Source organism: Microtus pennsylvanicus, chromosome 4 (genome assembly GCF_037038515.1).
Source record: "Microtus pennsylvanicus isolate mMicPen1 chromosome 4, mMicPen1.hap1, whole genome shotgun sequence".
Classification (NCBI taxonomy): Eukaryota; Metazoa; Chordata; class Mammalia; order Rodentia; family Cricetidae; genus Microtus; species Microtus pennsylvanicus.
In genome coordinates, this window is record NC_134582.1 from 30,776,202 (window position 1) to 30,920,380 (window position 144,179).

General features: G+C 42.7%; 1 protein-coding gene across 2 annotated transcripts; it reads left to right on the forward strand.

Annotated features, from left to right (window-relative positions):
• The first annotated feature begins 40,325 nt into the window (after positions 1 to 40,325).
• Positions 40,326 to 97,365, forward strand: Cep120 (centrosomal protein 120). Of its 2 annotated transcripts, none has more exons than XM_075968658.1 (21): positions 40,326 to 40,516; positions 40,670 to 40,735; positions 44,813 to 44,969; positions 46,482 to 46,596; positions 47,735 to 47,876; positions 52,711 to 52,859; positions 56,325 to 56,522; positions 58,457 to 58,684; positions 59,677 to 59,893; positions 61,097 to 61,274; positions 63,614 to 63,763; positions 64,360 to 64,542; positions 64,978 to 65,074; positions 65,164 to 65,316; positions 66,044 to 66,133; positions 70,627 to 70,719; positions 72,127 to 72,288; positions 75,219 to 75,341; positions 81,351 to 81,449; positions 94,251 to 94,396; positions 95,624 to 97,365. In XM_075968658.1, the coding sequence occupies exons 2-21, from the start codon at positions 40,687 to 40,689 to the stop codon at positions 95,859 to 95,861; spliced, it is 2,967 nt and encodes a 988-aa protein (XP_075824773.1). In that variant the 5' UTR covers positions 40,326 to 40,516; positions 40,670 to 40,686; the 3' UTR covers positions 95,862 to 97,365. The 2 variants fall into 2 exon arrangements, with proteins under 2 accessions (XP_075824773.1, XP_075824774.1); XM_075968659.1 differs by having other exon boundaries at positions 40,341 to 40,559.
• The last annotated feature ends 46,814 nt before the right edge of the window (positions 97,366 to 144,179 follow it).

Genomic DNA, 144,179 nt, shown 5'->3' on the forward strand with positions numbered 1-144,179 from the left:
TAAGCTATGTTGGCATTTGCTATGGAGTCAATGTGTCTTGATTCCCTTCTCCCCAATTCCCACTGAAGCTCTAGTTCCCAGAACAATGGTATTCTCAGATGAGGCCTTTGGGAAGATAGAGATGAAGTCATAAAAACAGAGCCCCTGAGATGAGATTGATGTCTTCATAAAACGAAGAAATATAGGATCTCTCTGAAGACATGCATGGAGAAAACTCTTTGAGGACATAGTCAAAAAGATAGATACCTCTCCAGGAACCCAATCCTCTTGGTATCATGGCTTTTAGACTCAGAAACTTGGAAACAGGTCTCTGTCATTTCAGGCACTCAGTCTTCAGCATGCGTTAGAGCAACCCATACATTGACAGTAATTTTAATTTTTTCTTTTGCTAAGATGGGTCTCAGATAACCCAGGCAAGCTCTGGGTTTCCTGTCTCCACCTCTGAAAACCCAGTTTTGTTTTGTTTTCTTTTTTCTGACATTATTCCTTATTTCACTTTTAGTAGCTCACGAAGAGCTATAGATTTGATTTACTCCGGGACAGCTGTTATTTTCCATTCCCAACTGTTTTTGTTATTGTTGCTAGTTCATCATATCCAGCTTCTGGACGTGTCTTTGAGTAGCTGAGAAAAAACAACAAAATGCCTGAGGAAAATAACTTACAGAGGAAGAATTTGATTTGGATCCTTATTTCAGTTCAGGGCCATTTGGCTCTGCTGGGGCTGTGGTGAGGGAGGTCATCATGGTGGGAGACCTTGGTTGAGCAAGCCTTTCACTTCCTGCTGGCTTGGGAGCTGAGTGTTGGAAGGAGGAGGGAAGGAGAGAGGGAGGAAAGGAAAGAGGAAGAGAGGAAGGGAGGGAAAGAGAGACGCCTTTAACGGGTGTCTGCAGTTACCTACTTCTTCCAAGTACATCTTAAATCCTAAAGTTTCTAGCACTTCAAATAATGCCATCAAATTATGGCTTCATGGACCTTAGAACCTTGGTGAACGTCAGTGGTATCCTTACCTTGATCGGTCATTTGTTCTCTAGAGTGAACAGATGCTTGCTCACATTTCCCCAAAAATAATGTCTTAAGACACCTGGCTGCTTTGGAATTCGCTACGTAGATCAGGCTAGCCTCAACTTCTTGGGGCATTGTTATGTTTGTATCCTAAATGCCAGGATTACAGGGAATTGCCATGACACTTGCTTTAAAATCTTCTCATGAAGTGACTCTCGCATCTAGACTTCTATCAACAAAGCTCAGGACATAGTCATGAACTCAGTTGCCTAGTTTATAGATACTTCACCCTCCCAATCCCCCACTCAGCCTCTCCCTCAGGGTAAGCTCTATAACTTAGATGTCACTCTTGGGACAGGTCTCCGTACTAGTATAGGGAGGGCTCTTTCGCCAGCTTGCTAACGTGACAAATACATTCTTCACACTCTCTCTTTTGTAGTTGACTCGTTTTTTTCTTTCTCATTTTTATAAACTTTAGTATCTCCATGCTAAAACACCTGAGCCTATTATAATTGTGAAATGATTTTAAGCTTTCTTAGGATACGACTTCTTCTCTGGATTACACTAATAATGTGCTTTGCCCTAGTGCCTAAACTCCTTTGAAGACCGGGAGGATGAGGATGAGTGGGGGGAGGAGGAAGGGAAGGGAGGAAGAGTATTCTCTATTCTCATGGAAGCATTGGCAGTTCTAGCGTGTTCCTAGTGAGAAACTGTCACACGTTAAAAAGATATGTTGATCCATAGGGAAATACATTTCCATCGATTCATTTGATGTGTTTTTTTTTCCCCACCAGATTCTGAAATGACTATTTCCAAACACAAAAATTCCATCTAAACGAGTAAGAAGTAAATGCCCAGGGTAGAACGACAGCTCGGCACACAGGCTAATCCACGAAGAAAAAGACTGATGGCAGCTGCCATAGAACTCTGAGCAGCAGGTGAAAGGCTTAGCAATCATGGATCTAAGTCTACAAGGGCTAGAGCAGTGGTTCTCAACCTGTGGATCGCGGCCTCTCTGGACCGGCATTGAACTTTTCACGTGGGCCGCGTATCAGATAACCTGCATATCAGATATTTACATTATGATTCATTATAGTAGCAAAATTACTGCTATGAAGAAGAAATGAAAAGAACTATGGTTGTGGTCGCCACGACACAAGGAATTGTATTAAAGGGTCGCAGCATTAAGAAGGTTATGGACCACTGGCCAAGAGTAATACGAATAGAATTTAGCAAGATAGATTATTATTATCGCAATCTTCAGGGTTTGGTAGAGTTCTCAAGTTTATCATCAAGAATATCATTTGCTATAGATATTTGGAGTTGTCAGAGGATCAAATTCTAGGCACCACAGTTAGTCACACATGTACCCTGAACATAAGGTACAAATTACTGAGCCACCCTTCATTATCCAAGGGACAGTCAGTTATGGCTAAAGCCTAGAAAATTCTATACTTTGCCAACCAGTTTGCTTTTAAAGCTTTGAAAGGAATGTTTAAAGCTACACGCACAAAAATACATGAGATATTTGAAATTCCTTGAAGCCAATCTTCAGGCTCTAAATTTGCTGAGTCAAAGCGCCACAGAGCATAGAGCATGCGGGAGAGTGCGGCATTCACTTGCTCTGTAGAGGACCAGAGATGAATGAAGGGAGGGCCAACGGCCAGTGTCTAAGTGGAAAGCTGCCTGACAGAGAGTATGGCAAGGGGACAGCATTGGCAATTAGCTAATGTCAATGATACACTTAAGAAACACTGGGCATGGCAGATAATAAATCACAGCCAGCCATCATTAATAATCCATGACAGAAAGGAAAAGCAGGAGAGAGCAGTCAGTAACACGATCCACAGCGGAGCAGAAGCGTCCTATAATTAGAATTGTTTCTAATACCAGAGGACCTGGGGAAGGCTTTGTAGTGAAGTGCCCAATAAATGGCCGTGGGGTAGAGGGGCGCATTGTCGGGTTCTATGTTTCTCACTGACTCTCCTTCATGCTAATCATATACAGGGATGCTCTTAAAGGTGCTATATTAGGCAAGTATAATAGGGTTATACATACCTACAAACATTGTAGTTCCAAATGAAAAATCTATTGCCAGTCTTGCCTCTCTTGGAAGTTTTTAACTAGACAGCTTCCCCCAGGACAGCAGGGAATGCTGGCCACCATTTCCAGATTCTCCACATAAAGAAACAGAACACCTTCCAGTATCCAGTTGATGATTCTGTTCAAAATTGTTAACCTTATCTTATCGACAGTGCCAAAGTGCATCATGGTAAGTGCACTGTGCTAATTTTTAAGCATGGATCGGGTCATTAAATTGGCAGGATGATATGGGATAACATATGTAAAACATTAGGAAAGGAAGAGGCAGTGTTGCCAAGGTGAAGACTTTGAAGGTCAAAGGAAGCTTCCTGCAGCGAATGTCACACGTAGGAGACCTACAGGGTTTGTAGGAGACATCCAGGCAAGGAGACAGGTGGGGTGAAGATGACTTTAAATGAGACACACATAAACCAAAAAGCAGAAAGTAGCACGGCAATGTGGAAAACAAGAAGTGATTGAATCTTTGCTGCGTAGGCTCTGAGGTCTGAGCTGTGATAGTCAAATACGGGTCTGAGCTGGGTGCTGAGGTGAGATCTGTTAGACTCAGGGCAGTAGTCACAGTGGTAATTAAATGATGACTATCAAGGGGTTTTGAAGGAATTTGGAAAGAGGTTGGGATAGAATAGCAATGTTTAGTTTGGGGGTAGTTTGAATGTATTGACGCATAAATTTACAGGGAGTGGCCCTGCTAGGAGGTGTGGCCTTGTTGGAGGAAGTGTAATCTTACTGGAGGAGGCTGGATGGTACACACGTCTACTCCAGACCTTGAGGCTGCAGGGCACACCTTTACTCTGGACCACACTTTCTTTGGAAGTGTGTCACATGGTGGGGACAGGATTTGAGGGTGTTTATTACTGAATTATAATTTCCTAGTTATTCTTTTATTGCTTCTTCATAGAACACAGCCTGCTCAATAAATATTTGATGAATATTTGTATCTTTATGCAAGCTAAATTCAGGCATATTTGCTTTTCTTTGTAACCTAACCTGGGAGGACAGTTCTCTCCTCCATTTTACTATATTGGATTTTTAACAATGATGTTTCTAGGATTACTTTACATTGAGATCTATAGCATTGGGAAAGTGGGACTATTTTCCTAAATTTTTATTTTAGGAATTCCCTGAATATAATAAAAAAGAGAATAACCAATCTTTTCAATAATTTGCTCTTCTCTCTCTCTCACCGCCGTTTGTATGTGTGTGTGCGTGTGTGATGTATGTATGCCTGCCTGTCTGTCAGTGTCTGAACTGAACATGGTGACTCACCTATGCTCCCAGCACTGAAGAGTTAGAAAGATCATAATTTTGTGGCCAGCCTGGGACTAAAAATTGTGTTCAAGGCCTGAGCTACGTGGCCAGATCCTGTCCCCAAAAAAACTAACAAAAACCTCTGCGTTCATCATACTTTACTCCGAGCTTCTAAGAATATTGCATTTAGGCTGTGTATTGTGGTGCATTCCTCAGGAAGTTGAAGCAGGAGGATTGTCAAGAGATCAAGGCCAGCCTTGGATATATAGTGACACTCCTCAAAATGACAAATAAAAGTGTATCTATAACCATAATAACATTGTTGCTGCTAAAAAAAATGTAACCATCTAATATGGCTTTGAGCTCTTCTAATTAACGCCAAAATATCTTCCCAAGGTTCAGTGAGGCTTGGTTGCTTACTCCGGAGATTGTGTATCCATTCTGAGTAATGGATAAAAGGAAGAGAATGATTTAATCTGAGACAAAGGTGCTGAGGATAATTTAATATTCAGCAGGCCATGTTGAGAAAACCTGCTTGTTTTCTGATTAAAAATGCCTTCTTTCTTTTTGGCTAATCAGTTTAGTGGGCAGGGATACTGTAATTTATGAGTCTTAGGTCAAGGGCTCACGCTCCATATGGGTCCCCTCTCAGTCCTAGGAGGATAATCTCTGTTGGTGTGATTAGACAGTGTACTCCATGCTCTGGGTATTGGCATGAAGTATGCCTTTGTTACTGGAAGGAACTGAATGAGCACACACACACATATATAATATATGTTATATATAATTTACATATATATACCTTTCTATGAAGTAATAGCTATTTATCTGGAATGATGTCTTCATCACCAAAGTGTCCCTACATAAATAATCCCATGCTTACATCATAGTGTGCTCTTTCCTTCTTGAGATAGGATAGCCAGTCTTGGCTGGCCTGGAACTTGCTATGTTGGTCAGGCTGGCCTCAAATTCACAGACATCTGCCTCCCTCTGCCTCCTGACCACTAGGATTAATTAAAAGGCATGCATCTTTATGCCTGGCATGATGCGATTTCTGTGTGGTGTTTCCACGGGAATCTGACTGGCAATGAAGAATAAACTGAAAGAAATACCAAAGGTGGGTGGACACCAATTGCATCCATTGTACCTGTACCAAGCCATCAAAGCACAGAAAATATTAAGTTCAAATATCTAAGCTTTCATTCAGGGCCAATATTATTCATGTAGCTTTATCTGTCCTCAAACTTGTTATGTAAGTGAGGCTGGCTTTGAACTCCTGACTCTCCTGCCTCAGGCTCTCAAGCGTTGGGTCCCCAGGACTGCAGCATACTGGCCCATTCTCTGCTCTTTTCACTGTCCTTCCCCTCTACACAAAGGATGTATTTGTTTGGGTTTTGCTACTGTGACAAATTATGAAAAGCTAGGTACTTCTAAAGAAAGGGGTACTGGCCAGAGTGTGTAGGGGATAGCGGGGCTACCTAGTTGGGTGTCCTCAGTTTGATCTTTGGGTCCTTCATGGTGGAAGGAAAGAATTGACTGTTAATAGTTCTTGTCTACCTTTATGTGAACACTCTAGCACAGTTAACCCTCACCCCCACCCCCCGCACACACACACATACACACTGGCACATTTATACCCTCACCCCCCCACACACAAACTGGTACATACTCCCCCCCCACACATACATACAAAACAAATAAATAAATTGTAAAACCAAACCAAAAGAGGTTTGTGTAGATTTTCGTCTCAGAGGCTTCTAATCCCAACACCAAAATACTATCTCTGGTGAGTACCCTTTTAGCCACATCACCCATGATGGGAACTTGCTGGGGAAGGTGTGATCACACGGTGAGGCCAGAAGCCGAGCCAGGGGGAGGTCGTCTTGCAACCTTCCTCAAGGCCCTAGCTACCCTTTAAAGATCCCAACACCTCCTTTGTTGTCACAATAGGAACCAACAAGTATTTGGGAAACAAAAATGCATCCAAACCATAATGACAAACAGTTCCTGCTTTTTTTTCTCTTCCTTTTAAAATGTATATATAATACCAGGTGGTGGTTGTGCATGCCTTTAATCCCAGCACTCAGGAGGCCGAGGCAGGTGGATCGCTGTGAGTTTGAGGCCAACCTGATCTACAAGAACTAGTTCCAGGACAGGCTCCAAAACTACAGCGAAACCTGGCCTCAAAAACAAACAAACCAACAAAAAAAGCAAAATAAAATGTATATATAGTATCTACCCTCCTCTACCACACCGTCAGCTTTCACATGAACACACGTGTCCTACTTTCTCCATGCTATATACTTACATAAATGCTTGTATGGACCAGGATGTTTGTGTCCTCACAGTGGTTGTGAGGTTCATGTATGAACCTTGCCCTCTCAGTCTGTATGTGTCCTTTTTGGGGTTCAGGGGCTCTTTCTATTACGCATGGAGCCTGCTCTTGCTGATGAGGCATTTTCTCTCCTTAGGTTCTCCTCAACTTTTGTTTTGACTGCTACCTTGTTTTTGAGTGTCTTTTGCCAGGCTGTGCCATCTCTTTTCTGACAATACATGCTCTGGAGGCTGAGGCTGCTGTCATGCAAATCTAGGGACTCCCTATTTAAAGCCTCCATCCATGCTCCCTGCTCATGCAGCCAAATAACTGTATGCATTGTTAAAATGCAGAGACCGATCATTCCAGAACCGAGCTGTTACCGGTGCTGTCAGGCGCTGTCTTTGTCTATTAACACCAACTCAGAGGTAAGAGTCACAAGGGTACGTAAGTGGAAACAGATTATGCCTTAGGATATATTAGCAATGCCAAAATACAAATAGTATAACTGTCCACTCATCGTAGAAAATAGCACATGAGAGATTCCCAGTCACCGTCGTGAGGTAAATTAATAGGAAATCCAAAGAAAGAGTCAGAGATGGCCTTTAGATTATTATGAGCAGCCACATCCAACTGGGCTTATGATGACACCGTGCTGACATGTAGTGATGGAGGCACACTGGCCTGTGTGTACACTCATCAAGAAAGCCCTGCAGAAAACACTTTACGTGGCCCCTCACCCCGGAGAAGAGCTCTCCAGATAGCCTCCTCCATATATATTCCTCTCGCTGCCTGTCATCCTGCATCGCAAAGAAAATATTGCCTCCTAGGTAATATTAAATCAGTCCACTGCCTCAGCTGGGATAACTTTGAATTAAGCATTTGATTCTTGAAAGTTAATTTAAAATCTTGCTAATGGGTGCTATCATGGAAAAAAAAATGTGACGGAAACCGGCTTCAAGGATGTGTACACACTCAGGGCTATTTAACAGCACGGTAGACACTTCAGGCTTTTCCTGTGCTCCCTTAGTGGCTTGCCAAAAATATCACCAACGCATATGGAAGGCTCACTTTGTTTAGAAAATATATACATGGAAAATAGTACGGGAATGTTCCACAGCCCAAAATGGAACACTGCGCAGACATTCACCCCACTGCTTGCTTAAATGAGGTTTCAGCATTTCCTGACATCTCTGTGCTGTCAAGAAGGAGGGCGTCAGAGCCTGGGCCATCCAAGGTCTCTGAGGAACTTCTGCACAGCTCTTTCCTGAGCATATTTTCCAGGCATTTTCTCATGGAGAACGGGGAGAAGACAGAGAAGACGAGGGAACCTCTGCCTCACTCACCATTGTTGGTGAGCCCGTGCCCCAAGCACGGAGCTCAAAGAGGAGGGAGGCAGTAGTCACGGGGTTTAAAAGTGAAGACTTTTAACACATGATATCCAGAAGGGAGAGGAATTTCTCTCCTGTCTGCATGCGAAGGTCTGTGGCTTTGGTGCAGTGTAACTCCTGGAGATCCGATTTTGGAAGCATCTGGCTATTGTAGGGGCAGTAGCAGGGAAGATAAACATTCCTTGAGGTAGCACAGGACCAAAGTGAGAGAATTAGGGGGGCATGGATGGGGGGGTGGATTGTGTAACTTAAGAAAACCATAGTTGGAATCCCCGAAACAAACTGCTGCTGAAATTTTAGAAGGACCTAGAATCCCGGCAACAGCTATCAGCCAATGTCATCCCTTGACTATTAGCCCACATGTAGTAATGGTAAACCATAAATATCCTGGTCATCTTATTGTACTATGTCATCAGCCCATGAGATGGGCACAGTCATTTATCTTTTATGAGGAAACTGAGGCGGGGAGGGGGGAAGTGAAATGATTTGCCTAGAGCGGTGGAGTAAATAAGTGTAGAACTCCCCATGCTACCCACCAGGGCAATTTGTATCCCTGCTCCTTTCTTGCACTGTCTTGCAGTGTGATACCAAGAAACCTGGCTCACATTTTCTATTTGACTTTAGTAATATCATCTAGCTCTTGTAAATCTCAGCAAAAGACTATAAATCAGTAAAAGTACTACAGATTAATTATCATAGAAAAATTTCTAGATATAGTTTGATTAATAAGATATATAACTTTTTATATGGATATATATATATATATATATATATATATATATATATATATATATGTAGAGAGAGAGAGAGAGAGAGAGAGAGAGAGAGAGAGAGAGAGGGGGTTTCTCTGTGGTTTTGGAGCCTGTCCTGGAACTAATGCTTGTAGACCAGGCTGGCCTCGAACTCACATAGATCCGCCTGCCTCTGCCTCCCGAGTGCTGGGATTAAAGGCGTGCACCACCACCGCCTGGCATATATTATATTTTATATGGTTGTATATACATACATACAAAAAGTGTGTTTTCTGTATCGTGTATGTATATATTTATGTATTTGGTGTGTGTGCATACACCGCAGCATGGATGTAGAGTCAGAGGACAGCTTGTAGGATTCAGTTCTTTCCTTCCAGCATGCGAGATCCAGGCATTACCCTTAAGCCTCTTTACTCACTGAGCCATCTCAGTAGCTCGGCAAATTGTGTTTGCTTACTGTGGTTTTACATTAATAGCCACGATTATCTTGTATAAGCAGTCTATACAAGTCTCAATAGAAGTAGTTTCAATTTCATAACATACGCTCTTAGGTCGCTTCAGTCTTTTGTTCTCTTTGTGTCCATCCCAGGCAATGACTTCTGTTTCTATATTTCATTCTTGCCCAACTTTTGGGTAACTTGGCTTTAGGGAGTATCAGGTTTCTTTTATTCGTTTATTTACTTATTTATTTAGGCACTGAGGACTGAGCCCAGGACCCCATGCCTGCTAGCCGAGCACTCCACCATGGATGCATATCACTAATTTTTTTTAAAAAAATACTTTAATACTTAAATAGTCTTGTTAGTTTGTCCAGACTGACCTTGAACTCGCTCTGTAGACCAGGTAGGCCTTGAACTTATTCTCTTCCCTCAGCTTCCCTGGTAGCTGGGATTCCAGGCCTACGACAGCTGGACTTGTCTTGTTCTTAAGCTCCTGCCAATGGATAAAAGTAAGGGGTACAGAAGAATCAATATACAGCCTATCCATGATTCAGTAATAGAAATCAAGGTGACTATATGAAGAAAATATGAATTTTCAACAAGTTAAAAAAACGTAGATTCTTAAATAATTCTTGAATGGAAAACTATGTTGTGGATTTTTAATTATTAAACCTTAAGTTCTCAGTTCTGCTTTAAATTTACTTATTTATATTTTTATATATTTATTCATTCATTTACTTAATTTGGGTGTGTGTGAACGTGTGTGTGTGTATGTGTGTGTGTGTGTTTATCAAACTCAAGTTGTCAGGTTTGGTGGCATCCTTACCCAATGAATCGTTTCACTGGCTCCTCAGTCCTAGTCAACATGCTTAAAGATATATAAAGTCCTCTGGGCTAGTAGAGTCCTTTTTAAGTTAAAACAAAAACTCTTACTAAATTGTACCCTCATGACCTTTAAACATTAATAAAAAATGGTTTGACATATTCCTGAGGCTAGCTCATTTTTCCACTAAAGTTCCACCCAGAGCACAGCTATAAATAGAAGCCGGGTTTAGGTCATTCCAGGGGAAACAAGGCCTCTGCTCATCCTGCCAGCAGAAGATGCTGAAGAATGTGGCTTAGTGAAGAGGTGTGCCCCAGAATCCTGTCTACTGCCACCCAGAGCTGTCACTTCAGCCAGTCCAGGTTAAAGCCAGCAGCAGCCCTCAAGCACGGTTCACCGGAAGCACTGGTCTAGCACAGAAGGCGTGCAGGAGTCTTCTGAACAAATGCTAAGACATCACTATAGAAAAAAGTATAAAACTCAGAGAAAATGTTGATTTTGAGGTTTTACTGCTATTATTGTCTATTGGTTTTCCTGTTATGGGGAACCTGTAAACACAGACTGCTCGTTTATTTTCCAGACACCCAGATCCAAATAATCACACAGAAACTCTATTAATTACAACACTATTTAGCCTATGAGCTCGGGCTTTTTTATTAGCTAACACTTACATATTAAATTAACCCATTTCTATTATTTTATATTTTACCACGAGGCTCATGGTTTGTTACCTCTTATTTCTTGGGCAGCTACATGACATCTCCTTGACTCTGCCTACTCTCTATTGCTCTGATTTCTCACCTGACTTTACTCTGCTAAGCCCCTGGCTGAAACAGCTTTATTCATCAACCAATGGTAATAAAACATATTCATAGCATACAGAGGGGAATCCCACATCAGGACCCCAGGAGCCTGGGGATTAATACCACTTCAGAGATTTAAAATCCATGGATCAGCTCGGAATGTGGTTCAGTCGGTACGTTAGTTTTTGTTGCTGTAATAAAATACCAGGAGCAGGTGTTTCTTTTCTTTCTATAGTAGAAAGGGTTTACTTGGTTTACAGTTCCAGGAGTGTCCATTATGGCCGATGGTGGCAGTAGCAGGAAACTGAGAAAAAGCACACCTTCCAAGGCAAGCATGAAACAGAGAACTGGGAGTGGGGCAAGGCTAACAGATCCCAAAGTTCACCCCAGTGATGTAATTCCTCCAGCAAGGATCTGTCTCCTAAAGCTCCCATAGCCTCTACACACAACACCACCAACAGGGGACCAAGTGTCCAAATATATCCACCTATGGGGGACACTGCTAATTCATAACATCATAGCTGATAAAGTGTTTGCTTGCTATCCATGACGTTTTGAGTTTGATTCCCAGTACCATGTAAAATGGGAGCTGAGACTCACACCTAGGATACCAGTATACTGGAGGTAGAGGTGGGAGGATCAAGAGTTCAAGGGCATTATCTAATACACAGTGAGTTTAATGCCAGCTTGGGCTACAACCTTGGGGAGGGAGAGAAGAAGGAGGAGGAGGAGGAGAAGGAGGAGGAGGAGGAGGAGGAGGAGGAGGAGGAGGAGGAGGAGGAGGAGGAGGAGGAGGAGGAGGAGAGAGCCAACGAAACTGGACGATCCCTAACACATCTTTCGTATATTGAAGCTGCCGACTTCCTCTGTCACCGAATATTTGTGTGGAAGGAGACAAAGCTGTCCATGAGCCAGAATTTGTTTTAGCTCTCGAGCCAAAGTCAACCCCTCAAAATAATGAGCTTCTGAAGAGGCTAAGCAGTTTTTATATCTACACTGAGCAGTCAGTCTGTAATAAGATGATAGCTGACTCCAAGAAGCATGCTACCAGCATCTACAAATCTAATTTTCACATCAGATGAATCCGCCATGAACAATCATGGTTGCAAAAAATAGAAATGATGTTTCTATTTTTTTCCTTATAGTTTACCCAGATATGACGTGGATTTTTTTCCACTATTACCTGTTGTATTTTTTTAAAATACAACTATTTTCTAATTCTATATAAAATGCCAACTCCTTTCTTTAAAAAAAAATTAAACACAGTAAAATTATCTGGTCTGCATCTCGTTGACAAAGGAGAACAACACAGTATGTTCCAATTAGCATCAGCAGACAATAGAGATCCCCTCTCCCCCTGTTGTCTTAGATCTCACAGGAGACATTGTGTCTGGTCCACTTAGCAAGATAGGATCAAAAGGGTTTTGTAGCAGGACATAAGCAAAGTTACAGAAAATAGAGGGGACACAGACATTGTAGCCACTGGCGTGAGAATGAAACAATAGCATTTTAGTCCTCTTTCAAAATGCTCACGTTTCAAGAGTGAATCTAGATTGGTAACTGGCTGGTTTGTGGAAATAAGACCAGAATTTGGCTCTGTCTAACAGTCCTGAAGAAGGGGAACTAGAAAGACAGTGATTTTTATGAAGTTTGACAATGAAAAGTACAAAAGGATGTGGAGGAGAAAGTGTCAGTATTTGCAAGCAAGGGTGGGGTCCCGGTGCTGTTCCAGAAGTGAGGAGACACCAAGGGCTGCCCCTGGGGTTCCCAGGGCCTCTGGTCACAAAGGTGCGAGACACTGGAGAAGCCCCAGCCCTCAGCCACACAGTGTGGGTGGGGCGGGCATCAATATGATGAACAGGCATATGGAAGAGAGATGATAGAGAAGGAAACAGAACGGTTTGTGCACTGTTGACAGAGGTGGAACCAGAGATGCAAGGGTGGAGAGGAACAGCTCGATGTGAGTAACCTGCACAGTCACCTGAGGCCAAGGAAATGAAACAAAACAAAACCCCACAAATCCAGCCAGGGCTTCTAGAGTGCTAAGCAAGCTCTATCCTAACAGAGTGACATCTTCAGATCCTAATCCATATACATATCCCTTCTTATAACAAACATGACTTTACCTCAAAGTCCACAGGTCTGAGCAATAGGCTTTTCCGTAGCTCTAACTTATACGCATGAGACCATAAAGGAACACAATTTCCCGATGCAGGCTTCTAAACCAACGCTGATTGTATGAAAACGGTCACGATACGCAGAAAGAGGAGGCAGCATTTCTACCCCTGTTGCAGCTTCTCTTTGTTCTGCACCTTTTCAAGGACATGTGTGTGGGAAACACACGTGGGAAAAAAATAGACAAAGTGTCCTTCAGAACAAAGTACAGTTTGGTTTATTGCTTTTGAAGCTACAATATTAAACTCCGGAGCACTGAACAGGCATGTACAAGGTACAACAAGGATAGAACCATTCTCCAGGGCAAAGGGCAGGCAGGCTCACTGTCCCTTATAAAATATTCTGGTTTGCCCAGGGATGATGGTGTACCAGAGGCCTTGAACCAGACCAATGACTCATTGCAACATTTTCCAGGTGGGGCTGATTGGACATAAAAGGGTACACTGTGTGACACACCACGGCTCCTGAGGCCACTAGGGTGAAGGAGGAAGTGGTGAAGAGAAGGAGGAATGAGGGGGGGTTTTTTTGGTTGTTTTGTTTTTAATTAATTTGAGGGCATACTGCAGGACTGAGGGGCAGATATGGAAGAACTGGGAGGTGAGCAGGATTGGAGTGCGTGATGTAAAGTTTCCAAAGAATCAATAAAGAATTGTGCTTAAAATTTAAAAAGATATATTCTGGCTTGTTAAGTTCAGGTTCTTTTTCTTGTAACAGATCAACAGTGTATTACAACTCTCATCGGACTGAACTTGTGTTGTCCTGGGACAGTCAACACTGCAACTCACAAAGGCAACAATACTCCATGTTCCCACTATGGCTATTCAGTAGAAGTCCCGGGGCTGGGCTTTTCTTCCAGTGTTCACTGACATTGTGGAGCAGAGTTTGTAATCTAGAAAGATCTCAGAATCTCAGAGTTCTTGAGACTAGTGGAAACAGCATGGTGGCTTCTCTGAAGTTCTGGGAAATAATGAAAATCCTCCACTCCTCTTCTGGAGAAGAGACGTGGTCGATCTGTTTGAGCATGATGATAAACCTGAAGTATGACCCACATACCCATGGGAGCTACATCTTCTGGGTCTCCGACCGGACACAGTTCAGAGGACTAACCAAACCCACATGAAACTGGTACACAGTCCATAATATTAATTGTGCTCATTTACATAAGAATACTTCCAAGTCGATGAGAATTTGCCTACAAAGGCAGGTAGCAACATGTCACATATGCAAAGCAACTAGAACACTGAAGAGATAAGTACATGATTAATATCATCAAGTCTGATGCATGTGCTGTGGTTTGAATGTAAAATATGCCCCCTTGGGCTGGAGAGATGGCTCAGAGGTTAGGAGCACTGGCTGCCCTTACAGAGGTCCTGAGTTCAATTCCCAGCAACCACATGATAGCTCATAACCATCTATAATGAGATCTGGTGCCCTCTTCTGGTGTGCACACAGGAATGCAGGCTAAATAAATAAATAATTTAAAAAATGTACCCCCTTAAGGCTTAGGTGTTGGAACAATTGATCCCCAGCTGGTGGTACTGTTTGGGAAGGCTGTAGAACTTCTAGGAAGTGGAGCCTCATCAAAGGAAATGGGTCACTGGGTGTGGTCCTTGGGGTTTACGATCTGTTCCCCTTCCTGTTCACTTGATGCCTCCTAAAAGTAGAGCCAAGGCCTATTTAGTGCCTCCCACTTCTGCTACTATGTTTCTTTGTTTTCCCCCTGAGGGACTATGTCTCCTTGACTGAGGGACTGAGCCGTTCCTTCTTCAGTGGCATTTATATTTCCTCATAGCAACGAGAAAGGGGCGTTATCTAAGGTGAATGGCAGACCACTTTATGTTGTATTCCAGGTTGGCTGTTCACGTCAATTGGTAAAGAAGTTCTCCCCGATAATGAAGAATAACCACAAATTTTACACTGGAGGGTTTCTTTTCCCGAATCTCTACAGATGTGCACAGAACGCTTTCACTTTTAGACAGCGTGCCATTCATCCGACTAGGTTTTCCTTCGTCATGACTGCTTTTTACCGGTTTCACTTCATTCTGCACACAATCTGTTCTTACCTTGGACAGAACTGGCTCTGCCCAGGTCTTTCCTGTCACACATTTAGAGATAATAAAATGATTAGTTTTTACCAGCTGTGCGTCTGATTTCAAACGAGTTCAGAGTTACTTTTGCCTTGCATGTTAAATACATGAAACGAGCCACAGGCTATGTGACTTTCATCTTTTGGTTCTTAAGCATGTCCCCAGGACCCATCGTGACCATCACTCAGCCACTCCTAAGGCTCCAGCCAAGTCCATTAAATCTGAAATTGAAGGCGTGAGATCTAGTGTTTTGACGTGTCCTGCATTCCAAAGACATCACATTAGGCAAATCTCATTAGATGAATAAAGTAAATTCCAAAAGGACCATTAAGATATTACAAAATATAGGACTAGCTTAACTGGGAATAAATCCAACATCAGCTAATGCCTAAAGCTTAAATACTTCTCTTTATAGAAAAAAAAATCTATGTTGGTCTTTGTTGCTATTGCTAGGAAGCTGAATGGGGTATACATGCTGCCTCTGTACTGTCTTCGTCACTTGTTGTGAAGCAATAACTATTTCAAGATAAATGTTATCTTTAAAAAGAAACCACGTCTGGGCGTGTCTGTGAACCCCTGTGATGAGCACGGAAATGTGGGGCAGCAGCATGAGGATTATGGTCTAGGGCCAGCCTGAGAGCACAGAGAGTTCCAGGCCAGTCGGGGCTGCACAATGAGACACGGTCAACACACGCAGATCACACACACACACACACACACACACACACACACACACACACAAACACAGGTGCACGCACAACTCCCTCACCCAAATCCTACCTGTACAAAAGAGTCTGATTTTCCATAATTAAATATATTGACTTTTGTATGGCAGACTAAGATGTTCTCACGGTACTTAAAAGAACAACCAGAGAGCAGACTGGGCAGCGGGTGTTACACTGAGACGCCTGTAGTGTGTTTGTTCTTCATACCATGGAGAGGGAAAACGAGAACCGTCTCTCTTACAAAGTTCCAGTGTCCACTTGGGAATGGTAATGACAAGTCGCAAACAATTAAGCCATTATTTCCAAAATGAAAAATTGCACAGGGTCTCCGACTACTGCCACAGCAGAGTTTGGCAGCTGACGACTCTCAGGGTCTCATTCACAAAAGCACAGGTGTAACTCTGTAGACATTCATTGACGCATCACACCTCAAAGGGTAAAGACAATCACTCAATAGAAAGCAGGTAGTCGGAGATGAAAATTCACTACTGCATCCCAAGGTAAAAATTGGATCACAACGTTCATGCATCTAATAATTCATGAGTAGGCCACTCACATTCTGTGTACTTCACGACAGAAAAAGAAAGAAAAGTCACAGGTCTAGCAGCACTTTTTGAATTTTTTATTAGCACATATTAATTATACATAATAGTGGGTTTCCTTAAGATATTTTCATACTTGTGTATAATTTGTTTTGACTCTACTCACTGACCCTGATCACCCTCCCATGTCCCACTGGTACTCCTCTTTCTCCTAACAACTGGCTGAGCCTCTACTCTCATGTCGTCTTCTTCTTCCTCCTCCTCCTTCTAGTGGGGCCCAAGAAATTTTATTAGGGATGTTCACCAGAGCATGGGTACCTTTGCCAGTGCCTACACGGCTCAAGAAAACGACTCTCCCTCTTCCATCAGCCCTTAACTGTGTGCAAATCCTCAGGGAGGCGGGTCCCTATGGAACCCCACTCTTTCCTTCGGCAGGATGTTGGTGGCCCAGTCCTCTGCTGGTCTTGTCTTCTGCAGAAAATCACAGCTGCTAAAACAGAAGCTGCTAATGACTTTTCTTGTTTGTTTTTAATTACTAGACTTGGGACTGGAGAGGTGGCTCACAGGTTGAGGGCACTGACTCTTCTTTCAGAGAACCTGGGTAACCACAACTGTTACAGAGGATCCATCACCCACTTCTGGCATCCCAGTACACCATGCATGCATGTCCTGCACAGCCATACATGCAGGCAAAACACACATATACGTAAAATAATTTATCAGCTCAAACGTGTAGGATAGTTTGGGGGGTTACAGAAAATATGAGTAAAAATCACCAAAGGCACTCCATTTTTCCTGCTTTCTCTTCACCTTCTGGAGTTTCTCCTATTTTAGATGTCTGGCTTAGCCTGGTATGTTTAATGAGTCAGTTCCAATGCAGGGCTAGCTAAAAATCAAGAGTTCCTGTTCAGAAGTAGGATTTATGGGTTTTGACAAATTCCTAATAACATGCGCCCACTATTACAGTCTCACACAGAATGGTTTCATTGCCCTAAATATTCAGTGTGCCAGTGTGGACTTCCTCCCTTATCCACCTGTTAGTTATTTTTCTTGTTGCCATGACAAAATATGCAGCAAAAACAGCTTAAGGAAGGGAGGGTTTATTTCAGTTTAGCTTCAGAAGGGACATTTCTGAGGTCACAATGTCCAGCATGACAGGGAAGGTGTTGGGAGCAGTGAACCCCAGATCCTGAATTTCTTGTAAACAACTTGTTTTCCTCTGCTGAGACAGCCTGAAGCTGCTCTGAGCATGAGACCCTCGGGAGTTCCTGATGGCAGGGGAGTGGTTTCTGGTGGGTTTGGCTGGGGCGTGGCTATCCCTACATAAGCTGCCCCTGAACACAATAAAGGGGGCATTCTTGGGGCATTCCTGTTTCAAGGATGGCCCGTGTCTCTGTCTGAGTCTTTGTGTGTTTGAATCTCCAGCCCCTTGCCCAGCTCACAAACTGTTTGGTAGCACATAGAGTACAGATGGGCGTGGTGTGCCACAGGAAGGCGTGACGGCAGGAGTGGGAGGCAGATGGTCACACTGGGACCCCAATCAGGAAACGGAGGTGAAGTCCGGTGTTCAGCTAGTTTTCTGCTTTTTATTGGGTCTGGAGTCCCTAACCCTGGGATGGAGCTGATGACTTGCAGAGTAGGTCTTCCCATCCTTTTATTCAAACCATTCATTCTAGAAATACCCATATAGGCATACTCAGAGATGTAGCTGGATGGTGATTCTTGACCCAGTGCAGTTGATAATGAAGATCGAACCCTGGCAGCCATCGACATCGTCACTGTAGTTTTTGTGGTCTGCAGATATCATGCGGTCGGTAGCCTTCTCAAGTGTGCACTGAAGATGCAAGTGTAAGTGATAAGATTTAAGGTTCCCTCAAGTCTTTTCAAAGTTGGTGTCACCTTTTTTGGATCTTACTAGAAGTCTATAAGGCTAAAAGGTTTATGTGAACACCTGTTGAGGGACACTTTAGTGCCTCCAAGTTTTTGTAACTCTGGATAAAGCCGTTACTGCCACCATATGGAAGGTTTGTTTATATGTAAGATATGTTTTCAATACCTTTTTTGTTTTTCCGAGACAAGGTTTCTCTGTAATTTTGGCTCCTGTCCTGGAACTGGCTCTGTAGACCAGGCTGGCCCTGAACTCACAGAGATCTGCCTGTCTCTGCCTCCTGAGTGCAGGAATTAAAGGCGTGTGCCACCACTGCCCAGCACTTCTTTACACATTTTAAAACCAAGGAGTATGATAGATTCCAGCACATCATGTAGGAACTGTATTCAACTTTGTAAAATAAAAAAGTGCCAAGGGACCTTTGAAAGTGGTTACACCACACCAAGAACCTTACCTCCTTATCTCCTCCCTCCCTTCCTTTTTCCTTCCTTCCTTTCTTTCTTTTGAGTTATTCTGATTTTAAAGAGCAAAAATATAACAGTTTTGGAAAGTCTTACCAACTTAGACACTCAGATATAATTTTCCCATCATGCAGAAGAGAATAATAAATCCCGTAGAGCTGGGTGTGGTGGCACAGCAGGAATTCAAGGTCAACCTGGACTACTACAGGAAACCCGGTAGCAAACAAACAGGTAAAGGAGAGAGAAACAAGAATGGTTTCTTTGATTCCAGACTCAAAAGAGCACTAAGACTTCCTTGGAGAAGACAAAGCTAAAATCAAAGTCAGAATCTCTGAACAGAAGGCTTACGGCTGTTCCCACCTTAACCTCAGATACTAATTAACTTTCATGGCAAAAGGACACAACACTGAAATGAGGCTGAGTCATAGGGTGGAATCCCAGCACCTTAGGCACAGTGGTTGGTGTTTTCTAAGGAGCCCATTGAAAATAACAAAAGAAGGCGGTACTGGAGCATAGGGCGGGCATTAATTTTCTCCCCCTGCTTTTCAGGCAGTGAGGATAGGATTTTGAAATCCTTTTCTAGTCCCTTAAAAAAAAATCTCCAGAAAGAGAAACAGATGGTCCGCCCCACCCAGCACACCTGTTCAGCTGGTGACTCTCCAGGAAAGCGTCAAGCACAAACACTCAGGCCGATCTGCTAAAAATACTGCGTAATTACAATCCACATGTTTTCCTCAGACGGTCCCAGAGCTCAGGTGTTCCCCAGCTCTTAAACAGTCCCATCGTCAGGAAGAAAAGATTTACTTTAAAACTGAGGGTTGATCAACAACCTTTTATTCTTACTGGAAAACATGCTCATTATCACTCTAATTAAGACAAAGAATATTGCAAATATTATCTTTAAACTACACTCCTATTTTACCACAAAGAGACAGTTTTATAAATAACTTTGTAACATACTTCCAGGCACTTCTAATTCATAAGTTCAGAGAATTATAGTATTATGTATGTTTTAGGATAAGCTGTGTTTTAAAACCTATGCTATATTCTATGCACACTTCTATGTCAAATACTAACTTGGAATATAACTTTTAATGGCAGCATAGTATTCAATTGTGTAGTATTCTATTTACCATGCAATAAACTTTTCTTAAAAATCTATAATGAGAAACAATTAGATTATTCTAATTTCTTGATTTGATGTGTAAAGTTCATATACCTATAAAATACTCTGGAGAATTTATTCTGCCAAATTGTCCTCCAAAATGTCTGTGCTAATCTATACTCCCCCACTGTTACAGAAGAGTTTGCACTTTATAGATAAACACATTACCAAGCATACTTGGCTGTGTGAGGCACGTAAGCTTCGTGCCTGTAACTCCAGCCTGTGGGCGGCTGAGGAAGGAAGATCACTGTGAGTTCAAGCCCAGTGTAAGCCACAAAGTTAGACACCTCCCCCTATTTCAAACAACAACAACAACAAACATGGGAGAAAAAGAGTATATGAGTTGTGTGTCTTTGTTTTTAAGTAGTAAACATATTTTCATTTGCTCATTAACTATTTTGTCCACCTCTCTATTAGATAATTCTTTTCTTTTTTTGTTTGGTTTTTAACTTTTTAAGATAGGATCTCATTCCACGGCCCTACGTGATTGGAAACTACATAGCTTAAGCTTGCTTTTAGCTAGCTCCTATAATTTAAATCAGCCCATTTCTAGTCATCTATGTGCTGCCCTGAGGATCGTTTACCTCACGTGCGCCCTCCCCATCCTGCTGGTTTGTATCTTCTCCCCAGCCTTCTCTCTGCACTGAAATCCCGTCTAGCCACCGGCCAATCAGCTTTTGAAGTTGATTTTGAGAGCAACATGTCTTCACAGTGTACAGAAGGATTATTCCCCAGCACTTAACAATTGAGCCATCTCTTTAGCTCTGCATCATTTTTTGTGTAAGTTCTAATTGCCTCATGTGACAAGGGTTCCACCTCTGAGGACACTGTCTGTGAGAGCTATGGTTTCGTTCTTAACCTCTAAATGGTTTACAGTGTGATGCTACACAGATTATTAAAAATGGGTTAGATCAAGCTGTGAGAGTTAGCCAATAAGAAGCTAGAGCTAATGGGCCAGGCAGTGTTTTAATTAATACAGTTTCTTTATGGTTATTTTGGGGGTTAAGCTAGCCGGGTGGCGGGGTGCAACCCGCTCCTCCGTACAACAGCGTGGCGCCCAACGTGCATCGCTTCTCATACTACAGGTTGATGCACCCCGTTGCGCTTCATACTACAAATTGTGACTGCATGGGCTCTGGATTTCTATTTCTCCGTCATATTTCAAGAAACAAGCTAAAGTGATGGAGGAAAAACTAAAACAAAACCATGTCTTCTGAATTTGTTCCATTCAGGAAGTACCTTGGTTTAACAGTAAAGCACCGACCGAGCAGCTTAAACAGAAAGGTTATTTTCTCACAATTCTCGAGGCTGGAGACCAAGGTGAAACTGTGAGCTGGCCTGGTTTCTTCTCAGTCTAGACTGTATCTGTCTTCCCACATCTTCACACGGCCTTCCTTCTCTCTGTGTGTCTGCAGCCTGATTTCAGACCACCAGTCACACTGAGGTGGGGCTCACACTAACAAGTATGCCTCCTCTTCAAAGTCCCTTTCGATAGCCCCCATCTCGGCTACTGGAGGTTAGAACGAAAGGAGAAGCAATTTGTCTGGGTGTGGTGACTCATGTTGGAAATCACCCGGAAAGTCGAGACAGGAAGGTCAGGAATTCTAGTTCATCCTCGGCCGCATGAAGAAAGACTTCACAAGACTTTCTTGATGCCCTTTCACCCCTCCTGAGGAAACCAAACAAAACCAAAAACAGCTTTGAACTACGTGATCCAGTCCACAGCAGGGGAGCTCAGAAATGGAGGACCATACTCCGCCCAGCATGGCCTACAGTTACAAAATAGAAGGTGATGTCTCCACTCCTCCAAGGCTCTAAAGGCTGGCTTAGGGCGACACCAGAGGCGACTCTCCTTTTACCTAGTACAGCTACCTCTAGGAGAGTGTTTGCTGGAGAGGGATGTGGGCCCCTGGGCAGGACGTTAGGTGATATAAATAGCATTGAGCAACATAGTGAAAGTGATTTAATTTTGTAGCTCTGGGGAAGTGTTTGGACTGACAGTCTGGGTTTGTCAGTAATGGCTTTAACCCTTGTTAATTCTTCCCTAGCAGGTTCAGACAATTCTTTGTCTTTTTAAAACAAGCAGAAATCTGTCTTCAGGCTCAGAAGCAACAGCATCTAGCCCCAATTAAAACCTTTTCAAAATTATTTTTATTATTTTATATGTATGACTGTTTTATCAGCATTTAAGTCTATGTACCATGTGCATGCAGTGCCCACAGCGGCCAGAAGAGGGCGTGGGATCTTTTTAAAACTGGAGTAACAGTGGCCTGTGAACTGCTTTGTGGGTGCTGGAAATTGAACCCAGTTCCTCTGCAAGAGTAGCTGGTGCTCTTAACTGCTCAGCCCCTAAGTGTGTTTTCTGTTGGGCACTTACCCTTAACGAATTCACAAAGTCCCCTTGCATTTCTGTCTGTGGCGGGTGATACTGCTTTCCGATTGAAACAGTGTAACAAAGCAATAATGTTTAAGAACAAAATTGGTAGGGAAATAGCACAAAATCATGAAGGTGGCCTGGGAGGATCTGAAGTCTTGGAAAGCTGCCCTACTGTGTGACACAAACAGGCAAACTCATCTTATTTATATGATTCTTTAAGGGACATTCTTTAAAGTGATGATGCTTGTTGTTCCTCCCCTTCCAGTGTTACATCCATCCCTCATCTCCAGGGACCCCGATCGCCACTGAGGCTACGGGGAGCATCATTCATCTCCAGGGGCTTCCATCTCCACTGAGGCTATGGGGAACAGAACAGGGAGGGACTGCCTTCTGCTTCCGTGACTCCAAACACGGCCACATGGACTACCTAAGCAAGTAGGAGTTCACTGTATACCCCCATTTCTGGTTTCATTAACATTAGGAAGGCCCTTGTCTGATGAAGGAACATTGAATGCAGTTTCATACAGTACTCTACAGATAAGCAACAATTTTTTACTTGTACCCCAAAAACCAAAATCTCCTATCTTATTCATATCTATTCCTATGCTTGTTTGTTTTTGTTTTACAGGTGGGTGTTTCATTCCTTCCTTCTCTGGATTTCATTATTCTTTTCTTTCTTTCTTTTTTTTTTTTTTTTTTTTTTTTTGATTTTCTGAGGCAGGGTTTCTCTGTAGCTTTAGAGCCTGTCCTGGAACTCACTCTGTAGACCAGGCTGGCCTCGAACTCACAAAGATCCGCTTGCCTCTGCCCTCCGAGTGCTGGGATTAAAGGTGTGCACCAACACCTCCCGGCTCCTTCTCTGGATTTTTGATTTGATGCTATGTGTACAGCCCAGGCAGTCCCATTAGGATGCTAGGATTTGTTTGTGTTGGAGAGTTTGGCTTATCCTTAAAACTGGTCAAATGATCTATCTGTAAAACTGGGACAGTTTTTAGCAGAATTATTAGTGTATAAAAAACTTCATGGTAATTTTAAAAAAGAAAACATTATTTCTGGAAAGACTATTAAACTTTAAAAACATATATTCAGAGTGGATTCATGCATGGTTTGAAGGCTATGCTAACTGTACTAAATGTTAGTTAACAGTAGTTGTTCAGTGGAAGAATGAGGGATTTAAATTTATATTCTTTTAAAAAAAGTTTTTAAGTGCAAAGCAGTATTAGCACATTTAGTATATTGATTGCATTTTGATAGATATTTAGATGAACATCACAGTAAACAAAAAATTTTATAGCTGTGGTTGACCTTGAACTCTTGATCGGCACGCCTTCAACTCTCAAGTGCTTGAATTACAGAATCGCACCATTTCATTGTAATTTATTGGGTCTAGGGATCGAACCCACAGCCTCAGTAATGCTAAGCAAGCACTCTACCAAATAAGCCATGCCCCCTTCACAAATGTATAGTACTAGTCAAAATACATAGTGCTTCTCGGTGTGTATTCCTGCTTCTCCCTTCCTGATGATACCCTAATTCTTCATTATAAAGGTTTCCATTAAACACAGCAGGCTATGGTTAGATGAAGAATAAGGCTTTTAACCATCACGAAATGCCAATGACCTCAAAGCAAATCTCAGTGTGAGGACTTGTGCTTAGCATCTGTTTTACCTGTATGTCCTTGGCACTAATATCAGTGCTGATAAGAAGTGATTAAAATACATCTCTTGGTGAATAATTCATGTATTGCATCATCAAGCTGAAGAAGTACATTGAAGATAAATTACAGAGGGGACCAGGAAAAAAAAATCCTTGTGCCTTTGAAGGCAGTTTGGTGTCAGATCATTTGTTCTCTTAAATGGATTGAGAAAGCTAAACTGATGTTAACACTATAAAAGAAAAACACAAGCATGGGAATAAAACTGTGAAATTAAAAAGGGCATAGTGGGCTGCACCTGGCTCTCACTCTCCCCCCACCAAAGAAAGGAAGAAAGAAAACGAAGGTGAGACTCTGTCTTAGATTTTCTACTGCTGTGAAGAGACACCATGACCACAGCAGCTCTTACAGAGGAAAACATTTAACTGGGGTGGTTTGCTTACACTCTCAGAGGCTCAGTCCATTATTATCATGGCATGGAGCAATGGCAGCGTGCAGGCAGGCAGATGCTGGAGAAATAGCTAAGAGTCCTACATCTTGCAGGCAAGAGGAAGTCGACCTAAACACTGGTTGGTATCCTGTGCACAGGAAACCTCAAAGCCTGTCCCCACAATGACACACTTCCTACAGTAAGGGCAAATACCTCCAAATACTAATAGTGCCACTCCCTGAGAGCTTATGGGGACCATTTACATTCAAACTACCACAGTTCCTTTCAAGGAATGTGTGAAACGATCCCTTTCTGAAATGAAATTATTTCATTATCTGTTAAGTTACATCCAAGTAGCTTAGTGTCAAAGTAACGATGGAAAAGCTTAGTGTCAAAATAACCACGGGAACCTGAGCTATAGTCGTTAGAAAAATCTTGTAAGTTTCATACACCCTTATGTGGCGTTCATACCTTTTGTTTGTTTTTGTTTTTCAAGACAGGGTTTCTCTGTCTCACTGGCTGTCCTGGAACTCCCTCCATCTGCCTCTGCCTCCAGAGTGCTGGGATTAAAGGCATGCACCACCACCGCCACCCAGCGCACTTGCTTTCCGTAAACAGGACAGTGTTTATTTTGTGTCCTGAAAAATCCTTATCCACTTGCCCCCCCCCCATTGTCTATCACTTGTATTTAATTTTCCAGCCTTATCTGTTTTTACATGATTTGACAGTATGTAAAAGCAGAGGAGAGAGCATATTTAAGCTGACTGAGTGACTATCAACAAGATTTAAATTGATTTCTATTTTGTTGACACAGCAAATGAGAAAAAGAAATAGCTACGCCAAAACAGAAAGCTCTTGAATTAAGGATAACTTCGTTACTCTGGGCCGTGGTGGCGCACGCCTTTAATCCCAGCACTTGGGAGGCAGAGGCAGGCGGATCTTTGTGAGTTTGAGGCCAGCCTGGTCTACAAGAGCTAGTTCCAGGACAGGCTCCAAAGCTACAGAGAAACCCTGTCTCAAAAAACAAACAACAAAAGGATAACTTCATTAAAATCCATTCTTCTCATGTAGATGCTCACTGAGGAGCTTTTGGAATGGAAGGTAGTGTCTCATCAGGTCTACACGAACCCTATGAGTTAATTTGGGATTCCTGCTTTCAAAACTCAAATCCATTGAGAACAGAAAAAAAAAGTGCATTAAAATATCTCAATGAGTAAAATTTTGACTTAAATAAATAATGTCTGTGGATGTTATTTTCTTTTAAAATGGCCGTGGTTGACTTATCTAGGGCTAGGAGGAGAGAGAAATACTGAGCGGAACGCAGTTACCTCAATACCAGGTGTTAAATTAAGCCGTGCTTGTCCCCGCTGGATTTGAAGCGAACAAAGAACCGACCCCTTGGCAGTTCTACCCTTTCCTATCAAAACGATAGCATGAGGGACCCACACTCCTGAGAAAAGGTTGGACGGGGGAGGGTTAATTGATCCGCGCAGAAACGCTTCAAGGGAAAGGGCAGGGAAAGAAGAAACTCGACCACATGTGTAAAACGAGTGTCCCCTAAGCTCTATTCCCAGAAGGGCTCCATTATCGGACGGAGCGATAACAGGGTCCGCTGAGATGCATTTGTTAAAGCATTTAATACTCTTAAGTGGGAGCAGGCTCGAGCCCTGAAAAATACAAGCAGCTTTCCCAAAACTTAGAAGCTTGCTTTAATTAAAAACAGAAATTACCAGCGAACGCTGCTGGAAACAGATATATGGCAAGTTGATTCAATTCCCTCGTGTTGGTTCAGAGACTGATTTATCAAGATCGACAACTATGTGGATCTTAGAATTTGAAATTTGAAGAAACTGTTGGGAATGTTACAGTGCCCAGTGGTTCAGTGAAGGGGAAGGAGAAAATTCGGGAAGTTTTCTGCTTTCTAAATTGGAAAGATTGAAGTGAAAAAAAAAGATAATAATAATAATTAAAAAACAACCCTGTTACTCACCTGTAACAAACTGTTATCATGATCTTCTGTCTTGAAGAAATGAATAGGCTAAGACATGGTTTATGATTTTGATAAATGTACAATAGAGGAGAATGTTCAGATACATTGTGTCAGGTTAGATTGGAACCTGTAGTCTCAAGTATATTATTTTTATTTATTTAATAAATATACTAAACCTCTACTGCATTCCGAGAACTTTTCTAGGCCTTGGGGACAGAGAGGAAAGCAAGCAAGATCACTGTTTCACAGATCCTATTAACATTACATTTCATTGTCTTGTGCTAGCAACACAATGACTTGTTAGTTTTCACCAGAATTGTGAAATGCAGCGTTTGTAAACAGTGTTAAGATGTCTACAGCAAAATAACAAGCCATAAAATAGCCTTTTAACTCTGATCTGTTGACAAGGACTCATTTTGTCGTGTCCATATTTCTTTATCCCTTTAATCAAAGCCAGCTTGTAACTAAGCACTATCCGTGTGGCAGAGAAATATCTCACACCCAGATCTTAATTCAGAGCTACTATTACATAAGCACTAGATTAGTTCATAGGAATGGCTGACAGATATGTACTTCAAAAGTGAATTTATAAAATTCTTTTTGTTGTATCCACAGGTATAGGTTGAAGTTTTATAGATGCCTAGATTAGTTTTTTTATGTCTCTTACTCCTTCCTTCCTTCCTTCCTTCCTTCCTTCCTTCCTTCCTTCCTTCCTTCCTTCTTCCTTCCTTCCTTCTTCCTTCCTTCCTTCTTCCTTTTGTAAGATACAGTACTGAGGATTGAATCTAGGGCTCAATATATTCTAGGCAAATGTTCTCACATTTGAGACATTTATTCCCCACTCCTCTTTACAGATACAACTTTCAAAATACTATTGACATCTGTGTTTGCTTTTTTGAGAAGTTCATACAACATATTTTAATCATATTCTTTCCTCTCCCCAACTCCCAGATCCTCCCCTCTCCCAACCACTGGACTATGTTTCTCTTTCTTTAAAAAACAAACAAGACAAAAAGAAGAGAAATGGGGACACACACACACACACACACACACACACCAAAAAACAAAACAAAAAATCTTATGGAGTCTGTTTGTGTTGCCAACTCCTCCTGAGCATGGGGCTTGTCTATTCTGGAGTGTGGTTGACATACCCAGTGTTACTTCTTTGAAAAAACAAACTGATTCGCCTTTTGCCAGCAGGCATCATTTCCAAACAGCGATTTGGTTAGAGGTGGGAGTTCACGTCAACGTTGCCTTCTCTGTGCTGTGATTGGGTCCTGAGTGAACCTGTGCACGGCCTGTGCATGCTGTCACGCCTCAGTTCATGTGTGAAGTCGTCCTCTCATGTCTGGAAGATGCTATTTCCTTGGTGATATCCACCAGCTCTGGCTTTTACAACCTTTCCTCTTCTCTTGCACATGGATCCCCGAGGCTTGAGGCAGGAGTTTGATAAGGACACCCCATTTAGGACTGAGTGCTCCAAAGTCTCTCACTCTCTGCACATTGTCCCTTTGTAGTTCGCTAAGCTAACTACCCACCTAGTCTTTTTCTTCAACTTCTGGTTTGAGGTCTGGGTCTTATGATGCTGCCTAGTCTGATCTCGGATGTGCTCTGTAGCCCAGGCAATCCTGGAACTCTTCATCCTCCCGCCCTCACCTCTCGACTGCTAGAATCACAGTTCTGTGTTGTTTCAATTCAGGCCTGGGTTCTTTGCTTCTGCTCTTGTAGCTGCTCAATGAAGTCGCCCTCCTTGGCGATCAGGGTCATGTGACACTGGTGCTGATGATATTAGCGTAACTGAAGCTTAACAGCATCTCTCCTCGCCAGTTTTTGCGTTCTCAGCATTTATAAAACAGACACGTTAATACTGTCTGAATCAATCTGTTTGCTCTGATTTCTGACATCCCTGCAAAGTCATCCCTTTATAGTCAGTTTTTGTGGGGTTTTGTTTATTGCAATTTCATACGCAATAATGTTAATGTACGCTGATCATATTCTCATCATTATTATCACCTTCCCCTCCCTCTGAGCTTCCTCTCCCCCCCAAAGTCCCCCTCCACCTTTCATGTGTCTCTTGGGCATGTGCCCTACTGCATTTTATTGGACCTGCTGCCTGGTGGGGTTGTTACTTGAGCAAGGGTAGTTGTTGAGACTCCCTTTCTCCCCACAGTCACTAACCACTTATATTTCCTCAGGGAATGGAGGGTCCCCGTCACGTGTGGTACTAGTGCAGGTGACCATCACTGCTGTGAGTTCATGGGTGCACCAGCCGTGTCGTCCAGAAGATAACATGTCACAGTACTCCTGCGTCCACTGGCTCTTCCGTTCTTTCTCTCCCCTCTTCTGTGTTCTCAGAGTCTTGAAGGAGTTGATGTGGATGTCCCGGTTAGGTCTGACCACTCAACCGTGATTTATTCTCAGCATTGGACCAGTTATGAGTGTCTCCGTCAAGGAGGGGGACGTGCTCACTGAAAGCAGAAGCTTCGCTGTGGGTACCACCAATCAACAGGTCCTTGGGAGGATGTATCAGGCTTTCTTTTGGGCCACCAACCAGCTCCCAAATCATGACTGGAGACTTAGTATTAGTTATGAATGCTAAGCCTATCTTATTCTTGTCCCGCTAGCTCTTGTAACTTAAATTAACCAGTTTCTCTTCATCTACGTTTTGCCTCAGGTTTTTTTTTTTTAAAAACCTTTCTTTCCTTCTGTATGTCCTGCTTTGTGTCTGACTAGCTGACAGCTGCCTGGCTGGTCCTGAGTGTCTCTCTCTTTTTCTCGCTCATTCTCTCCTCTCTAGTTTTCTCTTCCCTCTCAAACCTAGATTTCTCCTCCTATTATTCTCTCTGGCCATCAGTCCTGTCTATTTCTCTACTGCTTAGCTATTGGCCATTCAGCTTTTTCTTAGACCAATCAGGTGCCTTAGGCAGGCAAAGCAACACATCTCTACATCATTAAACAAACGCAGCATAAACAAATGCCACACATTTTTACATAGTTAAAGTAATATTCCATAGCAGGAGGTAGTGTGGTACCATGTCCGTGTAGCAAAAGAGCGGTGCTCACCCCCCCCCCCCCACACCCATGTCCTCACCAGCAATGGGCTTTTCTGTGATTCAGCTTACCTTGTAAATGTTTTCCTAAAGCATCATTGCAGGCCATTCTCTTCTAGACCAGTAAATGACTTATTTTCACATTATTTTTAAAAAGTTCTGAAGTCAATAAATTATAATGTTTTTCCTCAGTGTATCAGAGGTTGGATCGTGATATTTCTCACGTGTAGACAGTTTTACCCAGTGTTTCTTAATTATGTATTCCTTTATATATGCGCTGATTATGTAGCTAGGTGCACATGGCACTGCATACTTGGGATCCCAATACTTGGGAGGCTGAGGCAGGAGCAATGCCCGGAGTCCCCAGCCTGATTTACATAGCAAAACACTGTCTCATAACCAAGAAATAAAATATCTTGCTCCATCCCTGGTATAGATATAATTCTAGCATTGTAAGTTTAGTTTTTAAAACCTTATTTAAAACAAGACTTTATTGGGTATTCTCTTCTGTTGGGAGCTGGTGGGGGCTGCAGACCCAGACCCTGAATTTCCTGCGAACAATTTGTTTTCCTCTGCTCTGAGCAGCCTATAGCTGCTCTGAGCATGAGACCCTGATGGCGGGGGAGTGGGTTCTGATGAGTCTGCAGCTGAAAGATCTCGAGAGCTGGGGCGTGGCCAGAGCCCTATATTAGTTTCCCCTGAGCTCAATAAAGTTGGCATTCTTGTATCAAGGATGACCTGTGTCTCTGTCACTCCTGTGCCTGTGTGTGTCTGTGTGTGTGTGTGTGTGTGTGTGTGTGTGTGTGTGTGTGTGTGTGCGTGCGTGTATATGATTTTAAGTCTCCAGGCCAGTTACTGGTTTGCATAGCTGGCAGTTTTCCAGGCAGCTTTTTACACTCTTCTTTCTTTTAGAGTTGGGGTGGGGCAAGGACTTGCTGTGTACCCAAGCTGGCCTCAAATAGTGACCCTCCTGGTTCAACTTCCTGCATATCCTAATTATAGGTATGCATCACCACATCCAGCTTTACCAAGCATTTAACTACACATCTCCTCAAGGTACTTTTAAGCACTAGGTCAACAGTAGTAAGGAAAATAACCTACTGCAAGTCATGCGCATCGATTTTTAGAATATTATATATATTTGGCTAATATTAGAATCAGCAAGTCAGTGTTGACATTGAAAATTCTTAGCCATAATCATTTTTAAAAAAAAACACTCTTAATTCTTATCTGGAACATTAAGCGTTTTTATGATTTCAAAAGCGATTCTTATCTACAGCAATTTAAGACATACACTAACATTTTATTACCACATGCAACAATTATAAGGGGAACTTTCAGGTTAAGATCTGTTGCTAAAATCCCTTCCCTTAGGGCTGGAGTGGCTCATTGGTTAAGAACACTGGCTGTTCTTGAAGAAGACCTGGGTTCAAGCCCCAGCATTCCCATGGCAGCTCTCAGCTGTTTATAACTCCAGTTCCAGGGCATCTCATGTCCTCTTTTGATGCCCTCATCAGGCATGAGGCACGCATGGGGTACACAGACTACATGCAGACAAAACATCATATACATGAAAAAACTTTCATCCCTTGGAAAGATGTAATAATGTCTACCCCTTCTCTAGAACATACTGCACGTACTGGCTTTGGGGGAGCCTAGGCAGTTTGGATGCTCACCTTATGAGACCTGGATAGAGGTGGGCGGTCCTTGGGCTTCCCACAGGTCAGGGAACCCTGATTGCTCTTTGAGCAGATGAGGGAGGGTGACTTGATCGGGGGAGGGGGAGGGAAATGGGAGGCGGTGGCAGGGAGGAGGCAGAAATCCTTAATAAATAAATAAATTAAAAAAAATAATGTCTACCCCTATTCCTTTAGACAAGCTAAGGTGTGATCCACCAAACTTCACTCTGAGGAACCATTGAGTTTATTAGACTAACTTGTATAGCAGTCGGGGGAGGGTTACGGGCAGGAGTGTGAAAGACCTTAAAGCAGCCAGCATAGATAATGACTCCCTCACTGCTGTGTAGATGGAACCTCCTCCCCTAATTCTTTCTTGCCTAGTTCTAGCCTTCCCGAGAGACCCCGGGGCCATGTGCCATTAGGGCAGAACTGCACACAACTGGTTGGGAGAGTAGCTGGATGCTCAGGTGAGGGTCCCTTGAGTCTCCTCCTCCCTCCTCCCAAGAGTTAGGTAAATAGACAACAAGCCCATCTGTGATGATCTTTGGTGAGCAGTCCCAGGTAACTGCTGAGGATGGTGGCAGTTTATCTTAGGTGACAGTCTTGTGCAGCGACATCCCACTTAGTACACCTCGGAAACCTACGATATCCAAGCGAATTCTCCTAAATCCAGCATTTACAGGATGCACAAAACAATGACCTCGTTAGATAATTAGGGCAATCATTTTCATCTTAACCAACCCTATGCGCATTATGCAGAAGTAGGACATCACTCACCCCCTAGGAATAACCTTTCCCCCCCTCCCTATTGCGAACAGTTTTTAGTGAGGTCTTGGCTCTATGGTGTAGGTGATGAGTGTCCCAAAGGGCCACCATTTGGTTAATGTCGATAGGATTTGAGTAGAATAAAGGCTGAAGATGAGTTCCAAACAAATTTTTTCAGGATAGTTTATGTTGCTTTTAAAACCATGCAAATGTTTGCCGGGCAATGGTAGCTCATGCCTTTAATCCTAGCACTCAGGAGGCAGAGGCCTGGTGTACAAGAGCTAGTTCCAGGACAGTTAGGACTGTTACACAGAGAAACCCTGTCTTGAAAACAAAAACAAGCAAGCAAGCAAACAAACAAAAACCAAAAAGAAACCCCCCAAAAATTCAAAAACAAAGACCAAAACCATGCAAATGTTTATTTTATTCACCTAGCTTTGCATTCCTTTTAAGACAGCATGTAACCTCCTAGCTTTCATGACCTGCTTTCCCCAACAGCATGACGCGGTATATTTCTACTCTAGTGTCTTAACCCAGCTCCGTGATCTCAGAGCAACATGTTGACTCCAGAATTAGAGCCACTAGGGTAGTTCAGAGCGAGGGTCCCGAATCCCGGCACTATGATGTGAGCAGGTGGTCCAAGCCTTCTACCTTCAGCCTTTCACAGGTGTGCAGAGGGGAAGTCCATCTTCACTGCCTATGGTGTGGCTGGAAAGACCGGAAGAGGATCAGCGCATGCACTGGGTTTGTGCATCTGAACTTGTGTCGGGTACAGGGGGAAATGGTCCTCTTCTTCTGCTCCTGCTCTTAAGAGCACATCTGTTTCTTACTCCCTCATCCTTGAAGAATAGTTGGCTGGACGCCTGAGCTTTCTGTTCATTTTCTGCTAATAGCAGCCCAAGATAAACCAGTTTCAAATTCTAACTCTTACTTTGGAATTTGCTCACAGCCTCCAGTGCAGACGAAGTTTCCCCATAAAGGCTCAGGCTGGGAAATGAATGGACTCCATTTCCTCTTCTCTTTGGTAACCTTTCCTTCCAAAGAATTGGGATCAGATATGGAGAAAAGCTAAGTATCCTTAACTTAGTAGCCTCCCTTGTTTGTTACTTTTTCTCTGTTCAAGAGCCATTAGTCGCCCATGCCTTCTGAGTGACTCCCAGACAAATGCAGTCCCCATAGGACTCCTGAGTGAATAGTTCTGGGAATGACTTTAGAGGAGGGGCTTCCCAAGACCATCTATCCTGTCCTGGGAGACCCATCTCACTCACAGCAGACTCCTCCCACTAAGCTGCTTCTGAACCCCCCTTCCCCCCCCAGCTCCCATCTCGTGTTCCGGTCCTTGGTGTCTTGCTTCTGCAGTCTCTCCACTCCTTGGCCCATCTTTTTGGACACCAAGATGGCTCAGTCAAGGTGGTCGGGTGCTCTCTTCTTTCATAGGACTCTCATGTATGAAATGCAGATGCAAGTTGTGACTCAGTCCACCTGTTCTCTCTCTCTCTCTCTCTCTCTCTCTCTCTCTCTCTCTCTCTCTCTCTCACACACACACACACACACACACACACAGACAGAAAGACAGACAGACAGACAGACATGCATTTCTTTTTCTCAAGTACACATGGTGAAGGTCACCAAGCCCATTAATCCCTGTGAGACTGTCCCTTAAACCTACTCTTCTCGTTTGGTTTCAGGTAAGGAAAAGAAACCCTTTCACCTTATGTATTTATTATCTTTAGAAGGCGGGCATGGCATTCTTGGCTTCCATTGGGTCATCTGTGGCAATAACAGCGAAGCCAACACTCCTGTTTCCGCTCAACATCCCTCAAGCTCTCAGCATCTGCTAAATCTGTTTGAAAATGTACACACTTTGGACTACATGAAGTTTTATGTTGACAGTGAGACCATCCTCAATTGAAGACAGTGTTGTGGTTTATGGCTTCACTGAAGGACACCTGTTATTAGATCTTTTCTGAAATGATGCTGGCCAGGACCCTTCTGTGCTGTCGCTTAGGGGTGTGTGTGAGAAACTGAGGGAGACTCCTTCTCCTAACTCTTCATTTTTACAGACAAAGAAAGGATTGAGCCCAGAGCCTCAAGCACTCTAGGCAAGCGAGCTACTCCTGAGCCATCTGTAGCCCTTGAAGGAGGTGCGCCTCCTCTCTACACCTGGTCAACATGCTTAGAACGTTACCTGGAACTGAAACGACTAGTTTCCCTTTGTCATTTATTTGCTGAAGTCATTCTATCCTGGATCATACACTTCAAGTCCATTTATAATATCTGCATTAAACAGGACTGTAGCAGACATGACTTTGGTCGACCAGAAGACCCCATTACCATTCTGTGGAGTCTGGCTCCTGTTCAGCCCACATCTGGAGACTTCCCTGCCACACAGCGGAGCAGGCTGGTGTGAGTTCTGTGTTATAACCAAATCAAAAGCCAACAAAGGAGACCGAGTCCCCTATGTAAAAGCAAAGAGCCTTTATTTTAATCAAGTTTGCAAACTCAGTCTCCCCGCATGTACAACACATTGGAATATCCAGAGAGCCCTGAGCTCAATTAGAATTGGATTTTTATAGTAGTAAAAATGGGGGTGAAGGGTTTCTGAGATTCAGGACCCCTGATTGGCTGACATTTGTCTAGGGGTGTTCTGGTGAAGTGCTGACAGGTGTTTCCATCTACAGTGCTTGGAATGCCAGGAATTTCCTTTGAATGGTCTGCTCGTGGGTGGGAGTTGGGTAATCTCAGCTTGCCAGGCATTGTCTCAGGGTAAATAGACTCAGTCTATTGAGACTCCAGACTCCATTTAAATTTATTGATGGCCAGAGTCCCAGGTGATAAGGGTTGGAAGTAAAGAACTTCCTTTGGATGACCTGCCCAGACTTAGCTTTCATGGCTGGTCCCACATTCCGCTACTGCTGTCATGTGGACAAAAGGAAGCTCTGCAGAAGAGGAATCATATCAAACTTGCTTTGATTGGAGAATCAAAGCCCCACAGGGTCACAGGGTGGTGGTGAGTCCTTCATTCTGACACCCATGGCCAGTTCCACACTCTGGAACCTTCTCAGCAATCTGCCTCAGTTGGCGGACAGCCTGGGCTACAGAGTAAGTCCAGGACAGCCAGGGCTACATAGTAAGTCTGGGCCCATCTGTGCTACACAGTGAGATCCTGTCTTAAAAGTAACAGGCAAATGAACAAATCTGCTGTCTCAAGAATGTGGTTATTCTACCAGTGGCGCGGTCTCTTCGCTCATTTACTTGATTATATTTATCATGTGTGCCCACACCCACTCTAACTAAGCCACACCTCCCAACAGTGCCATTCCTTTTGGGGACCCATTTTTTTTTTCTTTCAAACCCCTGCAACAAGCATTCTACCAACTGGGCTGCGTTCCTAACCCCCGAGACTGCATTTTCTCTTCCTTTGCCGCAGTTCCAGAAGTTTCTCTAGATCTGCCTCCTTCTGCAGAATGAGAGGCCATCTCTCACCTTCCACTCTACCCCTGCGCTTGAGAGAACCGTGGTGACAAACGCGGCAGGATTTTTCAGAGCCCATTCACACCTAACATAACCCATGAGGCTGATACCACAAGGACAACATACAAAAACATTGCTTTTATTATTGCGTGTAGGTTCAACCCCAGCTCCACTGAAGCCAAAAGTTGGTCCCTGTCATCACCGGCTTTTCACTGGAAACGGAGAATGCCGATCCCATACTGTGTTCTCACTGAGAGTAAGTACCAGGGGAAGTCTTGTCAGGTTTTGCTTTGCTGGCCACAAACATCTTAACCCGCTTGGTTCTTGGAAGTCTGGTGTGTTGATTCTGTCCCACAGAGGCAGAATAGTAAATTGAGGCAAAGATACTAAATCAGTGTCTTAGTCCCCTTTTCTGTTCTGCCCTCATGGGGTCCGCCCGGAAGTCGAGAGTTAATCTCCACCGCATGCACTCAGTCCTTACCTATCCGGTTTGAGGTAACCTCTTCCTGATTACAGTTTTCCTTGCACCCTCGAGGCCCTGGTTATTATAATAAGCACTTCTGTCAGTTTGGGCTAGAGGTAACCAGCCTGCATGCAGCACACCTTGCTGTTACTGCTGCTGTTTTACACTGCAACTCATCCCCAGCATTTAAAAATTGGATGATTTCACCACAGAAACTATAATTCTGGCTTCTCATGAAAACTTGAAGATCTCGGTAAACAACTGTGTGCCAACAGCCAGCTGGAGTAGAACCACCTCCTACACAGCTGTGGTGTTCTGTCTGAGCTCAGGCCTTGCCACATCCTACATAGCTGTGGTGTCCTTGCCACCTCCTACCTGGATGTGGTGTTTGCCAGTGCTGAGGCCCTGCCACCTCCTACATAGCTATGGTGTTCCGTCTGAGCTCAGGCCCTGCCTGGTCACCCCTTGTTTCCAGCTTTGACCTATGGAGATGTTCTGGCTTCATAAATGCCAGAGAGAAGGGCTGGAGAGATGGCTCAGTGGTTAAGAGCATTGCCTGCTCTTCCAAAGGTCCTGAGTTCCCAGCAACCACATGGTGGCTCACAACCATCTGTAAAGAGGTCTGACGCCCTCTTCTGGCCTTCAGGCATACAGACAAAATATTGTATACATAATAAATAAATAAATATTTAAAAAATGAAAATAAAAGCCAGAGAGAACCATGGTTTGGGGGACACTACCCCAAGAATATGGGACTAAGCCAACATGAGAAAATATAAAGAATTTGGTTATCTTTGCCCTAATAGAAAAAGGGATAAAACTGACGATAACTCTGTAACAGATGACCTTTTGATGTTAAAACAAAAGCCTAACACATTCAGAGATTTAAATTTTGCCTGGGCTCCTCCCAGAAGGGATGTGGTCATGTGAGGCTGAAGGAAATGGTTCTGTGGATAAAGCCCTTGCTTCGACTGTAAGAGAACTGATGTTCGGATCCCCAGAGCACACCTAAAGACCAGGCAGGCTAGACTAGCCAGAGCCGGTGAGCTCAGGTTCAGTGAGGGACCCGGACTCAGTAAATTAGGCAGCCAGCCAGCGAGCAAGAAGCCTATTCACGGAGCTTGTTCACAGTCTAAGGTAAACCACACACGTGTGGGGCTGGACCTGTGCACACGCCCCTTCACACACATGACTGCGCACACACTGGCACACACCACACACTCATACACAGGCGAAACAGTGAGATGAGAGAAATTACGGCTTTCATTTATACAAGATCCTGCTTTAAAGGGCCTTTTGTTTTGGCCCTAAATTAGTGCTGCTTTCGTCCTTCCCCTCCTCCCCTCCCTAGTCTTCATCTTCCTGCCTCTCTCCTTCCTTCTTTCTTGCATATCATTTAGTTATTCTTGGATAATCTCCTACACGCAAATGATGTATTTGATTGTATGCCAAACTCTCCTCTCTCACCCCTCCCAACACTCTCCGATACGTTTGCCCCCCTCCCTTCTTGTCTGTCTGTCTTTTACCTGTAACCACAGAGGCCAGCTAATGTCGCTTGCCAGAATGCTGGCTAATATTGTCTCCTGGCCCTGTGCAGGTCTGCTGCAGGTAGCTATAATGGAGCGAGCTCATGGCTACCATGGCTATGTCGTCCCAACACACCACAACATTGTCCACCTTATCTCCAGCTCTCCCATTTTCTCCCTCTTCTTTCCAGTGACATTCCCTAAGCTGCAGAGAGGTTGTCTTTCTGATTCTGAGTCAGGGTCTCACTCTGTGAAGGCTGGCCTAGAATTTATAGAAATCCTCCTGCCTCAGTCTCTTGAGTACTAGGAATAAAAAGGTATATTCCTACCAAAAAAGCTACGGAGAAACCCTGTCTCGAAAATCCAAAAAAAAAAGGGGTATATTCCTCCACACCCAGCTCACTCCATCTTCCAAATGGAGGCTGTTTTTCTAAGCGGTTTTTGAAGGTCAGGTTTTGGTACTATGTTTTTACAATAGGAGCTATTCAATAAGCATGTTGATTTTATTAGTCCTGAGAGCTTGTTTTAATTTTATTAAGTATATATCTGGGCTTGTTGATATATTGGGAGATGGAATGAAGAAGGGAAATATTAATAAAATTTACAATCTCTTTTGAGGTGGGCCATAGAAGTTGTTGAAAATGAAACATAAAAATACTACAAAGTAGGGTTTATCAAACATGTGAAATAGATATAGGAAAAGAAATGTTCGATCTGAGCCAAGATGCCCTTTTGTTTGCAGAAATTTATAGAAATAGAAAGCTACATAATATGATTAGCAAACTAATGAATTCAGTACCTGTCAATTTAAATTTGCATACTTACATGCTCCTAGTGCAATGAATCTTCCATTGTCTCATAGATACAATTTACATATGCTGTAAACATTTTTCTTATGTATTTGGAGACAGTAATTGGTACTTCATAAACTTATAATAACATTTCCCCTCATGAGTTTAAACTAACACGTGATGCTTTACGCTGGACCTAAAGCTGCTGCCGTCTAACAGAGCACAGGAATTAGATTACGGGACCATGGGTTTAGAGGATGATGGAATTACAGTCCGTTTCTAGACGGCAACTTTCAGATCACCCATTTTGTACAGTCTGTGAAAACAAAGGCATCATGCAAATGCCATTGAAGGCTTTCTGCAAGGCCAGTGGGGGGACTTCACACGTGATCGTGTTGTTCAGGGAAGAAAGCCAGATGCCGAGACCTCAGACAGGGACAATGAAGGCTCAGCGAGCAGAAGCATTAGCCTGCTCGTGACCCAGGTTTCATCCCTAGGACCCACACAGTGGAAGGAGAGACTGACTTGCAGAAGCAGTCCTCTGACCTCTAAGTGTGACCCCCCCCCATAACACACAACACACACACAAATAAAACATAATAAAATATTTTTTGGAGTTATTTCAAAAATTTTTCTACAAGAAAAAGGGTGTGGGTGTGTGCATGCATGCGTGTGTGTATGTATGTGTATATGTGTGTGTGTGTGTATTCCATATGTTCAGGCGTCTGAGGAAGTCAAAAGAGGTCACTGGATCTCCATCCTGCAGGAATTACCGATAGCTGTGAGTTGCCTTCATGGGTGCTAAAAACTGAACTCAGGTCCTCTGGAAGATCAGCAAGTACTATATTAATCGTTCAGCCATCTCTCTATTCCCTCATCTTAATCATTGATTAATTTTACAGATGTTTTAGATGAGACTTTTCCGGCATTAGTGATAATCTAATCTGGGTTTTCAGCCTTGTTGGGTATCCTAAAGGAAAATAAGTGTATTGTTTTCAAATAAAAAGTTATAAATCATAAAAACTGTTTTTATAGCTATTAAGTGATGAGATTACTCATGTAAAAAGATAATCATATAGCATTTGACATCACACCTTTGATAGAAAAAACCTACTCACCTGGCCACCGTATGATCCTGCCTACTTTTAAGGCTACTTTTTGAGATCTTTCAGAAAAGAATACAGTGCCCAGCAATGCACATGAAGTTTAGTTTTGTATAAAGAGCACATTTCAGAAAAACCTCTCAGGAGTCCTGAAGGGACATTAGAGACAATCTGGTCTAGCCTCCACATCCTCTTCTTTAAGGGACAAAGAAGAGAAAGACAGAGGCGCAGAAATAGCAGCAGGGCTCAGAGATTGTTGTAACTGTTCTCCAACCGTCTCCCAGCTTTACAGAGAAGGAAAACAGCCAGAGTCAGCACACCAAGGCCCACCGCTTCGTGAGATCTCGGCTCAGCTGTTTTACTTTGTGCCCTCTTATATATATCGTGGTTTGCCTTTGATTTTTCCAAGAGAAATTCCCACAAATTTGAACGCTAAACGTATCCACGAAGGCTCCAACCCATTCAGTTTCCAGGTTTTAAGCTAGATGCAACTTTAAAATATGTCTAATCTTTCATTTAAAAAAAAAAACAAATCTTGAAAATGGGAGGAAAAATGTGGGTTTACAGCATTTCCACACGTTAACTTTCAGCCTTGATTTTGCTAATTTCCTACGTCTGGGTAGAACCTACACCTTTAAACATTCTCGCCCACGTGACAATTTTGTTTTCCTTTTGAAGAGGTATTTCTAAGGTACAGCCTATTCTGGGAGCGATTACGTCAGCGCCTGCAGTTACAGTAACTACCGTATTGACAGGACTTGCGGTCATAGGACAAATATTTAAAGAGATGCGCAAGAACAGTTTACACTCGGGTCATTAATTTCCTGTGACTTAACATGGTCAGTTGTCTTGATGTCAGGTGCCTGAGCATTAAAAAACAAACTATCGTTTTATTTCTCAGATTAAAACTGAGCATACCGTTTACAGTACGCGGCCGTCCTTCTCCTTAAAGAGAGTTTAGCTATGCAGGACCAGGAAGCATTTAGGGCAGTGGTGCGGCTGCGCAGTCTGCGGGGGTTCAACTCTCCTGCATTTCCGCAGGTGACCAGCAGGCGACGCTGCGGGCGACCTCAGTCTTGTCTCCCTAGGGCTCCGGGAAAGAGCGTCAAAGGGCGGGAGGTGAGGCGGGCTGGTGGACGTTCTATCCCCGACTGCCCTGGTCTCTATCGCCCTTTGTCCTCCAGCCTCCCCCGGGCTCTGGGCCTGCGGGCCTGGTTGCTAGGCGGAAGCGGGGCGCGGTGGCGTCCGCTGCGGCTGCCCGGGCGTTTGAAAAGCGGCTTAGCAGGCGGCAAAAGGTGCCGGGGCTGCGGGCTTGTGGGGCGCGGTCGCCGAGCCGGGGTAGGGTTAGGGCCTGGTCGGCGGCCCGGGGGAGCGGGGCCGGGCGCTGCGGAGGCTCCCGGGCCTGCGGGGTCCGGCTGCACGCCTCACGGGGGTTCCCTTCCCTGCAGACCCCGCCGCCGCGACCATGGTCTCCAAATCCGACCAGCTGCTCATCGTTGTATCCATCCTAGAAGGTGAGCGGCCTCCGGTGTTTATTTTTTCTTTTCTTCTCTCTCTCTCTCTTTTTCTTTTGCAACTGCTTTTTCCCGGACCTCAGCCGAGTAGTGTATGACCGCGGCTTTGTTAACCTTACGAACCTTGTCATCTCTGCTTTTGTGGTCCCCGAGGACTTGTTCAGTTGCATGGAGCGAGGGCTGTTAGGCAATTGATTTAAACATCTCTCTGGGGAGCGTGAGTGCTATTAGGGATAAGTGATATTTAGCGTGACTAGCCGTAGCCCCAGAGAATGTAGAAAAAAACCGATTTCCATCAGAAGCAGCCTGTCGATGGCTTTTATATACGAGCTAAAAGTGCCTGCAAAGCACGCTCGGTGCAGCAGGTCCTCGCTAATGCCATTCGTAAGAACTTTGCCATTGACTTGAGCACAAGCCCGGTACCATTTCCATGTATTGCCGAATCTGTTCCCGTTACGCGTCTTGATCGCGTACCTAGGGGACTACCGTCGGTAAGGCATTAAATGACCCTTACTTGTTCTTCGAGTGAATGACATTTGTTTATCGGGAACCTACTGAATGTCAGGCTCTGTGCTGGCAATGCAGGTGGCACTAAGTCTAGATACGGAGAGAGTTAACTGGGGAGTGTGTCACGCTGGCACAGCCTCCTCTTCTGGGGGATGTTTCCTGAGGAGATGACATTTATTTGGGTCTTAAAGGGATGGGTCAGAGGACCAAAGGCTGGGCAGATGGTCTGGCTGCAAAGCACACTTAAGGTGTGGGAAAAGGAGGCCTGCTTTGCTCTCAAACTCACACCACAAACGTTGCTTCTGTTCAGTGTAGTTAGCTGATTGCAGCATAGTGGAGGAGCTAGGAGCTGTTTGGTTAATTGGAATAAGCTGTCAGTACACGAGAAGTCATCGTGTGAGTTTATCCCCAGGTGGTGTTGGCTAGACCCCATCCCCTCAGGAGAGGTCTGCTGCTGTTGAGAAGAGGGAAGAAAAACTGGGTAAAAATGGTTTCTGAGTTTTGGAATAAGAAACTGACCAGAAACTATTAAATAATAGGGACAATTGTAATTGTTCTTTCATTGCTTAAAATCACAAGATCAAGGAGGGAGTGGTTGGCTCAAGCATTTAATCCCAGCCCTAGTGAGTTCCTTCCTTCCACAAAAACAACCAACCAAACAAACAAACAAAAAAAACCCCAAGCCCTCACAAATAAGCAACCCCCCCCAAGACTGAAATAATTTTCTTTTTCTTTTTCTTCCAGACAGGATTTCTCTATAGCTTTGGAGCCTGTCCAGGAACTAGCTCTTGCAAACCAGGCTGACCTTGAACTCACAGAGATCCACCTGCCTTTGCCTCTGCCTCAGCCTCAGCCTCCCAGAAATAATTTTCTAATTGGTTGATAGAGGCTTTTAAATTTAGAACAGGGCTTTCTCTATGAAAAAAAAATCTAGTGGTTTTCCTGCTGTTCATGATAGAAGGGTCTGTTTATTTGGCATGGACAGATTAGTGTTGTAAAACATGGTATGTTGGGCGGCATTGTGATCAAAACTTGATACAGAGCGTCAGTGTAACTTTGGCAGCAGAAGTAGTGATTGAAGTGCCTTCCGCCCAAAGCTTCAGACGATGGAGAGGTGACTAGGTAAGCCAGGGTAACAGGAATGAACGGGGTGGGAGGAGCGAAGCCAGAAGGCGACTGTGGTAGAGAAAGGTGAGTGTTTAGGAATATTGTCCTCGGTCAGAAAGAACTAGAATGAGTTGGCTCAAGGAGGTTAGAGTTGTTCTTCTGAGAGGGTTGGTGGCTGTGGTCCTAACTAAAAGGACGAGCCTGACTCATCTTAGCTTTTGGACCTGGAGTCAGGGATGTCAGTTAGGTTGCTACCACAAACACACCTAAAACTGGCATATGGTCCTCTCCTCAGCTCTGGTAGTGCTTACAGTTAAGCCAGGAGCCTGGGATTTATCAGTGTCCTCCAAAGAATCGTCACTTGTTGATTTTATTATAGGTGCTACAATCGCTCAGGTGTGCCTGGTTACACACCTTCATCACCTTGCCTGTTGTGACAGTCTCCGTTTCCTAAATGTTTTCTTTTCTTCCAGAAGCAACTACTGCCCTGAACTTCCTGACAGTGATCTTTCTGATCGACAGATCTTGTCTTAAAACCTTTCAGAGTTCCCATATGTCTGCACTCCTAGAGTAGCAAGCGTGGGCCCTTGTGGTACGACTTCTGCCCGCCTGTTTAGGTTTCCTGTGTCCCAGAACTCCAGTTAGATCGAGCTACTTAGAATTTCTTAGCTACATTTCTAGAATGTGTGTGCTCACGGTGTGCTCTGTTCCAAGATAAGAAACAAAACAAAACAAGGCTTCTGTTGTCTTACTTTACTGTGAAAAGGCTGTGGCCAAGGGCAGCTGGAGGGAGGAAAGGACTTATCTTTTCTTACACAGTCCAGTCCTAGTACGTCATTGTGGGAATCAGAGTCCCTGGAGAAAGATGCTTGCTCCCCACGGCTTCCTCAGCGTGCTCTCTTTTATACCATCCAGGACCACCTGCCCGGGGTGGTGCACCCCACATCCCAGCTGTCATTAGTCAGGAAAATATCCCACGGGCTTACCCACAGGCCAATCTATGGAAGCGTTCTCTCAACTGAGGGTCCTCTTCCCAGATGACTCCAGCTTCTGTCAAGTTGGCAAGAAACCAACCAGTTTGGAGTTTAAATAAGAGCCTCTGGCTGACGTTTTTAAAGGACACTTTCAGACGTGTTTATTTCATTTGTATCTGTGTGAGTGTATGCGCACATGCACACACCTGTTCATGGCTTTGGGGACAGAGGCCAGCTTTGGGTCACCTCAACCACTCTACCTGTTCTCTGTAAAGCTCAGAGCCAGCGAGCCTCAGTGGTCCTGTTGTCTTGCAGCTAATGTTATAGGAGCTGCGATTACAGGAAGCCTGCAGGGCTTGTGACCCCAAACCCCGGGCCTTGCGACTGAGCAGTGAATATGCTTGCTCTTTGCTGTCCCTGTCCCTCAGCTGCAGTCAGCTGCACTCAGCTCTTTTTCTTCAAACCAGAGCATTTAATTCGTGACCGATGGTTGAACTTGTCAAGGTGAACTGGATGCTGGATCAGTCTCCCTCTCAGTTTGGGTCGTGTTCTTCATGGAATCCATCCCTGGGCAGTCTCAGGCACCTCCCTGATGGAGTCCTGTACTGTTTTTGTTTTGTCTCTTACTCCAGTTTTACTTCCTCCTCCGGGGGTTAGGCCATGTTGGTCACAGGTTGACTTCCTAAGGCCCGTGGGTCACAGCAATGGCGCAGTGTGTGTCTTGCCGCAGTGCTTCCAAACACTGCAGTTACGGTTCAGCTTGCTTCTGCTGGGGCCAGAGAGGCTTTGCTTTGGTTTGGTTTGGGCTGTCATGTCATCCAGGCTCTTTGCCTCCACTTCCCCAGTGCTGGGGCTATCTATGTGTGCCACCAGCTCATCAAATCCAGCCTTTCCTGTCCATTTTATTCCTCGCCAAGTAGCTTTAATCGGGGTGAATAGCAGGGGGATGGCTGCTTACTTAATAATGGTTAAAATTCCCTCCCTATGATCCCCCTCACCAGACTAAAAAATCAACGTAATCACCTTGGCACAAGATTGTTAGGGATTCTTATTTGCCGTTTACTTTCTTCCAATTTTGAAATTTTTCTTTCCACTAGACCCTTGGTTTTCTTTTTAGGCTAAGTGCCTGTTTTCTTTTTGAAGCCACTTACTTTACCATTTGCTTTTCTTCTTTCTAATGTACTCATTTGTGGGCCACAAGCATGCTGCAGGGTCTGATCACCTGTTAGAAATGCAGGCTTTCAGGCCCACTGGATCTGCCGTGCTGATTTCCGCCCTGGTGCAGGGTCCTCAGGTGATTCATATGCACGTTAGTGTTGGAGGAGAAGTGCTCGGTGCTAAGTGACGGCTTTCAGTTTATGGAAGCAAGTGCAGGTGCATTTGGGAGTAGTGTATGCAGTGTGCAAGCCAGCTACCTGGACACGCACCAATATTTAAAAGGTGCTTTGTGATCCTGTGTGATCTGTATGTGCGCGTCTTCTCTCTTCAGGCCGCCATTTCCCCAAACGTCCAAAGCATATGCTGGTGGTAGAAGCAAAGTTTGATGGAGAGCAGCTGGCTACCGATCCTGTCGACCACACTGACCAGCCCGAATTTGCTACCGAGTTAGCCTGGGAAATCGACAGGAAAGTTCTTCATCAGCACAGGTGAGGCTCCGCTCAGTTTGTGTCAGCATCTTTGTCCTTGTTTATAGCTTTTAAGTACATCTTATAACTTCCTGATTCTGGTGCTCATCGTGTTTGCTGAGTGTGTGTTTGAGACAGACTCTCTCTCTGTTTCATTTCATGCTGCTGTGATAAAGCACCCTGGTGAATGCCCCTTAGGGAGAAAGGGAAATCCCGGGTCACAGATGTCGCTATAGGGAAGACAGGCTTGCAGGACTCGAAGCAGTCATGTTACATCAGCAGTTAAGAGCAGACAGCAATGCATTAATGTCTGCATGCGTGTGCTCAGCTCACCCTCTCCACTCTTGAACAGTTCAGGATACACTGCCTGAGGAATGGTACTGCCCACAGTGGATGAGTCTTCCCACCTCAGATGGATCTGAAGTGTAACATCATCTTTTCTTCAATGAACTTTAAGACTAGAAATAGTCAAGAACAGAAGTACTTTTATTTGTTAAATGACAAATTGTGTTTTTTAAAGCAGTTTTTTGTTTCATTTTGTTTGTTTTTTGAGACAGGGTTTCTTTGTGTAGCCTGGCTGTCCTGGAACTAGCTCTGTAGATTAGACTGACCTCATACTCACAGATATCCACCTGCCTCTATCTCCTGAGTGCTAGGATTAAAGGTGTGTGCCACCACTACCCGGTTTAAAAATATATTTCTAAAAACTGGGCATAGTATGGTTTGTTTCTAATCCCAATAGTCTGGACGTAAGGGCAAAAAGAGTTCAGGGCTGGCCTGGGCTACATAGAATTCTGTCTCAAAGGAAAAAAGAAAAGGAAAACCACCACCATCCAAACTCCCACAAATCATTTCAGTACCGATCAAGTCAGGACAGAAAATTGACAAAATTAACAGAATTCTTACTATTTTTATTGCTGGATTATACGTTGATTCTATCTGAAGGACTATTCTTAATGAATGTTAAAATGTTGTCTTTTTCCTGGCATTCAGAATATTTGATTATGCTGCGTTCTTGTACTTGTCTTAGTACCATGTGATATACTACTTTGGTTATTTAGGCTGAGAATTCCTAGGCGGATTTAGTACTACGTGGTGTTAAACAGTGACTCCATTAGCTAAGTGATGGCAGCATCTGTTCAGCTCTGCGTGACTGGACAGGGCTTCCCTGATGCACAGAGCTCACACTGTGCTGTCACTGGCGGCTCACAGAGCGCTGCCAAGATTTTATATGTGATAGTACTGTATAAGAAAGATAATTTTTTTTGTCTTTCTTAAACATTCATGATAATTTCTGACTTGCAGAAGGCCAAATACATCACAGGTGTGTAGGAAAAATTGACCTAGTTGGTGTACAGATAAGTAGATAAAAATAATGGTTATCTTCTAGTTAAAGACTCTTTTAGAAAATACAGACTAGATAATGCTTGGCCCGACAGACATGTAATCTGGATATAATAAAGTTTTTTTTAAGGCTGCTAGAAACGTAACATTAGAAAGACTCATGTATTGCTCACACACATCTTCGTGTAGGTTACAGCGCACTCCTATCAAACTGCAGTGCTTTGCCTTGGACCCTCTGTCTTCTGCCAAGGAAACCATAGGCTACATTGTTTTGGACTTAAGAACCGCTCAAGAAACAAAGCAGGTATTGTGCTTTTGATTGTGGCTTGACCATGTCTTCTGGCTGGTCTGGTCACTGGGATTCCTGAGGGTGCTGTCTTGTGGGTGGTCAGGTAGTTTAACCTACCGTGTCCTCTGAGAAGGTCTTTGTTGTCAGCATCTGCCAAGTCAATGGCTCATGAAGCACAACTTTTGGTCCTTTTCCTTGACATTTTATGCTATTTCTTAGTGGTATTTTAGTCATTGATCTATTGCTCTGAAGAGACGCTGGCAACTCTTATAAAGGAAATATCTAATCTGAGGGCTTGCTTTCAGTTTCAGAGGCTTAGTCCATCATTGCCGTGATGGGAGCATGGCAGCAAGCATGGCAGGCATGGTTCTGAGGTGTAATTGAGAGCTACTTCCTGATCCACAGACTGAGAGAAACCGGGCCTGGTGTCGGCCTTTGAAACCTTAGAGCCCACTCCCAGCGACACACTTCCTCCAACAAGGCCACACCTACTCCAATAGTGTCAAAGCTCCTAATCCTTCTAATCCTTTAAACAGTTCAACTCCCTGGTGACTAAGTATTCAAACTTAGGAGCCTATGGATGCCACTCTTATCAAACCACCACGAGTAGTAACACTTTCTTTTTTCTTAATTGATATGAAGAACAAGAAGAGACCTAATGTCAGGAGTTAAAGAAACAGATGATTAATTAGGCTTTTGTTACTAAAGGTTGTCGTGAGATTGGAGACTGAAGATGGACGTGTGTTGTTTTTTTCCCTGTGAAATATTGGAATGAGAGCAAAGAAGACAGTCTGAGGGCTTCAGTATTTTTCTCAGAGGGAAACTTAGTTGCTGGCTTCCTAAATGGGATTCATTTGTTTTGAAGAAAATATGGAAAGACATTTTGTTGTGTTCTGAGACAGGATGTTAACTTTGCAGCCTTGGTTGGTCTGGAACTCAGTGTGTGGACCAGGTTAACTTAGAACTCAGACATTTGCCTTCTCTGCCTCCCGAGTGCCGGGATTAAAGGCTGCGCCATGATATGCCTGGCCTGGCCTTTGTTTTTTAAGAGATGAAAGGTACTGAAAGGCTGTAGGGAAAGAGTGAAAACCTTAAGTAACATGCTGAGTACTTTCCCTTTAAGTTTCACCATGCCTTCTATTTTGTTATCTAGGCACCTAAGTGGTACCAGTTGCTGAGTAACAAATACACCAAGTTCAAGTCTGAGATACAGATAAGTATCACTTTGGAAACAGATACAAAGGCACAGGTGGATAGTTTTAAAGCAAAAGGAGCCCCTCCTCGGGATGGAAAAGGTTTGTTCTCCTCTGTCTCTTGTGGGTTTTTAGTTGATTTGTTTTTGTTTTATTTTGTTTTGAGACAGAGTCTCAAGTAGACCAGGCTGGTCTGGACCTCACATGTAGCTGAGGCTGGCTTTATGCTTCCATCCTCCTCCCTCTGCCTCTCTATTGTTTGGGTTATAGGTGTGTGCTGGCACATGTAGTTATGTGCATCTTCCCTTAGAGACCTTCTTGCACAAGTTCCTCTGCACTAGCACTTTAGGAAGGGTGATGTCATGGGACCTGTGTACAGGAATATAAGCTGATTTACCCTGTTTATATGCAAATATGATCTTGTGTGTAGACAGAACTTTCTGTCCCACCTGGTCCTGCAGTCGTTCAGTTTCAAAGAAACACACATTATATTAATTATATTAACATAATATAATTATTATATTACTATATATTCATTATAAACTGTTTGGCCTATTACTCAGACTTATTACTAACTAGCCCTTACAACTTAAATTAACCCATAATTCATGTCTGTGTTTAGCCATGTGGCTTGGTATCTTTTTTCAGTAAACATTCTCATCTTGCTTCCTTTGAGTCTGGCTTGCAACAGTGTCTCTGCCTTTCCTCTTCCCAGAATTCTCCCAGTCTGGTCACCCCACCTATACTTCCTTCCTGGTCAATCAGCATTTTATTAAACCAATATGAGTGACAAATCTTTACAGTGTACAAGAGAGCATTATCCCCCAGCACTTGTGAACACGTGTAACATGCAAACTTGTTTACAGAGGTTAGCTCTTATTTAAAAATCTTAGAATCTGGGAAAGCGTTTGTTTCTAAACTTGAACAGAGAATTTTGTCCTTTAAAAATTGTTACTTAGAAACATTTTCTTTCCAGGATGAGCGTAGAAAAGCTCTCAACTATAGTATGTTTATTATTTAGCTGTAGTTTATCAAAGCCTAATACATGTTTTAAATTTAAATTTATTTATTTATTTAGAATCAGAATCTCACCTTGTAGCCCTGGCTGGACGGAACTTGCTATGTAGACCAGGCTGGCCTCAAACCTACTGAGATCTGCCTGTCTTTGCCTCTACCCTTGCCTCCTGAGGGCTGGGATTAGAGACATATACCAGCACACCCGGCACCCTTATAGAGCACTTTTAACATCATAGCAGAGTTGGGGAGTGCAGAATGTTCCTGTGTATGGACCCTCAGGATAACTCATTCACGACAACTCAGCACTCGATTGTTGGTGCAGTTGATGAAACGTCATTGGTACATTCTCACCAGAAGTCTCTGTGTGTGTGTGTGGTTTGTGTATTCCATGTGTGCCTGGTGCTAGTGGAAGTTAGAGGGTGTTGGATCCCCTGGAACTGGATTTACAGTTATGAGCTGCCACTTAGGTGCTGGGAACTGAACCCTAGTCCTCTTCAAGAGCAGCCAGTGCTCTTAAATGCGGAGCCATCTCTCCGACCTGGATTTTACTTTTGGCAGTGTCTGTTCTTTGGGTTTTAGTAACTGCATGCTAAGTCGGTGGGTTTTGGTTCATATCCCATGAAGTTGCACTCAGAAGAGATTCACTGTTATTGGTGTCCTTTGAGCTCTGCCTGTTCACCCTTCCCTTCCCTCAGGTCCCTGGTCATGTTTAGGTACATCCAGAAAACTCATGTGATGGATGCTTGATCTCCAAAGTCCTGAAGGAAATTGGAGCTGGGCCCTTTGAGAACAGACTGCTGCAGGGCTCTGCTGTATGAACAACGGATTCTGTTCGTGACCATTGGATTCCTGTGTCACCAGGGGGGTGGGTTAGTGAGCCTTAGAGTGGGGCTGTTTTTGAAGTCACTTCTGCTGTCACGAACTCCTTCCCAGTACTCTGCCTGAAGAATCCCCATTAATAAGGGTCTTAGTTTAAAAAAAAAATCTCATGTCTTCCTGCCATGAGCATTGTCAGGCATTTTTTTTCTAACTTCTCTAGTCTCAAGTACAGTGATCCAGTAACAGCAGGTGTACTAGGACAGCTCCGATGTTTCTTGCTGTCTGTGTGGCTGTCTCTCATATCATACACTGGAATCATATTTTCTGGCACAGGGAGATAATCTGGTTTTTATCTTTTTTTTTTTTTTTTCGAGACAGGGTTTCTCCGTAGCTTTTTTTTGGTTCCTGTCCTGGAACTAGCTCTTGTAGACCAGGCTGGCCTCAAACTCACAGAGATCCGCCTGCCTCTGCCTCCCGAGTGCTGGGATTAAAGGCGTGCTCTACCACCGCCCGGCTGGTTTTTATCTTGTACTGCCTGTGTTTCAGCTCTCAGTTCAGCCATTTCTCTAAGGATCTCCACTTCCTTTTACTAAGAAAATGTTTAGAGGTAAAAGCTCAGGTATTAGGCATGCTAATTTTGTTATTAGGCTGCTATTTTGTTATTGCTCTCAGACCCATTTTGTGGGCTAAGTTATGTAATGTGTATACATGCATTTAATACACATACACATGTGCATTTGTTTGAATACGTAAATAGTCTTAGTCTGTGCTGCTGGAACAGAATATGGACTGGGTAATTTCTCACATTTCTGAAGGCTTGGAAGGCTGCAAAAATACCAGCATCTGATGGGGATTATTGATGTTCTTCATATGACAGTCACAGGCAGGCAGGAAATGCACCCCCTCTGCCAAGCCCTTTTATGAACACAGCTAGTTCCATTCTTGAAGGAGCTGTCTTGACTTCTCCATCTCATTACTTTTCCAAAGATTTGTTTATTTTTCTGTGTGTGAGTGTCTGCCTGCATGTTTGTGTGTGAATGTTAGCTTGCATGCATGTGTGTCAGTGTTTGCATGCATGTATGTATGTGCAGTGTTCTTCGTTTTCAGAAGAGTGCTTCGGATCCCCCAGAAGTGGAGTTATAGACGGTTGTGATACGACCTGAATTCAGGTCCTCTGCAAGAACAGCCAATATTCTTAACCAGTGAGCTGTCTCTTGAGACTGAGACTGTGATCTTAATACCATTATCACAGTCATCATTAAGTTTCAACTCCTGAATTTTGGAAGAGATACACATGAACTATAACTTACATAATACCTTTTTGTATATATTTATTCATATGTTTTTAATATTGCATAGCTTGTATTCAAATTGAAACTTTTAATTCCTTTCTGTGTCATAAGATTCATCCTCATTTTTCTTTATTTCCAAACATACAGGTTGTCACTTTGATTGTGCTTTCTTTCTATTTGATTGTGCTTTCTTTCTATGTTTTGAGACAGTCTTGCAGTGTGGTATGCACTGTGTAGCTCAGGCTGGCCACAGATTTGTAGCAGTTCTGCTTCGGCGTCCTAGTGTTGGGGTTAGAGCGTGAGCCGCTGTGCTCAGCCAGAGAAGCCTGTTCTCAGTTCTGTGTTACCTCCTTAGCTCTGTGGGCTTCTCTCACCATGGCTACCCTAGTCAGAGTGCTTCATGTGTCCAGTAGTGCTAAGTGCTTTGCTTTCAGCGTTTAATTTGATCTTCAACAACCACATAAAAGCTTTGTGGAAGGGAAAAACAAAGACTGAAGAACATACAGTTTTCTGATACAACTAAAAGACCCTGGGATTGGAATTTCAGCGTTTGGCTAAGTGTCTGTGCTCTTAATCATGGGCCATTCTCAGCCAGTGCTGAGTAAACACACTCCTTTGGGGTGGGCCCCTAGAGGAGAGGCCTGCTTGCGAATGGTCTGAGAACATAGGTTTTCATCGGCCATGAGACATTCCCCCCTGTGAGTGCCCACTTTCCTGCGTTCCCCAGCACTATTACCTAATTTTAGTTTGTGACCATCTTGCTCTTTTCCTTCTTTAATCAGTTTACAAGTTTCTTAACACTATCTAATTTTTTCGCACTAACCCGCATTTGACTGGGATGGTCTCTTCTCAAAAGTTTTTGATGGTTTTCCCATACTCGTAAAGAACAAAACCATAAAAATTATGTGAGCAAACTCAGTGTGCCAAGCTCTGTCCTCATGTCTCCATAGCTCTTTCTGTAGTCAGTCCTCACCCGGGGATCTGTCTCTCCTGCTCAGTTCTTTGTTCTTGTATTAATAGTGGGCACTGCACATGCTCGGCAGGTGTCCTGCTGGCGAGCTGTGTCCTCAGCCCAGGTTTTGTATTTTTTTGTTTTAAGACATTTTCTTAGTTGCTCAGGCTGGCTTTAAACTAGCCCTGTGGCTCAGGCAGGCAGGCCTTGGATATGGAGTCCTTTTGCTCCCTCCATATCTGGGATTCTAAGCTACTTCACGAGGCTTCCTCAACCTTCATTTCTCTGGCTTTGTTAACTTGCCTGTGCTGGCTCTGTTACATACTGCCCTCTGCATGGAGCATGCCTTCCAGTCCTGTGGTCTCTGTTCATTTACCCAGCCCTCAGCCAAGTCTAGCATACTCTTCACTCCACAGTGCACAGTTGATAAAGAAATGAGCTGTACATTTCTTCTCTGTGTGATCCATTAAGTGACTTAAAAAACACTTTACTTCAGAATACTGTTTTTATGTACAGAAAAATAAAATTAAAGCTTCCTAGAGGAAGCCTTTTGAAATACTGTGTCCATGAAAATGGCCAATTTCTTAATTAAATAAGTAGAACAAGCTTTTAAATGTTTCTGATGGGCCAGGCACTGTGAGACGGACCTGTGATCCTAGCACACATGAGGTTGAGACAGAATGATTGTGAATTCAAGGCCATGTTAGTCTATATAATAAGTTCTGGGCCAGATTGGGTAACATAGTAAATTTTGAACAAAACTGGGCTATATCACAAGATCTTATCTAAAAATAATGAAACAAAATAGTTATGGGAAATTACAGTCTAGTATAATTTTGTTTTTTTATCTGTAAAGTTCCTGCTGGCCTGTCTGGAGTTGACCCGAAGGACATTGTTGCTGTGTTGAATGAGGAGGGAGGCTACCATCAGATTGGACCAGCAGAGTATTGTACTGACCCCTTTATTCTGTCAGTGACCATAGCGTTTGCCACCCAGCTGGAGCAGGTACGGTACCCCTCAGATTAATGATTTTATCAGGAGTTTGAAATCAGGTTTGACCTCTGTGAACAGTTGTATTCACATGTGCAAACCCACATAGACAAACACTTCTCACACATGCTCAAATAAATACAAAAGTCTTTTAAACTGTTTCATGCTAGCAAACATTTTTTGCTATAGATTTTGATATGTTTCAATATGTTGGCAGCAGCAGAGACTGACCATCAGGCAGCGTTTGTACTTGTGATGAAAGGGACTTCTACATTTGCTTTTTTTTTTTTGAGACACGGTTTCTCTGTGTAACTTTGGACCCTGTCCTGGAACTCATTTTGAAGACCAGTTTGGCCTCGAAGATCTGCCTGGGTTCAAAAGCCTGTGTCACCACCGCCTGGCTACATTTGCTTTGTTGAACAATAGACTATTTGAAGAAATTAGCAATGCCAGGAACACTTGGGCCGGGGATTGCATTTTACTTTGTTTATATCATCACAAGCGTTGGCCTATCGTCAGGGGCGCTAGTAGAGGATAAGGTGTTCTGTCAGAATCAGAGGACTTTCTTACACTCAGCAGAGTGGACAACAGAAAATTTGGTTTATTCTCTTCAGCCTTTCTTACCCATCCTTAGTTACTTTTCTATTCTGTGATAAAACCGTGAGCAAGGCACCTTACAGAAGAGGGTTTATTTGGGTTTAAAGTTCCAGAGGGATAGGAGGCCATCGTGGCAGGGGGACATGAGAGGAAGTGCCAGGTCTGCTGGTAGGAAGCAGATTGGTGACTTTTATGCACAGGAACAGGGAAAAGGTGGTTGTGCCTGCTCCCTGGCTACCTTGTTTCCAGTTGGGTGACTCTAAGGTGTTGAGTGTCTTCTCTCAGCACTTACTCAAAGGCAGGGAGATTGCATCTAGACAAACAAGCTTGCCTTTGCAGAGGCCGAGCAGCCGCTGAGGAAGGTTATGCCGAGATCTCACAGGATCGTAGAGGGCGGCTGCTTCAGGACTGGATGACTAATCGTCCTTCCTTCTTAAAGTCTTGGAAGCTTTGAATAAACCTCAGTGTCTCTGAATTCTAGAATGTTAAAAAATCTCATTCTCTGCCTGTGGTAGAAATTACTTGGAAGTTAAATATACTATGAAATATATAAAAGCTGCCATAATACATTTTTATCTTTTTTTCATCAGTGAAAGAAAGTAAATACTTCTTCACTTAACTAAACTCCCCTGAGGTAATCGTAGCACTTGGGAGGCTGAGGCAAAGTTGAGACCAGCCTGGGGCTGCATGAGAACCTTGAAGGGCCTCTAGCCAGCACAAGCATGGCAAACACGGCCCTGGTGGCAGGCCTTGCCCTTCTCCTCTGTCCCCCCCCCCCCCCCCCGCGTTGTTAAAAACCATTAGATTAATTCCTAAAGCTGCCTACCAAGGTCTGTTTCCTTATCTGGTCACTTTGTCCTCTTAAACTGACTACCAAGGTCCAGCTATCAAAGTATTGAAGCCCAGCAATCAGAAGCCCCCTCTGGCTGACCTAATTAACATGCACATTTAAAATCAAACCCCTCATCCTAATGTGGGGTTTCCCTTTTCCCTTTATAAATCACCGTTTGCCTGTGTGCTTTGTCCCATCTCTGTTCCTCTGGGAGAAATACCCTGCTCCTCTCCCTGTTCCCTTCCGTTTCTCCCTTGTCTTCCATCTCCCATCTTTGTGTCTTATTTCATGCCCTTTGTCCCTCTGTGGCAATTCTCCTTTGTGCTGAGAACTTGGTTTGGGGTCCTGAGCTAATATTGATCCCTTCAATCTCAGGAAACAAAAAATGAGAAGGATGATGTTTTCTCTCTTATAAACAAAAATACCATCTTTTAGCCACAAAAGTTAGCGCTAAAAGGTGACATTCCTATTACATTATGCAGCTACCAATGGTTTGGTCTTAAAGCTGTTTCTTGTTGTTTGTTTTTAAATAAAGGACATGAACTAAGATGTTTATATATTGACTAGTTTGGATTGGATTAAGGCTTTTAACATTTTCTCATTTATACAGTGCCACTTTTGCTAGAATAAGAATCAGATATAAAGTATATGATAATAAGAAAAGCTTAATTTAAAATACTTGACTCCTTTCAAAAATAACTTCTACATGTTCATGTTGAATGAAATGAGAACCTGAAAACAAGTCTTTTGTCTCTTTGGACTTTTCTTTTGTTAAATTAATTAATTGATTATTTAGTGTCTCTTGTTGCCCATGATGGCCTCAAACTCAGTGTGCAGTTGAGGATGTCCTTGAACTCTTGACACTCCTGCCCTCACCATCAAGTATTGGAATTACAGGCTTGCCTTACAACTTATTTGCACATTTAAAAAAAATCAAGTTGGGTAACTGGGTGTAGTGACACATGTCTTTAATCCCAATATTAGGGAGGCAGAGGCAGGCACATCTCTCGAGTTCAAGGCAGCCTGATCTACATAGGAAGTTGTAGCCCAGCCAGCACTGCATAGTGAGACTCTGCCTGCCCCATCCCCCAAAAAGATTAGGGGCTGGAGAAATGGGTCAGTTGTTAAGGAGACTCACAACTGCCTATGATTCCAATCCAGGGAATCCATTGTCATTTTCTGGCATCCATGGGCATTGACTACAAATGGTGCATTTACATACATGTAGGTAAAACACTCACACACATAAGGTGAAAGTAAATAAATCATTTAAAAATTAATCAACTTAGTAATTTGGTGTTGTGAGGAGCTGTGGACTGTGTTTCTGGCACCTGGCCGCCTGCACGGCTAGCTTTATACCCGAAATAATTACATGGAATCTGTATTCTTTTAAACACTGCTTGGCCCATTAGTTATAACCTCTTATTGGCTAGCTCTTCCATATTGATCTGTGTATTCTGTGTAGCCCACGAGGTGGCTTACCAGGGAAGATCTTAACCTGCGGCTGTGTCGGGTGGGAGAATCATGGCGACTGCCTGACTCGGCTTCTTTCTCCCAGCATTTTGTTCTGTCTACTCCGCCTACCTATTTTTTTGTCCTATCAGGCCAAGCAGTTTTCTTTACTAGTTAACCAATGAAAGCAACAGATAAGATACAAAACCCACCTCCATCAATTTGGGAGCAGTTAGAGAAGTAAGCAGTATGACTCATGCCTAAAACCCACCACTCGGGAGGCTGAGGCTGGAGGATTGTGAGTTTCAGAGCAGCTTGTGACCATATCTCACAAAGAACCAAAACTGGGGCTGTGGCTCAGGTGTAAAGCACTTACCTAGCATCTCTAAGACTTTTAGTTTGGCTCCCAGCAGCACCATTGAAAGAAACCACCAGCCAGAAAGAAAGAGGGAAAAAAGGTAATTTGGCAGAGACTTTGAAATTTTGTATGGTTAATTTTAAGACTTGAAATTAACATTCTTGGAAAGATTTTTTAGAGTACAGCGGACACCTGTGGAGTGCCCTAGATTCTAATGTTCTTCTTTTCCTTACATGTTTAGTTAATTCCATGTACCATGAAGCTTCCAGAAAGGCAACCTGAATTTTTCTTTTACTATTCTTTACTGGGAAATGATGTTACAAATGAGCCGTTCAACGATTTGATCAACCCAAACTTTGAGCCCGAGAGAGCGTCTGTTCGCATACGCAGCAATGTAGAGGTTCTGCGTGTGTACCTGGCTCTCCATTCGAAACTGCAGGTCAGTGCCTCAGCAAATTGTTTCCTATTGGAGATGTTTTTAAAGCATTAAACATAAAGTTGAGCTTAGCCCTAACCTGTATTGTGTTTTAGTAGCAGAGATGGTTTTGCTTTAATTTTTTAGGTATTAAGTCATGAAGTCATTGAAATCACAGTTGCCTCACAATTTATGGAGTTAACACATTACTACCCAGTTACTAAGAGATAAATCGGTTATCAGTGTTACATAATAAGAGGTAGTTACTTAAAGCTAATTGAGCCTGTGCCTGTAGGCAGAGTGTTTATATTATTAGTGGAGGTGGTAGCTGTCTGTACACAGATTGATTCTTTTTTTCTTTTAATATTATGTGCATTGGTGTTTTGCCTGCATGCAGGTTTGTGTGAGGGTGCAGGATCCCCCGGAATTGGAGTTGTAGACATTTGGAGCTGCCATGTGGGTGCTGGCAGTTGAACCCGAGCCCTTTGGGAGCGCAACCAGTGCTCTTAACCTCTGAGCCATTTCTTCACCCCTCACAGATTGATTCTTGGTGGCAGAATTTACATTTTTATAAAAACCTGCCCACAAGTGTTTTTCTATAAGTACATTTCATTTGGATCCTGTTTAAATACAGATCTTGAGAGTAGTAGAAGTCACTCGGCTCTGTTTTATGGCTGTTGGCTTTTGATCAAACAGGTGAGTAGGGTATGCGATCCATGCATAGTTACATAGCCATTTATAAAGCCTCAGCTGTTAGACTCTATTCTGGGTGGCTCATGAGAAGAGGCATTACATGTTAGGGTACTAAACCTTAAAGATGGTTCTGTTAAACCCAAGATATCTGGAAGACTAGAGACTGTATAAAATATTAAAATTTGAGAAAAAGCACTTTTAGTTTTATTCTGTATCATAGTCTTACCAAGACCTTTGACTTACCTGCTTCTAATGACCATTGAAGTTATAAAGATGCTTTGTTTGGGAGCTGGAGTGGTTAAGAATGTTTCTCAGCTGTGAGCTGCCTGGAACTGCAGCTCCGGGAGACCCCATGTCGTCTTCTAGACTCAGCACATGCACTCACGTGCGCACATACCCACACACAGACACACTCATGTTTGAAAATATTTTGTTTTTGGCGTATGGCCGGTGAGGTTGCTCAGAGAGAAATGTTTCTCCTCTGAAGCCTGGCATCCAGATTTAAATCCCCGGAACCTACATAAAGGTAGAACAAGAGGTGTCTCCATGAAACTTTCCTCTGCCCTCATATACCCACATATATATCACACATGTGTGTGTGGGCACACACACTAACAATGAATAAATTAAAAAAAAATCATTCAGTAACATTGACTCCATAATAGTCCAGTAGTGACTTTATTTCTACTCTTCAGAAGATGCTAACCTAGATGAGAGATGGCTTGTGGCTAGAAGCATTTGCTTTGCCACACAATCATGAAGACCCATGTTTGGGTCTCAGCTCCCAGATAGGCCATTAGTGGTTTCACACCCTGTAATTTTACCATGGGGGTGGGCACAGGATGACCGCTATGGCCTGCTGGCTGCTAGCCTCACCAAAAACATGAGCTCCAAGTTCAAGGAGAGACCTTGCCTCAAAAGAACATGGTGGAAGTTGAAGGTGGATGCAGTTGCACTCATGTACCCACACAAAGGGGTGGCCCTCCACACACTCAGAACGAGAAACGGTGTTTCACAAAAGAAGTTAAACCCGCTAACACAAGACTGAGATGCAGGCCGGTTATGGTTGCACGCATCTGTGTTACCACCCTCAGGAGACAGAAGCAGGAGGACCAGTGTTAATCGTCATCACTTGAAGTGATTTTGTGAAGGTCAGTGAGTAGCCCACTTCCTGCTCTCATTCTGTGACCTGTTTTAAAGTTTATGGCATTTAGGAAAAGGGGAAAATATAAAGCAATGTTTTGATTTTTTTCCTCTCATAATAGATTCATCTCTGCTGTGGAGATCAGTCACTTGGAAGCACAGAAATACCTTTAAATGGCTTACTGAAGAAGGGCAGTACAGAAATCAACCAGCATCCAGTCACAGTCGAGGGTGCATTTACCCTTGACCCTCCCAACCGAGCCAAGCAGAAGCTTGCGCCTGTTCCTCTGGAGCTGGCCCCGACTGTGGGTGTGTCAGTGGCTCTGCAGAGAGAAGGCATCGATTCCCAGGCAGGTGGTGACTCTGCTTTCGTTCGTCACTTTCCCCACTGTCACTCATGATTACACACTTGAACCTTTGTACAATTCCTTGGCATACAAGTCTTTGATTCTTCACTGGCGCCCTCATTTTACTGTATCTTCTTTCCGCATCAACTTTCGGAAAGCATGGTGACTCTGCTTGGCAGTTTGTGACTGTGCATAGGGACAGTCTTCTGTAGTGGAAATCATGTCTTCTGCTCCCAGCTTAGAGCTATTTACTGTGCCAGACAGCAGCCAGTGAGGGGAGGCGTGTGGTCTGGAGCCTGCAGTAATGCTCCTTTGCTGGGCTAGCCTCGGCTACAGTGTGAGCTTTGTTCTCTCCTTGACTCTTTTCTTTTCTCCTTTCTTTCTTTCTTTCTTTCTTTCTTTCTTTCTTTCTTTCTTTCTTTCTTTCTTTCTTTCCCCCTCCCTCCCTCCCTTCCTCCCTTCCTCCCTCCCCCTCTCTCTTTCTTTTTAATTTACCCAAATGAACTTTATTGTGTCTATCCGTATAAACAACTATATTGTTCTTTCAAAGAATTTATATGTAGGTTACATATAACCTATATTGCCTATAAAGACAGGAAAAGTGAAATGAGAGTTTAAAAAGTGTGCACATGTAAAGAGAAGAAGGGTGGAGAGGGAGAAAAGAGTGGGAGAATGTCACCCCAGATATCTGGGTTTGCTGCCATTGCTTGTCTAGGTAGGAGTAACTGTTCCTGGGGTCACATTGTAGGCCTCTTAGCCATCAGGATGCATTTTGGTACTCAGCTCTGGATATTATATTTCCTTCCTGTTCATCTTCCTTTTTCTGGTCCTAGATGCTTTAAGGAAATTTGCAAATTATGAAGAAAAATAGACTAGGAATGTCCAGACTGGGAAAGGAAGCATGTACTTTCTAAAAAAGCAACGCCAAGTTTTTTGCTTAATTATGAAGGAAAGTGTTTTGCAAATTATACTCTATTTTTAAAAATTGTTTTTAGTCTTTAATTGAATTAAAGACCCAGAATGGACATGAACCTGAGCATTCAAAGAAGAGAGTTTTAACCCTCATAAATGAGAAGACACTCGCTGGACCAAAATCACCAAGTGTGTCCCCTGTGCCACCTCAAAACCAGACTCCTCCAGTCAAGGATGACGCAACAGAAAGTGAAGTGGAGAGCCTGCAGTACGATAAGGATCCCAAGCAAAGCGCAAAGGGTGAGGCGTGCTTTTCCCGCGCACTGACGGAATTGGACTCTGCCGTCATTTGATAGATGGCTGGCTTAGTGAGAACTGCAGAACTTTATTTGGGAATCAAATGTGTGAAGATACAGAATTTCCACTTTAATGTCACTTTAGCCTACTAAACTTTTAAATAAGGGTTTGATAAATCTCTGCTTTTTATTGTCAGTACTCGGTTCAAAAGAAATGAAAGAATATATATCTTTCAAGTAGCTTTGTTATACTAAAATTTTAGAGAATAGAGCCTTTAATGGCTTCTCACAGTAAACTTTGTAATACGAGAGTTTGAGAATCTGTGTAGTTTATTTTTTAGATTTGATTTCTAATTATGTATAGTTGTTTGTGTATGTATCTGCACATGAGTGCAGGTGCCCACAGAGATCAGAGGCATCATATCCCCAAGTTACCGGCACTTGTCAGCGGGTTCTGGGAATCGAACTTGTCTGCAAAAGCAGTATGTGCTCTTAACCATCACTGCACTATCTCTCCATCACAATATGTTTCTATTTTCATAAAGATGTTGTTTCCATTGCTAAGGCTCCACAGTTATAACCAGTTGTGTAAGTAGGCAGTGTGGACTAGGAGTCTAAGCTCACCTCCATCACTGAGTAACTGTGTGACTTAGTCACGCATTAAGCATCTCTGGTCCACAATAGGATTAGATTACATAGCTCTTGTCTTTCTAAGATATAACTTATATTGACCTATTTTCTATGTGCAAATCACTCCAATTAGTTTATAAAAAGTCTTAAAATTATGTCTGCAGTAAATCTTGTCTAGCCCTTCTAGTGATTGGATGTCCATGCACAGGCTCCTCTTGAATGTAGTCTCTGCCTGACAGGCTTTGAGCAGACATTGTTGCTTCCGTTCTGGTTGTTCCGAGGTTTTGCAGTATGTGTTGAGAGTAGCTTTACTCCCACTGTGAAACCCAAGTTGACCTTAAGCTTGTGATCCTCCTGCCTCAGCCCTTAAGGAAGGAATTCCAGGAGTGTTCTACCATGCCTCACCCCAACTTTTTCTTTATGTAGTTCTAGAATAGGAATTTGGCAGTATAGAACAAACCACTTTTTAAAATGCCCGTGATAGACTCATTTCATGTGTTCACAAAGCAGACCTGTCAAATTCTGTGATTGATGGTATATAAGATGACAGCTTTAATTGTTTTAATGTTTCCTTTAGGCATTAGTTCTGTACCTGCTTCACAGGCCCAACCAGTGGCCACCTCCAACGCATCAGAAGTGGTGACATCAGGACAGAAGATTGCTGTTCCAGCAACATCACATCACTTCTGCTTTTCAATAGATTTAAGAAGCATCCATGGCTTAGAGATTAGTTTTCCAGTCAACTGCATATTGAGGTGTGGTTTGATTTCGTTCTGGGAAAAATGCCTTTCATCTTTAAGCAGTGCCGAGAAATGTTGCCAAAGAAAGTGCAGCTGTTGTGAAACCAGCGGCCTAAATGGCAGTAAAGCATCCTGATGACTAGGTTTGAACCGGAGTGGCTCTGGCAGTGGGTACCAGGCTTACCTATTCTGTTGTAATAGTTATAGGCATTTATAATCATTTATTGATGCTGCCATTTAAGATATAATTTTGGTTGCTTATTTTCTGGAAAGAGGCACTACAGGTGGAAATTGTGGTTTGTATTTGATTTTTCTGTAAGACTGTATTACAGTGGATGCTGTTTTCCTGACACTTGCATCTTATAGCTGCGAGTATAAAAACCATGCTTGAACTTGAAGTGTGTCCATTCACTAGAAAGAATTACTGCATATAATCAGTTAAATGGCTTTATACCACCGTCTATTTTAAGGCTGCGTATTCATAGGCATTTCAGACTGTGATATAAGTTAAACATACAGTGCTGTGACTGGAGGCATGCCTGAGTTCAGCTGCAGAAATTAGTTTACACTTGAGTGCAATTTTTCATTTGACTCAAGTTACTTCTGCACCTCCCATCCTTGGCTATGAACGATGCACAGAAGCAGAGACCCAGCACTGGGTGTGGTCGTGAACTCATGAATGAAAGTTTTCCACCTCTGCTCAGTTCTGCAGTTGACATACAGAATGCTTGGGATTATTACTAAGATGCACCTATTGAGACACAGAAGACTGGCAAAAGATTGTCTCTCAAAGGCAGCTTTTCTCAGAGGGTTTGCTTTTTTTATTTTAGAAATAGAATTATTACTTATTTACTGTTTGTTTTTTCTTTTTTTTGTTTTTTCCTTTTGCTGTCTTAAGATCTTTGCTGCTGCAGCAGAGTATGGTTTTAGTACACTCAGAGGATGCTGGCCAAGGGCATAGACATAGGTACAAGGCTGGATATATGAGAAGGAGCCTTACACAGTCCCATTTAGAAAGCACTAATAGTAATTTTTGCATTTTGCTGTCAGGATCATTTGATTAATGGTTAACTGCCCACATTATATCAATAATGTATCTGGTATTAGGGTACATAAGAGAAATTGATCAGTTTAGTAGGATGGCACATTTAGAAGTGAGCCAGTACATGAAGGAGAATAGTATTTCATTTGGTAAAGAAAGAGAGAGATACTATTCCAAACAGGAAGCACTTGGTCATGACCTCTTTGGCACTTGACATGGAGTTACCGGATGCTTGATTGGTGTTTGATTCGTTAGAGTAGTGGCCTTTCGTTTGTTCCCTTTGACAGCTATATCATTATGCTCTACATATGCAGCTGTAATGGGATTTGTGAGGTAAGACTCATATTTGAAAATACGTGGAACCTGCAGGTCTGCTGGGATACTTTTCTTCTATAGTGGGATGGTAGGAGTTGAAATCGCAGGACACAAATAACTCTGAGATAACTTGCTTCAGTGGGTCAATAATTATATTGGATTAGGGTGATATACAGGATATAGTTTTTGTAGGGAAATCAGATTTTTACTATGAGTTTGTTTGATTATAGTTTCATATATGAATAACAAGATGAACTAAAGAATAGCAGCAGGGTGAAGTTTAAGCAAGCATTACAATATCTGTAAATTTGTGTATGAATTCAGAGTAAGGCTTACATTTAATCTCATGTGGTTTCTATGATGAAAAGAAGAAACTGTGTCATTCATTTGGTGTGTACATAATAGGTTTGATCTCGTTTGTCTTAATTCTCTGTTCAAAGACAGAGTACTAAGAATGTGTCCTTTTGGCATTACCTAAGGACAGCGGTTCTCAAGCTGTGGGTCACAACCCCTCTGCGGGTAGAACTACCCTTTCATAGGAGTCATGTATCAGATAACCTGCATATCAGATATTTACATTACAATTTATAACAGTAGCAAAATTATAGTTATGAAGTAGCAACAAAAATAATTTTATAGTTGGAGGGGTCACCACAACATGAGCAACTGTATTGTATTAAAGGGTCAAAACATTAGGAAGGTTGAGAACCATTGGCCTACGGGCTTTTTAGCCCATACATAACAGGACATTATTATATAAAGGAAAGTAGGCCTTTATAATTCAGTATATCAAGCATTTCTTGAGTGCCTACTATATGTCAGAATTTGCTTGTTCCTAGGATTGTCAAGATAAAAAGGATATGCTTTAAACCAGTCAGTCTGGTGTTTCTATCTTACTTTAAAATTTATATTGGCTCATAATGTATACTTTTACAAACACCTGGTCTTCCATGTCATTTGTAGACTATACCAAGACTTTGCATTTCCTACATTCTAGGTACTCCTACCCCTTCTTCGGCAGTGCGGCTCCTATTATGACTAACCCTCCTGTAGAAGTTCGGAAAAACATGGAAGTTTTCCTTCCCCAATCTTACTGTGCATTTGATTTTGCAACTATGCCTCACCAGCTGCAGGACACCTTCCTACGGTAACATAGTCCTCGCAAATGAGATGCCTTTGCTACGTGAATCTGTACAGTCTTAAACCTACAGTCATAGCTGCACTGGAGAATCCAGGCATTAGTTTACTGAGCCAGCAACATCTGTCCTGGTGCAGAGCTTAACATGGTTTATTGTAAGTCCCAGCTTAGGTGTTGAAGTGTTGGGGGAATCTGAGGAACGAGAGAGCCTCGCCCGGAGTAAGAATATTTGAGTTTGACCATTGAGCCACCAAGCATAGTGTATTTTCTTCATTTTCATTTTAGTTATGGGAAATAGATTTTTCAAGGAAAATTTAGGTCTATGAAATCTGCTTTTCTCAGAGTATCATGTTCTTAAAGGAAGAATGAAGGTTAGCTTCAGATTCTGTAATGACTTATGAAAATAATAATAATGTTCAAAGAGTTTTCTTTATTGTTTAGAGATACAAAGACAAATATTTGTTCTCTGGGGAGCTGAACCTTTAGCCATTGTGTTAAATAACTTCCCAGGTAGCAAACATCTAAGTATATGAAGGCATTCAAAGACTGTCATTTGGAAGGAACTGCTTCAGAGTTGTAATTGTGGACACGGTTTCTCTCTCTAGGATCCCACTGCTGGTGGAATTGTGGCACAAGGATAAAATGAGTAAAGACTTACTCCTTGGGATTGCAAGAATCCAGCTTTCTAACATCTTGTCTGCAGAAAAGACCCGGTTTTTGGGCGCTAATGGTGAACAGTGCTGGCGGCAGACTCACAGTGAGAGCGTGCCTGTTATCGCGGCCCAGGGGTAAGCCGACAGCAGTGCCTAAGAACCCACACCCTTGGTCCTGCCTATCTTCCTTCTGGCTGCTTTTCTTTTACCTGGGGCTGTGTTTATTGTTGTTTGCTTATTAGTTTTTTGATGCCCATTTACTTAGAAAAGTATAAGAATGTTTGTAAATATGATATCATGATTCTTATTCAGACTGCTGAGTAGTTTCCTTTCCACTCTTAGCCTAATAATTGTAAATTTTATTTATTTATTGTTTGTGAGAGAGAAGGAGTGTGTGTGTGTGTGTGTGTGTGTGTGTGTGTGTGTGTGTGTGTGTGTAGAGGTCAGTCTGCTCTCTCCTGCCACTTGTGGGATATGGGGATTGAATGTTACTCCCATGTGCTACAGACTAAGGGAATGGAAAGAAAAATAAGTTTCTGTGAACTTGAAAAATTCCCATTTTATTTGTAGGTCAAACAACAGGATAGTAGATCTTTCTTACACAATGACCCTGGAAGACTATGGACTAGTGAAAATGCGTGAGATCTTTGTGTCCGATTCACCTCAGGTAAACACAGGTGTCATCAGTTTCTCTAGCCAGGATCTCAGTGTATATGGAGGTGTCACGTACGCTTTTTTTTTTTTTCCACATTGCAGGGTCTGTCTGCTGTGCAGCAGAAGCCATCTTCTCCTCTCCCAGCTCCCTGTCCTTCTGAGATCCAGATGGAGCCTCGCGAGACCTTAGAGTACAAGGCTGCACTTGAGCTAGAGATGTGGAAAGAGATGCAGGAAGACATTTTTGAAACTCAGGTAGATTGAAATTGTATTCTAAAATCTCTATTTCATCTACCGAGTTTATTTTTTCCTTTTACAACTGGTTCTTCTTTCCATGTTCTTGTCTATCTTTCTTTGACTATCAACAAAACCTTTTTTTTAAAGATTTATTTTTATTCTTTATATGTATGCATGTGTGTTGGTGTGGGTATGTGCACACGAGTACCCACAGAAACGAGAAGAGGGCATTGGATCCCCTGGAGCTGCAGTCTCAGCTCTTAATGGTGCTCTCTCTCCAGCGCCACAGAGGGGAGCTGCTTACTGGCTTGCTGTACACGACTTTCTCGCCTGCTGTTTTATAGAACCCAAGACACCAGGGATGACACCACCCACAATGGGTTGGGTTTGTCCACCTCACTCACTAATTAACAAAATGTCCTACAGTTTTACATACAGCCCAGGTTTACGGAGGTATTTTCTTAACTGCGGTTCCTGCCTCTCAAATGAGTTCAGCTGTTTCAGTTGATATAAAACTATGCAGCCCAGAGGCCCTGGCACTCTCTTTTGACCTAATTGAGCACCAGGCAGGCATGTGGTACATAGAGAAGCTTGTCAACAGGACATCCATACACATAAAAAAAAAAGAATAAAATAGAATGCTTTAAATGACATTGATAATCAGTATTAGTTCCTAAAGTGAAAACTTCTTATACTTATTTGAAATATTTGCCCTTTTCAAGTGACTATTTTCTTCCTATTACAGCTAAAACAGAAAGAATTGGCTCACATGCAAGCTCTTGCAGAAGAATGGAAAAAAAGAGACCGGGAAAGAGAGTCACTAGTGAAGAAAAAGGTAAAGAAAAAACTTGTGTAAAAACTGAGGGAGGGGACGGAAGCATTTGTGTTAGGAGCTTCTAGCTGCGTTGCAGTCTTTGGAAGGAACAAACTTTTTAGTTCCCAGCACATGACAGACAGACGAGTAACTAAGGAGCCTTGAGCATAGCCAAAAGAAAAAGACACTTTAAAGTCTACTTTCCTAAGAAATGTTCATCTAAACGGGCCTGCACATGTCTTAAATATTGTCTTCCTTTATTTTTGAGCTTTATATAATAAGAATTGTGGATGGAACTCATGTATTGCCTATTTAATTCAAGAGTGCTGGACAGTAGGTTTACTTTAAGACAAGCTAAGTTCTTCCTTGGACCATTTTTTTTATGCTATTGAATTTTTTAAATATTAAAGTTTGCAAAATTCAAACTAATTTGAGAAATTAATGAAGTTGCCACAATGGGATAAATCCAGCTTCTGCCTTTGCCTTCCTTAAATAAATTGGTTTAAATATCATGAAGTTAAAATGAGAAAATTAGTAGTACCAACCAGGCCATAGTGCGGTGGTAGGCAGACATGACTAGCATGCACATGGCCTCATGTTCAGTCCTCAGCATTGCAAAACACAGGACAGAAAACTTCATCTGGGAAGTTTTGGTTTGCCCTTGTGTTGGTGGTACAGATTCTTTTCAGTTGACGTTTTTATTGGTTTCCATGTAAACTACCATGTCTAGCACCTGAACTTGAGTGTATAAACCCAGGGCTACTTAGTAACTCTTCAGAAAGCCGACTCCGAGGCTGCAGGTGTGGCTGTGTTAGAGCACCTGTGTAGCAGGGACTTAGCATCCTGGGTTCCTTCTCTAACACCACAAATAAATGAAATTGGAAATAAGAGCAAGTAGGTTTTAGTGCTGCCTTGTACTCCTCACATTTAAAGCAGATGTGGAGTGGTTGTCCTTTCATCCTAAGTACATTTTTGAAACTAAAGATTTCATTTGTCTTAAAGTGCTCTATTGTGGAAGCATCTTGTGACCTAGGAAGCGCCAAGATTTGTGATTGGTCTTAAAAACTGTACTGACCACCGTAAAATCAAGTGGGGGGGGGGCAAACATCTTTTCTCTGGTATGAGGTTCTTTTAAAGCTAATTTCTTTGAGAAGTTCACTATAGTATTTTTATGTACTGAATGTTTGAGGCTTTTCTGTCTTTTTTCTAGGTGAAAAAAAAGTTTAACAATGTATAACTTCTTTAATACTTTTATAGTTTACCTGAATGAATGGTGTACATCAGTTGCTATTCTGCATTCTGGAACAGAAGACAGTAACTGTATTGTTTATGTTCCTGACATTTGGATGATGACCCCAGTTGAGAAAAGGGGATTTTAGAAAATTTTCTATAAATGAAGTTTTTTTTTTTTAAAAAAAAATATGTATAAAGATATAGGCAATTCAGTTTTTATTTAAGGGAATAGTTATCCTGATAGAAGACATCCTAAATGGCGTGGTCCTGGAAACCAGACTAGGATGACATGGGAATGAGGAAATGACAGAACTACAAACAAAAACAGAGGTTGGGTGGGCTGTGCTTGTTCTGATGAAGCCACGTGGTCCTTTTGTGTGTAGCCCAGGAGGAAAGGTGAGTGGTCTCTGTAGAGGAGCAGTCTCAGGCTGTAGTCATCCAGGAGGAGGGGGCTGAGGTTGCTAGTTTTTGTATACACTGGCCAATCATTAGTTAATGCAGTGGGGTCCTTGACATGTGTCCATGTCAGCAATCACATTCCAGGGCTTCCTCCGTTCTTTACACATTCACCCACGGCATCCTCTGCCCCCAGAGAAGTAAACGAGTTATGGAGAAGAGAAGGAGGAATGAGTTTTTTAAGAGCTGAAGGGGTCCTCGGTGCTGCCCTACAATCTCAGTGCTTCCTCTACTCAGTCCACTCGCTGACTCCCACAGTCGTTACGGCCATGGCTTTTCTCTTACTAGACAGAGCCTGTTCATCCTCTCCCTGTCTGAGCGGTTCCTGTCTGTGGAGACACTGGGCTTCCTTCTCTGTATGTCTCTCACATGCTACTCTTGACTCGTCTGGTTCCTGATTTTGATGCCAGCTCCAACATCTCGATACTGGAATTGATTGACTTGTTTCAGGGCCCCATCCTTGTGTGTGTTCTTTGTTCTGTCTATCCTCTCCTGTTTGGTGTATCAGAATGTGTATATTATACACACATGTGCAAGCTCTGCCTTTCTGCTTCCATCGCTGACCTCTGCCCTGGCCTCTTAGCTGCCTGTGCTGCACTGACTGCTGAGTGTCTAGGATGCATCTCAGGTCCAACATATCTAAAGCCATGGTTTCATCAGCCTTCTCTCTGAGTTTGCTTCACCTGACTCTCATGTAAAAATAAATGACTTTACCTTTTCCTTGGTTGTTGAGACTTCAAGCAAGTTATCGCTAGTTCTCTTTTGAGCCTAGTCCACTAGCACACCTTTGGCTTCACAATCAGAAGATGTTTTGGAAAATAACCAATTTCCCTCCCATCCCTCACTATTTCCTTGGTTATCATGTCTTGCTTCTAAGACTGTAGGTTACCTTTTTTCTTCTCTCTCTCTCTCTCTCTCTCTCTCTCTCTCTCTCTCTCTCTCTCTCTCTCTCTCTCTCTTCCTGAGAAAGGGCTTCTCTGTGTATCCCTGCCTGTCATGGACCCCGCTCTGTAGACCAGGCTGGTCTCGAACTCAGAGATCTGCCTTCCTCTGCCTCTTCCAAGCACTGGGATTAAAGACACACACCACCATCACCTGGCTACAGTTTACCTTTTCTTTAGTGTCTCTTTTTCCTTCCTGGCTTCTTTACCTTTTCATGTTCTTGTCAGCCAAAGACCACATCTTTAGCTGTGTACTCTCCTCTGTTGAAAACTCAGCGTAGGATAAAGTGGAGCCCTTAGCAGAACATAGAGGGTATTATATGATCTGCACCATGACTTCCTTTTCTACTTTCTTTCTCCACCACACTGGCATCCTGTAACTCAACACTTGATAGGTCTCCCCCTTTTCTAGGAATATGGGGAACACTTTTCCCTGAAGATGCTTTTGTTGTCTACTCAGAATAATCTCAGTGAAGCCTTCTCTAACTGCCATATCCAGTAGTGCCCTTTCCTGCCACTGACACCACATCTCTCCTGGCTAGGCTGTGCTTCTTCCTGATCCTGACTAGCACTAGGTCTGCACTTGTTTATACTCTGTCTTCCCCAGAACACAGATTCCACTTGACTTTATTTTGCCCAGTTTATGTTAGGTATATATACCTAACTAAAATAAAAGATTGTGATTTGAAGTTTTCATACAAATTTTGAGTTTGATATGTTTAATGTAGAACTGTATATCATGATATAAGTTTGGGAGGCCTTGGTATATGGGCCAGTAGGGCTAGGTGCCATTGAGAGGTTATTGCATGAGAGGGACAAGCATCCTGAGATGACGCTGGTGTGAATAGAGATATTTCGGTATTTTTAGATTATGATTTGGTTCGGTTGTGCTTGCCATAGTTTACATAGGTCAAAGCTGAACATTGAGCTGGGAGTTTGGTTGGTGTGTTGAGGTGTCAGATTTTGGAAATTTTTCTTGCCACCAGTGTGGTGACTAGCATTTTTAAGTAGCAAAGGGGATTGATTATAGACTGAGCCTGTAGACACAGCTTTCCCTAAGCTTTGGCAGTGCAGTTATTGGTGTCTGAACCTGTAAGGCTGCATCTGAATATTATATTTTTTTAAAAGATTTAGTTCAGAACCTAGATGTCTGTTTCCATTAGATTCAAGGCGTTAAAGAATGTAGAACTCATAGTATGTGAAGCAGTTGCAGTGTGTGTTGATCTTGAAGAACAGCCCAGAAGGGAAGAGAAGGCTGTTACAGCGTCAGATATGTGGAGATAGAGTTCTCCTCTCTGTCCGAGTATAGAATCCTTCCACTTCTGAGAGGCATCGCAGCAGGCACTTACTTGCCTCGGGGAAGAGGGGACTGGAGAGGCCTGGGTCCTAGAGGCTGGGTGATAACAAGGGCAGAAAAATGGCTTTGGAAAGTCCCAGAGACAGATGATCAACTAAGGGAATGGCAACTCCTCCACACTGAGTAAGCTGAGCTGGTAGCTTTTTATTCTGAATAGAACTCGATTCTCAAAACCAGACCTCGGCTGGGTGTGGTGGTGTGCACCTCTCCAGCGCTTGGGAGACTGAAACTCGGGGAGTTCACGGCCAGCCTGATGTACATAGCAAGTTCCAAGACCTGTCTCAAAGAAAATACAGGTCTTGGGCCACTAGTGCCCGTGCACAGGACTTCACCAGCACCTTGGCTTCTCAGTGAGAGAATGCCCAGTGCAGATGTCCTTGCAGAAGATTCCATTTCCCGGAGATGGAAGAATTTATGCTTTGAATTGGTACATGTTTTATGTCTCTCTCATTCTCAGATCCTTATTTACTGAAAGGATGTGTTGTCTTGAACATAAAGAAGATCATTTTTCTTTTTCTGTGTTTTAGGTAGCTGAGTACAGTATCCTAGAAGGCAAACTTCAAAAAGCCCTAACTGAGCTAGAGAACCGAGAGCAGCAGCTTGCCAGTGCGGAAATGGAGGTACCACGTCTCTCTGAACTTGGTTCCCTAGGTTGTGGAGTCCGGACTCTCACTTGTTGCCTGCAGAATGTGGCAGGCGTTGGATGAGTACTGTGTCAGACATGGAGACAGCACTGTAGAGCTGGGTAAAGCATGTTAGGATGCTCAGATTCAGCAGAAGAGTGGCTGTCACTCAACCGCTTTTCTCACCCTGCAACAGTGGTTCATGTTTTTTTCCATTGTGTGTAAGAATTAGTATTTTCACAGCTTGGAGAAGAGCAAGTGGGGCCTATTGAGGGTACATACCCAAATGGGTGTCAGAGGGAAAAGAATATCCCTCATTAAAGGTTCGATCCCATGTACCTGTAATCCTAGTATTCAAGAAGTAGAGGTAGAAGGACAGTGTGGGCTGTTTAACCACCACCACCACCACCAATAATAATAATAAATTGGATCTCAAGACATATGGGAATATGTTGTAGTATTAAACACAGTCAGCAGTTCATGAGGTCTTAACAAACTTGTACTCCAGGACTTTTCTGTAAAATATAAGTGTGTAATACACATAAATTATAAGCATATAAAACATAAAAGTAACTATAATCTCTCCATTTTGTTTATATGTCTCTTCTCTAATGTTTAAGATTTTATCAGTAAATACTCTGACTTTATTGTTTACATTGCTGGAGTTTTTAAATGAGTTAGGTGTATTGGCCTAATCAAATCTATCTTCTAAATGGTTAGGCATTTAGAAACATGTAGTTGAAGAAAGAAACTCAGTCACATTTTTATATAATAAAAATGCGAGTTTTAAGTGGTTAGGATCTTTTCAACTAAATTTATATGAGTTGTGTGTGGCTTGTATACTATTAGCTTTGAGTAATTGAAAAATTAGTATATATAAACATTGAAGTCTAATATCTAAAGAGGACATGAAGTAAGTGTGTAGGTATTCTTTGTTGTGCATGCATGTGTGCATGTAGAGCCCAGAGGACAGCCTGGAGCTGTTCTTAGGAGGAATCCCATGTAGAGCCCAGAGGACAGCCTGGAGCTGTTCTTAGGAGGAATCCCATGTAGAGCCCAGAGGACAGCCTGGAGTTGTTCTCAGGAGGAATCCCACAGACTATTTGAGACAGGGTCTCGTTAGCCGGGAGCTCACCAAGTAGGCTGGGCTTGCTGTAGAGCTCCAGGATCTGTTAGTCTCCTTCTTCCCAGCTCTGGAAGCACAGTGTGCACCACTGTGCTTTCTTAGGTGAGTTCTGGGGTCCTGCTCAGGCCATTGTGCTTGGGAGGCACTACTTTGTGGACTGAACCATCTCCCCAGCTCAGCTGGTAAGTGTTTGAACACTGACTAAGCTAAGGCTAGGAGACGAACAGTGTTGTGCAGCTAGCGACCAGCCAGCCTCCCAATGGTGCTTTTCTTTTCAGCTTCAAAGAGAGAGAAAAGAGCTGCAGTCAGAACGGGAGCGAAACCTTCAAGAACTTCAGGACTCTGTCCGCAGGGCCAGAGATGACTGTGTTCACCAGGTGGAGCTGGAGAGGCTGAAGCTGAAGCAGCTGGAAGAGGACAAGCACCGGCTTCAGCAGCAGGTGCTGGAGTTTAGTGGTTCTAGAACTGCTTCACCACAGAGCCATGGCACCCACTGGGATGGGACTGTTGTATTCACTGCAGAGAGCCCAATTGAAGTGGGATTTGTTTTTTTAAGTTAAAGCTAAGGACTGTATTAGTGTAAATTTCTTACTCTTAGAACCATTTGTGTGAAACTACAGGATTTCAGGTAACTTGCAATGTAAAAGGTTTTTCTGTAAATCTCCTTTTAGCAACATGGAGATTCATTAGGACCTTAATGCTAGAAGTTTACTAAAATAATCCAGTGCTTTCTAGAACCTACATTTTGTAAGATGAGTGTCTCCCTTGCCTCGGTTTACAGACCCTTTATGTGCCCATCCTTCCAGGCAGTTGTTGGAGGCCCCTATAGCCAGGTCACTTAGGTGGAATGGGCATCTTCATGCCCACATTTGCTGAACACTGTTGTTCTCAGTGTTGAATATTCTATTTTCAGCTGTTGTCACCCCGCCCCCCAGGCCTCCTCCCATGCCTGTAGTCCTGTAGTCGCCTCTGCTCCCTTATCTGGCTGTTATGCTTCCAGCTTTCTCCAGCTCAGGCTTACTTCTGCTTTTCCACGTTTCTAGTCAAGACCTGGTCTCTACTCTAGACCTCCACTTCAGATTGCTTTTCTGATACCCTTACTTGGATATTTTCAAGGCATTTTAAAGCAGTGTCTTACCATATACTTACTTACCTTGCTTTTCTGAGTGTTTGTGTGGATGATGGGCCGTCTGAGCTTGTGTTGCAGCTGGTAGTTGTGAAATTTTGGAAGCAGGTCATTCTTGAGCCTTCCACTGCCTTTTCACCGCGCATAGGTGGTGATGGGTATCATTAGCCCATAGCCTGTGTGTAGTTTCTAGTCATCTGTCTGACGTCATCCCCCACTCTCACCTCTGCTGTGTGCTGTGCACTTTCTAATCGCTGTTCTCTTGTCAACACACCCTGCGTGCTTCCCCCACAAGACCTCACTGTGTCCAGTTTCCCACAGGCCCTGTAAATTCTGTGTCCATTTACTTTCAGCAAAATGTCACTTACCCCAAATATTTCCAAGTCCAGGTCAAGCTTATGTTACGTGTATTTCTGTAATATCGCTTTCTTTTTTCTTTACAATGAATGTTCCAGTTTTTATATTCATTTAACGATCATTTAATCAGTTTCAGATTGTTGCTCCGTAAAAACTGTTTGGTTTATAGCTCTGTCCTGGAGCCCAGCCCGGTGTCAGCAGTGATAGGGGCTCAATAAATATTTCTAGAAAAGGGAGGGAAAGATCAGGCTGTTAAAAATTCAGCGTATCTTTCTTGAAAAATTCTCGTGTAGATTAGATGTGTCTGTTGACTGTTCAGGGTCGTCTGTCATGAATAGTGTCCATAGTAGTTCCCTCACCCGCTCACCCACATTGTTTACACGGTTGTAAACGTGAATTTGGTTGTTAGCGTGGGTCTCATTTAACATACACAAAGTAGGTATTTGTCATGGGACTCAACCAGCATAGTGCCTTTTCTTCCTGCTCAAGAAGGTTTAGTCATCCAGAGCAAAGGCTTCAGAGTCAAGGGAGTGCTTGGCACACACCCCTCCATCCCCATCACACCCATACCATCCCAAGGTGGTGTCACTGACTCACAGTTCTGTAGCAAGAGTATTGGCGAGAAGGGAATTCCAGAAAATTCTCAAGGCACATCTTTATTCATGATGCACAGTTCTCATCAGCAGGGAGCCTGGTGAATTTCCAGTCTGCTCAAGGAGCAAAGTCCTTGACATGCTACATTTTATGCGTAAGAGAAATTTGGGGCATTACACTGACATGGTTTCATGTATTAAATGTGCTGTTCTGATTAGACTGGTAGAAGAGACAGTTAATCATAAAGAGAACTTATGAAGATAAAAGTATCTGTATTCCAATAGGTAAAAGCAGGCTCTGGAACTCATAGTGAGCGATGACTTCCCAAGGACAGAGTCCATCATGTCCTAACAGCTGTTACCTTACAACTGGATTGTAACAGCATAATTGCTTATGACAGTGTCCCTGAGTGGTGAAGAACCAAATATACTATTAGTATATTTCTGGTTTAGAATATAAAAGTAGGGGCTAGGAAGTTGGCTTGGTCAGAGAAGGTGCTTTCCAAGCAAGCATCTGCGCCTGAGTTGGGGTCCCAAGCACCCATGGAAAAAGCTGGGCATGGTAACGTGCACCTATAATCAGCACTGGGAGCAGAGACAGGATGTGCCCTGGAGCTTGCTGCCCACCCCATTAGTCAATTTGTGAGAGCTCCTTTCAGAGTATATGGTGGGGAGTAGTTGAGATACTGATGGTGACTTCTGGCCTCCACACACGTCCACACAGAGCAAAAGTCTTGTAAAGAGTGAGATCACTTCAGAATGGTGTCTGCTGACCTTGGAAGACTGAGTTAGGTGGAAACTTGTCATTGCGGGGGCAGCAGCTTCTTCTGAAGATTACAGGTATTTCATAGCTTACAGAGCTACCATGCTCAGCCTGACAGGCATCTTTCTGTCCTCAGCTAAGTACTTAATTAAGCCGCCACTCCCTGTCCCCTTCTCCAACTTACAGAGTATTGGGAGATTTCATCAGAGCCAGGACTGCAGAATGAGAAGCCTCTGCTCCTGATTATTCTTGGGTCTTTGGCATTCCTTCAGGTGTTTAGCCCCTTGATCCTTAATTTTTTTACCTTAAATTTTTAAGCTTTCTGTTAGTTAATTTGTTGGATTCTTAAGTACTGACCATTTTCTTTTTCCTCCTTTTATGAGTTTTGCAAAATATAAACATGTTCTACCATAACATGTTTTAGAATAATAACAACACTGTTAATCAGGTTATACAGTGTCAAGATTTGCTTATGATTGCCTTCAAACAGCTACATATTATGGTGCTAATATACTTTCTCTGTACATACAGCTTAATGATGCTGAAAATAAGTACAAGATTTTGGAAAAAGAGTTCCACCAATTCAAGGATCAACAAAGCAACAAACCAGAAATACGACTGCAGTCAGAAATAAATCTCCTCACCTTGGAAAAGGTACCTGTGTCAACTCTTGTCTGCGTAACTAGCTCCAGTGACCAACTTAACAAGTCACTGGTGATCCATGTGACACACTGTGCTGCCCTCTTCAGGGAATGCAAGATGTGTGACATGGGTTGAGTTGTGAACAGAACTGACTACTGTAGGGATAAAGAAATTCAAAAACTCTCAGGGCTGGGCAGTGATGGCTCACTCCTTTAATCCCAGCCCTTGGGAGGCAGAGACAGGTGATCTCTGCGAGTTCGAGGCTGGTCTGATCTACATAGAGAGTTCCAGAACAGCCAGGGCTACATAGAGAAATGTCTCAAAAAAAAAAAAACAACCTGTCAAAGGTGAAAGAACCGTATCCAAAATGAGAGTCGGTGTGTTTAGAGGCTCCGTCCCGCCAGTGTCCTGTCCCAGTCTACTCAGCTGCCCCTGCTGTTGGTATGTTTAGGGTCTGATCTCTAGTGCTGAACTTGAGTGTCGTGGTCTTTGTGACTGCTCTGTGTCTATGCTTTCTGGCTTCGATGTCCTGCACAGGACCATTCACATAGAGCAGATCCTCACGTTCCCACGCCTTTAGCTTAGAAGGAAGAACACTCATCCTACTTCGTTCTGTGGTTCAGATGTAGTCGTGCCTGCCGTCCCCCATAAACAGAATGTGCAGTGGCTAGGCTTTACCAAGTATGGATTCAGAACACCAGGATGACACAGTGGAAGGTGCCTGATCACCTGAGTTCAAGCTCGAGGAGGGACAGAAATGACTACTGCAAGCTTTCCTTTGGCTTCCGCATGTGGGTACTGGTATTCGTGCATGCACATATACACTATTTTATCAGATTGAGCGTTAATGTGTATACATACACACGCATGCCTGAGTGTATACTGTGAATGTGCAGGTACCCACTGAAGTCAGAAAGGGTATCTTATCCCTCAGAGCTGGAGTCACAGGTGCTAGGCACTGAATTTAGGTCCTCTGGAAGAGCCGCAAGAGCTCTTAACTACAGAGCCATCTCTCCAGCCCCATAAAATATTTTTTAAAAGAGTGTGAATGTCCAACAGCCATCCAAAGGTGGGCATATGCATTGAGATCTGAGAAGAGGAGGAAACAGCAATGCAGAGAGCTGTGAGTTATCGTCCAGGGAGCTCCTTCAGAGGCGCTAAGGAGAGAACTCTCTAGAACTCAGAAAGACAGCCAGCCTAAAGTGTAAATCATATTTTCAAAACAAACATAAAAGTAAATGATGGGATAATATTATTCAAGGGTTTTAATTAGAAGAGTAAGGAATCTTTACATTTCGAAAAGAAATCCAACTTTAAGAGGATATGAACAGGCTTGATGTGGTGGTGCACTTTAATCCCAGCACTCGGGAGGCAGAGGCAGGGGAATCTCTTGAGAATTCAAGGCCAGCCTGATCTACAGAGTGAGTTTCAGGAAAGCCAGAGACCTTTTGTTTTGTTTTAAAGAAGAGGAGCCTATGTATGACCTGCTTCCTTGGAGAAAGACCCTAATACAGTGACCTACTCAAAAGTTTTGTCCTGTGTGCCTTTGAGGAGCAGTTCTAAATGACTTACTCTCGCAGCCCTTCCAGACGTTTCTGGAAAAAAAAAACCAGGTTTTTTATCCACAGTTAAAGTGTTATTAATTAGATAACTGTTGCTTGAAAAATAAAACTAGAAGTTTATTAGAATATTTATTCATTTAAAATATAAACTTCCAGGTAGACAAGAGTCATTAACCATTAAGTATTAAGAGTACCGGGAGTGGATTGGGAGAAGTGGTGCCGTGAGCTGTCTCTGTTAGAACAAAGCTGCTTCCAGCATGCTGCAAGTGTACAGTAAAACAACTTCTTAGCCTTTCTGGAAATTCCTTGTAAGTCTTTTGGGAACCAGAAGAGGGCAGCGTCTTATTCTGAAATAGTAACAGATAAAAGCATAGAAATGCCAGCCAGGGAATCTGTCCCAACTGACTTTCCAGTCTGAGGAAAAGCTTATTATTAATCTTTTCTTTTTCTTTCTTTTTAAAGACAGAATCACTGTTATAGCTGTGGCTGGCCTTGAACTCATTGAGATCTGCCTGCCTTTGCCCTATTAATGCTGGGATTAAAGGTGTGTGACACCATGCCTGCCTAACTGTTCTTAACATAGCATATCCATTTTCATTGAAAGAGTCTAAAATTAACACAAAGATAGAGTTTTACCAAATCATGATTCCTTTTATTATTACAAAAGTAAGTAGTTTTGTGATTTTTTTTTTTCCAGTTTCCTTTTCCTGTGGTGTGTGTGGTGTGTAAGGGCAGGCACTTGAATGCCCTGGGGTGTGTGTGGATGCCAGAGCACAACTCCTGGGAGCTGGTTCCTCCTCCACTGTGGTCTCAGCTGCAAGCATTTCTGCCCTCAGAGCCACCTCACGGCACCCTCACCCCACCCACCTTTTTCATGGTTTTGAGACTGGGTCTTATACTTTACCTCAAGATAGTCTAGCAGCCTAGACTGACCCCAAACTTAGTGGTCGTCCTGGTTGCTGAAAGTATGTATGTAAGCCATTGCACTCAAGTTTGTGAGTTTTCTTTCACTAGAAAGAAAATACTCTTTGCATAGTTTGTAAATTATTGGGGCTTTAAAAACTAAAATATGGAAAGTGTATATTTTAGTAGGGCATATAGAGCTTGAAAGATCAACATATTAAAAGTCAGCATTTTTAATCCTGCTAAAATTTGTGTAGTACTGAAGAACACTGTGGTATCCTGTGTGTCACTGCTCGTAGAGCCAATAGGAGAGGTAGAAGAGACAGAAAGCATATTTTGCATTGGGTTCTTTACCTTTCATCATAGTGCTTGGTTTCAGAGATGACTGAGTCATAAATGGCCATGACTGATCTAACCATTTTGTGTTTCATACGTAATAGATTTCAAGACAACCTCATATAGAGGTAAAATCTGAGATGAACGTTAAGATTTAGGAAAGCAGAAGAAAAGAAAAAAAGGCCAGGAAGCTGGGTGAGGAGGGTCGTAGGGCACAGGGGCACAAACATGGCTGGATTGTCTGTGAGAAGTCCTGAAGAAGCAGGTTAAGCAGGAAGTACAGAAATTATACTATGGATCCTAGGCGAATAGCTGCCGATAGCAGTTTGCAGACTTGCAGGCATATTTAAACCGGGATGCTACAAGAGCGAGGAGAGCTTGGGCTGCACAAGTAGCAACCGAAGTAGAAAAGGGAACCCTGAAAGTGCTCCTTTTAAGCAGTTAGACCTGGGAATGCTGTGCCTCTGCTAGCGGCTTTGTCTTCTGCAGTCTGGGTTGACTTGGGACCTGAGCTATCTCATTTTGGGGGTACTTAACTTAGCTTATGGTGTGTCACGTCAGTCTTGGAACAGTGAAACCCTAAGTAAAAGTACAGGTACAAGCCAGGGATGGTGGTGCACGCCTGTAGTGCCAGCATGTTAGTGCAAGAGGTCAAGAATTCAAGGTCAGTTGATGCCACTTGGCAAGACCCTGCCTCAAAAAAAAAAAAAAGACTTCCAGAAACCACTAACAGTAAGGGCTTTTAATTGACTTCTGAATACCCTGAAATTATATTATATTATCCTTCTAAAAATGTGTTCTAAAAATGAGATAGGTGTTTCCCTAACCACACGCATCTCAACACTGTAGCTACCTAACCTGAACAAAGGCAGCATAAACAGACATGTTAACTTGGAAGCGGGGAATCCTGCTGGGTCCCACCCCTAAACAAAGAACAGTAGGCACCAAAAGACTAATAAGAAAGGGAGAGATCACTTTTCCCAGGGATGGTCCCCCAGATTGGTTATCCAATACAAAGTGGTCGGCCCTAGACATATACATATAAGCAACATCAAATGGATTCACCTGGTTGTTTTCTATACGCATGCATGTACATATAAACAGTAAAAGAAAAGAGGTCGTGAATATGAAAGGGAGTAGAGGGGATATGGGAACAGTTAGAGGGAGGAGAGAGAAGTATTGAAAGTATGTTTTAGTTTTAGTAAATAATAAAATTAAATATAAACCTAAAATTTTGGGCTGTATATATTATTCTAGCAATTGGGTCCATATAATTCTTTAGAGTCACAAGCACTATATTCTTTTTTTTTTTTTAGATTTTTATTTATTATGTATACAGGGTTCTTCCTGCATGTATCCTGCAGTACAAAAGAGGATACCAGATCTTACTACAGATGGTTGTGAGCCACCATGTGGTTGCTGGGAATTGAACTCAGGACCTCTGGAAAAACAGCCAGTGTTCTTTACCTCTGAGCCATCTCTCCAGCCCCCAAGCACTATACTTTTAAAAAAATATTAGGGAGGGCTGGAGAGATGGCTCAGCGGTTAAGAGCATTGCCTGCTCTTCCAAAGGTCCTGAGTTCAATTCCCAGCAACCACATGGTGGCTCACAACCATCTGTAATGAAGTCTGGTGCCCTCTTCTGGCCTGCAGGCATACACACAGACAGAATATTGTATACATAATAAGTAAATAAATAAATATTAAAAAAATATTAGGGATTATTGATAGGAATGAATTTGTGCCCTAAATGTGCCAGTAAGTTTTTAGGAATAAAAATACTATATGCAGAATGACACATGTGTTTTCAATTAGTATACATAACTATAAAATTATGAATTTTTTAATATTTATGCAAAACTGGTAGAACTGCCTAGTTTTTACTGTTGGAGCAGGTCCTTAGGCCTCATCCTTGGTTTGGTCCAGGATGCAGACCTTGTCCAGGCCCATGTGCATGCTCTCAGAGACTGTCTCTGCTCCTCTGAGGTACGGCTTGTTGTTAAATTACCAAGTGAAGTGTATGAATCACGGGCATAAGTGGAGGGATTATCTCCAGTAATCTCAGCAATATCATTCAGCTCAAGATGCTTGAGTCTGTTGGGAAATGTCAACACATCTGAATCCAGGCACTAGGGATTTGTAAAACAGAAAGACCTCCAGTCCTAGTAGTCATATATTACTGCAGAGAATGTTCTGGTCTTTTGTGACGGCGACTTGGCAGTCTGCTTTTCCTGTCATTTTATTTCGCTCTGAATTTTCCAACATTAGAATTTTTATAGTGTCTTCATTTTTGTTTTTCTCATAAAACATCAGGAGTTGTATGTATGGGAAAAACTAAACTTGATTTTTAAAAAGCCAGCTAGTTCAGAGTAACAATATTTTACTGTAATTCAAGCAGATTATTACATTATCACTTAATAGTAAAACTGTCTGCTGGCTGCATGAATTTGTTTGGTGCATGGTTTTTAGCACTGAGTGAGTACATTCCAGAACATAGCCAAGTTGGCTTTAGTTCATGCATAACAGATTGCCTGCTGCAAACATAAATAACCAGATTTTTAATTGAATCACTTTAGTGTTTTTCTTTATATATTTCAGGAAAGATAGAAAATAAAAGTGAGATGTGTGTTATTAAGGAACATTATTTTTCTTCCTCTTGGGTTTATTTTAACATTCTTAAAATATTTTTACATTTTTGACTTTGCATCTCTTAGTAATTTGCTTTCTGATAAAACACTGCACAGTTTCCAGTGTTTTGTGTTTTTTGCCAAAAGTTAAGAAAGTATCTCAGCTCTCCTTATTACAAGACAGAATCCCACCTAATCATAGGCCTTCAAAAAGGAAGATCAGCCTTCTGAGATCAGAGCACAGGCCGAAGAGGAATGTTAGCAGTCAGAGCTGTCTTTTGTTAAAAATAAATGTATTTTCACTCTGTGTAATATACACATTTAAATACATTTATAGTAACTGTCTGGAGGTTAAGACTAATTCAGTTCTTTTTAGTCTAGCCTGCAAGGCAATAAAAATAATACTATATTTTAAACAAGAAAATGTTCATGTGCCATAATATTTATAGTAAATTATATAACAGCTTTAGACTGTGTCATATGTCATGCTGTATAAACTCTTTTCTTAAGCCCGACTCTTTGTATATATTATCTTTCAGTGATTGCACACAGTGGTATAGTGTTTCACTTGATATGATTTTAATCACTGTTAGGTTGAACTTGAAAGAAAGTTGGAATCTGCAACCAAGTCTAAACTGCATTACAAGCAGCAGTGGGGACGAGCTTTGAAAGAACTTGCCAGACTCAAGCAGGTATGTGGTTGAGAGCAGACTCTGTCTTCTCCTGGCTACTTTGTAAGTTTCATGTTTGACATTATGTGTTAGAAGTCTTCTGTGGCCTCTCCAGTGCTGCGGTTGAAGATCAGGGCTGTTTGGGTTTGTCTTTTAATGTGTTATATGCAGAATCCTCTTTTCACAATTAAAAGCTGAAGCTTTCTTATTCTTAGTTGTCAGCTGTCTTGTTGAAATAAGCAACTTAATTTCACTTGAAAGCAACTGATTTCCCTTAGAACTCATTAGGCTTCACTGAAAGGGACACTTTTGGGATAAACTAAATTGGCCATTTCTTAACATTTAAGAGCATATTTTAAAATGATTTTCATAGGAAGACATGATTATTCCACTGTGATAGTTGTCATTGAGAAATTTTGCATAATTTTAGGTTTAAAAGACTTAATAGTTTTCTGAAAATCCTTGTTGGCATTTTCCCTTCTTAGACAAGAAAGTTATTTTCATGAGAAATGTATCTTAATTTGGGCTATAGTTTTTTCAAATGATTATGATCCATGAGCATATGAATCAGCTTACTTTGAATATAATTAATTGAACCTATTAAAAGATCATGAATAGTTAATTTACTCCAACTTTAAAAGAATGTATCAGCTTTATTTCTGAATAAACCTGGTATATAATGTCTTTCGGATTTATAGATTTAGTATGTTTTCATAAAATTACATCAAATACTATTCAATATCTTTGTTGTATTATGCTAACGCTTATGATCTTTTTATAGGGTACTACTAGACTATATGGGAATTAAAGAGTACTAGACCATATGCCAGTGTAGCTTGTCGTTGTGTTCAGATTGTACGCTTTATAGGTAGATATCAAAGTATTAGATAGTACACAGAGTGGATTTACTCAAGTTGTGTGTCTTTTATTTGAAATTGTTTGGACAAGGAATATTTTGGATTTCAGAATTTTTTTCCTATTTTATAATATTTGCATATGTGTAATGAGATGTCTTGGATATATACCTAAGTGTAAACTTAATCTGTTTGTGTTTCAGCTCTACAGTAATTATATAGCCAAAGGGTAATTTTTTTCCTTTTTATAGTGTTATGCCTGTGTAGTGCCATCATGAACACTAGAGCTCAAAAATTTTGGATTTTAGAGCTTTTTACATTTTGCATTTCAAATTAGTAATATATTATTTTAATGCTGTCACTCTAGCATAGACATTTTGCACAGTAATAAGGTCTTCCTAAATCAAGACACCATGCTCAGTGTATGTACATAAGTAAGACATGGGCCTCACCCTCAGGGAGCTGAGAATTTAGTATTATTGCTAATTAGTATTAGTAATAAGGAAGAAACAGTTGTAACCATTGCCTGAGCACCACACAGAAGAGAAAATTGTTTATTGTGACTTAGGACGGTGTCTGGTGGTCAGAAGGGTAGAGTTCGCATGGAGATGAGTCATTAGGATATTAATAGCAAAATTGGTTGTGACATAGCAAAGTAGTAGTCGCTATAATGACTGCAGTGGTTACTGCAAAGAATCACGAAGTGAGATAGCATTTTAAAACATAGAGGAGAACCCAATTTCCAGGGCATCTCCGGTAAGGACGCTTGGAGCTTTAATTGTAGTGATAGAAATGTAACAAGATCATTCATGAAAGATGATGCCAAGGGCTCAGCCATAGATTCTGGAAAGGTTTTCCGGTTTGGGAAATACAATTAAAGAAGCTGATTGGAGCTAAGTATGCAGTGTATACCTGTAATCCTAGCATTCTGGGGGTGGAGGCAGGAGGATTGCCATGAGTGTGAGGCTAGTCTGGATTATGTAATGAGTTCCAGGTCAGCTAGGGTATCATAACAAGACTCTTTCTTAATTGGAGCAGAGGAAGGACATAAGATTTGCAAACATGAGTGGGCATTTTAGTTTTTTAGATTTAGAAGTATATAAGTAGCCAAAAATACACATTTTTTAAAAAATCTGAACTCAAGCGAGGGAGTCCTTGACTAGGGAGCAACCTGATGATGGGACGGTGGTTTTTTTTTTCCCCTGAGGGCGTAGTACTACCCTGTAGCAAATAAATCTCAGATTGTTTTATTTTCATTTTAATTCTAAAATCCCTGGGTAGCCGATCATATTCCCATTTTACAGATGAAGAAATGAAGCTTACTGTTGTCATGTATGTTCACGGAGATACAATATGGGAAAACTAAGACTGAAGTCCAAACTCTTTTGGTACAGTTTCAGTGCATAGTTGACAAGGTTTTCCACAAAGCAGAAGAAATGAGTTGGCACCTACTAGTAGAAAAAAAGGGTGTGATCGTCTGTTAGCGAGAGCAGTTGGGATGAAAACTAACTATCTTTGAGGAATAAGCAGCTAACCTTATAGTCATGATACCAAGATACTTAGGTGGCATTTAAATGTAGGGAGGAGGCCTTCTGGAACAGGGAGCACAGAAAGTAACACGCTACTTCTGAAAGGGCTCTCCCTAAGCTGCCCAAGGTTGGCGCTGAGTTTACAGTGCTGCCGCCTCAGCCTCCCAAGTCGTTGGGATTATGGGTATTAAGCCACCACATCAGGCTGAAGTAGGTTTTTGTTTGTTTTGTTTTTGTTTTTCAAGACAGGGTTTTTCTGTGTAGCATTGGCTGTCCTGGAACTAGCTCTTGTAGACCAGGCTGGCCTCAAAAGTCAGAGATCCACCTGCCTCCCAAGTGCTGGCATCGACGGTGTGTGTTAACTGAAGTTGTTTTTAAAATAAGTAAGTTATGCTTTAACATCTAAATGCCTGACTCTTCAATATTCCAGTGTAAAAGGAATGCAGTGTAAAAGGATGAAGTCGCTCCTTTTAAAAGGCTATTGAATATGTTGCAGTCATAGCGAGTCCAAGTTCAGCCGGGATTATGAGAGAGCCTGTCCCAAAAGTAAAAGGGTCGGGGAGGGCGGTTGGCTCCGTTGGTTTGTGCTTGCCGAGCCACCATGAGGACCTGAGCTTTAACACCAGCATTCCTCTGAAAAGGGCCAGGTGCTGCAGGGCGCCTGTTAGCCCAGCCCTGGAGAAGCTCACAGAGGAAGGTCTCGGTGCTTCTGGCCAGCTAGTCTAGCCAAATTGGCACGCTCCAGGTTCACTTTGAGAGTCTCTATCCCAAAGAAAAAAGATGGAGAATGATTGAGGAAGACACTGATGTCAACCTCTGGCCTCCACAGGCATACATGAAAACACGCCCTAAAAAAGGAACAAAAACGAAGCCAAAGCTTATGAAATCTTCCCACCCCCTACATTCCTCTTTGCTAATCCTGCATCCTCACATTTTGGTATCTTCTAGATCTTCACATATACTCTATTTTCTATTCATTCTTTCTTCCTGTGTATTTTCACTTTGTCTTAAAAAAATTGGCAAAATGATTTTTTATTTGTTTCTAATACGAGAGGATATCACATTCAGTTTCTTTCTCTTGAGTTGCTTTATTAAATTTATTAAGAGAGAAAGCTATTGAATTTCTCCAAAACTTAGTCCATTAAAGAAACTGAAAGCTACCACCTTGAGGTGGGGAGAGGGCACAGCGGGTAAACACACCCGCCCTACTTGTGAGGGCCTGAGTTCATATTCTCAGCACCCATATAAAAAGCGGCATGGCGTGTGTACCAGGAACCCAACTTTGGTGGGAGGAGATAAGTCCCTCCTGGGAGCTTGCTGGTCAGCAGTCCTTAATCAAAACAGCGAATTCTGCAGGTTCAGCGAGATACCCTGTCTCATCGTATAAGGCAAAGAACACCAGGGGAAGAGAGTCGGTGCCCTGCTCTGCCCTGCACATGCGCGTGCATAGGCATGGGTATCTGCTCACATGTATGCATCTCATACACACACAGCAGATACATACACAATAAATTTTAATTTAAAAATAGCAGTCCCTGAGTGAGTGCAGTGTGTTTAGTACTTTCTTATTTTAGACTAATTTTATCCCTTATCCTGTAAACTTTCTGCTTTAGAAACAATATTATAAACAACTTTTGAGGTCACTAGGAACCTCTGATGTTTTGCAGACCATACTGAGATGCAGTAATTTAAGGAAAGCAATAGCCTTGGGGTCTTCATAGTGAATTATGCGATGCCACTAACTGGTTTTGGGAGATTAAAATTAATAACTTCATTAAATTGGCACATTTCATATGTGTGAAAATTCTAATTTTTTCCATAAAACTCTTTTATTAAAAACACATTTATTTTGTGTTGAATATAAAATTGGAAGTGTCTCTCTGCTTTTGTTCAGAGAATTGTTTGTGCAGCTTTTTTGTTTAAATTGGATTAGTACCATGTTAATTTTACATTGCCTCTGGTGAATAGCCACGAGGCTGTAATCCCTGCCAGTAATGTGTCATATCAAATCCCTCTGGAGGGCCACAGAAAACATTCGTGTAGTACGGATTAGACGGTGAAAGCCATATCTTAGATTGTTAATAAATGTTAATGACAAAATCCAGCTGGTAAGGCTTGGAAATAAGATCTAATGCTTGGTGCCCATTGCCAGAACAATGTTTAAAGAGACATTTCCATTACTCAGAAGTGACCTAGTATAGTCAATTTGTGAATTAAAAAATTGTGGTCCTCCAGTTGTTTAGAAGAAAACTTTCCTTCTCATTCTCAGCCTCAATCCAAGTTGTAAGTTTTCTAAAGGTTTTTTGTTTGTTTGTTTCTTAGTAATTGATGGCGGCAGTTGTAATATGACATGAAATGAGACCCTATTTAAAAACAAGGAAATGATACTCTTTTATTCTGGGTTTGGGACATTAGGAGTACTTGTTTGGTTTGCAGAGGCAATTTAGTTTCTTTTTTCTCTTTGTGGAAATACGCTGTAGAGCTGTTTTTAAACTGGTACCTAAGTAAATGCTTGAATAGTAGCAAATACCCGAGATTGTCTGCACCGGCCTTCATATTCTAAATGTCAATCTGTAAGTAGAATAAAGGCTGCTATTGTTTAAAAATTAGTGAATCATTATTATGAAATATGAATTAGTCATAAAAATAGAACATTTTCACTATGTTACATATTTAAACTCTTGTATGTTTGTTCCCAGGACAGGAAACAGAGCTAAGACTTTATTTAGTAGCACGTGGGTCCCTTACCATATTTGTGCACAGTAGATATGTTTAAAACTAAGCCAATATATTTAGTTAAAGCAACGCAGACTTCATCGGCTGACATCAGCACTATCTTGTCCAGCCTCCTGCGTATCCACTCGGAGTAATTAATTTGATTAATTTATAAGTAATTTAGCCAAGGATGGGGATGTAAATCTTTGTTTAAGAAAACAGTTGGAGGTCCAAGTCTTGGTTAAAAACTGTGTCTTGAAACCATCCAGGCTCTCCTACTGACTTGTCAGCTCTGGGTTATTTTCAGAAAACTTGACTTGAGCTCCTTAGTTTAGTTCTGCGTTTTTCCCACAGACTTGGATGGTATGTGTGAGTGGGAGAGTAAGTAGTGGCCACTTTGTAGCCGCTGTTTAGTCTAGTGTATGCATGTTTACATCTCCTTTCTGGATTTATAGGCAGGCAGGGCAAAATAAAGATTATACTCACTTGATTGAGGAGCCTTTAACCCGGAGCACCTGGCAGTGGGAAGCGTTTGCCCTGGTCCTTGTTTTTGCAGTTTTTGCAGGCATATGTAATTATTAACAGTATGGCATGCTTGCTTTAAAATTCAAGGCATTTCAAAGATTTTTGGTATGTTTTAGAATACAAATGTTTCAAGTTGGGTGGTGGTGTTAAGAAGTTCATTTTATGAACAACTTCAGGAGCCTGAAGTTAAATAGTCAACTTCTGTTTTTTTTTCTCCTTTTAGTCATACTTTTTCTCGTTATGCAGATTTTGTCAGTTATAGTGGTACATATGTGTAATCAAGCATTCTGGAGGCGGAGGCAATAGAATCAATCAGCACAAGTGCCAGGCTAGACGGGACTCTAGTGAGACTACGCAGTGAGAACGCTGGCTCAGACAAGTGTAGGTGCCACACTCGGTAATGTAGAAGTGAAAATCAGCAACGCTCTCACCTCCTCCCCACTGGAGAGAATCATTACCGTGTATCTGCCCATGTCATTTTCCTTTCTTAAAATAACTTCTCTAACGTGCGTTTATGCGTGCACCTGTCAAAGCTCAGGTCACACGTACGTCTGCCTTGATTGTTCTCCACTCCATTTCTATTGAAACAGGGTGTCTCAGTGACCTTGGGGCTCACCAGCTGGCTAGCCCGGCTATTGGTGAACCCCTGGGATCCTCCTATCTCCAGCCTCCCAGCACTGTGGCACAGCGCCATGCCTGGCATTTAATGTAGACGATGGTAGTGCCAGTGCACACACTTTGGCTTGGCATCAGCGCTTTCCAGACCGAGCTGCTCTTTTTAAGGTTGTGCCTTCCTTAGCTGTGCCTTCCTGCTTTCTTGTGAATACCATTACCCTGAATTTTAACATTTGTTATTAATCTTTATCACTTCAGCACGTAAAACATTTAAAAAATATATCCAGGTAAGCCTGGTGGCATAGAGCTGTAATCCCAACTCCTCGCGATGATGAGGCAGGAAGATGATTGCAAGACTAGCCTGGGCAAGTTAGTGAGGCCTTGCCACAGTGAGTGGAAGCAGGAGAGAGGAGGAGCAACATAGTCAACCCCTTCCGTCATCTCTGCATGGGCAGTGGGAATAAACTGCCTAGCCTGCTTGGGCTTCCATGTCTAATGCCTAGCAGTGAGCAGTTTTGAAGTTCTAAAAACCTTTGTAAATAGCATTATTTATCTTCATGAAATAGTTTCGTGGAGTAGTCTTGTGTGAAGACACCACAGTTATGCAGCTTCTATATGTAACCTTTAGTGAAACTGCTTTTTACAGGTTTCCATATGGAAAGCAGTCCCGAACAGTTCTCACACAAGTAACAGTTTTCAGGTAGAATTTCAGATACTAGAAGAATACATTCAGTTTTTCTAACTTAAACTTTACTAAACATTGCTCAGTTATTTCCCGAAGTGACTGTGCCAATTGTGAATTTCCAGCAGCTATACAGGGCTGCAGATGTGGCTTGGGAGAGCACTTGCCTAGTGTGTATGTGTAAGGCAAGCTCAAGCCCAGTACTGCAAAATCCAGCACATGGTAGCACACGATAACTTCTCTTCACGCTGTTGTCGGTCCATGCCTGCTATAGATGTCTTTAGGTTTTCGGCTTGATAAAGTTGCAAAAGTATTACTCTGCTCCTACTCACTAATGACTTATTAGTATCCTTTTTATATGCTCGTTGGCCACAGTAGTTCTCATCAGTGGAAAATCTGATTGTCACTTGTTTGATAAAAATGTGTCAAGTAATCTAGACTTTGGAGTCATCAGATAAGAAGTTTAAAATACTACAATTACTGTGCTCTAGGAAATAGGTGACATAATGGAGAAATTAGACATTCTTAAAAAAAGTAAGTGAAATTAAGAACTAAACAAGAATTAAGAGCATATTATTAACATAACAGAAACAGGCTATGGGAATTAGAAGATAGGTTAATACAAGTATAGAAACTGAGAAAGGGAAACTAGTGATTACAGCAAAGAAAGCATAAAGTGCAGGGTAAGGACCAGGGAAATGTCTTCATGTGTTAAGCATTCGATTTTATATACATACATACGTATATATGTCTGTGTGTGTCCTCCTATATCCAAGGAGATCTATAAATGCTATACAGAATGAATGTATAGGAAGCCATACCTACAAGCATCATACTAAAACTGCCCAAAAGCAAATCAGCTTGTTGAAGGCCGTCCTAAGGCACAGGTAGGTAAGAGCACACGTCTACCGAGCAAGGGTAAGGGCAGCAGGTGACTTTTTTTTTTTTTTTTAAATAACAGCTCTGGATGTCCTGGAACTTGCTTGATAGACCAGGCTGGCCTTGAACTCACAGAGATTGTAGTTTAGAATGTGCCCTGCTCACAGGGATACGGAGCTGGAAACTTACAAAATGTTTCATGTTATTGAATTTTATTAATTTACTTTTAATTACCCATTTTAAATTCAAGACCATGGTAAGATTAGAAAATATTTGAACTCAAAACTAATAAAAATGCAACACAATAAAGTGTAGTATATCAGAGCCTAGAGACCGTAGCGGGTTACAAAATAAGAGTCTGGTTTTTGGACAGAGCTAGGGAGATAGCTCATTCAGTAAAGTACCCTCCATGCTGACAACCTTGTGTTTCAACACCGTCACCCGTATAGAAAACCTGACATGGTAGCATGTGCTTGTAATCCAGCACTGGGCAGGCAGAGATAGGCAGGTCTTTGTCCCACACCGACCACATAGATCTGCCTACCAGTGAGCCCCAAGTCTCAGTATCAGCTCAAAATACAGGGTGCCTAGACCACACCCCAGGTCTGCCTCTGCCACATACAAAGTTGTTTCTTTGAGAGGAAGTCTTAGAAAAGTAAGGCTCCCTATCAGGAGCAGAATGTTATAAAGGAGTGAGGACCCCAGATCCTGCCAGCATATGAAGAGATTAGGATGCTATGAGCAAGTGCAAGTGGATTTGATAAACTACCTACGAAAATGACTCAAGAATTAAAAATAATTGTATAGCTGTTAGACAAATTGTAATGGGTAATATATACAGAAAAAATACTTGATTCGAACATTCAAATTTAAGTGACCAGTGTAAGAATAACTCTAACCCCATTGAAAAACAAACAAATAAGAACTTTTTTATAAGAGACCATAGCACAGTAGCCATGGTCCTAAATCTTAAAGTTAATCTGTATAGATTTAGAAATTACAGAAGCAAAACCAGCCAGTTAGTCTCAAATAGATACAGAACCTGGAAGTCACACCCTGGATTGCGTACTAAACACAGAGGTTATTCACTACTTAAGAACAATACAGGAGGGCATGGTGGTGCATGCCTTTAGTCTTGGCACTCTGAAGTCAGAGTCAGGCAGATCTCTGTGAGTTCAAGGCCAGTCAGGTCTACATAGGGAGTTCCAGGACAGTCAGGACTATGTAGAGACTCTGTCTCTAAAAGTGTAAAGTAATCTAGGAGGTTCAGTTATAAAATCGTGTTGTAAGGAGGCCACTTGTTGGTTCCCACCTCCTCAGCCCCGAAATAATCACACAGAAACTATTATTTAAAACACTGCTTGGCCCATGAGCTCTATCTTCTTTTTTTTTTTTTTAAATATTTACTTATTTATTATGGACACACTATTCTGTTTGCATATATGTCTGTAGGCCAGAAGAGGACACCAGCCCTCATTACAGATGGTTATGAGCCACCATGTGGTTGCTGGGAATCGAACTCGGGTCCTTTGGAAGAGCACACAATGCTCTTAACCACTGAGCCATCTCTCCAGCCCCCGAGCTCTATCTTCTTATTGGCTAACTCTTATATCTTAATTTAGCTCATAGTAATCTGTGTATTGCCATGGGTAAAGTTAGGATAGGATGTCTATGTCTGGTGGGCCTACATGACTTCTCTCTTACGCCTTTCTTCCAGCATTCAGTTTGGTTTTCCCCATCTAGCTACGTTCTGCCCCGCTATAGGTCCAAAGCAATCCTTTATTAACCAGTGGTATTCACAGCATACAGAGGGGAATCCCACATCAAGACTGCATGAGTAGTTGTAGAGACAATCCAGGGGGTACGGTCATAAGACTGCATGAGTAGTTGTAGAAACAATCCAGGGGGTACGGTCATAAGACTGCATGAGTAGTTATAGAGACAATCTAGGGGGTACGGTCATAAGACCGCATGAGTAGTTGTAGAGACAATCCAGGGGGTACGGTCATAAGACTGCATGAGTAGTTGTAGAGACAATCCAGGGGGTACGGTCATAAGACTGCATGAGTAGTTATAGAGACAATCTAGGGGGTACGGTCATAAGACCGCATGAGTAGTTGTAGAGACAATCCAGGGGGTACGGTCATAGACCGCATGAGTAGTTGTAGAAACAATCTAGGGGGTACGGTCATAAGACCGCATGAGTAGTTGTAGAGACAATCCAGGGGGTACGGTCATAAGACCGCATGAGTAGTTGTAGAGACAATCCAGGGGGTACGGTCATAAGACCGCATGAGTAGTTGTAGAGACAATCCAGGGGGTACGGTCATAAGACCGCATGAGTAGTTGTAGAGACAATCCAGGGGGTACGGTCATAAGACTGCATGAGTAGTTGTAGAGACAATCCAGGGGGTACGGTCATAAGACCGCATGAGAAGTTGTAGAGACAATCTAGGGGGTACGGTCATAAGACCGCATGAGTAATTGTAGAAACAGTCCTCTACGGAAAACAGCAATCTTACTTTCCCTTTCCAGTTTGTAGTGCTCTCCTCCCTTCTCTCTCATTAGTACATACTAGGTAAGGCACACACCAGCCCTTCTATATCCCTAGCTCTCTTTCTTACGACACTGGAACACTTCTAACATGCTCTCAGTAGAAAATGGAGTTCTGAAGGGGTAGGGACTCAAATTATTAAAGAGGCTTTTTGTAGATTTAATGTGAACATTTGTTTTTAATTAGGAAGTGACCCCTTGTTCTTAGTTTACTACGTATTATCGTGAATGTCGTGGACTATTTCTACAACTACTCATGCGGTCTTATGACTGTACCCTGGATTCTTTCTACAACTACTCATGCGGTCTTAAATTTTGAAGACTGCCAAAGGTATAACTTAGCCTGACAGAGGCTAAGGATGGATTTTTGTCAGATACTGGAGTCGAGTATTGTGTTAATGCATGGGTAGGAAGTGTGTTGGTTCAATGCATCCACAGACGTCCTCACACATGGGCAGGGACCCCACCAACACTGTCCGTGCCCTCACACATGGGGCAGGGGATCATGCCAACACTGTCCTTAAGTTGTTTAGGGAAAAAAACAAGTCTCAACTCACACTGTACCTAAAGCCAGTTGTGTACATACTGATTAAATGATGCTTTCAGAAGGTACTGTAAAAGAGTATCTCCAGGCTGGAGAGATGGCTCAGTGGTTAGGAGCACTTGCTGCTCTTCCAGAGGACCAAGCTTAGTTCCTAGCAGCTATCCCAGCTGTCTCATAGCAGCCTGTAATTCTAGCTTCAGGAGATCCAACACGTTGGCCTGTCCTCCATGGACACCTGCACTCATGTACAGTACATACCCACACCCACACCCATAAATAAGTAGATGTGAAAATAGTATCTTCAAGACTGACACAAGTCAAAGAGCAAAGAAAGAGAAGGCCTGCTAGGAAGGAATTGAGGGAACCATGTGGGTTATGTTGAGATGAAGGACTTCTGTTCATCCCAAAACACCACTGAAGGGTGAAAAGGCAAAACAGAGTACTGGGAAATGTTTGAAATATAACACCAATAAGATAAACAGCTATAGGTTTTAGTTAGAACTTTATAGATATGCATATCCAAATGCCATTAAAATGTGTTGAAACTCTTTGAAAAAATGCAAAATAAAATCAGGACAAACCACTAAAAGAATTGTTAAAAAGAAGAAAAAAAGATCTCTAAGTGTTGTTCAAAAATGCATGGCCCAGGAACTCTCACACTGGCTATTGAGTAATGGACCACCTTGTCCACAGTTGGGCAATATTACCTAATCCTGCCATTGTTGTTTTCTGACCCAGGTATAGAGCCAGGTGAGATGCATCGTCATAACATTGGCCGCATTTAGACTATAAAATTGGAACTGTGTATCCACTGAGTAAAGACTGTGCATCACTGTGAGTGATGAGCCGCATAGGGCAGTACAAGTGACAGAAGGCCAACACAGAGTAATCTGGACTTCATAATCCTGCACAGCACTCAGAACGATCAGCACTCATGGTGTTAGAGCTAGTTTGGAAACTATTAGTGTAGTGACTGGAGAGGGTGTGTCATGGGGAAGGGCAGACGCAGGAATTGTGGTAACCCTTTGTGTGTGTAATTCACATTGTAAATTCAGCAAAATATTCCTTGCATCTAGTCAGTTTTCTATTTGCTATAATCAGAAATTATTTTAGTTAGAAAAAAATGAACTAGGCATGGCAGCACACACTTTTAATCTCAGTGCTCAGAAGGCAGAGGCAGGTGTATTTCTTGAGGTTCAGGTCAGCCAGAGCTACATAGTAATATCCTTTCTCAAAACAACAATAAGACAACACACACGGGAAGGATACCATGTTGCCCCTGCTGTCTGTGTGAACTGCCCTAAGGAAAGAATAGCACTCGTCTATAGAGAAAGAAGTGGGTGGACTTAGAAGCTCCATATTACATTGTACAGGCTCTTATGGAAGCACTCTTATGGTAGATTCTCCATTATAAATCGTGGACTATCTTCATCCTATAGAGTATTACATTCCTTTCGTTGTTAATTTTTTGAATGCAATTAAGGTATATCATTTGATCCAGTTTTGTTTGAAAAAAGAATATGAGCTTAGAATTTCATATGAGCCTAGAGAAAAAAAATTGTTAACCAAACTTTTTGGGTTTAATGATCAGAGACTGTTGCCAAAGTTCTGAAGACACAGTGGTGCATAGGTGTGGATCCTAGATGCTCACAGATGCAGGTCCTTCTGCAATCTGTTGTGCTGACAAGCAGCTGCTCCTACCTCACAGTCTTAGACACTGTAACTGTTCAGCAAACCCCCATCCTCGTTGGCCATGCTTTATGATGTCAAAAAGAGAGACGGATAGAAAGATTATCAGGAGAAAAGTGGGGCATTTCTAAGTATCATGTGACCCAGAATTGGCAGCATATTGTCCTATCCCGAGTCCAAGTCATAGAAATGGGCGCATTCCCAGTGATACAAGCCAGGTTTTCTGTTTCTTCTAAGAGGGAGCAAGAAAGTCAAATGGCTCGCCTTAAAAAGCAGCAAGAGGAGTTGGAGCAGATGCGGCTGCGTTACCTGGCTGCCGAGGAGAAAGAGACGGTGAAAACTGAGCAACAGGAGCTGCTGGACATACGGAACGAACTGAACAGGTACCCGTTGTCACAAGGATTCCTTTGTCACTAACATGGGTCTGATATGACAGCCGTTCAGTTTGGTCTTCCTGAATTAAGGAGGGTACTGAACAAATACACGCATGCACATGTTTGTGTTGATGTGATATAAAGCATGTTTAAAGAGTAAGATGCATTTTTATATTATCTACAAATTTCATAGAAAAATATCAGTCCTCATTTACCAAAATATTGTTTCACACATAGCATAGCGCTTTTTAAATTGTTTTGAAGGTTTGTGCCCCAAGATTGTTTGGCATAAGTAGCTATTTGATGAGTAAATTTAAAGAAAATGCTGTGTTCAGATAGCAAAGGTTGAGTTACAACTAAAGACACAGAGTAAAGAAGTAAATGATGACGCATCTCAGTGATGGAGCAAGCACTAAGAAGCGCTTTAGAAGACTAGCCATGCAAAATCAATAGTTGAGATAAAAATGAAAAGATAAGACGAAGCACTGCATATAGAGTATCACTGCAACGGTCTGGGGCCAGAGAGAGGGCTCAGTGGTCTACAGTGTGCACACTGCCCTTCCAGAGGACCTGCGTTTGCTCCCAGCACCACATCAGATGGCCCACAACTACCTGTAACTCCAGCTCCAGCCGTCTGACACCTTCTGATGGCAACTGAACTCCTGTATGCCCCACACTCAGACACAAATGTCACAAATAATTAAAAATAAATATTTTTAAATTAAGTAGATAAATGCATCTTAATTGGGAATAAAATATCCATTTTTAATATCTGGATAAAATTGGAGATCATTACCATTTTCTCCTTTATACATGTATATAACTTCTATGGTTTTCATGGTGTCTGTGTTTACATTCTGTTGTTTGTTTTAAGTGTCAGGAGCTGAAGCAAGGGACTTAAATGACAGTGAGCTATGTCCCAACCCCTTGCTTTTATGTTTGAACCCATCTTGCTCTACAGTCCAGGCTGACTGGAATTGTGGTCTCCCTGGCAGATGCGGGGCTTTGGGCATGTTGCACTATGCCTTACGGTTTCCCTGCGTTCTCTAAGTGCAAACACAACTGTGTTTTTATAAATGTATCACTTCTGACCAGTCAAGTGGAATTATTAGTTTTTGTTTTCTTCCTGAAAACACTAGTAAAACCTGTGAACTACCTTGCTTTTAAATAGTGCTATTAGGAAGACTAAAATAGTTTTTTTGTCTGCTAGAGTGGTGTTTGTTCTTGACTCCTCAGGTTAAGGCAGCAAGAGCAGAAGCAGTACCAGGATTGCAGAGAGATCGCAGGTGGGAAGCTGGGCAGCCCGCGGGGCTCCGCGCCAGACGATGGCCTGGATGACTATCTGACTCGGCTGATAGAAGAAAGGGACACTCTGATGAGAACCGGTGTGTATAACCACGAAGACCGGATAATCAGTGAACTGGACCGGCAGATCAGAGAGGTTTTGGCAAAAAGCATTGCCAGTAATTCATAACATTTGGGAAATCTTTGCAGGTACTCTAGGTCTGAATTTTAATTTTTTTGTGAAATCCTCAAAAGCAAGGAAAATGACTATTTTGGAATGTTCTTTTTAATTTTTATAAGCTGAATTTTATATGTTACTGTATATAGTATTTATTTGATCTTACTTACGCTACCTCTCCTATGCTGACTTCATTTGTAATTGTATTTTACATGCTCACTTAAAATGACTTTTCAGTGTTCTTCAGTTTAAAATCTGTCGTCTGGCTATACCAACAGCTTTTCACAACTTGTTCTGGGAGAACTGACTGCAGTAATTTCCAGCTATATAATTTTTCATACTGAGCCAAAAGAGTATGTGTTGCACTTTAAAAATGCTGTGCCCTGCTCCCTTCAATTGTAGATATCTTCAAGTTGAAGCCAATTATAAATGTAGCCATTTTTTAAACCATTTTATATGACCAGTCTTTCCCCTTATTTGCAGTCTCAGGCAGAGAAGCTGTATGGCATATTGGGTGACAAATTAGTCATTTGTTTAAATGCAGTTCATGCAGATTAAATTTAAGAACAATTGAATACCAGATTTCATCGTACTCTAAGAATATGGTAATAGCTGATCCGACCTTCCCTTATGGGCTCCTGCTCACGACTGTGAGGTTGTCGTTAGCAAAGTTATAGGTTGCCTTTGTTCCTCACAAAGCTGTTGTCGCAGCTTCAGAAATAGAATGTGGGGACAGACACCTAAAGGCATTAGCTGAAAAGACAAGTGAAGCTGAGCTTATTTTTTATTCTTTCTACAGTCATTTTTCAAAGGCACCTGAGAGTAAGTGTATACAGAACCATGTCCTGTAAGCCTCCAGAGTCCCTTTGTATCGTCTTCTTCAGAGCCACCTCTAGCCTCGTGGCGGCACTTAACCACTATCTCCACCTGACACTGAGCAGGGCAATCAGCAAACTCCCAGTTCAGGTCAGATCTTAAAATATATAAAGTTCAAAAATTCTGATTCCCAAATATAACAGATTTAAGCGTATACTTTAGGAAGAATGTACTAATTACCAGTAACTTCAACAAAAGCAAAGTAGGTTACATGGTAATGTTCTTTAAGTATATTTCTCGTTTGTGAAATTGAAACCCCTATAGGCATCATATGCTTCTTTTCTTTAACGAAGTCTTAGTCTTCTGAAAGCAACACAGGAGTAAATAACAGAAGGGTAACTGGAAGCGAGGGTGATGAGACAGATAATCATAGCACGGATTTGAAATATGAATTATGGTTGCATGTTCCTGATTTTTCCTGACACATGGATGGAGCAAAAGTATTTTTGTTTTGGAAGATCCTGGCCCAACGCTGGCTCCTCCACCAGGATCTTAAGAAGCCTGGAGCTTTCCAAACACTAGAGGGTGCCTTAGAGTAAACAGAAAGGACTTGGCTAAAGTGTGTGTGCTTTGCCTTCTAGAAAGCCATCTCTGAGCCACTGTAATCTGACAAATAAAATCCTAACTGTGTGATCCTTGAGTTCTGTGGTCTCTGTTTCTAGATTGAGTGGGTACGGTGCTGGCTTCTTCCTGCATTTCCATTTTCCCAGGACTTCTGCTGCACATTTGAAATGTCTTCACGTGAGGAGAGACCGAGAGGTACACATCTGATTCCTGCAGCAGTGGCTGTGACATTGTCAGCAGGCTTCCCACTTCCCTCGGGTCAGTGTGTGGGCATGACTGCAGCAGCTGAGGAATATGTCTTTGCAAAGTCTGTAGCTGTGTACAGATGATACTGAGAGAGTGTGTCGTGTTTGCTCGGTGGAGCTAGCCCTGTGCCTGTTATGCACTTTGAGAACTCCTTTACAGGGCTATCCCAGTGAAGCAGATACGGTGTGTAGGGGCGGTCTGAGCATGTTCTGGGGCTCTGTACAAATGGAGGAGGTGACAGTCATCTGACCAAACGATTTTCTCTACTGACTGGTCAGAGGAGTTCCCAGCTTGTTCCGGTGTTACTGTGTGTGTGAAGACACCCGAGGCTAGACTGACCTGGTCATTACAGCTTATGGGAAGGACTCCCTCTCTCTAATAGCTGTATGTGGACATCTGGCTTACCTCCCATGATTTTTTAAAGCTTTTGAAATTTAATAGTGTGTGTTTGCATGATGTGTGGGGAGTGGTATACTATGATGCTGGAGCATTGTGGGGACAACTGCATAGAGTCTTTCATTTCCCTGTGCCTTGCATGGCTCTTGGAGGTTGAACTCAGCTTGCCAGGCTTACACAGAAAGCACCCTTGTCCCCTGAGCCGTCTTACCAGTTCCCTCCAACATGATATTTACTTGATAAAGTTCATTTTCCACATAAAATAATATCAAGGTGTATAATTTCATGGCTTTGTATGTTTACAAGGTTATGCTAAAGATACTAACAAGCCTAAAATGTAAATTTGCTAAAAGTAGTTCCTGTAGTATAAAACATCAGATGTTAACTACTAGACGCACCGAGAAGGCTGACATGTGAGTAGGCTCAACTGCTCTTTTATCCATCATCTGAATATCGACCGTAACTACTACAAAGAAGATAGCGTGGTTGAGCATCCTGCTGCTGGAAATAGGCTACAGATAGGAAACGTGTGCAGCCACTGCCATCGACCAGAACTGCGAACTTGTCATGTTGTAGCCTGTGGGTTATGTGAAGGACACTCAGTCAGAACGTAAGTCCTGTGAGGGCAGGGACCGGGTTTATCTTACTTTCTGCCCCCACTAAACTAGTTCTTGCCATTTGTCGGGTCTCAGAGAGACAGGACCCTTACCGATTGCCCATGGGAGATTGGTTCCAGGAGCCACGCTAGTACCAGAATCTGTGAAGACTCAAGTTCCGTGTATTAAGTGGTATAGTGTTCACATGCAGTTGTCACATGGCCTTCCATGTGTGTAACTCCCCTGTAGAAGATGTGTCCCCTAATACAACTAAGCTTTGTGTAATTTGTTGTTATGCTGTGTCATGAAATGAACAATGAAAGAAGCATCCAGATGTTCCATCCAGATGCAGCTTCTCAGTGGTTCTGATCCACAGTCCTTAGATACAGAAGTGGACTGCATTGCCAAGTCCATATGGGGGTGAATAAAGAGACAATCATGCATGTTTTGCCTATTAAGGTTCAGGTTCTCCTGAATTTGTGGCATGAATGACTGCCCTTGCGAGTTCAGGGGATTCTGTTTACCAGATTGGTAAAAATCAAAGTTTTAAAGTTATAGACACAGAAAACAGAAGAGGGCTTTCCAGAGGGTTGGGAGTTGCTGCTAACGAGGGCAGAGTTGCTGCTCTCGGTACGGAAATAGGTGTACGACTCCGTATTCCTTAGCTGCAGGACAGCACAGTAAAATGCTGGAAATGCCAAGCTCATGGTCTATGTTTTACACCAGTTGAAAATACCTGCCGAGTTTTGCCTGCCTTCATATATCCTGCTTCCAGGCTGAGTGATCTCTGCCCGGGTATCACTGTCCAGCTAGCCCTTCACACACTTACAGTACCTCTGTGAATAAAAGCCTAAAACTGAGAATTCTATTCTTCCTGCTATATAACATTAAAGACCTGTTGTCCTTCAGAGAAATGAGGAAACAAGAAAAAGCAAAAAAAAAAAAAAAAACCCAAAACTGCTGCTTTTTAAGTATACCAGGCAGTCCAGACCTTAAATATTAATTTGAGAGAGAATTTTCTTATATATTACCAGTAGTCAGCCTTAGATGTGGTACTTTAGATGTCTGTCTTAGATGTAGACCTCTTGTCTACATCTTGTTGGTTGCTGGTCTTAACTGTCAGAATGATTTGGGTGGGAATGACAAAATCTGCAATTACTTTTCCTTAGGATTTAAAAGCTTACACTGATGTCTGTCCCTTGGTGACCATAGCCTTGGAGCCTGCACTTTACAGTGTATATTTTGTCCGCCACCCTCTCCACAACAGTTGTGTCTAATTGGTGGACCATCTGCATCCACGACTAGGGAGACAGAGATGGAACTCATCCATCTTAAGGTAAGTGAGAAAGATCTGCTTAAGGACCTCATTTTTACTGAACCTTAAAGAGCAAGCAAGATTGACACTCTTTACACAGTGGTTCTCAACCTGTGGGTCAAGATCCCTTTGGGGGGGATCACACATCAGATATATATATATATATATATATATATATATATACACACACACACACACACACATACATACATATATATATACATATATATATATATACCCTGCATATCAGATGTTTGCATCATGACTTATAACAGTAGTAAAATTACAATTTTGAAGTAGCAACTAAATAATTTTATGGTCCAGGGGTCACCACAGTGCGAAGGTCCCAGCATTAAGAAGGCTGAGAACCACTGCTCTTACATAACCTTTGGCAGGGAGGTGGAATCCACCACGGTCAGGAATGTAGCAGTGGGAGGGCCACCCTAAACTTAACACCTCTTTCTATTTGCTTCTCTGGGGGTTGTCTTGGTGTTTTCACTGGAAATGTTTGTACAGATGTAGGCCCTTCAGATACCATGTTGCCGAAACAGAGACTTAGAAGTGTAGCTTTCAAACTGCAAGGGCTGGAGATCGGTTTAGAGAGATTAATGTATAGATAAATAATTTATGGACTCATTCCTAAATGTGCCATAGTCCCTGGAGGCTTTTAAAGATGTGGTCATTATATTCTCAAGATTGTAAGAATGTTGTTTAACCTGTCATTCATAATAGGGACCTAAAATGAGACCCATTTGTCATTTCTTCCTGGAAGCATTTCACCCACAAATTCAAATAACTTATAAAAATCGGACAGCATGGCTCTCTCCCGAGGAACTTGTTGACTGGTGAGAAGTAGATTAAAAGTTGGCTAGAACAAAGAAAATATTGCGGCAGAATCATGCATTGCTGTGACGATGCCAGTGTTGTAGGAGGGTTGGCACAGTAGACAGGCTGTGCAGTCCACTCTCTGACGCTTCAGCCCGTTCTCACCCTAGCAGACCGTGCTGGACTGAAGGCATTTCCAGGGCTATCTAATGAGATGACAAGGGTTTGCTCGGTAAAATTCCCATCCAGTTTCTCGAATGAAATTCTGACTCTCTAACACCCTCTTGATCACAGCTGCCTTGGTGGGGGGATTGAGCGACCCTTTTGTAGGGGTTGCCTGAGACCATCAGAAAACATGTATCTATGATTAATAACAGCAAAATTACAGCTATGAAGTAGCAACGACAATAATTTCATGGTTGGGGGTCATCACCGCATAAGGAACTGTATTAACGGGTCACAGCATTAGGAAGGTGGGGACCACTGCTCTAACAAGATTATTCTTACACAGCTTGAGTTGAGGTTGCACAAGATACAGCGTCCTGGATGTGGCACGTCAGAGCAAGACCTTGAGGCATTAGTATTCAGCACATAGCTGGCCTCTCCCAGTTTAGATTGGAGGAGATAGTTGAGTGGGCTGCTTGCTATATCCACCTGATTGTTGCTTTGAGGAAGGACATTTCAATTCCTAATTTAGATCCCTTGTTGGCAGATGAGATTAATGGACCTTTCTTGGCTTCTGGCAGAAGTTTGTTTAGGTAACTAACTGAAATGTATAAAATTTGCACAAAGAAAGTGAAAGTGTCAAATAAGAAATAGGTGTGTAGAATAGTTTTTAAAAGCATTTTAACCCATGGGCTTTTTGCTTTTTGTCAGTAAAAGTTGCATTGTCTGCCACAATCAGATCTAATATCTGCTGGGATTAAAGTGTGTATAGCAAAAGGAAATGACATCCTGTACAGGAATAGGAAAAAAATTATACAGTCCGGATGAAACCATAAAAGACCCAGACCCCCACCCCCGTAACCAGAGTGATCTTGAGTAAAACGAACAAAGCTTGAAGGCATCAAAATACCCGATTCCCAATTAGACCACAAATCTATGGTAAACAAAACAACCTGGTACTGGCATAAGAACCAACATGTAGACAATAGAATAGAGAATCCACAAATAAGTATTTAAACAGGTACTATGATGCTTCAACTTGATTGGCAAGTTGATGGGAATTTAGGATCACCATGGAAACAAATCCCATGTCTGCAAGGGAGTTTTCAGGCTGGGTTAACAGAAGTGAGAAGACCCACCCTCCAAAATTGTGGGAACACCATTGATAGGCTGGAGTCTCAACTGAAGAAGAGAGGCAAGCTGACAGCACTCCCTTTGTCTCTGCTCCCTGACACCCTTACACTCCTCCTGCACACACGGGCACGCACGATCTGGACTGCATTCTTGTCTCCCTTAACTTTTCCACCACTCCGGCAAAACACTGTGATCCAAGCAACTTAGGAAGGATTTCATCTGGGGGCTCACAGTTCTAGAGAATTACATTCCATGATCATCATGTGGGGAGCATGGCAGAAATAGGCAGGCGTGGCGCCGGGCCTAAATCTGATGCAGAAAAGTGAGAACGGCATAGGCTTTTGAAACCTCGGAGCCCACTCCCAGCCATACGCCTATAAAACCGCACCTCCTATTCTTTCCTAAATAGTGTTCCACCAACTAGGGGCTGTCAGTTTCCAAAGAAATCTAGTCAAATCTCAGTCAATACCTGTGGCTTCTCCCAGAACTTTTCACAGTCTCCTACCCTAAACCTCACCAGCCCACAGGTTGGGTTTCTCTTACCCCAGCTTCTGATCCCAATATAACCCAGCCATTTTGGCTAGGGCTCTCTTGGTTCCTCTTTTGGCCTCTTGGTCCACAGCTCCTCTCTTGATCTGCTTGCTTATGCTCCTCTTTCTCCTTACTCTTCCTCCCCCCGCCACCCTGGTCAGTCTGGACTCTTGCAGATGCCTCTAGCTGTTCTCTCATATCTACAGTAAAACCAGTCTCTTCAACCTTACCTAGGGCAGTCATGTCCTCATGGTCATTCAGGGACCAAGTGGTCAAACATGAGCCTTTGGGGGTCTTTCTCACCCAAACCACCACAACCCTCAAACTGAGAACCGTAGTAAAACCCTCCCTGATAAATGGCTTCCGTCAGCTGTTTAGTCACAGCGGTGAGACAAGCAATGAATACAAGGAGCAAAACACGCATTGGATCAAAACAGTCTCTGCAGTAAACGGCATCAGGGGGCAGGAAGCTAAAAGGAGAGTGCCAGGCAAAAGCCAGCTCAAAAAAGCTTAAGGCAGGGAGAAGCTTTGTGAACAGCATTCCGACAGCATAGGCAGCAAACGAGGGACCACACCAAACTTGAGACGCTTCCCCACAGCAAATACTGTCTGTAGAAATTGTTTGATAGGACTTACGGGTTTATACTCTGCTTCCCGATACAAGGAAATTGAAGCAGTTTGTGAAATTATGCTTAATTCGGAAGGAAATTAAGCTTTTGAAGGAAGAAGAGAAAATACACCTGACAAACACTAAATTTAAGGGAAACACTCGTGAGCAAGCTGAATGTCCTAACTTCTACGTCACGTGACAGAAGTCCAGCCTGACGTTGTTGGAATGTCACAAAAAGCTAGAGAATAGGGCAATGGCAGGGAGTTGGCATAGCATGTGTGAGGACCTGGGTTCCATTCACAGAACAGCCAAAAGACCAAACAAATCAAATACCTATGGCAAGGAGAAAAGACTGAGTGGCCTGAGGTTACTGAAACAGCAATAACTGCTATAATTGGATATAGGGATTCTATACACAGACACAGATAGCAAACCTTCAAACTATGCCTAAGTATTCAGAAATCTTGAGCCTATATTAGGCCAGGGAAAGTGTTAAAATACCTAAAACAAAACAAAAAAACACAGACTTTGACAAACTAAGAATTCCAAGAGCAAAAGATGCTTCAGCATAGAGATTACCTGACTGAGGCAGGTGGTCTGGCTTACCTGGTAAAGGTGCTTGCCACTAAGCATGGCAATCTGAGTTCAATCCCACATGGGGGAAGAAGAGAACTCAGCTCCCGTGCTGTCCTGTGACATCCACAGGTGCTCCATGGTACACAGTTATGCACATGAGTACATGTGAACATAAGTAATTAATGCAATTATAATAACACATGAGTACATGTGAACATACGTAATTAATTAATGCAATTATAATAACACATGAGTACATGAACATAATTAATTAATGCAATTATAATAACTTTTCAAATATCAAAAGTGCCTAAAGGATCTCATCACATGCAAAGAGAAAAACAGAAGACAAAACAAATTATAAATCTCCACAAAATAAAATAATTTTCAAATGGCATTTGCCAAACTTCGTTACAGTGTCATTGGCAAGGCGGTGAACAGGGAAGTCCAAAATGCTTAAATTCTCATGAAAACGTCAAGTAAACAGATAACTGACATGATTTTGTGGTTGCTCTGGCAACCAGTCAAGAGTCTGAAGCAGCCAAGGGAACAGACAGTCAGGAAAATTGCAACCCCAAATGTTCAGAAACGTGACAGTTTGTCTATGTGTACTTCACCCCACCCCCAATACAGAGTGGTCTGGGCAGGAAGGGACAATTCAATTTCTTTTGCCTCAGGATGGAAGGAAAAGAGTAGGGTTTGTTTGAGGAACTCAGAAGGACTGATGTCTGGTCACATTGGAGGCTACTGGAGTTACTGCTGGAGATGGGATTAGGGGCATGAGGACACAAGGAACATCTAGGATCTCGAAAAGAAGCGGGGGAAGGAATCTGGAACGACCCACTTGGATACAGCCATACTTACAAGGTAATTAGGAAGAGGGCTGGCATTCACATGCCAGGAAGAACACATTAATAATAATAATAATGAGTGAAAGGAACAAAATTTTTAAAAACTATTGAAGGGCCCTTATAAGTCTTTATGCCAGCTTGATTATCAATGGTTTTCAACCTCTGAGATGGAACCACACCTAAGAGAAATGGTTCTTCCTTCAAATGCCAAATTATCAACAGAAAGTCGTAAATCATGAAAATAAACAGCTAGGCATAGCCCACTAAAATAAAAAAAAAAATAAGACAAAAATTCCAAGAATCAATTCTGTAAAGAAACACAGGCTTCAAACTTTCTAGGCAAAGATGTTAACAGCTATCTCAAATACACATGAGAGCCAAAGAATAGCGTGAGCAAGGAACTAAAGGAAAGCATTCTAGAACAAAATGACAATATCAAATTGTCATTGGGAGGTAAAAATATTGAAAAGACCTAGACAGACATTCTAGAGCCAGAAATGATAACATTGAAGCATTCACCAGCGGTTTGTCAGTGTCAAACAGGCAGAAGAAAGAATTCATAGACTGAAAGTCAGTTACAATTGTCAAGCCTAAGTATGGGAAGAAACTTGTCTTATGGGACACCACTCTGCAGACCAATACAGTATTAGTATGAAAGTACCAGAGAAAGAAGAAACAGGCAGAAGGAAGCAGAGAGTGTATATGAACAATGGTTAAATACTTACAAGCTAAGAAAAATGTGAACATACAAATCCAAGAAGCTAAATGCCATCTGTGATATTAATTTTGGTTGTCAACTTGTTGGGCTTCAATATCCCCATAAAAACAGCCTTCTGGGAGCATCTGTGAGGACCTGCAGGCTGAGTTAACTGGGATGGGAAGACACACCCTAATATGAGCTGCACAGGCATGTACACATACAGAAAAATATATTGCTTTAAAAATGGATGATTTCAATTTTAGCATAATCCCAGTGTAACAGTGAAGAAAGTATCTCTGGGATTTACATAAAATAAAATAAGAAAGTAACCAAAACATATGAGCACCCAGAAATTCCCAAGGGAGGAAAAGGTGGAAGCAAACCTTAGGTCATGAAGAGTAGACGACAGCAGAGCTGCAGTGAGACGTTCAGTATCTGTCATTGTTCTGATTTAAATAAACTCTCCCATTAAAGACATAGATAGGTCATAGACAGGTTGGAGGTACTGAGAATGTAGCTCATTGGCAAAATAGCTTATTACTATTAGGTCCTGGGATTTGTCTCCAATAACACACACACACACACAATGAAGAACAAATTTATAAACATGCACCAAACACGAGGGTCACTAAATACATGAGGAATTAAAGGGAGGAGTGAAAGGCAGTAATAATGAGAGCAGACGCAGTACCCCCAACTTTGATAATGAATGGGTGAATAAGGAGGGGGATCAATAAGGAAATAATGGATCTGAAAGGCATTGTAGACAACTAGACCTAACAGATATATCAAAAATGTTCCATTTAGAACTGAAAAGATGGTGCAACAAATAAAAATGCCTGTTACAAGCCTGGTAACCTGCATTTGATCCTATACTCACGTGGTGGAAGGAGAAAACCGACTTGCGCGACTGCATTGCTGAACACATACACACACGTGCACGCACACACACACACACACACACACACACACACTAAATAGATGGTTTTCTTTCACCCTTTTTGAGCCAACAAAAGCAAGTGACGGTCTTCTCAAGGGCACATGAAGCATTATGTAGGATAGAATACATACTAGACCACAAAATACATCTAAGTGATTTTTATATTTGCGCTTTTCCTTGTGTGAATGCCCTTGTGCATGTGTGCATTGCGACCATGTGAGTGCAGCGCCCTCCGAGTCCAGAAGAGTGTGTTGCATCCCCTGGAACTGGAGTTACTGGTCACTGTGAGTTGCTCATCGTGGGTCTTAAATCTGAACAGTCTCTCTAGCCTTTTCCGTTTCTTTTCTAAATAAATTTAAACAATTTTTTTTTTTTTGCTTTGGTGTGTGGTGGTCTGGATGAGAATGGCACCCACAGGCTTTTATGTTTGGATGTTTGAAGTTGGAGGAACTGTTAGGGAGAGGTTGAGAGGGGTGTCACTGGAGTGTGGGGGACTTTGAGGTCTCAAAAACTCACATCATTCCCAGTTAGCTCTCTGTTTCTGCTCAGGCTTTTGGATCAGATACAAGCTCTCAGCTCCATGGGTATAGATTGAGATGCTCCATATTGTTTAGAGGCAAATGCTGTCAGAAGAGATCTACAGATTTAATGCCATATCTGTCAAAACCTATTTTTGCTTTCTGGGAAAAGATGTGTAAAATTCATGTGGAATTTCAAAGGGCCCTACTTCAGTCCTCATACTGCCATAACAAAAATACCAGAAGCTGGGTAACTCATAGGGAACAGAAACATATCTCTCATAGATCTAGAGCATAGGAGGTTCAGAGTTGAGGAACTAGTAGATCTGCTGTCCAATGAAGGCAGCTTTCTCCAGGCTCTCAAGCCAGTGCCTGGCTGATGGTCCTTCAGAGTGAACACATGCTGTGCCTTCAGATGATAGAGTGGGGAAGGGCTGCCTTCAGGCTGAGTCCTTTTATAAGGAGCTCTTCCCAGAGTCCAGACTCTGCTTTCTTGTTTAGTTGCCTCCCAAAATCCACGCCTCTCAGCATCATCATGGTGAAGACCAAGTCCCAACCTCAACCATCAAGAGACAATGAAGAATGAAAATAATCCGCAAGAGGGAACTAACTGGAGTTTTCATATTCCTGATTTCCAAAGGTACCACGAAGAAGCAGTGATCAAAACATTGGTTCTTGCAAACTGAATATGTGCAGCATATGAAATAGAGTCTGGAATGTATTTTATCCAGAAATAAAGCCTCGTACATGGGGCTCAGCACAGTATATGGAGTAGATCTGGAAACCAGAAATATGTGACCAGGTGTCTTCATGAGGGAAAGGAGTCTTTTTGGTACACAATGCAGGGGAAGGTGAACAACCCCAAGCCTAAAAACAAAACTGGACTCTCACCTTCGATATACTCAAAAATTAACTACAGTGCACCGAAGACCAAGTAAAACACCTAAAATTATAAAGCTCCTAGAAGATGATACATGGGAAATCTTTACAACATTGGGTTTGGCAATAATTTCTTGAATATGACATAAAAACAAAGGCAACAGGGAAAATAATAGTTTCTAAATTAGACTCCCACACAGAGAAACTCCTTTGTATGGGATGTGATTCAGGTAAAATACAGGGTGAGAAAATGTTTGCAAGTCATATATCAGAACACACACAAATTCGCACAACTTAGCAACAATAATATAACTACCCAATTTTAGAGTGGGCAAGAGGCTTACAGAAATCTCTCTCTGCAGTAGTTATATGAATGGCTGAAAATACAGGATGTTTAACATCACAGGTTATAGAGGAAATGCAAATCAAGTCTGTAGTGAACTGGCCACCCCTATTGAGATGACAGAAGCAGAGAAGGTCTCTGTCCTTTCTCCCTTTACTGGCACACAGCTCCTGCAACCTGAGGGGTCTTCAGAATGCTGTTGTGCTATGCTGATGAGAGGTCAGGGGCACCATGTAGCTTCAAGTGAAAGACTGTGTCCGAAGGACTCTAAAAGTTGAGGCCTAAAAAAGCTCTCTTGTGAGCCCAGACCAGTATTTACTAGACTGGTTTGAAACAGGAAATTGAAGGCTTACTGCTGTGGGAGCTTTGGCCAATAGCCTTTAAGATACCAGCCCACTTGGTATATTATATATATATATATATATATATATATATATATATATATATATATATATATATATATATATACACTATAAAAGCAGCTGTAAAGCTTGCACTTGCTCCCTTGCTTCCTGCTCTGGCTTCTGTCTGCTTGACTTGGTTCCTGTTCCCCATTTGTGCAGAGGATTGTGATCTAGGACTGTGATCTGTGAGTCTCCCCTAAATAAATAACCCTTTATTATGTATAATTCTGAACTAATGTGGGATTATTTTGTAACTTCTGTCATCAGCTTACTTTCTCTTAGTCCTTTTGTGTGACACCAAGAATATCCTTTTCTAACTCCCGGGGCTTCCTCAGACTGAATTAGTACTTAAGAAGCTACCCAGAGTACTGGACCAGTGGCCATGCCATGACCCACATGACCTACTACTGGCTAAGGCTGTTTTCCTCCCTTCCCTCACAATCGGGAATCTTGAAGTGAAGGCATTTAAGGAGATTATGCAGATATATGAGGTACTGTGAGGATACTTAGATCCTTATCTCATTACCCTGAGCATCCTGGAAGGCTTTAGACCTATCGCAGCTTACTGAGAAGTGCAGGAGAGATGTGGTGAGTGGGGGTAGGGTTAGGACAGAGAGTAGCCTGAAGGGGACCCAGTGGGCCTAGTGAGACCATGGAGGATGCTGACCTACAGTCAGCTTTCTAGAACTCACCAAGTCCATGAATGGCAGGGGTTGAGGAAGCCAAGTTAGGGGTGGGTATTGCACATCAGAGACAGAGTAAGATTCCATGGGTTCCTTACTCCTCATCCCTTGTGGGAACCTACAGTTTTAAATCCATTCTATCTTGACTAAAGGCCAGAGAGTTCAAACCTATTCTTGCTCATCAAGGACAAACAACAGGATGTTTGACCAAAGGTGTGGCTACTGGATGCTTTGCTCCTCAAAGGCCAGACAGCAGGATGTTTGACTTCGGGCATGGTTACTAGGTGTTTTGAGATGTAACGAGGTAGTTAATCTTGCTTGCTCCTTGTATCATGGTAAAAAAGTTTTTTGCCCTCCCCTTTTGATTGGGCTACATAAGGATTGTGAGTAATAAACTTGGGGCTTGTTACAGTGGTCACTGGGTGCCCTCCCAACACTATCGTCTGTCTCTTGTCTGTTTCTTTCCTCAGTTCTTACTCCCCTTCTCAGGAACATACGGACAAGTCAGCCAGTCATGACCGCCCCTCATCAAACCCCACAAAATCCAGAAAAAAGTTGCCTGGGATCTGCAACAGACAACACATCAAGGAGCGGCCCCGTCAAAGAAATCACAACAGCCTCCTCGACACACACACGAAGACACAACCCCAGGGCAGGAGAACACAGTGTTTTTCACACCCATGTCCTACTTAAATAGGGGCTCTGCAATCTTCAAAGGAAAATGAGTATGTTTTGATTCTAGAAAACACCTCTAGAGATCTTCTGAGCAGGTGAAAGCAACAGTCAGCATGAACCATGTCTTCTTTGTCTCTTCTCACTTTAAAGGCTACAGTGGCCAAAGCATTCTGCTGCCGTCCGTCTGTCTGCACCGAGCGAAACGATGAAGACGGATTCTGTGGAGTGTCGACACGAAAGTGGTACAGAAGTTCTCACGTGCTGCCGCTGGGAGAGAGTGGACATTGGAGAACACTTTCTAGGAGTGCTTAGCAGTTTGCAGCAAAGGAGAAGATTTATTATCCTACGGCTCTTCAGCTTCACCTTCTCAATACAATTGGATGCAGATGTTCACGGGAAGATGTGCCAGAGATCCTGGGTGCTTGATTCACAACTGCGGGAAGTGAGAAATGACAACCCGCTCGGACAGTTTGTGACTGCTCAGACATGAACTAGGGATCTGTGGAAGGACATCCTCACTCAACAGCAATGAGAGCGAACTACCGATATGTGAAACACAGGTGGATTTCAACAACACGGCAGCCTGTGAGATAAGCCAAATATGCACACAGAACACACAGTACCTCTCTTTACATGAAATACAAGGACAGGCAAAGGCAATCCATGACAGAAACGAGAACAGTGTTTACATTTTGGGAGAGCAGACCACAATAATACCTGGAGAGGAACAAGGGGACTTCCTAGAAGTGACCTCAATGTTCTGCTTTGATTCCAGCGCTGATCACAATGGCCTGCCTATGCCCAAACAAATTGAGCTGGCATCCTAATATTTGTGGATCTTACTGTGTGTGAATCATGTTCTTTTTTTGAAGTCTCAGAATCTTTATCTTGCTTTCATTTATTTGTTTATTTATTTATTTTTTAAATATTTATTTATTTTATTTTTTATTTTGTATGCAATATTCTGTCTGTGTGTGTTTGCAGACCAGAAGAGGGCAGCAGAGCAGACCTCATTACAGATGGTTGTGAGCCACCATATGGTTGCCGGGAATTGAACTCATGACCTTTGGAAGAGCAGGCAATGCTCTTAACCACTGAGCCATTTCTTCAGCCCCTCATTTATTTATTTTTAAGATTTATTTATATATGTATTTTTTCTGATTCTCTGCATCAGAAGAGGGCATCAGATCCCATTACAGATGGTTGTGAGCCACCATGTGGTTGATGGGAATTAAACCGAGGATCTCTGGAAGAGTAGCCAGTGTTCTTAACCACTGAGCCATCTCTACAGCCCTGTAAATTATATTCTAAAGGATCATAAAGTATAGCACTTGTAGTAATAAGGGCAGTGGGGCTGCGTCCCCAACACCCCAGCCGCCTGCTCGGCTAGCTTTTGCCCCGAAATAACAACACACAAACTGCATTCATAAACACTGCTTGGCTCATTTCTACCTAGCCTCTTCTAGGCTAACTCTCGCACCTGGACTAGCCCATTTCTTATCATCTGTATAGCACTGGTCTTACCGGGAAGATTCTAGCCTAAGTCCATCCTGGGCCGGAGCTTCATAGCGTGCATCTTCCCTGGAGCGGGGAGCATGGTGTCTATCTGAGGCGTCTGCTCCGGAGAGGAGAGCTGTCGAGTCTGAGCTCACTTCCTCTTCCTCTCAGCGTTTTGTTCTGTTTACTCCTCCCACCTATCTTCTAACCAATGAAATGGGCCAAGGCAGTTCCTTTATTAGCCAATGACCTTCCTCCATCAAGCACTTAAGTTTTAAACTAAATAGGATTGAAAATTTCAATAATTGGAAGTGACTAGTCAGTTCTGACATCTATCCAGGTTGTAGAGAATATAAGAAAGATTTCACAGAACACAATGCGAGAAGTAATGGAAAAAAAAAACTCAGGAAAATGGACCCAGAGAATGTATTTACCAAAGATCAACATCTTGGATAGAAGAGCAGAAGAATGGTCCTCATCAGCAGGGGAGGGCCCTGTCTCCCATGTTGACGTGGAGTTACATATGGAGCAGAGAGTGAGAGAGGTCATGCCTGGCTCACCAGCCTAGAGCTGAAGTGACCGTGGTGATTGGTGGGGTGATGTTACATTCAGATGAGCTCTACGCTCCAGAAGAATAAAATGGATTGATGCTTATATCTGAGACTGCTTCATAAACCAGTTGCAATCTCATTATGGAACCCAGTATCCATACAACAGTGATGCAGGTTGCTGTCTCACGTCTCACACGCATGCAAGTTATCCAGGAAAACGGACAGAAACAGACATGTGAATATCCAGGCAAATGGACAGGAAGGAAACGGATGAGGATGGAAGGCTAAAGAGTACCACCAGAGTCTCCAACTCTTTAGTGCTTGAAAGTCAAAACAAAACTAAAAGTCCAGTATTAACTTTTGCAGATCTGGGTGGTATAGAGATTGCTTATCAATAACCATTATTTAAAGGCCACATCTGGATAGTAATGGGTCTCGATATCATTATAAAATAACTTCCAGAATTTTCTGGGGAACACCATAGTTTCCTGGTTTGTCTGTATGGGTATTTTCAAATAGATTGAAAGTGTATTTCAGTCTATGGCCATACCACCCTGAACACGCCCTGTCTCGTCTGAAAGTGTATTACACATACAGACAGCGTCTAAAAACCACTCACAAATTGACATTTCCTGCAGGATGGGAAAGAACCTTAACATACTGTATAGCTGCAATTTATATTTTCCTTCCATGTCATTTGTAGATAAATAATGAAATTATGTAGTTTGAATGTCATAATCTTTTAGGTATTTTTCATAAAACCACACATTCTAGAAAGGATTGCATCCTGGAATCTAAAGGCACAATTCTGAGATCACGCATACTTTGTGTTGTGATATTTCACTGAGGTTATCAAATGGAAAGAACCATGTAAATTATGTAAATGACTTTGTTCTTTTAATTGCATTTATGTCTGTGCTACTGGTCAATAATACAACCAGATATGCATGTTGGATTGTGTTACTGCTCACTGAAATCTTTGATGTTGACCATGGAATCAGAAAATGTTGAAATCATATAAATGGAGAAAAACATATGAAACTTAAAGAATGCTTTTTTAAAAGATTTGTTTATTTATTGTATGTGGATGAGTGCTCTAACTATGTAAACCACTAATGCCCTCTGAAATACCCAGTTATTCAATACTGGACCTTCGTTGATTACCTCTCATTAAGATTTGTGCCAGGCAATCAGCTAGATATAGCGAGAGGAGTAAGAAACAAATCTTACTCTAAAGGAGACTGTGACCTAAACAGAAGTGTGTGCAATTAGCTGCTCCCCAGTACGCTGTGGAAGCAGTGCTGCGGTGGAACCAGAGACTGTGATGGGGTGCTCAGGGAAGAGAAGCACCCACAGAAAACTCAGGAGTGCCAGCAACGGGGCAGTTTAAGAGTAACAGCCTTCTCCTCCAGGAGAGTCCCCAATTGTACTAAATAAAATTTTGGTAGGTTTTTAAACTGAATGAAGGTATTTTAAAGATTTATTTAGTTTTATTTATGTGTATATGAGCATATTTGTGTGAATTTATTTGTGCCACATGTGCAGGTACCTGAGGCGGCCGGGACAGAGTATCAGATCCTCTAGAACTGATGTGAGCATTGGGAGCCTAAGTTGGGTCTTCTGCAAGATCAGTGCTCACTCATGACCACCGAATCATCTCTCCCACCCCATAACCGCTGAACCACCTCTCCCACCCCATAACCGCCGAACCACCTCTCCAACCCCATAACCGCCAAAACATCTCTCCCACCCCATAACCGCCGAACCATCTCTCCAACCCCATAACCGCCTTAACCATCTCTCCCACCCCATAACAACCAAACCATCTCTCCAAGCCCATAACCACCAAACCATCTCTCGAACCCCAAGTAAAGCCAGTTTTTATATAAATGTGTGCAATTCCACAAATGAAGGCAATCCCAGTGATGTGTTGAGGAATCATATCTGTAACGATACATTGACATAAAACAGAAATAATCTTATGCTTGCGCTCAAGACAAATCATAAAACGTTACAACTGTGTGGCTCATTCACTCAAATCTGGATTAGTTTTTAGGCCATGGAGAGCATTTCTTGTCTAATATGTACCAGGCAGCTGAAGTCATTACAGGAATAGTCTGGGATGTAGTATGTGACTGACTGAAAAGGTCAGAGGTGACCAGAGCACAGAGGTGACCAGAGCACAGCAGTAGCAATGACAAGGACCTTGGGGGTGCAGGATGTCAGTTCCCAGAGGGAAATCTCTAAATGTTTACTGCTTAGGGAAGAGTGGATGGTGGGGTTTGAAGCCCTGTGACATAACCACTTAGCAGCTTTGCTTTCTCGCCTTTCTAGTAGTAGTGACTCAGACTAGGCCTTCTCTCAAGCGGTACGCTGTGAATACCAACTGTGTTAGGCACAGTCGCTGCCGAAAGCATAAGCCATTACCAGATACTCAGGAATCATTACTCATCAGCTATAGTTTAATCCAGCTGGATGTTTTAACCGATGTTCATGAAGAAGTTGGAGGCAGCATGATATCTTAGACTAGAAATTTTCCTCCTAATCTTATTTTCACTTTTATATTGACTGAATTTTGCCGAGAAAAAAAGTTGGGGAATCCCTTCTTCACAAAATGTCTTCCTACTTTCCAAGCCTCTGTTTACTCATCATTAGAGGAAGAATGTGAATAAAAAAACCTTTGCGCTATGGCCATGGAAGCGGGTGTGCCAACTGCAGATCTTTGCTTCTCCCTCCTCTTCTCCACATCCAATCCCCCAGTCTCACGCCCAGTTCTGTACAGAACACCTGCTGTGCCACCTCCAATGGATCACGTGTATCTTTTCCACCAGCCTTCCCTCCCACTCACTGTTATCCCAGCCCCCTCCAACAGGCATTCCCTAAGACCTGCCAAGCCCAGCCTGCCAGAGAAGCAGGCAGGTCAGTAAAGCCAAGGTTCAGAACTTTGGTCTCCCTCCTCTTCTTCATATCTGGTCCCCAGTCCCATCTCTAAAACGGTAGCCGACTCCTCACTCTCTGCCCCATTCCCAGGAGAATAAGTGTATCCTGATGGAACATTCTACTTTCCTCCATCATGTGGGCCCCTCCCCTCTCCTAGACCATCCTCATTCATAAATGTCAGCTTCCAATATCTAAAAGCACATTGTACCCAGAACCCCCAGTGGCCACACCTCACAGGACCCCATAAGAATTCTTTAGGAAGCAACACATAGCTACCACACTCCCCTAAGAACCAGAGAGGGCAATAGAAACCAAAGAACAACAACAACAACCCCCCAAATAGACAAGACCAGATAGCAACACCTAGAATTACAATCTTCCCAAATCCTGATGCCTAGACACGAGCATAAACACAATTAGTCACAGCCAGGACATCATATCTACGCCAGAGCCCAGCAACCCTACCACAGCAGGCCCTGAAGTTTTCAGCGTAGCTGAAGCACAAGGAAAAGATCTTAAAACTGCTTGTATGAATGTGATAGTGGAATTGAATAAATCCCTTAAATAAATCAATGAAAACACAGACAAACAGTGTTTGTAGAAAATGAAGAAAACAGTTCAAGACATGAACATGGAATCAGTAAAGAAAATTCAAGCTGAGGGAAATCTGGAAATGAAAAATTTAGGAACATAAACATGAACCTCAGAGCCAAGCCTCACCCACAGAATACAAGAGATGGAAGAGAGAATTTCAGGTATTAAAGATACAATAGAAGAAATGGATACTTTAGTCAAAAGAAATGTTAAATTTTCCCTAAGCTAAAGAGATGCCTATCACAGTACAAGAAACATATAGAACAGCAAATTCTCATAGACTATTGCCAGGAATTTAATGAGAATTTGTCATTGATTGGATGACTGTGGGGAGTAGATACAAGAAAACTTTTAGAAAGAAATCCACCCAATTATAAAATGTGACTTTTTTTTTAGATTGTGCAATTAATTATAGATAGTGATTATTTTCTTTAGGTCGACTTAGATTATACAGTTTTTCTGCACCATGAAAAGCATAAGTACATATACACATGTGTGTGTGTGTTTGCATTTAAAGATATTTTACCAGGTCTTCAAGTAAATCTTTATCCTCAGAATCATTCTAGATACCCCCCATTTTCAAACACTTGGTGAGGAAATGTTTTGACACACTTTCCTATCAACCTGTGTTGGGGTTTAATATCCCTGGGAGTAAAATCCTTCTCTCTGCGTTTCTACTGTTGTCCTTGGCAAGTTAATTGGCACCTGTGAGTCTCCTCCAAGGAGAGAAAGCTAGGTGCTTCTCACCGCAGAGTGATGAGGACAAGAAAGAGGAAAGGAGAGAAACAGGCAAGCTCTGCTGTGCTTCTCTCTGCTCTGCAGCCTGAGGTGAGGGTTGAGGCAAGAGCCCCGACCTCAAGGCAGTTTTAATTCCATCCTGAATCTGGAGTCCGGAGTCCGGAGCCCGGAGCCCGGGATATAGTGTTGGCTCTCTGGTTCCTCAAGTTTCACAAGGAACTGCTCATTGGTAGCTCCCTCCAATGGCCCACTGCTGGGGTGAAAAGCTGACATATTTGTGTATTAACACTGTTTCCATTGTTTAAAACAACAACAAAGGACTGCTTTCCATTATCCTGCAGTAGGTTATCCTCCGCAGACGTTATCTGTAGTTTTATTTATTAGAGGCTCTCTTTTGGTTTCATTTTAGTTTATAGCTGACTTTTCCTTAACCCGGCCATAAAAACCGCTTAGGAGGGTCTAGAACTTTGATTCTCAACCTGTGGTTCGTCACCCCTTCGGGGTCGCATGTCAGATAGCCCACACGTCAGATAGTTACATTTCCATTTGTAACCGTAGCTGAATTACAGATATGAGGGAGCAGGGACACAATTTTATGGTTGGGCATCACCACAGCCCGAGGAACTCTATTAAAGAATCCCAGCATTGGGAGGGTGAAGAACCAGTGTTCTAGAACAACTTTCAGACTGGCTTAGGGTCTGGGAAAATGGCGCAGCAGGTAAAGGTGCTTCCGGCCAAACCTGGAGTCGTGAGTTCAAGCCCCAGGACCCACAGAGTGAAAATAAAAGACTCTCTAAGGTGTGGGCGTACACACGCGTACGGACACACGCTCACATACGGAGAGAGTAAAAACATTCTATAAAAGAATTCTTAATGAAAAGACTGGCCTAGGTGAGATGCATAAACAAATCTGGAGTAGAATGAGTCATGCTGAAGCCAGAGCCAAGTGTAAATGACATTCTGCTCTCACACGCCTTTGGTCTGACAACAACGACCTGGGGGAAGTGGCTGCTTTCGGGCTTCCACAGATCCCGCCTTCTTCTTCCGCAGGATAAACACAATGGAGGCTAAGCTGGTCGTTTCTCTCACAGAATGTTTTTGATAAGCAAACTTTGATGGTTTTTTTCAAAAGAACCCAAATTCTTTCGCCCTTTCCTTAGGAGTCCTTTCTTTTCTAACCATAACATCGCTCGCAGAAAGGAGCAACGCCTTCTCGTTCTCCGCACGGTGCTGAAGCTGTGGGGCCCCGTCTGACACCGGGGTTTTTTGGGCTGATGTTTGAACTCTGTCAGCTCTCGGGGTAATTTGGCCTTGGCTCAGATTCTGAACTGTATTTCCATTTTTGCATCCAGATAAAACACGCTTCCTTAGGCACCCGTGGTACTGGAATTTCGGGCAGACTTGTCTGCACGTTCAAGACACTTGTGCTCCACCTTTGCTCTGCATCGGCTGCTGGATCCTTGTGGTTTGGTGCTATGGCTGTGAGGAATTGGAGTCAGGACACCTGGCATCAAGTTCCCACTTGGCCCATCCTCTGAGGTTCTGGTTATACCCGGTTTAAATCTTCCAGCCTGCACTACGTGGTGGTGAGCTATTGACTGTGTGTGAATAAGCAAAAGCTTTCCACACTGGGCTAAGAAATACACTCACTTCTGGTCCGTTTTGTTTTGTGTCATGTCCCTCATGCATCCCTGTCCCAGTGAGTTGGTCACCGTCTTTAAGATACCACCCTCAAAGTTCCCAATAGTGAAACTCTGACCTCCGCTCTGACCTTTTCACTAAGGGGTGTCCCTTCCAAACAAGGTTAAGAGCACCACGTATCTCTCCTCCTCACATCTTGGAAGAGCTGAAATTGTCTGTGCATTCTTTATTCCTGTACTTGGATGTTGCAGGTAGCAAGACTGAGGAGCTGAAGGTCTTCCTTGGCTAGTTAGGGAGTTCAAAGCCAGCCTGAGTGAGCTAGCTTGCTTTCTGTTGCTGTGATAAAAAAAAAAAAAAACCCTGACCAAAATGAACCTGGGAAACAGAAGGGTTTATCTGACTTACAGATTACAATTGATTCTTGAGGGAACCCAAGGCAGGTACCCAAAGTTAGGGGGATCCTGTAAGTGGTCACAGCAGGCAGGGAAGTGAGCCATGAAGAGGTAAGAATAAAAACTCGGTTTAGATTGACTTCTTCAACCTGGATCAAACTTCAGGGAGTCTGATGCTGGGCAGTTTATTTCCAGCATTTTTAAACACAGTATAATTTGGGGGAAAAAAAGTCTCCTGGTTCCCTGATTCCCTGATGCACAAAAAGGCATAATAACATCAAAATTCAATTCAGGGTACATGTCATTTCTTCTAAGAAGATGGGCTCTGGAGATAGGCTGCCTGTACTAGCTTAAGGACCTAAGGAAGGAGCTGATCAGATCCCTATAATCCAGATAGCGTAGCAGTCATTTGGGCTATTAACTACCTCTGGTCCTGGTTGTGGGGGTCTGGGGGAGTCCCTGGCTAAACAGATAATATAAGGGTCATATAGACTATAGGGTATCTCCAGTCCTGGTTGTAGGAGCTTGGGGAGGCCCTGGTTATAAGGGTCATTTAGACCGTTAGTCACCTCTAGACCTGGTAGTAGAAGTTTAGTATGTCCTGTCCCAACGACTAACACACTTCACTAGCCTGTTACTCACCTTCAATTCCCAGCCCTCTACAAGGAAGAACAAATTTTTACATCCAGTCCTGTGTGCTTAACATTCCAGATTTCCCTGGAGATCTGTGAGCTCAAAGACCTTTGTGCTGTGCTCCCAACATCAAGGCAGGGACCTGGCAACAGGAACTGAAGCAGAGGCCGTGGAAGAGGGTTGTCCACTGATTTGCTCTCAGGTTCATGTTCAGCTCCCTTCCTCATACCTCTTAGGACCACCTGCCCAGGGGTGTCACCTCCGCAGTTAGGGCTGGGCCCTTCCACATTCATCATTAATCAAGAAAATTCTTCCACAGACTTGCCTACAGGCTGATCTGGTGGAGGCATTTTCTCAATTGAAGTTCCCTCTTTCCAGATGAGCATAATTTGGATTAAGTTGACAAAAAAAAATATCCAATCAGCATATTGGGCCACATGAAATCCTGTCTCAAAAACAAAACAAACAAAAATAAAAATATCATAAATAAATGCATAGCTGATTGCTGAAAGTCAGTGTGGCCCAGGAGTCTGCTATCAGTTGATACCAGCTCTGACTTTTTGAGCACCGGAAGTTTTTTGTTAGTACCCCAGCTTTTGAATATAAAGGTAACTACAATGCCTATTCCCATGACTGTTATGACATTTATAAGTGTCAGAACATACAAGTCATTTATGCTGTGTTGGGTACATGGTCCTCTCTTGGTGAAGACAGCCTGGCCTGACACTGTGGGACACAGGTACAGGGGCTATTTGCCTGTATCTGTGTCCTCTACCAACCTTGAAGCTCCAGAAGGGCCTTGCTTTGTTTCTCAAGTACAAGAAATACCTAGCTTAGAAGAGGCGCTCAACACAGGCTTATTGATTATAATATATAATGTATTCAAACTGCAAGTTTCATTTTATCTCATTTCCCACACCAGATTGCACCAAGCAAGTGACAAACGTAGAAGGCACCAAAAAATACAGCTCAATGGCAGTGTACTCGCCTAAAATGAGCAAGACCCAGGGTTCGATTCCCAGCACAGGGCTGGGAAACAGAGGGCTTAAAAAACTTGGAAAAATCTCTCCCAAGTTTCAGTTAAGACATTGATAACTATCCGTACACACTATAAACATCCTTCAGTGAACACTGGCTTGCTATTTGTTGCTGTGAAATAATTATCAATCATGTATTAAGATAAAAATGACTCTGCTGGGCATTTTGAATAATACAATGAATGGATTCAAGATGCTTATAGAAAGTTATGAATGGGGGCTGTAGAGATGGCTCAGAGGTTAAGAGCATTGCCTGCTCTTCCAAAGGTCCTGAGTTCAATTCCCGGCAACCACATGGTGGCTCACAACCATCTATAATGGGGTCTGGTGCTCTCTTCTGGCCTTTAGGCATACACACAAGACAGAATATTGTATACATCATAAATAAATAATTTTTAAAAAGAAAGTTAGGAATGCAGTGTTAGCCTGATGCCCCTGAGAAGCACAGAAGAGGAGACAAGTTCTGTTTGCTTGTATCAGAGGGAGGAGAATTTCCAATCAGGGGTCCAGCAAATGGAAAAACGCAAAATTGCATCTTCCTCCCCATGCCAATCATTTCGGTATGAGAGAAAAATGCCTCTTAATTTACTTTTCTTCTTCTGTCCTATATTTCTTTTTTCTCCCTTAGCGATTCTTTTTTTTTTCAAAGATTTATTTATTTATTATGTATACAACATTCTGCCTCAATGTATGCCTGCAGGCCCGATGAGGGTGCCAGATCTCATTACAGGTGGTTGGGTTGTGCGCCACCATGTGGTTGCTGGGAATTGAACTCAGGACCTCTGGAAGAGCAGCCAGTGCTCTTAACCTCTGAGCCATCTCTACAGCCCATCCCTTAGCGATTCTTAAAACTTTGTTTCTAGAGACAACTTGAACCATTTTCACAGTATCAATTTTAGTCTTAAAAAAACTAGCTATCTTCATTGTAAATGTAAAAAAATACCTAAGTCAGCAAAATGTTTTATTTCAGTTAGTTCATATAAAACACATCCTTTCCAAAAAGAACTCAGTATGTCTTAGACGAATCACAATAACCAACGTGTGGGCTATACCTAAATGTCCGTCAACAGATGGTCGGGGGAGAAAATGTCATGTGAATGTGTGTGTGTGTGTGTGTGTGTGCGCGCGTGCGTGATATGACATGTTGTTCAGCCCTACAACTCTGACAAGCTAAGTGAACCCAGAGGGCAATAAGCTGAGTGAAATGAGCCAGACACAGAAGGGAAAACATTGTGTTATCTCGCTTATATATGGAATCTAAAAACTTTAATCTCACATAACTACAGAGGGGAAGTCGTCAGAGGTTGGGGTGAAAGGGAGAAATGTGTCTAAGGGTAAATATGTCTTTATACAGAAGGAGAAAGCTCTGGAGTTAATAGTATATAGCTGTTAGAAACAAAGAACAAACTCAGTGTCACACAATGAAAAACTAGTTCAGCAAGGCAACATTTTGTTAATAAAATAAACAAACAAACAAATAAAAGGAGATGATGCCCAAACCAAACCCAGCTGTCAAGGGTACCAAAGCCAAGATAGCACCTGTCTTTTATCTTTGACATAGGTAGTGATTTTGATTCATCCTATTGGTGGGATTGTGACTTCACAGAACGTTCAGTAAATGAGTCCTTAATGTGCTAACTACAAAGAAGAAGAGGAGGAAAAAGAGAAAGAAGAGGAAGAGAAAGAGAAAGACGGGGAAGAGGAGGAAGAAGAGGAAGAAGAAAAAGAAGATGAAGATAAGACGATGATGAAGACAACTAAGAAGATGAAGACAAAGAAAATGATGAAGACGATGGCAAAGATGAGGAAGATGAAGAAGATAAAGAAGACAAAGAGGAAGACAAAGAAAAATGCAGACAAAGATGAAAATGAAGACAAAGACGAAGATTGCATAATCAATAACACAGACCTATAATAAAAATTGTAAAACTTTTCATTAAAAATTTAAAATTGTGAAAATACTTAAAATGTCACATTGCGCACCATAAACACATGATTTTTGTTTGCCAGCAATACCTGAAGCTAGAATAAATGCAATTATTTTCAGTTGAAATTAACTATATCTGGGTGAGGAATGCCTTCAGCGGGGGCTGTGTTTGTTCTGAGACAGGGTATCTGATTTATGATTCTCTTGCTTCAGCCTGACAGTGGGGCTACAGGTATGCACCCCCACACCAGCGAATCTACCTTGAGAGTGTGGATTAGATGCTGCTTGGGGCAATAAGTCACTGTCTCAGTCAAGCCAGTGACTTTTGAGAGTGAAATGTAGATTTTATGTGGCAATCACTGAGCCACTCAGGCTGCCTTAGAAGGAGGGCTTCCTTCCTAGAGAGACCCATCCCAAGACAAATAGTTAGATTCTCATCCTTGCTTATGTAGAGAGAGTGGGCACATGCTCCAAGGGGCTGGGTAGAAGTCTATTGAGGGGATTTGGGGAAAGAACTAATCCCCGGATAAATAAATTTGAGCATGGTGGTACACAATTTAATTCTAAAACTCAGAAGGGAGAGTCCGAGGTCAGGTTTGTCTATACACCCAAAGTTTCTAGCCAGTTGGAGCTACATGGTGAGATCTGTTCTCAAAAACAAAACCAAATTAACAAACAAATAAAAGATTTAGAATTAACAATTGTTTTATCTGCTTTGACACTGTTATGAGAGAATGTAATACCCAGAGCTTTAGCAATCATCCTGGCTCTCTGGGGGTAAAGCCAGCATATTAAACCTGTTTTATCCCAAGGAAGAGAAGAGACTGATCTCATGATGCCACCAACTGTTGCCCTTACTATCCCGATATACATGGAAAAATAAATGTGCATTAACAACTAGCTTTCTTGACTAGCCTGTCAATCAAAACCACATGACATCAGCATCCTTCATGTGCCAGCATCTCCACAGCACAGCTCATCTTCAGAATAGTCCCCACCATCAACAATAGCCCCGAGATCAACAGGATGCTCAGGGCAGCAGGCTGGCCAGTGGGAGTCAGGAATTACAGTCTTGCCATTTTCATTTGGCTACCAACCAATTAAGCAATGTTTGCTAGAAGACTACAGAGCCTGGACTATCAATGCCAATAGCCTGGCCTTGCATCAGCCAGTGGCTGGGGGAAGACAGTAAACTTGAGCAATCTTGAGTAGAGGAACTCTTTCTAACAAAGGCAATTCCCAGATGATGCTGAGGGCCAAGGGCTTTGAGGGTGCATCCTCCCAGCTGCGAGAATGTCATTGCTGAATGGGGGTCTGAACAAATGGGGGTCTGAACACTCCACCCACCCCTCACAGGAGTTTTACGTTTCTTTTCCTTTTCTTCCTTCTTTTCTACTCCTCCATCTCTCCTTTCCCCTTTCCTCCATTTTCCTCCTTTTTCTCCCCCCTCCTCTCCTCTCTTCTCTCCTCTCCCCTTTTGCTTTCCTTCCCTTCTGTCCTGAGGATCAAACCCCCAGCTTTTCAGGGCTAGGCAAGGCCTACCCCACCGAGCTACATGTTCAGCTCTCCTTAGTGACAGTACAAAAAAATCTCCAATTTTTGCCAAAGTAGAAAGACAGTGAAGGTCTACCTGCTGATCTCCCAGTCTCAGTAATGAACTGAGATTGACTTGTGTCATCCTGACTCATGTTTTTCCAACCTATATGCTTCCCTGTACTTTGCTGAATACCTTAAAGCAAACTCAAATATTGAAATAATTGCTTAGGGTTGATTAAGTTCAACATAATGTAGCTTATCAGGATATCCATGTGTGTCTATTATATATATATGTATGTGTGTGTGTGTGTGTGCGCGCATATATATATATTATATATTTAAAAATATTTATTTCTTTTATGTGCACAGATGTTTTGCCTGCAAGAGTATTTGTGTACCATGTATGTGTTTGGTGACAGATTCCTTGAGACTGGAGTTAGAGTGGTTGTGAACCACCGTGTGGCTGCTGGGAATGGAATCTGGGTGCCCAGTGCTCTATCTCTCCAGGTCCTAGTGGAGAACATTGAGTATCAGCAACATACAGCTTCCCCCTCTTCCCGAGTTTCTCAGGCATCCCAAAGAGCTGCCTTCAGGCCCGTCCCTCACCTGAAGGCGGGACACTAAGCAGTGTGAGACCTTGGTTTCCACGTGGGGGCCCAGAGCCGTAGCAGCCAGGAGGGTGCCCAGTGCTCCACTGACGGAGGGACAACCGGAAGCTGTGAAGCCTGGCTCGGAAAATGAAGGTTTTGTAGTTCCCAAGGTCAGTCGATCCAGGTTTTAAAATAGTGTTTGTTTTTGCTATGCCCTCACTTTTCAAAAATTCTCCACATAATGACCCTGTTCAATCATGCTCACTTCTAAACAACCCATGTCTAGTGACACTTCTTATAAAATGGAAGGTCTCGGCTGGATTGCCATAAAAGGGATTCTGAGCCTTAGGATCATGGCGCAAATGAAGGATTTCATCCCACTCCAACAGTCTGGTGGGAGGGGCTGGGGCAAAAACCTGGTCTGTGTGAGGCCCCAGGCTTAATCCCTTGCCCCAGCGCGGGGATGTTTGAAAGGCAGATGCTGAGGGTGGGGGCTGGGGGTGGTTTGCAAATGTGTGCGCTCCTGAACGACTGGCTGTTTACCTTGCTTTCTAGGCACGCATTTTCACGCGGGTTTATTTTCTCCCTGTGAGAAGTCTGACTATAAAGTCAAGCAAAGTTTATTGAAGAAACACAATTATTAAAGCTAGAATAAAAGTTGGAATAAGATGATAATAATAATAGAAAAAAAAAGAAGTCTTTCCCCATTCCTTTTCTTCCTTTTGTTCTGACACGCGGTTTTATGTAGCCCAGGCCGGCCTTCAGCTTAAGCAGAAGATAACCCTGATTTCTGATCCTCCTCTCTGCCTCTCAGGTGATGGGATTATAGATGTGTACCAAAACCCAGTTCCATTCAGTATAAGGATTCAAACTCAGGGTTTGGTGCTTGAAGGTGACTGTTCTACCGATTGAGCCATATTTTGATGTATTTGGTTTTTTTATGTTTATGAATATTTGCTTGCATGTATGCATGTGTGGCACATGTCTGTCTGGTGCCTGTGGAGGCCAAAATGGGGTGTTGGATCCCCTGGAACTGGAGTTGCAGGCAAGTGCTGGGAACTGAAGCTAGGTCCTATGCAAGAGCGGTGAGCTCTCTAACCTCTGAGCCATCTATCCAGGTTCTAGTTTTCATCTATTAAGAGATTGTGGGGAAGCAGAAGGTTGAGAAGGGACACATGCAAGGACAGAGGGCAGGAGCTTGCAGTGCCCATCCTTAAAGGAAAAGGCTCACTTTTGGGGAAAATCCAAGCAAGTATGGTGATCCAAAGCACATGGTTCCTCATAGCACAGAAAGAAGATGGCTGTAACTCTTAAGGATAAAATCACATTCATGCTGTCAAGAAATGTAGGTATTGCTCATGCAATAATGAGGTCAAGGTTTAAAATCCAAAGACTGTAGCAGATAGTTAGAGGTTAAATGCTCATGTCCATGGTACTCCCAGGGGACTTATGTCACAGGTATTTTAAGGTCACAGAGAGGAATGTAGTTTTAATAGATTTCTAAGGTTCAGTATCATTGGGCAAAGTCTAGGGAAATTATTTCCTTCAAAGAAATAATGATGTGGAGAGCCAAGCAGAGCGCTGTTTGCCCATAAGCCCAGCATTTGCGAGCTGAATCAACAGAATCACTGTGAGTTCAAGGCCAGCCTGGATCACGTAGCAAGCAATTGAACAAGCCTGGGTTACAGTGTGACACCCAGGTTTAAGAGCAAACAAGCAAAATATATAAAATAAAGTTATACATCAAAATTGAGTTTTGCCTAGATGATGAGGTGAAGTTTTATATTTGAAAATTGCCTAAACACACCATAGTAATAAAAAAAACCCCACAGGATTATATCAATAATGCAAACTTGCTCCCAAAGCTGAGCATACAGTCATGGAAGGTTCTTACTAAAACAAGAACAGAACTTCCTGCACAAAGGGCGTCCACTATAAACCTCACACTTAATTCAATATCGAGAGCTTTCCTTGTAAAAAACACGACACTAATTCTACCTAGCCTCATGGGGCACCCTTCTCCGATATAGTCAAGGTAGAAATAATTAAAATTTCTGAATGTTTAAGATTTGTCGAATAACAAAACTGTCTTTATTCCCAGAGAAAAATCAAGATTAGAAGAAGAAAATAACCAGTAGATAATAAATGAAAAGTTGCCGAATGTCAAAATCAATGTCTAAAACTCAATGGCACTTCTTCACTGACGCTGGGGAATGTGGGCTGACTAGTAGAATACTTGCTTAATATAGAGGAGGTACTGGATTTGGTCCCCAGCAATGCAGAAGTGGAGGAACGGATAAAGAAAACATCAATACATCATAAAATGTGAAGGCTCTATGAATAAATTCCAGAGACATGTACAAAACTATGAAAATTTATTTAAGTACATTAGCAAAGTCTTAAATCATATACTATGCTCTTGGATTAGAAAGTTCAATGTCACTAAGGGTGGAGTTGTTTAAGTCAGTATTGAGAGATAGCATGACTCTTACAAAAATCCCCCAATTTTATTTTGTGCAAAGTGGTGGGGTGAGTCTAACCCGTACATAGAGAATCACAGGACCAAAGGAGAATCAATTTAACATGTATGGCTATTTATAATGTATAATAATCAAGGTTAAGGATAGGCAAATCGAACAAAAGAATAGAGAGCCCAGAAAAGACACATCAATGCTTGTCTGCTTCAACTGCTATAACAAAATGTTACAGGCTGTGAAGATAACCAGCATTCATTCTCATAGCAGGCCGGGAAATCTAACAGCAGCATGGCAGCTAACTTGGTGATGAGGGAGAATCCCTTCCTGGTTTAGGGGTGACTGCCTCCCCATTGAGTCTTCTTGTAACAGACTTTCCCTTCTTTCTATAAAGCCCCACCCTGATGACCTCATGTAATCCTAATTACTTCCCAGGAGGTTATGGCTTCAACTGAGAACTGGGGAGAGTTACAACTCAGTAAACTGCATATGCTTAGCTCATGATGGAAGCTACTACATTTCCAAGGACTCTCAAAAAACGATAGGGAAGCCGGGCGGTGGTGGCGCACGCCTTTAATCCCAGCACTTGGGAGGCAGAGGCAGGAGGATCTTTGTGAGTTTGAGGCCAGCCTGGTCTACAAGAGCTAGTTCCAGGACAGGCACCAAAGCTACAGAGAAACCCTGTCTCAAAATACAAAACAAAAACAAAAAATGATAGGGAGAAAATGGAATATTTACATGGTCCACAAAATTGAGTCTGCATCTTTCACAACACATGAAAATGAATTCCAGTAGATTAAAAACAAATGTGCAAGGAAAATAATAAAACTCGGACAGTATTCAAGACAAGTTTTCTAGGTCCAGCAGGGAGTGGATTTACTAGATCTTGAGTGTGCATACTCCCTGTTTTCTATACATGTTCAGAGTAACTCACTAGCCATACTTAAATAAAGAAACTGCCCACACCTTCACCAGTGTTTCCTATTGTCAGACCGGGGTTAGGAAAATGTTTCTTAAATAAGACAATAAACAAACAATATAGACAAAGACTGAAAAATTAAACTGTTAAAACTAAGCACCCTATTCCTCAAAATTTATTATACAGATAGTGAAAGGAGTAAATATTTGTAATATACGTAGAAATGAGCAACTGAGGCATATGTCTAGTACTGTAACTTAGCATTGCAAGTTAAAAATCAGAAGGGTTTGTTTTTTAAAACATTTTCTAATTATTTTTATTTTATGTGCATTATGTGTTTTGCCTGCATATGTGTCTGTGTGAAGGTATTGGATCCCTGGAGCTGGAGTTACAGTTTGAGCTGCCATGTGGTTGCTGGGAATTGAACCAGGGTCCTCTGGAAGAGCAGTCAGTGCCCTCAACTGCTGAGCCATCTCTCCAGCCCAGAAGGGTCTGTCTTATCGACACTAGATTTGAAGAAAAGAAGCATCTGACAATAGGAAACACTGGTGAAGGTGTGGGCAGTTTCTTTAAGTACAGCTAGAGAGAGAGAGTTACCCTGGACATGTGTAGAAAACAAGGAGTGTGCACACTCAAGATAGTAAATCCACTCTTTGCTGGACCTAGAAACACGTTGTGTGTGCCAAGAGGCATATATAAAACCATCTGCAGCACTCCACATACATAAAACGGGAAAGAATCTAATGGTGGACTATTGGGGGCTCCAGATCCCTGGCCCCTTGGCTTTCTTTGCCTGCCTCGGACCCTTTGCCTGCTGGAGTGAACTGAGCAAAACACCTCGTTTACCTGTGCCTGCAGCTGCTCTGAGCACGAGACCCTGATGGCAAGGGAGTGGGTTCTGGTGAGGCCTGCAGCTGAAAGATCCCCAGAGCTGGGCGTGGCTATCAGTTAAGGCTCCCTATATAAGCTTCCCTGGTGAGCAATAAACTTGGCATTTTTTGTATCAAGGAGGACCCGTGTCCCCGTCTGTCTGTGTGCATGTGTTTTTAAGTCTTCCGCTTAGTTCCCGGCTTGCGCACTGTCTGGTAGTGCAGGCGCTACAGTGGACCAGGAAAGAATAGAATTAAAGCAGCAAACATGAATGAATCATAGCTACATTAACAGAACAGAGGCCTCTCAGAAACATGGTACTGGGGCAAGCGACAGATATATGCATATGGTTCCTTGTATATAAGCCATGAATATTCACATCTATTTTTAACATTTAAATATGAGTTCACAAATGCAAACACATGGCATGATTACCTACTACTAAGGCAAGGGATTCTAAAAGTAGACTCAAGCTCCAGACTGGATTATGGAATTTCGATGGCTACAGCGTCTTACACTACATGTTTACTGCTATTATTTCTCAAACGTTACAACTATTTTCAATATTCTTTTGCATCCATTTAATTTTTTTTAAAGGAAACACGACCTGAAGCAATTTTTTCATTGATTTCACCCAATCTGATTTTTATGAGAATATTTTCCTATAGAAATCGTTTCCAGACATTAATATTGGAATAGACACAACAAATAAATTCTCATTTTCCAGACTAACACGACAGGAAATCTTCAAAGAGGAACTTCAGGAAGAGGCGGGGAGAGAATAAAATAACCACCCGCCTTAAACGAAGCCAACTCTCACTAGCTTGGAAAAGGCGCAAAAGGAGGCGCACAACCCCCTGGCTGACATCGCCTTTAATTCCAGTGATAAGGCTGTAAATTCTCTTCCAAGGCCTGGAGTTTAGTGTAAACACTCCAAGAGACTGCAGGACCACAGAGAGAGAAAGAAACGGCTTGGTTCTGGCTGCCTTTCCTCTGGGGGTGGGGTGGGCGATGTTCAGTATCAACTGTTGAATCACAGAACCCCGACTGGGCATCTGCAAAGAACAAGAGCCGGGTATGTCTGGCACTAGAAGAGAGGATGCATTGCAGCCGCCAAGTCTCCTGAAGTCGGGATCCGTCGCTACCAGGGGCTGGGGGTGTGTTGCAGTTGGTAGACCTGGCTACTCCGGCACCGCGGGTTCTCCATCTTCACTTTTAGGAGCTGGGACTGTTGAAACACTTTTTCCCTGTGCCTGCGCCTACCCAGCCTCCGGAACCGACACGAGTAATATGCCCGAGCTGGCACTTGGAAAACAGAAATTAAAACGGTGCCGGGAATGAGGTTGATGGATATGTATTCCCGCGTTCACGTGGGAGGATAAGGCACATTGTGCAATTAAACAACCTTGCTTTCCTCCGCTGAGAATGAACAGCCTCGGGATACTGGAGGACTGAGCAGCCTGGGGGAGACTTGGCGGCCTGCAGCTCCTCTGCCCGCCTGATCCTGTAACTCCTCAGATAGAAGTTGGCACTAACGGCCCAGACTGTCAGCCGCAGCACTTAAAGCTGATGGATATTTATTGCGTTTGTTTGGAGGGGAAAATATCCCACGTTACTAATGACTCAGGGAGTATTAGCTTAATTATTCTAATTATTTAATAATTATTATAGTAAAAGATTTAGAAAGGGTTCCTGCAGCTCGTTGGGATTAAAAACTGATAAAAGTTAAAAGTCAAATTTATCAAAATGTAATAGTAAAGTCCACTTACTGTTAGTGTCTGAGTTGAACTTGAATCTTTGTTGTGTCCCTGTTCTCTCCCCTGTGCTGACACCCTTCCTCTTTGTCACCCTCAGCCCTGACAGTCTCCAATCGGATTTCTGTCATTGGTTGGTTTCATTTTTAGTCTAAACAGAGTTTGCTAATATACATACATAAAATATCTATATTTTTACAGATTTTGTTTTTAATTATGCATGTATGAGTGTGTTTGTACCTGTGTGTGTGCAGGTACTTGCAGAGCCAGAAGAGAAGGTGGGACCTTCTGGAGGCCTTGTGAGTCACCCAGTGTGGGTGTTGGGCCCTGAACTGGGGTAAAGAGCAGTGTGTGATCCTAACCACTGAGCCATCTGTCCAGGCCCTGAGTTTTTAATTCAGGGTTTCCCCCATCCTGGTTAACTTTCATTTAGCTCTTTATTCACATTGGTGGAGAATTTACTTTGTTTTGTTCCCCCTTCCTTAATCTGGCTTGGAACTAAAGGCAGAAAAGGAAAAGCCTGCTACCTTGTTGAACTCACACAGGATGGTCAAAAAGCCATTTCCAGCGTCAGCGCCACACACGCTAACTGGACAAGTTCACTTGTGAACTGCAAGTGTCAGCTTCGGGGGGAGGGCGACAAGGTTCATTTATAACATTCATGAGTGGAACGGGAAAGAAAACTCGTGACAGATCAGGCAGTTATGAGAGAACAAAACGTGAGACCCTGTCGGCAGGAATCACCTGTGGCAATCTCCTCTAGTCCAGGTATTCAGCTGGGGCTCCAAAGTGAGGCAGCTGCCCCTCACCAGGCTCCTGAACTGCCTTTAGAGAGGGGTGGGGGTTTGGGTGACATGGCGGTGAGGCATGGATTCAGGATCATGTCCGTTCAATAGAGCCGAATGTTCTTCATGGGGAAGACTTGTATTCCCACTCTTCAGGGTAAGGCCCCCGAGGCACAAGGCAGCTGAGGAACCCAGTTACTGACTTGCTCCCTGGCACACCATTGGCCTGTTTCCTACATCTTCCAGACCGTCAACTTTGGAAGCTTTCCAAGGTCACATGATCACAGGATTCGTCCATCAGCGTAGAAAATGAGAATCCAGACGGGTGGTTTTTTTTTTTTTTTGTGCCTTCTATTTTTGTTACCTGCCATATCTATTTTAATGGCAATTAAACTCCCCTGCCCTCCCTTATCTCTGCTGCCTAATGTATTTAATTCCACCGCCCCCAAAGGGAATAATCCCCACTCGAAAGCCTGTGCAGTATTAAAGACCCATGAATGCTTAATCAGAGCAAACAGAGGATTTGGTTTGTATAAACTGCAAAAAGCTCGTGTCTTTTATGTCCAGAGAACAGGACTGAAAGAAGATGATGATAAATCACTTCAAGAAACAGCATAATGTAAATATTGTATGTTTATTTAAAACTTCATACAATCATTTGTCTAAGCGCAACAGGCCAGCTTCAGAAAGTGACTTGCCATAATGAGGCGTGGAGGTGAGCAGCACTGTAGGCTGACATGACATAATGCCGCCTCCTCCTCCGCAGCTCATGGGGAGAAAGGTATAAGCAGGCAAACAGGGAATGAAACAACAGCACAAACCTCTGAGATATACGGCATTACCATTGAATTGAAAAAGTGTGAGTGTGTGTATGTGTGTATGTGTATGTGTGTGTGTGAGAGAGAGAGGGGGGGGAGTCTATGTGCACAGTGGGAGGGTATGTGGTGAGTTTGCATGTACCTGAATTTGGCCATCAATGTACAAGGCTGTGAATGTAGCCCTAAAACCACCTTGGTTGTTGGTCCTTGCCATCCAACCTTGAGACAGGCGCTCTTGTCTACAGTTAGGTTCACCAGGCTACCTGAGCTACTAGCTTTCTGGGGTTTCTGTTGCCTTCCATCTTGATGCAAGAAAGCTGGAATTACAGATCCACACTGAATCTGCCCTTGTGTGGATTCTGGAGATCTGAGCTTTACAAAAACTAAGCCATCGTCCCAGTCCAGAGTGGTTTTAAAGAAAGTTAAAAAATTATGTTTCTTAGATTGTCTTTAGAGAGTTGGAATAAAAGAAATCTAAGTCCATATTATTTTCAGTTTGCTTCTAATCAAAACAAAACAAAGGTACTAGGAATGTAGGTTATTTGGTAAAGGAATTGTCTGGTATCTATAAAGTCATGGGTTGGGTCCCAGCACCACATAAGAAATCAGAAATTGGTGGCCTATGCCTGGAATCCCAGCACTTGTGGAGTCAGGAGGATGGGAAGTTCAAGGATACCCTTGTTTGTCTACCCAGTGACTTTGAAACCAATGTGAGATATTCGAGACTAGAAAGAAGGAAAGGAAGAAGAGAGGAAGGGAGGGATAGCAGGAGAGAGGGAGGGAGAAGTAGCATGAGGTGGGGAGGGGTTTGGTTGCGTGATAGGTGACCTGTAAGGATTTAGAGTTGGGCAAACCCCTGCTTTAGGGTGCTGGTGAGTATCCTATTTAACTGGGGTAAGACCCTTTGTCCTCCCAGTTCCTCATCTGTTAGTAGGGAGATAATAAAAATGCCAGCATTGGCGCTGTGTGGCATCCTTAACAGTTCCTGGCACTTGCTGAGCAAGAGTGGGCCTTCTGAAGGAAGAAGTCTCTTATGAGGCATGACAAAAACCTCAGTAGTGGTTTCCCTAGAAGGCAGTGATGACTGGGGATGAACAAGAGTGTCATCCACCCTGATCTTAACTCTGGAGATGAGGTTTCCTGGAAAGAATGCGTTCAATTATCCTCACAGGAGGTTTTGGTGAGAAAGATGTATGAAATTCTCTTCCTGCATTGCCTCAAAATGAAGATAAAGCTGGGGGGATCCTTATTCTAGGAAGCTGCATTGTCTTTGAAGGGACTTGTCATCCTCTCTTTTGATCAGAATACCATGGAACTTCCTACGCACCTGCCATCATGAATGCAGCCTAGCAGACCACACATTAAAGCCAACTGCCAATGAGACAGCATTGCTAGCAGCAGCTAGACCCAGGAGCTGCAGAGGCTGGCCTGCAGTTAGAGCTCACAAACTGTGTCAATCCGTTCATAGCATCCTGCTGCCTACTGACATGCTGGCTGGTTGTTGGCCTTTGCTGGTGTGTCTGATTGGAAGAAGGGAGAGGAAAACCTTATGGAATTTCCACCCCATCTTAACCCAGTACAGCAAGTGACAGAGAGGCTGGGGAGATGGCTCAGTGGTTAAGAGCACTGACTGCACTTCTAGAAGACCTGGGTTCAATTTCCATGTGGCAGCTAACAACTGTCTGTAACTCCAAGATCTGACATCCTCACACAGACCTACATGCAGGCAAAACTTCAATGCAAATAAAATAAGAATAAATTATTGTTTAAAGACGTGACAGAAAGTTAATTTTGCCATGAAGATTCCATACAATATTGCTTTTATGTCCTCACACCTTCCCAAGGAGGAAAAAGGAAACAGCTGTAGAAAATTAACAATGTTTCTTTGTGGTGAGGAGAGCAATGCTTGGGAAGAAAACAGGAGAAACACATAATACGACCTCGATATAAAGTCTTACACTTGGCTAATAAACAGGTCAACATATCAATGGTGCTGTGCTCAGTGAGCTGGCCTGCTTTCAGATAATCCATCCAAATCCAAGAAGGAAGGGCATTTTAGGTCTATCCACCGGCACTTATGGTGGTACATTTGCTCTTCATTTTCTCTTAGGGAAAATTGTGTGGGGTGTGTGTGTGTGTGTCTGTGTGTGTCTGTGGTGTATGTGTGTTGTGCATCTTATTTGAAAGTTAAAGTTATAATAAGAAACCAATGATCCTCTTCAGTTGAGATCAGTAGAGCATTAATGATAACTTGGGTTTAATCCAGCACTTTCAGTATCTGTTCAGAGTACTTACTGCTCAGTGATGAGAACCTGAGTTCCTATTTCAGCCCCCATGTAATGTTGCAATGTGCACACACACATGCACAGAGTTATTTTTAAAAAAGGATGACAGAGCCAGCAGTCTCTGCCTTTGAAACCTTTAATCTTGCAAGTGAGTTAGGATTAAAAATAAATGGGGCCTATTACCATAAAAGACAATAATAAGCTTTTCAAAACTCCTAAAACTTTTATCTGGATATGATCAAGTTCATATAATCCCTTGTGGGAACAGTTACTGGAAAAACCCAAAAGGGAAGTTCACTTCCAGGGGAGAAAATCGGTAGGATATAGAAGACAGGATTTGCTGGATGGGAAAGCAGAGAGAAAGCGGGCGGGAGCTTGAGGTTAGCTACAAAGGTTGCACCGAGCACCCTAAACATACCACATGCCAGGTTCTGGGCTTATCTAGGAGGCAGGGGTAGGGCAGAGAAGGTAGGCAGAGTTCTTGCCCCTTTGGAACCAATAAAGAAAAACTTATGCTAAACATGTAAGCTTTTTTTCACTAGACTCATTTGGAATTCTACTTTAGATGTGTTTAGTAGGGACACCTGTCCATCCATCTTCCTTCTCTCCCCCAGGGGCATCCCCACATTCTCTGGGGGAAGAGTCCTCCTGGACTGTCTACCCTTTTTCTCCCTTGGGGGAATGTTTCATGAATCACTGGAATCATCACACAAAAGATTTGAGAAGACTAGGTTGTTTTTCAGGAGATATGTATTTTAGCAGGACCCAAGTCACAGCCAAGGGTGTGGCTGCCGGAAGTCATTTTGACACACAGAGCAAGGGCCTTCCCCAGCTATCACCACACCAAGCAAATGTCCCCAGAGCACTGATCCAGCAACAATTGACATTTCATGGAATGAATATAAATTATTTTTCAATGGGTCTACTAAGTTGATCACCTCAAATTATTTCTCAAAAATCATGTATTTTAAAAGGTTACTAGAATAATAAAATGAGAACACACTTCTTTGAAAGAGGCTCTGGCTATATTCCTTTATAGTTATTTTCACTTTTCTTTCCTTCCCTTCTTCGAGCATTATGGACCTACACTGTTTATTTTATTCTATTTTTGCTGAAAAAAATATTAATTTTCTCGTGGACTAGCCTATAGGATTTCTTGCAGAGACTTTAACTTTTGACGGCCGCCCCTCTTTCATTTGTGAAATAGGAATAATTGTACCTGTTGCGTGAGATTGGCATGGAGATTTGGAGACTGAGTCCATATCAAAAACTGAGCACTGATGAAGGCCTCTAAAGCCCTCAGTGGGTATGAGATAGTTACTTTACGCATTGAGAAAGTAGTGGGGAATAAAACCCCTTGCTCTTGCAAAGACATTCCTCGGGAGGAGCTAGGGATGTCATTTGGAAACCCACAGCAGCTGAGGAGGAAGCCCCACATGCAGGTAAGTCAAGGCCTGGGAAGATCCAGGGTGGAGGGGGAGTAGGAGGGTACAGAGGGAAAGAGAGGCAGAGGTCACTCCCTGCTCAGCAAATGTCATCCAGCAACAACTGACATTTCAGTGCTCAGAGGGACCAAGTCTAAGCCCTAAACTTCCGCTCTGTCTGCCAAGCCTGTATTTGAGTCTTTTACATGTCTGGCTTCTTCCCTGCCCCTCAATTCCCCCAGCAATAGTATAAAATGCACACACTTCTGCGTGCTTACTTGGAGTAGTTGGGAGGGCTGAAGAGGTAGACTCTTTCTTGCATGAGCTTCCAGGAATGAACACCAACTACTCCGCAGCATTGGTCCCTGTGTTAGCATTGGTCCGTGTGCTAGGAGGAAGAGGAGGTTACAGGGACCCGCAAGGCTTCTGCAACTAGAGTCCCCACAATCACCTCTGTGAACCAGACTGTTGCTCAGCTGCCACTGGCCATGGGCCTCTATGTAGATGATAGACCTTGTTCCCGGACCAGGAAAACCCTGGGTCCATTTATGTCCAGCCAGGCTGTAGAAGAGCAGATGCTCTGAGTTCTAAAGTACCTCGGAACAAGTTTGTGTTCAAGTAGTTTTATTGCTAGAAAGAACCGACTCCTTGATAGAAATCAAAACATCCAACTATTCCACATGGCAAAATCTATGATAGTAGCCTTCTTAGTAATCTGTGATGCTCAGAGTGCCTTCCAGGAAAACACTCAGTTGTCGGAATTATAAATGTGTTAAAATTAGTATCAGCATTAGGCATTACGCCAAATGCAAGCAATCGGTCCTTATGAAGCTGGAGTTTTTCTTAGCCTGCAAATTGTTCCCTCCTGTTATCATCCACAGGATCCCACCAGTGAGCCAGAGCTCCTGTTATATACCTCAGCTTAGAAATAACTCAAGTAGGAGGAACGTTCTAGTCATACAGCCTAACCAGTGGAAAGTGGGTAACACTTGGGACAACTGGGGATGGTGTCATAGACTCCACACGGTTGGGGCTATCAGACTTCATTAACATAATATAAAGAATGGATCAAGTGTCCTGCAGGCAGCTAGTCCCTGGAACCTCCTGCCCATCTCATTTGAAGGAGCAGGAACAAAAAGGGGATCAGATCCACCTCTATACTCAAAATACTAATTAACCACACCTTAGGCCAGGATCTCTTGTTTGTGGCCACACCTGGTGTCAGCAACTTTGAGAGAGCAAGAATAAGCTCAAACTCCCTGACCTCCAGTCAGGGTGTAACAGGCTCACATCTGTGGGCCCGCAAGGATAGTAATGGGGCAGGGATCCCTAGAAAAGGAGAAGGGGCATATAATCTTTGTACACAGTGGCTCTCTGCTCTCTGCTCTTTCCACCCTGTAAACTGCCTGCGTCAGCAGTTCCTATTTCTCCATTCTGAAGAAATGAAGCAGAGATAAACTGTTGGGGTCCAGTGCTAAATTATTTTTCTGGACCAGACCCCAACATAAACTATTTCTCTCTGGACTGGCAAGGAGGCACAGGAATAAAGACACAACTCATATGGCTTGATTGGGAGGGAGATTCACAGTGATCCCTCATGAAATCCTGAGTTCACATCCTGAAGAATTTCTCTCATCTATTCTCCAGACAGCCTTATATATCAAAACATAAACCAAGAAGGAAATACATTAGCATTCTGTTTCCTAGGTAACCAGGTGAATGTCTCTGGTCATGTCTACCTCTTTGACCACACCTCTCTATGCCCATTCTGTCATGTCCCCCGTCTTCCTGCTCCGTACGCTAGCTCAGTCATGTAGGCTGAATTAGCATCTCTATTCCGGCATCCCCCAAATTACAGACAAGGAGCGGAGCAACATCCTGACCTTTTGTTAGGTTAGCGACAGACTGTCTGGAAGGTTCCGTGACTCCTTCAGGTACTATGGCTTTAGAACCTGGCTGCCATACCATATAGAAATATGGGCCTACAATAGACAGAGAAGAGAGGTTTCCCAAAAGGGAGGAAGGGCGCTGAAGACCTTCTGCCCTGCTACCGGTCCATGTTGTTGGTAATCCCTGGCTAGGAGAAATGAATAGTACACACCATTACCCTCATGGAGTTACTTGAGTCCCCCCAACATTGCAAAGGTATGACGCATGCCTGTGACCCTAGCACGCAGGAACGAGGGTAAGGCAGGAATGTGGCAAATTCAAGTCGGGTTTGAGTTTCCCAGCAGAGACACTCTCTCAAAAAGAAAGGCCTTGCAAAAGATGGATAAGTCACTGTCTCACTGTGGGCCAGAGCCTAGGTGCATTCTGTGACTTCCCAGCTGCCCAGTCCTTCTTTGTCCACGATTGCTGTCCCTTATTAGCTACTTAGTTTCAAGACTTTGCTCAGAGTAGTTCCTCCATTGAGGCCTTCCCTACCTTAGCTGAGAGTCCATTCACCTTCCCACCCAGAAGACCCTGAGACCACAGTTCCCTTGGGTCCTGACGCTGATGGAATATCTAGTACATAAGCTGTCCTCCCAGCTGGACTTGGGGTTGGGGAGCTCCTGAGAGAGGGTTTTCCTGAAGGGAGTGCCTTTGGTATCGTTTATAGTTTTTAACCTAAGCCCCAGACACTGGGGCAGGTCTTGTGATCAGATGGTAGAGCTGAGATCCTTTAGCCTTCCGACACTGTCACTGATGCCTCCCTCCCAATTAACTTATTGCTAGGGTTTCAGAGGTTCAGCCCATGGTCTCTTGGTGCTGTTGTTTCTGGGCCTTTGGTCGAGTAGAATTGCCACAGTAGAAATGTAGAACCAAGCTGCTGCCCTCACACCAGCATGGAGAGAGGGAGAGAGAAAGGGAGGGAGGGGTGGATAGATGTAGGAATGGAGGGAGAGAGGGAGGGAGAGAGAGAGAGGGAAGAAAAGAGGGAGGGAGGAAGGGGAGCCAGAAACTAACTATACCCTTCCAGAGCCTGCCCCCTCCTCCATCAGGGACCCACTTCCTCCAAAAAGGCTCACCTCCTAAGGATTCTACCACTTTCTAATAATACCCCTTAATGCAATCAGAGCCACATGATCGAATCGTCTTCCAAGGGCTGCACACCTCGGCACGCTGCCCCACTGGAGCCTATATCCTTAACGCCCGAGCTTTGGGGATTATTTCAGATCTAATCTTAACCACACCTTTGATGACAATGATAATATTTATGACGTTTTAGCACATCTACTATCCACCCTTTTGCCCAAAAGAATAAATGAGGAATTTGATCAGTCAATAGGGCGAAGAATTACAGGAAATCTTCTGAACTCGCTAGCCCAGTAATCAGACACTTAGGCTGAACTTGAACAGGTTCAGCTGTTAGAATAAAGGCTCAAACCAGGAGGAGCTGGTAACATGGGCTTAGCAGCATGGATCTCAGAAGCCTAGGGTCTGGACAGCACCCCATCAGTAGGTGTCTGTCCACATTATCTGCATAAGGCTCAGGACTCTGACGGGCTAAATCTGCAAAAACTTACTGTTTGTTGCATTTCCCTCTGCTGTCCACGACTCATGCCTCCTGAAAGTTGCCTTCAACCAACTTCAGAGCTGGGGCTTTGAGTTTTCCTGACTGATTTTTACTTTGTTTGAAAATGTCCTTCCACACACAATATAATGGGTGAGGGGACCTACACAAATAAGAACTCCTGCAGGCAGGTGCTGCCTTGGCTCCACAGTTAGAGAGCCTAGAGCTCATTCTCATATCTTTACAAATGTCCAGGCCCTGTGGGCTTGTTATTTTTTGCCCAGGTCTATTAATAGACTTCCTCCCCAGTCGCTGTAATGTATAGCACACCATGCCATGTTTTAATGAAAACACGAACAGACTCTATTTTGGAAATTTTTCTTTTCTTCCAGACCTGACATTGCATGTTAGCTCAGAGGTAATAATAATTTATGCATGGGGGAGGGGGCGGTGTACAAGCTACTTGTTTTAGTTTCTCAAAGTGGGCGATGTCAGTCTAGAGAAAGGTCTGTTTGCGAGTCAAAATTCTTTGAAACACAGAACACATTCGATCTCGGAAAACGGCTCCAAAAGTCTGTTTGCTTTGCTGCGTCAAAGCGGTCAGATGCAAGCTGAAAAGGGTTTCGAAGGGAACCCCACAGCTGTCTGTCATCCCAGGTTTGATGAGCACAGGCAGGGACCCACAACACCTGGGGCAGCTCTCAACATCACTGACAGTCCATGCAGGACATCCTAATTTCCAATACATTAGTTAACTCCATGGCGATGTTGAAGGTGTGGCTTCTACCCATAGCTAAAACTTCCAACACCACAAAAGGGTCTACAAATAAAAGCCAGTCTATCTTCTATACCAGCTGACTACCTATTCCTCCAATTCCCCTTCCTTGCTATGGCTGTATTCTTGCAATAATGTCTCAGGCCTGTAACGAGCATGAGCATTGTATGATTGATAGCCGACTCCACACACTTTCTCACTGCACACAGTATCACAGCGATGGCTCATGCTCACGTCCACAGTTCTATGGGAGCTTTCGAGACTGCTTAGGATTCCGTAACAGACTTGGCAAACCCCTGTTTGAGTGCACAGGTTGTTTCAGCTTTCTGCTGCATAAACAATGCTTCAATGAAGCCCCTACTCCCAGGGAGGACTTGGGGAGCACCGGTTGAGGAAGAAAGAATCTGCTTCTACCACAGCCAAAGGGAGCCTCTGGAGGGCTGAGCATGGTGGCTTGGCCACAATTTTGTTTGAAGTCTAAGTGGCTACTAAACCAACATGATTTTAAAACAATATAATTCACCGTTCCTCTTTAATCCCAGAAGCACGTAATCATTCTCACAGTAAGGAGGGTCCATTTGCAGATAGATTTTTACTGGAAAGGGGAACCTTGTCATATTCCACATTTCTCTCATTTTCTTTTCTCTGAGCATCACACAGAAATCGGAATGTCTTTACCAGTTACCCAGGGCCATTTTTTTTTATGTGCTATTAGGCATATTTCCAATCGGGGAAAAAAATAGTGGGTTATTCTATCATTTTAAAAATTCAAATCTCAATGAAATATCCTTTCTTAAAACACTGAAACAGAATCTGGACAAGCCTCTAAATCTTGGATTCCTAAATACAGAAAATATAAGGCAGAGGGGAATAAATTAAGCTACGCCATGAAGAGTCAGCCAAATCAGAAGATGGGCGCTCTCCAAGACAAGCTGCTGGCATTTCCCAACAAATCATACTTGCACACCAAGGCTGCAGTCCCTGCTACGATAAGAGAGCCTTACAAGCAGTAACAGCCCAACACGAACTGAGTTTTGATTTCTGTAAACAAATACCGCCTCTCTGAAACACACGGAGAATTCAAATATGGCCAGAGAGTGACCAATTGGTTTTGTCAAGTAAAATAATTGATCTGGTGGATATGGTTTGTGTTTAAGCCTTAGAGATGCAGTGTTTATCAGTGAATGATATGATTTATGTTTGGGATTTAAAATATTCTAAAAAGAAAAGACCATGCCTAGAAAATTATTGAAGCTAGGTGGAGGGGAAATAGGGTTCAGTACACTGTTCTTTTCCTCGTGGGGTCTTGTGTTAATTCTCTAGGGCGGTTCTTGCAAAGGAGTGTAGGCTGTGTATATTAAACAAAAAACACTAACCTCGGCATCCTTGTCCTGGAAGTCCAAGAGCACCATGCCGGCGTGGCAGGTTTCTCGCTGAGCTCCTCTGGTTTCAGGATGTCCAATCCTCTATCTCCACATCTTCCTCTGAGAACGCCTGGACCCTAATCTCCTTTTATAAACAGACCAGTCACATGGATTAGAAGCCACCCCAACAACTTCATTTACCTTTAATTGCCTTCTTAAACCCCATGTCTAAATACACTCACCTTCTGAGGCTTGGAGAACCAAGACTTCAACATGAACTTTACAGGGAGGGGCACAGTTCAGCCATGAGAGTACCCGTGATTGTTTCCATAGTGAAACAGTCACGCCTAATAGAGGTTAGCTTGCGGAGGCAAGTGGCATATGGTCAGCTCATCTAATAACTCAGCAAGCAATGTCAGGTGGGCCGGAACGCCTACCCACCGTAGATTCTGCAAGCCACTGACCCCAACCGGAAAAGGTTGATTTATTCTTTTCAGTTATTTGATAAGTCCGACAACCTGAAACTCTAAGGACCCACTTCAGAAGGATTATACATTTTATGATGTGAAAAGATCACTCCAACCTTGGAAAATGTTTACATTCCAGGACCGGAGAGAGCTAAGCTGCTCCCTGGGAAAGGCGTGCACAGGGGGATGGGCTCCTGATTACAGCAGATAGGAGCAGGCAGTTTAGCTCCTGTTTCCCCTAAACGTGAATACATTTCTTTAGCCGCCCCACCTGATCTTGACTTTTCCCACCTGCTCTCCTCCACCCACCATCCATATGAATTTTATACTTAAAAAAATGATGCTAGTCCCCAGGAGCCGGCATTTAGGAGGTATAGAAACACAGTTTTTGGGGGATTCCCATAATTTCCTGACATTTGTTTGGGGAAAATTATTTTACCAATAGTTTATTAAGAGCCAATATCCAAGCCAGGCAGTGGTAGCGCACACCTTTAATCCCAGCACTTGGGAGGCAGAGGCGGGTGAATCTCTATGAGTTCAAGGCCAACCTGATCTATAAGAGCTAGTTCCAGGACAGGCTCCAAAGCTACAGAGAAACCCTGTCTTGAAAAACCAATAAATAAATAAATAAATAAATAAATCGATCGATCAGTCCAGCAGCTGGGAGGCAGAGCTCTGTGAACACTAGGTTACTAAGACTATGTAGTAAGAACCTGGCTCAAGTCACACCAACCAACCAAACAAACAAACAAAGGTATGATTCAGTCCTCCCATGAGAGAAAACCATGAAATGTCTTCTTACATAAATATATTAAATTCTGACAAGAGTTGAGAAACATAAAATCAGAATGTAGAAATATTCAAAGTTTTTACGACACATATACAATACAGAGTTAATTTCCTTAACACACAGCAAACGATTATGAACCCACAACAATAGTATTAATCTCATCGTCGATAAAGGAAGAGTGAGCACAGGTGATCAACAGGCAGTGAAATGCTACCTGCCCACGTGAACAACACCGAGAGCTCGCAGCTCTGAGCGAGAGCAGGGCTTGCCACAGCTGCAATGAGCAGCTGCCTCTCACTATCCAGCAAAAAATGAGGACGGTTTTGAAGACAGAGGAGCTGTCTGTGGGTGTGGGGACCCATTCTGCAGTCCCAGCACTCAGAAGTTCTATCTCAGCCTACCCATATAGTGATACGCTGTCTGAACACAAAGCAACAGCAACAAAACTGGAAGAGCTGTTGGTGACGGTTTAAGCGGGTATGCCCCTACAGAGCACAACAGGACAGGAACCATGAAAGTCAATAGTGCATATTCCGTTTCCTTCACTCTAGAGCGAAACCTGTAGGTGTGCAAAAGAATGAATGCCTGGGCCAACTTATGTAAGCATGTTGCAGAAATGTTATGCAAATGGTTTTGTTAGAATTTGGTTGGAGATAAATCATGCCATCTCTGTATAATAAAATACTATTGAGCTTTTTAAAAAATAAATATTTATTGTGTATACAGTGTTCTGCCTGCATATATGCTTGGATTGCCAGAAGGGGACACCAGATTTCATTGTAGATGGTTGCGGTTTTTTAACTCAGGACTTCTGGAAAAGCAGTCAGTGCTCTTAGCCTCTGAGCCACCTCACCAGCCCTACTACTGAGTCTTTAATAAAAATGAAACACCTTTGTGTTCTCGGGTGTAAGTGGTATGGTAAGTAAGGGGGAAAGTTAAGATTTCTTGTGTCACGAAAACCCCCATGTGCAGAAAAGCGTTTGTGTTTGTCAGTCCCATGGGGAAGGATGTGGGCCAGCCTGCTGGCACTGGGTGTCTAGAGATGAGACTGGCGGGGGAGAGTCAGCCGGGCACAAGGGTTGGTTCTGTGTTACTCTATACCCTGATACACGCAGACAAGCACACACGACTTTTGCAGTCTAAAATCTCAAAGGGAGCAGTGTGAAAATTTTGTAAGATCATGGGAAATGTTCGAAGTGCTAATAGGAGACAAAATTGAATTTGACAAGTACTAAACATTCATACAACAAAGAAGAGAGCGCCCAGATTATGACAGCTTGTGACATGGTGATGCTCTCCCAGGAATTTTTCTCTCTCTTTCTATCATGTAAAGTTTTTGCAACATGCTTACATGGTGTCTTATCGTTTTAATACAGTTAGAGTTGGACACAGTGGTATCTGATTGTAATCCTTGCACTTAGCTGGCTGAAGCAGAAGGGGCAGTCACAAGTTCTCAGGCAGCCTGACTATACAGCAAGAACCTATTATATGAAAACAAGGGGCCTGAGAGATGGCTCAGAGGTTATGAGCACTGGCTGCTCTTCCAGAAGTCCTAAGTTCAATTCCCAGCAACTACACAGTGGCTCACAACCATCTGTAATGAAATCTGGTGCCTTCTTCTGATCTGCCAGAACACTATATACATAATAAATAAATCTTTAAAAAAAAAAAGAAAAACCAAATTCAAAGCAAAATGAAAGAGTCATATAAACCTTCTTAGCTGATTTTACCAAAAATTTAAAAAAAATCCAACTGTTCAATCTTGCAATAGGTCCTTGAGAAAATTGGATTGAGATGAATTTCAGAACTAACCCAAAGCCCTCTGCCCTGGATCTATGATGATCTCAAAGCCAGAGGAAATTTTCAAAGGCTGATAGCCTGATGGGGCAGCTCAGAACCATCCCAACAGGGCACCCCGAGAGTCAGCTTTTTCCTATGACAAGTCTGAAAAACCACCCAATTTCTCCTTAGCTAATTTCTCTGATGCACTTGATTTTTCAGGGAATTCCCAGAAGGCCTCACCCCTTGACCTGCCAGGACCACATCAGGTCTTGACATGTGCTATTTGAAGTGTTCTGCTTTAACCATCTACTCTCCCTTGAAAGAGAAAAAGGGGGGAGCTGTCTTAGCACCTGGAAATTCTTGAGGTTGAGATAAAAGGCCTGGTAGAGAGTGAGTCAGAAGGGCATGGGGAAAACGGGGGCAGGGC

Coding starts and splice junctions, on each gene's coding strand:
- Cep120 (XM_075968658.1), top strand. CDS start 40,687: ATGGTCTCCAAATCCGACCAGCTGCTCATCGTTGTATCCATCCTAGAA. Junction 56,523..58,456: donor CTCTCCATTCGAAACTGCAG/GTCAGTGCCTCA, acceptor CTCTCATAATAG/ATTCATCTCTGCTGTGGAGA. Junction 94,397..95,623: donor ATACGGAACGAACTGAACAG/GTACCCGTTGTC, acceptor TTGACTCCTCAG/GTTAAGGCAGCAAGAGCAGA.